The sequence below is a fragment of the Oreochromis niloticus genome, linkage group LG12, assembly GCF_001858045.2.
Source record: "Oreochromis niloticus isolate F11D_XX linkage group LG12, O_niloticus_UMD_NMBU, whole genome shotgun sequence".
NCBI classification, from domain to species: domain Eukaryota; kingdom Metazoa; phylum Chordata; class Actinopteri; order Cichliformes; family Cichlidae; genus Oreochromis; species Oreochromis niloticus.
Genome location: NC_031977.2, coordinates 22985624 through 23107519, shown reverse-complemented (window position 1 = coordinate 23107519; position 121896 = coordinate 22985624). Strand labels below are relative to the sequence as shown.

The 121896-nt window shown below is 38.1% G+C and overlaps 1 protein-coding gene across 1 annotated transcript; it reads right to left on the bottom strand.

Annotated features, from left to right (window-relative positions):
* Positions 1-1918: 1918 nt before the first annotated feature.
* On the bottom strand, positions 1919-120819 carry ipo11 (importin 11). Its single transcript, XM_003446075.5, has 30 exons — positions 120675-120819; positions 113876-114025; positions 108358-108458; positions 104493-104565; positions 103070-103273; positions 100314-100446; positions 99989-100047; positions 88483-88531; positions 83969-84039; positions 83595-83787; positions 82578-82730; positions 80873-80916; positions 78783-78873; positions 76511-76558; positions 73957-74062; positions 63392-63518; positions 57510-57543; positions 57273-57313; positions 57053-57169; positions 54924-55037; positions 50778-50893; positions 49664-49740; positions 34428-34507; positions 34200-34280; positions 33452-33547; positions 32946-33059; positions 32378-32499; positions 27907-28002; positions 26416-26500; positions 1919-3898 (listed from the first exon to the last, which is right to left on the bottom strand). Exons 2-30 carry the CDS (start codon positions 114011-114013, stop codon positions 3734-3736), a joined length of 2928 nt encoding a protein of 975 aa, XP_003446123.1. The 5' UTR covers positions 114014-114025; positions 120675-120819; the 3' UTR covers positions 1919-3733.
* Positions 120820-121896: the final 1077 nt, after the last annotated feature.

Sequence of the window (121896 nt, the reverse complement as noted above, 5' to 3'; positions counted from 1 at the left end):
ACATATTTTTGCCTTTATTTTTAAATACATTTGCAAAAATTTCAACCAAACAACCAAACTTTGTTCACTTTGTTATTATGGGGTACTGCATGTAGAATTTTGAGGTGTAAAATGAATTTAATTTTGAAATAAGGCTGTAACATGACAAAATGTGGAAAAGGTGAAGTGCTGGGAATATTTTCCAGATGCACTGTGATCGTTCTCGAGGTTGTGCTTTGCATACTTCAGTTTGGCTTGAACATGTCAATGTGTGCAGGATTCTACTGATAGTCTTCTTAGACATTACAATTCCCAACTAGGCTAAGTCATTCACTAGTGTCTCAGAAGTTGTTTTGGGGTCTTTAGACACACTTCACACCTCTTTTCATTACAATCTTTCAGAATCTTTCACTTCCTACCTCTGCCAGGCTCATTGTTATGGCTGAATAATATTGAATTTCTTGATTATACTTGTCACTCCAGTTCTTTGTATATCCATCTCCTGTTTTGTGAGCATCAGCAAAGTTTTTCTGAAGTTGTTCTTTTGTTTTTGATGCTTTTTCAAATGACAGCTCAAACACTTGCTGATGTTTTTATACTGTGTTAAATTGGAAGATAACCCTCAGTTTTTGGTTGATTTTACAAGTTTTAAGCATTTCAAAGTTAAAGTGTAGCATTCCACGGCACTGGTTTGTGCTATAGGTCAATAAAAAAAGCAAGTTTTTCAGGGGGCTAATAATATTGACCCTTGTAATTTGTATGTTTTGTTTTCCGTTGCTGCAATAATTCTGATAATGTGCGCAAACAGAAATAGTACGTTCAAAATAGTATGTTGAAAAGTAAAAAAAAAAAAAGTGTCATCAAGTGCTTTAAAACCATCGTTGAGGTCACCACTTTTAAAAGCTCGTGGGAAATTAGCTAATTTTAACAGTTACCTGAGATTTTCAACCTGGCGTTTGTTTTTTTAAGTATTACAGTTTTGTAATTAGACTCCATTTCCATGTACCACTCAACAAATCTCGCATAGATCCATACAGTGTGCACACTAATCAAAAAGCATATCATGGATGACTTTCTAATAACTGTGAAACCATTTTGTACAAAAATTAATTCAATTTATTCCCCAAAATGAATTGTAATAATCTCGGTCATCACTTGAACTCTCTCATAAAACTATCATAAAGTCATATTTATTCTGTGGACTGGCATCACCCCAACCGGTCGGGGCCGCCCCTCCCTGAGCCTGTTTCTGCCAGAGGTTTCTTCCTGTTAAAAGGGAGTTTTTCCTTCCCACTGTCGCCAAAGTGCGTGGTCAGAGGGGGTCATAATTGGTGGGTTTTTCTTTGTATGTATTATTGTAGGGTCTACCTTACAATATAAAGCGCCTTGAGGCGACTGTCGTTGTGATTTGGCGTTATATTAATAAAAGTGAATTGAATTGAATCTTTTCTATTGCTCAAACCAAAGAGCCACAAGCATGGCTGTAGGATCTAGTTCTATTTCCCACTAATTGCCAGTTCATTTCCTTGTACTTTCTCAGTAGTTATTGCCCCATTTTTCTAACTGACAGCTTCCTTTAAAAAAAAAAAGAAGAAAAAAAAAGAGCATCTACCAAACTGACTTGAGTTTGCACATCAGGCATGCTGTACTCTCAAGAGAGGATGCATCTAAACCTTATGCTTACCATCATATTTCAGTGTCCTGAGACTCTCCCACTTGTGCTCCTTTCCACTGCAATCAGTGGCTCAGTCCTTGATGTTCCAGCATTAAGGACAACTTCAAGTCCATCATATTATCTGCAGGACAATTATGTCTGATCTGCTAGAAAAATTCATTCAATAGAATCAGACTGCAAAGAAAACCGCACATCAAGAACTCAATAGGGACTACTGTTTTCAGTTACACAAAATAAGCAATGGGAATACAAAGACAACTATTCTGGCTGATTACTGCATTTTATTGAAGGCTTTGGAATATAAGTATTTTTCCCCATGAAAACATAACCAAGAGTTATAGCTCCAGAACTTCCTCTACTATGTCGTTTTCAAAACAAACTTAATAATTTCCATCAAGAGTTAACAAGTGAAGAAATCTTGTACTGTTGAACTAGTTAAGTAGTCAACATAATAGTAAAAAGGTCTTGTGTTTCACGGGTAGGTAAGGCTGAAAGCATAAGGCTGTAATTCTGACTGCTACTCAACTCTTATCACAGTGTCAAAGGAGCTAATGTCAGGGCCATCGCTTTCCCAAGAAGGTTAACACGCACCATGATGAAAAAAGAAAACAAAAAATTGTTAAACCATAAAAAAACTTATGTAAATGAGTCTAAAATTGCAACATAGTTTTAGACAATGTTTCCTACTGTGTGTGTAAAAATGCAACTATTAAATACTTAAGTGCCAATATTCAGTAATTTATTACTTTTCTTTATCAAATAGGTTCGTTCCTATTTATTAAGCATTTTAAGATAGAACACAAAAACAAATGACTCCTCTCAAATCAAATATGTCAAACTATCACGCCAATTACAGGCCAATTCAGAAACAAAAATAAAAAGACTGCAGGACAGCTAACTTCTTTTCCACCTGTGATGCATTGTGATTCTTTTCAATGGCTCTGAATGCCACTTGATAACAGCCGGACAGGCCAGAATTAAATTCTTCCAAATTAAAGTGATGACGAAACCTAACAGCATGTCACATTTGGAATAAGTCAAAATGAAGATGTGGCAACAAATCAAGATAAGGCTCTCAATGCCCCTAATGCAACTTCAGCCTAGTATGCACTACTCTGAGGTCTTCTGCCATTGTGTTTAAGTATACTGATGTGAAAAGAATGAAAAAGCTGTGACAGTTTTGGTTATTAAAGTGCTCCAACACACCATTAATTAGCAGCGGTATGTATATATAAACATGGTTCAGCACTTTTGCAAATCAACCATTTAAAAAGCCCCCATTCTGCAATCAAAAACCAAAAAACAAAACTCTAAACCACCATACAAAGAAAACCAAAAAAAACACTCTAGTTCTCTCAGTAGTTACTTCAATTTGACCTCAGGTTATGACAAAATTGTTATTAAAAAAAATAGCTGTAGAGAAATTAACATGACGTAAAAACAAACTACAAATAATGTCAGGCAGAATATCATCCATACTTTACATACATACAAAATTACATTTCATTTTTTTCTCTTTTAAGAATAGATTCTGTAAACACTGCTTCAGGTCCTTCAGGTTTGGTTTATCCCCTTTTCTGCTACAATCTGTAGGTTTTTCCATAGAAAATAGTCCGAGGCTCCTGTTCTGGCACTGCAGATGATTCTTCCCCCACCCCCAACCTTCGCAACATTAATACAACTTTTTCAATTTTCTACCTATTTCACAGCAAAACCAAAAAAAGTGAGGAAAAATATAAGTATTGAGTGGAAGCTCTAGTGCGTTGATGTTGTCATGTGGGTGTTTTAAAAACGTGAAGATACTCTGACCCACATAAACCCAGTCTTTATAAAAAAGGGAAGGACAAGAAATAAGATAATAGAGAAGGGGGGGCATGGGGTGTTAGCTGAGGACAGTTGACAAGGCTAGGTTTTGAATATAGATAAGGCATAGCATGGGCAGAGGTTGGGGAGGTTTGAATTAGGAGTCCACATGTCAGGCAGACTGTTAGCCTTTCCAGTACATTTTCAAAAATGGGATCAGAGGGTAGCATTAGGCAAGGGCGTTTCTGTAAGGTAGTGAAGGACTTTAGATGTGATTTAGAGGCCTTGGAGGAACTCCTGGAGCTGCCTGACGAGCTCCGTGTCCACAGTTTCCATCAGGGCTCCAAAGCCCTGGTCCCCCATCAGGGCCTGCTGCGCCTTCAGCTTTTCATAGACAAACTGCTGGAGAGAAACGCTGTGCACCGGATCCTCCAGGGCCAACTGCAGGAGGACAAAGAAAATGGAGAGTGGAAAAATTAGTGATCCCACCTGAGAAAGGGTCTGTTAGGCAGCACTTTGGGAGAAAACAAAAACACCAGCAAATCAGCTGCTCATGGTTGTAATGTAGGTCTAACAGTTCCCATACATTAATTTCAGAGGCTGTTCAAGATACAGTAAGTAAATATCCAATTTTGAACTGAAACTAAATAAACCGATGCAGGGAGGATTAATGTTCTGGTACAAACTCAGATCTGGATTTTTGATTTTTTCCTCTCAGACTCGATTTCATTTTCATGATCTAATAACTTTTGGAAGAGATGCCGCCCTACACCAGGCCATTATTTTTGGTTACTGTCTCGGTATACAAGCTTTTACTCCGGTTTTCAGAATTTTTAATGGTTTATATGATTACTTAGCACTCTGAAGGACAACTACATATTTCCTTTTTACGACGCAGGATTATTGGTATTGCACACTATAAATAGTGGAGAGATACCAAGCAATATATACAAAGTATGTGACAGGAACAAAACAGGATGAAACACAAAAATTCATGACCACAGAGAGGTACTCCACCTAGAGAATAAGGAAAGCGTATCTTAATTAGAAAAGAGAGTGTAATCTTGATTCACTTAAAGAAAGAATATCAACATAATCCATAAAATGAGCTGCCTGACAAAAAAGGCAAATCCACTAATTACTCTTAATTTCATTAATGCCTGCTATGTGTGGCAATGTGAGTAAGTAGGTGTGTAAAGGACTTTCACTGAAAATGCACTGTGGATTGTTTTAAAATGATTTTTTTACAAAAAAGGAGGAAAATACAACAGAAACCTTTTACGTGTGGCGACTCTGGCATATACAACTAACAGAAAATGTACACAAGAAAAAAATAATTCAGTATTCACAGTCACTGTCATTCATCTTATACCGAAGAAAGCGCTGGAAAAATAATAATTGACGACAGTGTAACAAAAAAACAAAAAACAAAAAACAAGCACAGAAGGCTTGAATGGTGGACTACAGCTAACACATTTCTGTAAACCTGCACACTGTCATTTATTTTCTGTGAAGTGAAGCAGAGGCAAACACAACAGATGGCAAAAGCCTGAAAGCCGGGACTCGGCCTGCAAATAAATTAGAGAGGTATACAAGTTCTGTTAACACCACTGCACAAACAAAACTTCCACGCATGCAGTCAAGTTTTGAAGATTTCTTTTTGTGTGCGTCTTATAAAATGTATAAAGACAATTTTACTCACCCTTTTATGTTTTTAATCAGTATGGGTACCTTACTATATCACCGTTTGTAACATTTCCACGTATTCTGGCTCTCTTTTTTGCTATGATTTCCCCACAGATTAATTAATTATCATTGTTGCTTCAAAGCAGGTGAGTATCTTGAATTTCAAAAAACTCTCCTTGTGATCTCCTTTATCACCTAGCACAAACTTGACATTTTGGCGAGCGTGTTCACTCTTAATCACATCAGCCCACAACTGAGAAACAACTCTGGGTCCTTAGAGAAGCACAATATTGCAGTGGCAAATCTTAGTCTCTAGCCAATCACTGGAAACAATACTTGTCATACTAATTTGTTCTTTGTCATTACAATGCTATCAAACTAGTAAAGAGAGGATGTTGTAGAGTGGCTTAATGGAAAAGCTTTCATCTAAGCTGCATAATTACCTTCTCTCTGTATACCACAACATCTTTAAGGTCTTTTTTGTGTGTATAGCTGTGTGTGTCTGAAGCCACATATCATGGCACTTGAATACATTTTTAATCACTATGGTCCTCTTAAGCATCTACTATGATCAAACTAGGGAAAACATTATTAATGCAATTCTTCATATGTCTCAGTAAATATCAGATTAGTTTGGGTTAAACAGGAATAGAAGCAATTAAGTCTGCATGTAGAGATTACAATATTTCAGCAGCAATGCAGCCCCTTATCAGGACTGCACACTTCATATATACTAAATGAGTTTTTAGAAAAATGCCAGAAAAACAATTCAAGTCTTTGCATATGATAGGGTGTGGATTAAAGTTTGCTGAAGTAGTGTAAATTATTAATTAATATTATAATTATTATTAAATTATTATTATTAATAAAGATTAAAGAGAAATTGATAAGTGAATAGAATTAAGAAAATAAACAGAATGTACACTCGCCAAGCTACTTCATTAGTTAACCCTGTTCAACTGCTCATGAACCCAAGTATATAATCACCCAATCACATGGCAGCAACATTATGGATTTATGTAGATATGGTCTTGATTGTATGGTTGAAGTTCAAACCAAGCATCAGAATGTGTAAGAAAGTTAACTTAAGTTACTTTGTATGGTTGTTGGTGCCAAACGAGCTGGTCTGAGTATTTTGGAAATTGCTGATCTACTAGATTTATAATAACCAGTCGTTATAACCAAGGTGTGCAGAAGAACAACTCTGAACCTACAACACATTGACCCTTGAAGCAGACTGGCTACAGCAACAGGAGACTACACAAGGTGACACTCCTATTCCTGTCAGAGAAGAACAGGAAACTGAGGATAAAATTTGCACAGGCTCACGAAAATTGGAGAACAGACGATGCCTCTGATGAATGGAAAAAGAGAGATACCGAGAAACCCCTTTCCCACTTCCAGCACAAAGAGAAAGTAACATAAGTTATATGAGCAGAAAAATACTCATTTTCTGTTGTAACAGAAATTTGGTGTAAACAACATGAACTCATGGGTCCTTCCTGCCTGGTATCAGCAGTTCAGGTTGTTGCTGGTGGTGGAATAGTGAGGTGGGGGGTGGGGTATTTTGCTGGAACACTTTGGACCCCTTTCAACCAAGTGAACAGTGTTAAAATGCCACAACAAACCTCTATTATGGTGCGATCATCATCTCTTTATGACCACAGTGCTTCCATCTTCTGATGGTTGCTTCAAGCAGGATAACACATCCTCTGACAAAACTCCTCTTAAGCTGGTTTCACAATGAGTTCATCACAATCACCATGTCTCCCATTTACATTTGGGCTTTGGTGAAACAGTAAATCAAATTGTGGATGCGCAGGAATAGCACCTTCTTGAATATGTCCCCACAAACGAAACAAAGCCGTTCTTAAGGAAAATGGGGGCCAACCTGGTGATAGTGAGGTGTACCTAATAAAGTAAATGTTTCTGTACCCCAAAAAACAAAGTTCTGAGATAGAGCAATGGACTGTATTTAGGACATGCTTTGTTGAGACTGTGCACATAGCAACACTGATCAAAAGCAGTTTACAATGTTGCCACTATCAATATAAACAGTATGCATGATCCACTGTCAACACAGGGGGGGGGAAACAAGGGCAGAGATGAGAAAACAAAAGAAGAAGATAAAAAAATAACGGTGGCATGAGGCACTAAAACGTGTAGATGTGACTGGTATAAAGGAATGAAATGTGATAAGGGAACAAGGAGACAAATGTGACAAAAGAGGGAAAGAATCGTCATGCATGGGAATTAAGTACCAGGAACTGGCTAAGTAATGTGGTTCAGAGAACCCCATAAAGGCAGTGAGTGATAAAAACAAGATGATGTGGGATGCAAGAGTGGGCAATCACAGCTCTACCTCATTGTTCAGGACAGAGAAAAGAGATGAGTGGGAAACATGAGAGAGTTGAAGAGAGACAGCTGAAATGACAGGGGCTGTAAAAGCCCTCATCTCTAAAGTAATCCCAAGACTACTGTTGTCCTTTTCCAAAGCAAACAGTTCTCAGATATTTCTATAAAAACATCAGTGTTATTTAAAATTGGCCTAAAAGGGACTTTAAACACACTTAATTCACACAACATCATGTATACCAGTAACCAAGATCATTAAAGCTCTCTGAATGGCAGGCTCACACAAAGACAAATGGTATTAGTACAGAGATTGCCAATACTGGTTTCGGGACTGGGAGTAACAAGGACATATTGCACAGAGATGATAATCTCACAGACTTCACAATAGTAAGCCTTTTGTTTTTTATTTTTTTTAAATCTTCAACTTTCTGATCTCTCAGACCTGTTCTCCTATTTCCACTCCTCTTACAGTTTACTACAACAGACTACTCTATTCAGTCGAAAAACACATTTGTACTGTAGCAGAGGATATGAAAGGAAACTAAGTCAGGCAGACAAATGCTAACTGGAGTTAATGATGCAATAACCTGTACTTTTCCAGCTTTTATCTCACATCCCGTGGTGCCTCATGTCTAACTGCAAACACACAAATACTCCGCAAGAGCGCGAGTGTGTGAGCACATACACTGACTTCTGTGTGATGTAATGAACTGTGGGCCTGCATGATGTATTGAAGTGTAAACTGTATTGTGTAAGGCGATGCTGACAGCACCGGGCTTAGTGGATTACACTGCGGGCAAATGTTAATTTCATCAGCTAATTTATGACACATCATCTGCAGCCTCGCCAGCTCGTCGCCTTTAGAATCTCTAACTAGACATGTAAGCTGCTCTCAAGTGGTCAAATTTGACTCAAAGCATCATGCTGTTTAAGAGAAGCTATTGTCAACTCAGGTTTTAATGGCATCGCGCTTATACAACACCAGAATTTTTGAGTGAAATGATTTTTGATGTCAGTGAATATAAAAATATTATTGGACATGTGTACCAGTTATTAAAAACATGTGTAGTATAAGGCTTATGGTAGATATTGAGTCTCTTAAACATATACCATCATATACATTATAAAAAGTAAACTTATATTCTCTTATTTTTTCTGCATGTAAATTTTCTGTCATGCATTATCAGTGTTTTGGTTATAATGTATTATGCATAACACTTAAAAGCAAAGATAATGCATTATTTATTTGGTTCAAAGTGAGTTATCCATTACACTACTCCCTTTGGACACGTTTTAGACTTTTGCACTACTCAGAGATGAGCTGTCACACGCTTAGATTGATAAATCTACCTTTAAAACTAACATTTTCACACACATCAGCACAAAGCAGTTTCCTAATGACATATAGAGATCTTTGCACTTCATGATTTGTAGATACTTTGCCATTTCTATACAGCCTTCTGTGTTAATCAAAGTTAGGTGATTTTTACGCAATCTTGCATAAAAAGCAAAAAACAAAACAAAGAAACAAAACAAAACACGCATGACTTTCAATATAGAGATCATTTAACTCATGCACTGCAAGTGACAAATATTTGATTACAATTTGCATTTTGAGTGCTGAATTTAGGAGCAGTAATAGGTTAGACAAATGTAAAGTGATTACATTTATGTGCTTCCCCAAACATTGAGGATTAAATGCATTTTTCATAAGCAACATTATTTCTCTATTCATTATTTCATTATTTTTCTCTTGGCAGGTAGTCCAAATCTGGTGTATAAACCTTAGCATGGCAATTTCAGCCATTCTGTTAATAAACAGAAGGGAAGACAAAAACAATCCCATCAGGATACAAATACTGCATAATGAAGGTGATTTTGTAAACTGGAAGCATATCTCATTTATGTCATTTGTTCAGTTGCTTGATGGGAGTGAACTATGTGAAATATGATTGGTTCAGGTCATTTGAGGCAAGGTTTCAATTTTGGAGTTTGTACTGTGAAGAAGATGAAACAGCAAAGTAATTGGGGGCTCCGGATAAGTGGGAGAAAAGATAAAGGCAAGAAAATGACAATAACCAAAAAAGTAAACATGGTTTGCCAACATAATAAGTATAGTAAAACCAACTAGGAGGAAAATTGACCGAAAGGATGAACTGAAAGAAAGAAAAAAAAAAAACATACATCTGTATTAATATTAGGTAACTTTGTGCACAAGCCAAAAACAAACAAAAGAAAAACCCCAACAAAACCCCCCACAACATAAAAAGCAGGAAGGAAATATGAAACCAGTGAAATTTGAGGGGAAAAGAAAAGGAATAATGATGAGAGAAAAGGACAGAGGGAGAGTGACATGCTTCCTGCTGCAGCTCACTGATAAAGAAGCAATGGTCGCCATGCCACAGACACAGAAGAAGATAAATGAGAGGCAGGATGAATAGAAGAGACAAATGAGATGTGAAGGAAGTGGAAAAGGTTTAGTAGATGTCTAGTGAGAAGATATAGAGGAAAAAAAAGCAGAGGAGACAGAATGGAGAAGCAGGCGAGATACGCTCTGAAGGAAAAAACTGTAATTATGACGATAATGATAATAATAATGATCCTAAGTGCCCACGGCAGTCCACTTTTACCTCATACAAAATACCCAATAAAAAAGCCTACACTTGGTCCATCTGTTCTGACATTACTTAGAGAGGTTGCCAAACACCTTTTTGCTTGCATCTTTTTTCTGAGACCAGTGTTGTCACATGAACAACTGTTTCAAGGCGGCACAGTTTCACAAATCCATGCCAATAACATGTAATTTAGCCTCTACTCAATATTTGCTTGCAAGTTATTCATACACCTTTGTTTGGGAAATAAGCTAATCTGTGCCAACAGGCTGGAGAGGAATATAGCCTCAGCACACCTGAGAGAGTTTGGAACATGAAATTATTTGATCATGTCACCCCACTTCTAGGTGTAAAGTGGCTTACCTAAACGGAACAGAGGACTACTTAATGTTATTGTATGCAGCTGTTCTTTAGTCGGAACAGAGTGGTTTTTACTGGGAAAAGGGCATACAGTACTTTGAACAGTTATGTACTATAAAACCTAAGTGCAACATTCAAGAGTTCCATATCTGACACATTGGACCACCCTAACTTTTGGTGACACAGATTCAATAAGATGCTTCTCCACAGAGAAGCATATGATGGCATCATATGCTTGTTGCAGATTTGTTGTTTGTACACTGATGATGAGAATCTCCCATTCCACCACATGCCAAAGATGCTCTGCTGGATTGAGATCTGGCAACTTTGTTGTCCGTTTGAACATACTGAACTCATTGTGTTCAAGAAGCCAGTTTGAGAAGATGGCTACACTATGGCCCATAAAGGAATTTATGAGATACTCAACTGGCCCAAAAGTGTGCCAACAAAATATTCCTCACACCATTAAACTACCACCACCAGCCTGAACCATTAACACCAGTAAGGACAGATCCATGCTTTTACAAGTACGCCGTTCACGCAAAATTCTGACACTACCATCAAAATGTTGCAGTAGACATCAAATGATTTAGTACTTTCCTGCTCATATACAGTACTGCATGTCACAAGACATACGTTTTTAACTCACTTTCACACGTAACTTTTCTTATAATCATTAGTTTGGCTCTCTTCAGTAGCACGTCTTTATCCTGTCTTCGTTCCCTCACCTGAACTGGTCGCAGCAGATGGCCTCCCCTTCCTGAGCCTGGTTCTGCTGCATTTTTGTTGTTATTAAAAGAGAGTTTACATTCCCACTGTTGCCAAAAAGTGCTTGCTCAAAGGGTGTCATATGATTATTGGGGTTTTCTCGGTTTTCTTTGTATTATTGCAACATCTTTATCTTACAATTTAAATCGCCTTGATGCAACTGGTGTTTTAAATTTGGCAATATATAAATTAAATTGAATTAAATTGAAAAGTCACGCATGTCACATGCAAAATACTTTTGTATGCATGTCTCGTTTTTTCCGTTCATCAGTGTCTCTGGATGAACAGACCTAGCACTGGGCTTGTCTGTGCCAAACAATATGTGTTGTAGTAGGCATACGGTGCAAACAATGCCAACCACTAATAGTAAATTATTCACAACATGGCAGATTAAAAGTTTTAAGCCATACATTTTAATGTCTATCTATATACAAAAAAGTCCCCAATTTATCACAGGCATATTTTTTTATGTGCTGCAGCAGATCTTTTTCATGCTATAGTTACTTAAAACCAGAGGATGAGCTCAGGGAAAACACCATCAATCTGAATAGACAGTTAAAAAAAAAAAAAAAAAAAAAAAAAATCATGATGTGTCAAAAAACCTTCACTGCTGATAAAAAAAGAAAAAATGCTGCCATGAATGATGGTCCTTCAATACAATAATCATAGGCATTGGGGTTTGAGTAAATCCCACTTAGAAAGTATGATGCTTATAAGCACGGAAAGACAAAATCATGTAAAAGTTAATTGTTGAATTTGCTCTTTCATGGGATTTTTTTGTTTTTTACAGTAAAAGTGCAGGATAATGGGGCCTTGCCCTAATGCGAGGCGCCACATCAGATTGAACTTAAGACTGATTATGAACATCAAAGAATAAGGATAGCAAAGAATTGCTCCTATGCCAGTAATTATGGAAGCATATATAAGAGTGTGGCTAATGGATATTATGCAAGAGAGGGAGTCTATATGTGTGCATGTTTTGTTGGCAGAGCTATGCTGGCTTGGTGGGAATGGGCCTGCTGAATATCCGAGTCTGACACTAATCCTATTACCTCTACTCCAACTGCTGCAGATATCAGCTATTGACTGGTGTCCCCACATACACTGTCCTGATTAAAGGACACCTACATACTTATACACGCAAGCATATATCTTAAGCTATTGGGCGGGGACAAATAAACATACACAGAACATGTAATCATGGACATGTTAATTCCACATTTTAAATGTAAAAGATGTAGTACAAAAATCTTCTTTCCACAGACATTCCAATTCGATGTGAATTTTTAAAGCATAATTTCATCTTGACGATGACTAACAAACTCATATCTGTCGTTATTCACATTCAGCTCAAGAGCAATTCAATTCCAACATTTTAAAGCCCACCACAGGCTTTTTATGCTCTTAAAGCATAAACATACAGTGGCTGGAGGGGAGCCTCTTAGCATCGGAGGAGCCAGTCCTTGTGTTTGCAGTAGCACGTTTACTCTTCCTGTGACAAACTCCAGTACAATCTTTCTGTGTCATAAGTGTGTTTTAATGCATATAAAACACAAACATGTGCAGGTAATGTCCACTAGTCCTAAAAGCCCTAAATAAATCCAGGACAGGAACACAGTAGATGATACTGAATAAAAAAGGTTTTAAAAAAGGTTAAAATAACTAATTAAAAATAAAGAAATAGCTTTGCATAATTTTTGAGAATGTTGTGTATCCAAGTATGTGAACAAAACATTCATAAATAGGGTGTCCAGATCTAATGATCAGCTTAGCTCTTATTTACATCAGTAAGAAATTTAAGTGTGAGAAAAAAAAAGATATTGCTTGATGATATAAAGTCAAGTCAGTCAGTATAATAATGGCTATAGCAATGATAGACATCCTGATCTGACCAACCTTGCAGCTGAGCAGACTGTCCCTTTCATTGCACCAATGACATTTTGTCTCGACCTGTATTAAACAGCACTGAGTGGACTTGCACCACTGGTCTCCCACAACTCCGTTTAGAAGTGAACAGTACCTCACTTTTAGTCAGTTGGGTGTTTTTGTGTTGCCTGCAGACTCTCTCTCCCACCACTTACAATGACAAAGATGAATTTTTTGTAATTTTGCGTCTGTGTACCGCCACAGAAGATTTTAAATCAAATAATCAAGAAGTGATTGAAGTACAAATTGTCAGCTTTAATTTAAGGGGGTTAACTGTTTAAGATTTAGACCAACTTTTTTAAAAATTACATAGTGGTGGTGGTCAGACAAATGTAACTGCTCAAAAACCCACCAACAGTTAACTATGAAAACTCCAAACAATACAAATAAATTCCATTCTATCACATCCAACAAATCTTCAGACTAGTAAATAGGAGAAATTTCCTGACCAGTTGCTTTTTTACGTCTCACTCAAAAATACAGATGACTTTATGCTAATAAGGCATTTTCAGTCATGCATTGCCCAAAAAAACCCTTTGAGACTGCATTGCTTGCTACTACTTTAGCATACAGTATTGCTAAGCTAATGGAAACCTCAGACAAAGAATCTGCATTACTTACAAAAAAAAAAAAAAAAAAAAAATGCTATAATGCTCTCCAAAGGTCACAAACTATAGACTACTACAGACAGCAGCCTTTACGGAAAAGCATCAGAGCCATGAAGCACTTTACATTTAGTCATCCAGTAAGCATTTGCAATAACGTTTAATACCTAACATCAGAAACCTGACTGAAGACATATGTATCGCTCAAATCTGAGTCTTAGGGGATTTTAACACTGATTGCTTGACTACTGCTTCTGACCATTTTAAAAGGGTTTTCTACAGTCTTATTATATCTTAATCAGGGAGCCTGGCAGACCTAATCTCAAGAACCCCTCAGGATCAACGCATAACTTCTTAATATAAATAATATGAATGTAATTTCAATGAATATAGGTGTTCTAAATGACACAGGCATTCATCACACACAATGCAGTTCATTTCAGGTTTATGTATATAATTCCCTATTTCGAGTCTGAGTAACACCAAAGGACTTTAGGGACTAAGGTAAGAACTTCACAGAATTTTGGAGAAAAAACCCCAAGAATCAGATGAACCCTATGAGCAAGCACTTTGTAATAGTGGGATGGAGAAACTCCCCTTTTAACAGGAAGAAACCTCTGGCACAACCAGGTTCAAGGAGGGACAGCCATCTGCTGTGACCGGTTGGGGGTTAGGGGACAGAGAAAAGATATTAAATGCTGCACTGGGGTCTAACATGACAAGCATAGAGATGAGTCCACTGTCAGAGGCCATAAGGTCATTGGTAATCTTCACTAGTGCTGTTTCAGTGCAAAGCTAAAACCTGACTGGAACTTCTAAAATAGACCGTTCCTCTGCAAATGATCAATTAGCTGTTTCAAAAACTTTTGAAATAGGAGGACGCCTGAAGATTGGTCTATAATGAGCAAAGACAGCTGGATCAAGTAACAGCTATTTAAGCAGTGGTTTAATTACAGCCACCTTAAAAGCCTGTGGTAACTATCCTGCTGATAGAGATACATCGATCATATTTAACATTTTAGCGTTAATTAATGGTAAGACTTCTTTGAACAGTCTTGTACCGATGTGATACTTACAGACACGTTGATGATTTAAAGGAAGAAATTATTGCTAAGACTGACAGGAAAGAAAGCATCTAAATAAACAGCAGCAGTTATTAAAGTTGCTGTACATGTCTCCAGGAAGGCTGTGAAGGTTGTGGCAATCCACAACAGCAGCTGTAATGGCAGAGAACCCATTTCTATAACAAGTTAACTCGTTTTCATCTACTTTTTCTAATTACTAAGTAAAAATAGACAAAAGTATTTAGGATTACATTTTGTAGGCTGTATTAGTTTTACAAATCACTATTTCATTACATGTGTTAAAATATGTATTTAGCATTCACTAATAAACAAAGACTACAACAAACTATACAATACCCAACACATCTACATAATTTAATCTAAGAGATTATTATGGACAATAAAACCCGAGGTTTGGGTAACGGATGGCATTAGTTACACTTTTAAAAAGAAGTATAAAAACTGAGCTCTCACTGTAAGCAGCTAATTGCCTACATTTTAAAACGGACAACACATTTAGCGACGACAAAATAAAGAATTTATTCTTTTTCTTTGTAAACTTCAGAAGCCCTCTCCAAGTATGTATTAGTTCATACATGAACAGAAAAGCATACTACAAAATGGAACTGGAAGCAGGATTGCGTACCCACGTAGTTTCACAAACTGCATTTGACCTTTGTGAACTTTATACTATACATTATAGAGTGAGGGTATGGTGTTGGAAAATAACCATAATTTGACCACTCACCTCACCACTGCCGAACACCCACTGCCTGACAGCAGCAGCTGACCACAGCAAGACATGATGCCCTGCCACATTGCAAAAGCTAGCCAAGAACGTGCTGGAGGAACAAAACAAAGAGCCCAAGGCATTATAACTCTGCCTCCCAAGAGATCCCAAGCAAGGCGAGTATCCACAGCACAGCAAGCACTGGAATGCCACCAATCCATGAAGACTCCCGCCCCTAAAACAAGTCCCTAAGACTTCACTGCCAAAGTTCTTGTGCCAGCCACCAGACAACACAGCTAGAAATTCTGTATCCAAGCCTTAAAATGCAAAGCTGTTTTGGTGGCATGCTTGGAACCCACAGAGTTTTAATATTATGATGGCTGTGTGTACATTCAAACATCACACAGGCAATCTAGTTAAGACATTAAGACAGAAATGAAACTTTCCTATCGTTTGCAGGAGAACCCCCCCCCCCCCCGAAAACAGCTGAAGCGGTCTCTCTGTTTAGGAATATGGTGATATGATGAATAGGGCATCAACTCCTGAGGCCTTGGATGTTGTTTATCATTATGCCCTTAGGCTTACTAATAGTCATGTTTATAGTGCATCATTAAATCTTATAAGAAAGACATGACAGGCATATCTCATTGCTTATCTGTAAGCCTCTCAGTGGGAAACTGTGACTTTACATCACTAATACACTAAACTTGTGCTCAAAGCTATATGTCAATGAGCTCAGTTTAAAAAAAAAAGAGAAAGAAGTGCTTTGGAAACCCCTTGGTCCATTCATTACTAATAGCTATGTCTCCAGTACCAGGACGTATACGTTGCAATGACAAAGTAAAAAAAACTACTACAATAAAGAATATAAAAGAAACCAAACAACATCAGACAGAACAGAGTTGAGAGATGAGTAGGATAATCACTGTAAAGAAAAAATAAAAACAGAAAGATAAAAACACCACATACACAAATGTACACATCTCTCTCTACTTTTCTAAGTTTTCATTAGGGCATGGCCTCTTGACTTCGAGAGCAGATTATTCCTTGATTGCAGTAATTTCCTCACCTAGTGAGGCAGCATGAATGGCAATATCGTAATTAGTACTGTACTAAAGGGCCTAATGTAAGACTTCCTCAGCAATCTGTCATACAGGTGCATACTAGAAAATGTGTAGGAGTTTATAAAGGCATATATATAGATGAGACTCAACATTTAAATCATTATTGTGTAACTTCCCCTTGGATTGCAGCATAGCTCTAAACCATTTGGACACATGGGGGTAAAAATATTTCTAGCAGGATCAGAAAAACATTTCTTTTTAGGTGCTCTAAGCTAAAGGCTATGAATTAGAGGAATCTTTGAACCAGGGCTTTGAGTGACAAGCTTGGTCAAACAGTGATATGCGACATCCTGTCTGAAATCTGGTGTGCCATCTGGTAGGCACTAAAAGACCAACTTCTGCATTTGTAAGATGGCACTAAGAGTGGAAACATGCAGTCAGCAACTTTTTCTGTTTAAAACTTTGTAAAATGTCATTAATTGAGGAAGCGTACAGAAAAACAAAGCACCCAGACCAAAGTTCAGTATTTACAAAGAACCTTTTCTCTTAAGTGGTTGTAGGCTTTTCACATGCATGCCAGATTCAGGAAAACAACAAATATTTGTATTATTGTTATTAACACTGCCAAGGAGGTATTTGATGTTTTTTCTCAATCGTGTTGCCTTAAAAACAGTTTTCTTTATCAGTGCATTTTGCTTCATGTTCTGTATTACCCTGCACACAAATTTAAGTGTAATATCGCATATGTCCTCTGTTATTATCAAATTAATATTTGGTTGCAATATTGGTAATTTGATGGTACGTCCAACTTAATACCTAGTATGTACTTTTACATACACACTAGCTATTAATGGTCCAGTGGGTGGCATTACATCAATTTTCTTCTCATGACAATACAACAGAGATAGTTTAATTATTATTGATCTTTTTCATTATTATTATGCTATTCATTTTCCATTTTCCTTTCCATATGACAGAGATATTTAAATTGCAAATTAACAATTTAACTTAATTAAACATTACTTGAGTTCAAGCAGAAATTCCCTATGATTATGTTTTGGCAGAGATGCCAGGTCTATAGCAGGCCTGGTAATGTATAAAGAACATGTAGTTGATTCCCCATAGTTAAAAAATAAAACATTATCTGAGTTGTATGTGTGTCTCAAGGGCTTTCCCAAATACTGCCAAATCTCATGTCCTAAAACAGACTGAGAAAGATCATTTGACAAATGTGAGTGCTTTTATTCATGAGAATTTAAAGGCGAAATGCTTACAAAATGATACGACTTAGGATGTTGCTTTGACCTGTAAAATACAATGCAGCAGACTTTGAAAGGACACTGTGTACATTATATTTTGCTCAATGATTGCTACAGTGAAGAGTTATTTTAAAAATCCACTTCTCTCAAGAAAAAAAAAACCTTAATTGTTAGTAACATAATTTTTGGACTGTGGAGTTTAAACATGACTTTTTTAAGCGCACTTGAGTTCAATTCAAAGTAAAAAAAACCCCACTAGTGTTTATAATAAAGCCTTTATTATGACAAAATCTTCAAAATTGAGCTAATTGTTTAAGATGCCTGCAAACTATCTAAGGAGAACGTGCTACACTGTACCAGACACTTCATACTTAGACCGTGCCCTTTTAACAGCATCTGTTGTTCCATTACCCATCTTAAAATTGTAGCTTATGACAGAAAGTATTACATTATAATACATAATAATAATAGTCTATTCCACAATTCCAGCTTCACACATGTCACCATGATTTTGTTAGCAGCATGAGCAGTACATTTCATACTATAATTCCATATCGCACTTTATTCAGTGTTCACTCCATAGCTTAACAATCTTTAAGTAATTTGTAAAACACTCAAAAAAGCGACTCTATTCACAGATCATACTGTTTATACAGTATACCAGATCCTTAAGTGCTGTGCTTTAGCTAACAGAGGGCAAAACGTAGTATCTGTCACTATATACTGAGGGCTTTTACATTTAATTAATGTCATTGTGTTAAAATTGCAAAATTTGCTAAAATAAACAAGATGACACTTGAAAGATAGTCATCAGTGAAAAAGCATTCATGGAACCAAACGGCTAAATTATTATTATTTTTAAATAGATAATTCATATATTGGTTCCCTTTCTTAAAAGCTTTTTAAAAGGATTAAAAGGAGGACTTTTTAATACTTCTAAGAAAATCTACAGTCAAAGTCTAGTACCCGTTCACATCACCAAATAGTGTGTTTCCTCACTTCAGATGCTCTGTTAGACCTTTAGTGCAGCCGCCTTCAGTTGCTGGTTGTTTGTGGGGTTTTTTGCATTCATTTTAGTCTTCAGGAACTGAAAGGCATGCTCTATTGGGTTGAGATCAGATGGCTGACTTAACCACTGACAAACATCGAACTTATTTGCCTTTTAAACTTGTTTTGGGTCATTATGTGCACTGTGAAGTGCCGTTCTATCAGTTTTGCTATATTTGGTCAGTCTGAGCAGCAAATATAGACCTGTACACTTCATAATTCACCCTACTTGTATCAGTCATATTATCAATAAACATTAGTGACCGGCTTCCACTGGCAGCATAGTGCATATAAAAAAGTATCAATTTCTACAGAAAGCTACAAGTGAGAGAGGCAAAGAAGGCAGCATGGCAAATTAGGAAAATATAAGATGTAGAGCAGTAAAATCACCAATTAAAATAATAAAAATAACAATTACAATTGTATATAAAAATAAAATAAAAATAAATAAACAGCCAGAGTTCTTCACATAGCATAGAATTTGCGTTAATTGCAAGAGACAATATTTCTCTTGCAAAAAATTTACTTTAACTTACCAATATAACTTACTCTAGTCAACTATCCAAACAGAACACAATGACAGCATTCCGAGTACTGCCTTACAGACACAATGCAATATTCTGCATTTCTTGATAAGCCTATTAGCTTTTCTATATCTTTTGCCAAATAAAAAAAAAACTGCAATCATGCCAACTCCGACTACTCTCATGGACAATAAAGCTGGGAACCGACAGAGATGAAAACTAATTTTGATAACTCTGTATGCCTTAGGCAGTACAAAGGAAAATCTGTATATCTTGTGCTACAAAATAACAGAGAGGTCTGTTATTCAACAAAACCAAATTATGCTGACACCGAAGGTCTGCTTGAGAACAGGAGCAATAATAAAGCAAGAATGACAAGTCTTCATTACTAATGCTTTGTGTGACTCAGAGTGAATTGATAACACGCTGAAACTCATTTCCTATAAATATATACCTCTGGAAGACCTTTGGAGCCAAGTTGATTGTTCTTTAAAATGAAATAATGAAAAACCGTTGAATGACAAGATCAATTTAAAGATTCATTGGTAGCTCATCAAAGCTTTAAATAATACTATTGGTTCACTCTGAGAAATGAAAACTTGTAATGTGAATTTTAAATGCACCAACTTTCTTAATTTAGTGTCTTAAAAACTCAAGCATATTTAATTGAATTTTTATTTAAGGAGCCAAATTAGTTACTTTGCTAATCTACACAAAATAAGAACACGTTCAATATTAATAAGTATTCTCTTGAAAAAATGTTTTATATTCATTTTGAGCAATACCAGCCACAGTGCAACAATGTGATAGGAATATAAACCTGTATGCCAACTTGCTGTCCCACATCTGAGTATGACAAACTGGCACTGGCTAAATCTGAGGGTGTTTTTTGTAAAGCAAAATCCTTTGTTTTGGTACAACGATGCAATGAATGCTTCTTAGCTAAATACAATATATACAATTATATTTCTATTTCTGAATGTAATTGCATTTGTGTAACAACATTCAGGTAGAGCTGCAGTCAACTTCTGCTGGCCCGAGATTAACTGTAGCATTGTCACTTTTCACATTCATAGAACAACTGTTCCAACTTTGAAAATAATTATTATAGCACTATCATATTTACCAAACCCTTCCAATACCAACTCCAGAAAAACGGAGTACTGAAGATCAACTCATTAGCCTAATAGCCTGGAACAAAAATCTCATCAGTTACACATCTTGAGCAAATGCTATAAATGACTAAACCAAACATTCTGTTCAAATAAATCGAAATTACATTAAACAAAACATTTGCTGTACTCCTCAGTAAAGCACACCAAATGAGACTTTGAAAATGAGGATATGTAGCTGGTGTGCACCTGGGACGCTACAACGCAGCTGTCATATAATTACCCATAAGAAGTAATATGTGTAATGATATATGGAGTCCAATTCCAAGAGCTGATGTCCAACATCAAATCAAATGTGTTTATAATTGCTGAGACAATTTTTTACACATTAAAGTTTGGTCTGTTACAAATGAAGGGGGTGGGAAAAAAGTGAACATGCTTTAAAAAAAAAAAATTAACTTGGCCAACTTTTCTTTTACTAATATTATGCATGTAGTATCCCAGATTCTCTAACTCTGTGCTTTCCCTAATACAAGTTCTATTTAATTGTACTGTAACTGGGTCACAATTTGTGGGCAAATCATATAGTCTGAAAAAACAAAAGAAACAAAAACAAAGAAAAAGAAAAATATAAAGTAAATATATATAAGTAGTATAATATAAAGTAGCACACAGGGCACTTCCTTATGTCCCTTGTCCATTTCTCGAGGTCAGAGTTATTTTGGCAGTAGGAGAGGAAGCTACACAAATTAATGTTGCGGCTCATTAGTGTACACATTCCTTCCTTAGCAATTACTATTGATTTGCCCTTGAGAAAGGTACCTGCCTACAACACACACTATTACAAATAGTACAAGGGTTGCTTATTTAAGCAGTCCATAAAGATTGAAATTAAACCTTGTGGTATTTTGCTATGTAAATAGGTATTGAATTTTCTTTTTCCAGTTCTATGGTCCAAACACTACAATGGAGGCAAATGGAATTTTATTTGCATTGCTCAAAGTATTCAATCAAGTGTGACCTTCCTGGATCACTATTCAGTGACTAGGTTTGGAAAACAGCCAGCTCACTATATACCTATTTATTTCTGAAGATTTGTTTGCAACAGGGCAGATGTATTTTTTACTTTTATGTTGTAGTTCAATCAGTAATTGGCATTTACTCACATAAATGCAGCACAATAACCTTTATGTGTGCTGTGCACATACATTAGCGTAGTGTAGTTTAAAAAAAAAAGACGAGCAAGAGTGATTGGTCTCAAGTGTGTGTGTGCCCCCATAACACAACAAACAGAACCCATGTCATTAGTACCCATTGGACAAAGTCTTTGATGTTGCCTAGCCTTCTTGTTGTTTGATGGTACTGGCCTTGTAGATGAAGCACAGGAATCAAATAATGCATTATGAACAGAAGCCAAAACACAGCAGCAGTTAGCTTAGTCTGGTTGTCTAGAATACTCAGATTTCATGGGCGAACATGCAAGTCCAAGGTTGCATCAGTAAGAGTTGATCTCAATGAAATTTAACTTTGTTGTGTTTTGCAACTGATCCCAGTTTCCAAAGTGACGGGTCCACTGGGTGAGTTATTAGGCCGATAGGGCTGGAAACAACTATGGATTTTTTTCCTGGCCCATTGGGATTTGTTAACATATAGAAAAATGGCCAGTACACCGCTGATAAATGCAAGATAATGCAAGATATTTAGGGTTGGTAAACATATTGGCAGCCTGACAAAATAAGAGAGTTTAAAATAATTTTTAATGTTTCTCTGGGTTTTTAATGTGAAACCTTTTCATTTTTATATGCATTAAAAAGTCATAAATTAGTAAATGAGTTATATTTTTGATGTAAATAACACAACGGGTTTAGTTAGTTTTGTTCACTTTGTCAGTACAGGTAATAAATTGGGTCTTCCTGAACTAACTGGCAAGCAATACATTAAGAATTGGTAGAATCAGTAGGAGATGAAGAGATGGCAGGAGCAAGATTTGTTGTTATGGTCTTGTGCATATGAAAGAAAGAAGAAGGAAGTCAGAATACAAGTGTGTAAACGTGAGGAAGACAGGTGGAAAGGTGAACAAGCAAGGAGTAGAGATAGTGAAGGCTGATGAGTTTAAATACCTGGAGTCAACCATCCAAAGCAATGAACAGCGTATAAGAGGGATGAAGAAGAGCGTGTGGAGTGGGTGGAAACAAGTGTCAGGGGTGATTTGTGACAGAAAGACAGCAACAAGAGTGAAAGAGAAGGTTTGCAAGGCAGCGGTGAGATCTGCTGTGATATATGGTTGGAGACAGTGGCAGTAACAAAAAAACCCAGGAGGCTGAGCTAGAGGTGGAGATGCTAAGATTTTTGTTCAGAGTGACCAGAATGGACAAGATTAGAAATGTGTATAATCAGAGGGACAGCTCAGGAGCAGTTTGGAGACAAGGTTAGAGAGCCAAGGCTGAGATGTTTTGGACATGTGTAGAAAAGAGATATATTGGACAAAGGATGTTCAATAAAGAGCTGCCAGGCAGGAGGAAAACAAGGAAACTTTAGAGGAGGACATGCAAAGGGTTGGTGTGACAAGAGGATGCAAGGAATAGAATAAGATGGCGGCAGATGATCCACTATGGCAATCCCTAAAGGGATCAGCTTACAACAACTGAATCAATGATTACAGTAATTTTTCTATTCTCACTTTATTCACCCATTGATCAGGACTGTGAATCCGTGCTTGGAAACAGCTAAATGGAATTTGACAAGACGAAACAAAACACCAAACCAATACCTGCAGGCAGATGTTAACTGGCTAACTATACTATAATGTATAAAGACAGATAAATAGCAAAAACAAGGGAGAAGAAACACCATTTAGCAAAAAATAACAGTTACAGAGATGAGATGAGATAACTATAATGTTCTTTAATTTTTCACTCAATTTTTATATTTAATCTTTAGCATTTCCACTCTAGTATATTCATTAAATTATTCCTTTTAAGAGACACTGCTGACATTTCCCTTACTGCAACGTTCACTTTCTATAATGGGCTGACAGAGGCTGGTGTGAAATCAAGGGTCCCCTGCACTGACAGCAATCAGTCCAATCGAGACGCTTCATGATTGTGATTTGCTTCAATGAAGAATGAGGAACCCCTATAAATAACAAAAATTACAATATGACTGGTGCTGCCATTTACTTCTGTACTATCCAGTTTGAATTCTAATCTCACACTCCATGGGAGATGGATTTAGGTGTGAGAGTCCAAGTCAGAAGTCCAATTTTTATTCCCTCTCTGCCCCTGTGAGGTGGCTACTTTAAAGAAGTACAAAGCTGGACTACATTGCTCAAATTCTTTTTCAGGCACTTCGAAAATTAAGAAAGTGAACAGAGTTCTATTCATCCACATAAAAAGGTAATGACTCAAACATCAGCTCAAACGTCCAAGGAAAGGAAAAAAGAAAACAGAAAGAAACTAAAGTAATTATTTTGTTTAAAGAAAATACATGTGTATATCTGCTTGAAGAATTACTTAACCTCTTTTCCTGATAAACAGGACTTTGCAGAAATCCTAAACCAACTCTCATCTCTTTATGTTGTTTCCAAAGAGAGACTTTGACTTCTTTTTCACTCATTTTCAATCCAGTTCTTGTTCCTTCCCATTTTTATAGAAATATTTTTTTCTTTATTTGTTAGGGTGATCACTCAGATGATCACAATAACCCCTACTGAAAACTGTTGTTGAATCATTCAAGCACAAAAAGGCACCTAACAATTGCATGAACCAGTGTTGTGTCTAAACAATTTTAGATTGTATCACTAACCTCAAAAACCACATTTGTTCCCATTTCTTTAGATGAATCTATAAAAATGCTAAACATATGAATTTGACAGTCATAAAATATTATTTTTTCACCAACAGAGTAATTCTCAAAGAACTGTTGGCTGAAAACTTCTATTTTGACAAATGTAGCAAAAAAGGAGAGTTCAGGCTGTGTTGAATAAATGTGTTCATACCAAATATCGACTTTTAAGCGTGTTAGAAGTGCAACAATAGAAGTCTGCTTTTCCCTTATGAACTCCATTTTCATGTCCTGTGTAGTTCCACATGTTTAAACACCTGCAGAACTTTTCATTTTTCTTAACAGAATAGAGAAATAAGGAATGGCTCAAGACTTTTTCACTATACTACAAGAAACACTAGAAAACGTGTCAGTGGTTTAACAAAACAGAACTCCTTCTGCATTATATATTTTCCTGTAATCCAGTCCAGTATATGGTGTTGGAAAGCAAATTTATCTGCAAAGGTTTTCTATGCAAAATGTTCTTCCTCATTTTTTTAAAATGTACTTTATTAGAAAAACATTTTTTTCCAAAAGGGAAAATTCTAAACTAAGGGCTAAATTTAGGAAAACATGACTATCCACACGCCTGCACAGGGTGGCAGGAGGAGAGATTCCACCTCTGTATCGGACTTCAGTTCCAATAAAACATGTATGGAGGTGTGTTCAGATCTATTTGGGCCTGCTTCACCTCCTCCACTACCTCAAGCTTCTTCATCCCTAGAGACGTGACATTTCATGTCTTAAGTGCCAGTATCCAAGGCTTCTGCCCGTACCTTCACGGCACTGTTTACGCGGCACTGACCCAACCAGACCCCTATACTACCCCAGTGATGCAGATGGCAGACATATGAAGCAGCTTCTGATGAAAGCTGGAAAAAAAATTCACTGAGAAGTGGACCTTAAACATAATCAAGCCACATGGAGATAACTATTTTAAATTTCAGCACAGAATTACATTTTTTCACATTAGCTGATCACTGATTTTCAACTGATGAGAAAGAAAATGAGAGGGGAAAAACTATAAATAAATAAATAATACATGTGTATCTCACAAGATCATTGAGACCAGCAGAAAAATACAGACATTAAGCACATTTCTTTTCATACAGATGCAGACACAGCTGCTAAAAAGTGTCACTAGTCTCCTTTCTCATCAACTTATGCCTCACATAGAAATCTCCATCATGTGGGCACTCCCATTGCTTGCACACATGTATTCATGCACGTCTCCGAGCACACAGACTCACAAACATTAAAAGGCAGAGAGAGGTGCGACTTTAAGTCTTCTCTCCTCTCTTCCCTGGAGCAAAAAGTCAGGGTCTGGGCTGAGGTGATAAGTGCACTGGGATGCTGCCAAGCAAATAGCACGCACACATATGCAGAGAAAAGTAAAACAAGAACATAAATATAGCTGTATTTACTCATTCAAACACAAATAAAATCCCATTTGTACAAAAAAATGTAATTTTGCCTAAGCGCACATTTAGAGAAGACCACTGACACCAACAATATAGTTAAACAATAGTGTGAATGAGTGAAGCAATTTGTGAACTTTCACAGTGTAACAAAGTGGTACAGGAAGCATCCTCAGAGAACACATGCTCATACATACATGCACCACTTAATTGGCGTACATCTCCCACCTAGGGGCCACATGTGGGTACTCACTGACATTCATGCTTATCTAAAGACTTGCAGGAGGCTTTGAGCTTGCTCTGAACTGGTGTCTGACAACATAGTACATAAAGTGACCGTTTTCCTTTTCGCTGCCTGGAATAAACCTTTTTGCTCCTCTCTGCATCTACTGTGTGAGTTCCAGAGAGGAGTAAATTATCACAAGATTCATGGGACACAGAAAGACACTCTGATAAACAGAAAATTAAACTCAAAACAATAAGAAATAAATTCATTATTAAAGCTTTTTGTCTATTATCCAGTAATGAAAATGAAACAAGAGAAAAACTGATTTAAAGATTTCAAAATTAGATCTGTACTGTGTATGAATTATGCATTTCACTCACCAGTTTCTTCCTCTTGTCCTGCTCAGTTGGTGGCTCCTCATCATCACTCAGCTTGGGCTCTTCAAAATGGCTCATCAGCATGCAGCTGCAAACACAATAATATTCAACTCAATATTAATAACCGCAAATAAACCTACACAGTAGGAGACAATTTCAGAACAGGCAGCATGCATACACAGGCACTCCAAATGCTGAACCCTCTGGCACCCCTTTTTTCCTGAATGCTATTCATATTGGTTCATCTGCATGCAGAGAGAATTACAAGTGAAACCTTTGTGCACAGTATAAAGTCTGTGTATGGTCTTTTATTTCCTTTGTCCTTACTTAAGCCTTATTGTGAGTAGAGATAAGGTAGGGGGGTCCTGAATGTCACAATTTGTGATTCTGGTGAGTAGCTACTGATAACTTGTGATCAGAAATTTTAACTCTATTCCACCTAAACTAATGACATTCAAAGTCGCAAAAATTAATTAACTTAAAATTCTGAGTAGACAAAAATGCAGAGTAGTAAATGGTAACTCTTCTGGGCACATCATCAAAGAAGCTACAGTCGACATCTTGTACTGTTAACACTCAAAACCAGCAGCATGCCAAATTGACTTGGCAAATGGCATGTTATTTTACTGAATTTCATTCATGGCCGTAAGGACTTCTCATTTCACACTATGCAAAAACAATTCTAAACAACTTACGAAAACACAAGTCTATTCGTTTGAAACTTTACGTAATTCCAAAATAAAAGGGGGAAGATTATATTGCTCACTGTTTTCTTTCTCAGTTGACTGCATTTATAAACAGCAAACAACGCTCAGAGGAATATGTGCATCTACAAATATATTATTGCTCATGTCACACCCAACAGGGACCCAAATCAATTCAACATATCACTGGCAAACAAACACATACAGTAGACTTTGCTCCCAGCTTTTCAGTTCATTTCACACCATTACATCTTAGTATGGTGCTGAGCATCTTTCACAGCAGTGAATAGGTGTCTATGTTTGGTGAACATCTGCTAAGAAACTGCTGAGAAAGAGAACAAAAATATTGAAATATGTAGAGAAGGTTCAAAGTGTAAGGCGCGCTGCACTCAGTAACTTTTCCCATAGTGAGAAAGTGATGTTAACTCAGACACGGGCATTACAGTGAAGTTTTATCAAGGTGCAAATACAACCAAGTCAATGACTCATTTGCTTTGCTTGTTTTCCCTGTAGTGAGCCGCTGCCCCCATGAAATTAATTTTTATCTCAAAATATTTCTTCTGAGGTTTGCATTTGATAAATTCCAACTTCAGCATCGCATCTGCATTTGTAGTGCTTCAAGCACTTTTGCACGTCTTCATTCATTATGCATGAGTTTTGTCAAAATTACAAACTCCATTCATTTGTGAAAAAAATGATGGGAAGGTTTGGACTGTATAATTTCCAAGTTTATAAGCACAGGTTTTTTTCTGCTCTTGAATTTCCAAGGGAAAAAAATATGAATACTTACTCTTTGAAAGTGCCCGTTTCAGGATCTTCTGTCATTACATCATGTAATGCCTCAACACAAATGTTGACGATGCCACAGAACTTGTCCTGAATCACGCTGATAACACAGAGAACAGAGCTTCATTACTCATACTGATCTCACCATCACTTTTGATGTCATCAGTACATTTTTACTGGAAAAAAAATGGGACAGTGTTGATTTTACTTTATTAGTTCATGTAAATGTTGAGTTCCTCTCTCCCTGTCACACACACAAAACCTTATCATGTTGTTCACACAGCAATTTCATATGGGCAAAATTCATAGTAATTCTATCTTAAAATGACAACTAGTCCAGTTGCTACTTCTAGATTGGACTATATTAATTTCTTACACATAAACACCCACACACACACACACACCCCCACACACACACCCACACACACGCTCTTCAAGTACAAGAAGTCTTACTTTTTTTTTTTGTTCCGTCTTCCTCTATCCTGTATGTCTTATCTGATTATTGGTTCACTGTTATCACTTATATCCCTATGTCTGTAGTTCTACATTAAAGAAAGATAAACTGTATCATAACAGCCATTTGAAGAGTGTCTAGTTGAACTACTCCCTGTTCCTAAAACTAGCAATAAAACACCAGAGTTTAAAACCCCTCTACATATAAAGCCTTTAGAGACCAATCACACAAGTACTACATTACTCCAACAGAACGTTTCCATCTCATGAGTTCACACTTGCTTGTAGTTCCCTAGTTTCCAAAAGAACAATTCACTATCACGTACCCAAGACCTTGTAAGATTAGGCTTAAACTCTCAGTCACTATTTCATTTAACATGGTTTGCTGAAACAGCCTCTTCTTCTTCACTTCACTTTAAATGCACTCATAAGCCATTATTGCTTTAACTCGTTAACTGTGTCTTGTCTTTCAGTTTGTAGTTTTTTCACTCTGTTGTCATTTGTCACCTGCCATTCTGCAGGTATATCTGGCTGCAGAGCTGTATTTTCCCAATCCTCACTTACCAGCCCGGCCAACCTGTCAACAGCTTGTCGTATTGTTTCTTCTATTTCTATACTTTTTACTTTAAAATAACCACAGTTGGTTGTAACAAATAAGATTCCCCCCTGAGCCTGGTTCTCTTGGAGCTTTACTTCTGTTAAAAGGGAATGATTACTCCCGACTTTCAGAAAACGTTTACTTGAAGAGTATCGTCTTGTTTATATCTGTAATACTGTTAGGTCTTGACCCTTCTATCTAAAGTGCCCTGAGATGAGTGACTGGCAATTTGGGTTATATAAGTAAAACTGACATCAACAACCTTTAAAAATTATATAGTTTATGAAACCCACCACACAAGCTCGGAGACATGCAACAGTCACTGGTGAACTACTTGAGTGAGTCTCAGTGGTTAGTGGTAGTGGATAGAATATATTTGTTTTTTTTCTCCCCTACATCAACAAGAATGAGAAAACAGGGAAGGAAGCGTTAGTGTGAGTGTGTATGGGCACTGATACATCAACTGTTCCTTCTTCTGTCAGTTCATATTCTTGCCCAGGTAGACCCCAGGCAATGCTACATAAAGTTCACTAAGCATTAGGACTAGCCATAACCTGGAAAATCAGAATGAAAGATGGTTCTGGAAAAAACACAGAAGAAGCAAGTATACACAGATGTGTCCCTTATTTTGTAAGTGTGGCAATTTTACACATACACATGGTACTAAATCAGACTAAATATTCATATCAATGCTAAATAATCTGAAATGTGCTCAATTACCTAGTCACCATAATATTAATTAGGAAATAAAGATTACTGGCCTGATGGTTTAAGCAACTTTCGCACACACACACACAAAATCATGTCTAGCAGTGGCTCTACAGTTGATCCTTGTGTTTAGTAAAATATACCTACCAATATCCTGGGAGCGTAAAATAAAATCACTAAACACATGTGCCCCTGGTTATGAATAACAGTCTTAAATTGGTGGCCATAGCAACAACTGGAAATATGCTTTGCCTTTAAGATCATTTTAACATGTCTGTCAATTCTAATTCTATCAACCAAAAGCAACTCCCAAGTGAAAAACTAATAGCTGATTAGTGGTGCTGCTCAGTGCCTGTCATTTAAATCACCCTTAAGTGAAAAACTTCACAGTGATTGCATGATGGCTTGCATGCCAAAACAAACTATTTACAAACTAGTTCTTAGAGATCTTTGAGAAGTAGTCACTACTCTGCCACAGTAAATCCCATTTACTTTTCTTTCCCCTAGTGGTTTCTTTTTTGTAAATCACAACATATTACATATATCACATATAGTCACCAGCCACTTTATTAGGTATCCTTTGCTAGTGCTGGGTTCGACACCTTTTGCCTGCTCAGAACTGCTTAAATTCTTAATTCTTGGCATAGTTTTACGAAGTTTTTCGGCCATAGAGACATGACAGCATCAGCGAGTCGCTTCAGACTTGTTGGCTGTCTATCCATGATACAAATCTCCTGTTTCACCACTTCCCATTGAGATCTCATGACAGTGAACTTAGTCATATTAAATAAGTTCTGATCTTTGAGTTTCCTAAGAAAACATCCCCCAAACCATAATATTACCGGTAGCATCTTCAACTGTTGACCAGACAGAACCAGGTTTTTAAATTCTGACCCTCCCAACTGAATGTCACAGTAGAAATTAAAACTCATCAGACCAGGCAACTTTTCTCCAGTCTCAAAATTTGATGAACTGCAAACTGTACTCTCAGTTTCCGGTTCTAAGCTGATAGGAGCAGTGTCTGTTGTGGTCTTCTGCTGCTCTTGCCTATAACAAGTGGTTATTTCAGTCATTGTTGCCTTCCTATCAACTCAAAGCAGTTTGGCCATTCTCTTCTGACCTCTTGCATCAACAAGGCATTTGTCACTTGATATTTTCTCTTACTCTCTGCAAAACCCAGACATGGTTATGTGGGAAAATCCTAGTAGATCAGCAGTTTCTGAAACACTTGGACTAGCCTATCTGGCATAAAAAGTCACTTAAATCACCCTTTTCCCCCCATTCTGGTGCTTAGTTTGAACTTAAGCAGATAAATTTGAACATGTTTGCATGCCTAAATGCATCAAGTTACTGTCATGTGATAGACTGATTAGAAATTATGGTTTATAAGCGGTTCAACAACATACCTGATGAAGTGACCAGTGATTGTATATTGTGCCAGTTAGGGGAAAAGCTGCAAAGTTGGCTAATTTTTAAAAAATGTAACTTCACCATGAATTACATTTTGGAGCCAAGGAGTAAAGCTACAAAGCCTAAGTACCAAAAACTGTAGTACCCTGAATGGCATGGAGAGAAATTTGCCTCCAAAATGCTGCAAATGCATACGATATGATCCACAAGCGTAAACTAAGATTTGTGAGCTGAATTTAATAAGTTGTGAGTAAATGATTAGTATTTATTCAGTTTTATGATGTACGTATTTGCAAAATAGTTTTACGTGTGGTGATATTGCTTCATATTTGTGTTTGGATTGAACCGCATGCTTGTGAGTCCTCGAAAGTTACATACAAATCATTGAACACATTTGTAAATCTTAGTTTATGCTTGTGGATCTTATCGTACGCATTTGCAACACCTTTGAGGCAAATTTCTCTCAGAAGAACGGCCTATTGAGGGCTGCTCCAAAAGCAAGTAAATCTCTACAGGCTTTCATATGAAAATGCTCAACTTTACATCTGGGGAAAAAAAAATATGGTGACAGCTTGATAGAAAAAAACAAACAAACAAAAAATAAAAAAAAAAGCCTGCCTGCATATATAAACATGTATCATTACCATTATCCTTCTGTCAGTACGGCACAGAAAATGTTCAAGTTCAATGTAAGAGGGCTGGTACTCTGTGTCTGTCAGCACGTGTCCACGTGTTTATCTCTTCATTATCATAGTGAGAGGTGTTGCCCAGAAAGTGTTTACTGTCGGGACAATAATCCACCAAAAGAAGACGGGAGACATAAACAAATATGTTTCATGCTTTGGCTAAAGGATGATGAATTACAGATTTAAGTAACATCGCTTACTATAGCTTGTGACATTAAGTCTTAAAAAGAGAGATGGTAAGTCGTTTTATTTCTGACAATATATTCTCGCCCCCATATGCAAGTCTGAAAACCCAGCTGTCTGCATTGGCCTGTATAAGGTGTGTATATCAGTATCCGCATTTGTGCTGCTCGGCTGACATATAATTGGCACCCAGAGTGTAAAGCAGGTGCCCGTTAAGCTGTTGTGCTGTTCTGCATTTTATGGCTGTAAAGAGAAATATATACAGGATAATTTCACCACCTATATCCGTAATGATGAACAAGAGTCTACTAAATAATTTTCCAAGAACATCATTACTTTCCCCCTGTTGTGCCCTAAAGTCAGCTATGCGGTTCAATCCACTTTTCATGAGCTTAAAGCAAAATCAACACAGAAAAGAATTCAAAAATGATTCTCACCTGTTGTCTGATGGCAGGAGGGAAAGCAGAGCCAGCGACGACAGCTTCCTCCTCTCAGGCTGAGTGATGTTGTCCATTCGGTCAACCCACATCTCTATAACATTGCCCAACAACTGGTCCATCTGATGAGCGGAGAGAAGGAGGAAGATAAATAAGGAGGACAAAAAAAAGGGGTTAGTGAGTAAAAAAAAAAGAGCAGCAGCAATTTGTATAGAGATCATCTCAACCTTCCCTATATTTTTGGTTAAACTTCCTGACTTGTCCGCTGTGGTAAAAAACGAGCATGGTATGATGAGAGACAATTTAGAGAGGAACATCTTTGCATTTATTTAGATTAAGGCTGCAATCTCAGAACTAGGCACAATTAATTTCTTTGCTCAGAGTTTCACAGAGGAGGACAACATTTTAGGGCTTGAAAATGTTACCATTTGCAATTCCTTGGCTCATTACTTTCAGCCTCGTTCACACTGATTCCCTTCTAACAGGCACTTTGCATTTATGTCTCCCACAGACATTCATCGAGTCTGTGCTGAGGAGACAGAAATGAAGGGCAGACATCAAACCTCACCTCCTGGTTACACTCAGAAGCCATTTGACTTAGCAAAGACGAGAAAAAACTGGAGTTCTGGAGCAGGACACGACCCATGATGCCTAGGTAGGTGGACATCACCACGGGATATCTCTGTAGATCATAGACACGCAATCATGCATCCAGATGATGAAGCATAACCATGCATAAATGGTTTTACATAAAACACGAGTCATTAAGCTTGATAAGAGGGAAAAGATGGACCCACTGACACAGCAGAATCCTGTGAATGTGTAACCTTTAACTGAGCTGACTTATCAATAATTGCCACTATACAGTCTTTGAAGAATTCATTTCAAGTGACAGTAAAGGACAAATTAGAAGAAGGGCTGGGACTATTAACACTTGAGAAAGAACTTACTAAAACCCTAAAAGACAAATTTAAGGTTAAATATGTGATGAATAATGAAAAACATATTTTTACAGGTTCCTCCTTTTATACAGTTCCAGTGTAGATTCGAGCAAGATGCAAAGGTAAAACTCACCTCACCATCCACAATACCTCTGAAGACAGCTGGCAGCAGGGGCTGAAACATGTGGGCTCCCAGCATGGGGCTAACCTTTAAAGCTATCTCTACCACCTGCAGGGACACAGGGCGAGGAAGGATGAAGGGCGACCCTCAGAGGGTGGAGTAAGCAAAAGGAGCAGAGAGAAACTGACAGGAAAATCTCAGGAGGAAGCCAGAAAAGGAGCACAAAGGGTCAGGCACATAAAAATGTAAAGGGTCTTCTGTCGTTATGAGAAAATCCTTCTTTTTATAGATGGTACAGTATGCGAAAGATGCAGCGTTTTTACATCTTGTTTTACTTTCCCCAGAAAACTAAATGCTGCTTCTTGTATTCATAATCAAAGACCGTGATGCTGCAGATAAGAGGGTCTAGAGTGAGCCGTTTGATATTCCTTATGTGCCATTTCTCAAATCCTTTATTAGTAATAAAAAAGTCATAGCTCCTCTTGCATTATAATGGGGTGTCAGTTAATAAGCAGCAGTGCTTGCGCAATTTGTGTGTGTAAATGATTATGTGTCTCCTTTTACTGGATATAATGGTGCTTTCAGCGCACCTGCTCTTCAGTGGCCACACAGGCAAAACAACCTCTCACAGTGGCTGAACTTAAAAGGAATGAAAAATAAATCCAGACAATAAAAGAGAATGAGACACAATCAGCTGTGATTTTGGAAAAAAAACATCTACGTGACTTGACTTTTAGTGAGAGGGGAGGAATGGGAGTACCTTGAGCACTTGCACCTGCCCTTCATTTGTGATGTCTTTCAGCAGGTCGCAAAACGATCGACACAAGGATTCGGCGTAGTTCTGGGGAGGGAATAATCGGGGTAGATGGTTCAGTTCTATAAAAACTTATGCAGATTATCATGCCAACATATATTATGACAGTATATCGTGCCAATATAAGAGTTATATGAAGTCCAAGTGTGTGAGTGCTCTTTTGTTGTGTCTCACCTGCAGAAACTCTGTGGCAGACAAATATATGTAGCCATTAACAATGTGGAAGCAGGTACGCAGGTTCTCAGAGCTCAGCTCTAAAACAGAAATGTAAATGTTGCACTTTACAAATTGGACAACAGGTAATTGTTGGAGCATTGCAGAACAAACAGAGGGATCAAAAACACTGTGAGGATATGGCTTTTGTTTCTAAATAATCTGAGGTGTTAAGACTGCTGAGTGAGACTCTTAATTCAGTTCAGTTTTATTTATATAGCACCAAATGACAACAACAGATGCCTCACGGTGTTACTGGTAAAGACCCTACAACAGTATAATAATTGTTGTGGTTTTCTCTATATTGTGGGGTCTTTATCTTACAATATAAAGCAATATAAAGCACTCTGAGGTGACCATTTTTGTGATTTGGTGCTATATAAATCAAATTAACAGAATTTTTGTGTGTCTGTATGTTTAAGTGACTATGTTCCTCTGTAAAGTAACATCTGGCAATAGCAAAGAAGCAAAGCATTCAGCCATCTCAGGAATAAAAAAAAAAAAAAATCATAATTATAAAAATTAAATTAAAAAACAACTGTATAATAATACAATTGATGTCATTTATTATTTTAGACTAATTTAAATTTATATAAATAAATGTAGTGTAGCCCATGCCCCCACTTTAGACTCAAATCTGCTTGCTGCAAGTATCACTGGAACAACAAGTGGGATTAATGCAGTCAGCCTTCAGCGAGCTACCCAATTTAAACAAAGTGTATTAACAGTTCATTTTATTTTAACTTCTGTAGCTTTATTGTAGATTTTTGCTGATTAAAACAAAATGTAGCTGCTTCCATTCAACATTAAGTTCGCTTTCCTTAATGTTGAAGCTTGCTGAACAGGTGGTTTGACTAAGGACTCCCGCTAGCTTTTTCCCAGTAAAGTTTGTAATGGTGGTTACAGTAGCAGGCACTGCTGTTTTAAATGCTACAGTCCAAAGGTGAGGTAGAGAGTAGTGGGTAACAGGCTGAAGGGGACTGCAGAAACTTTAACTGTCAGGTTAAGTATTATTTCCCATATGACGTCGCCTGTGTAAACCAAACAAAATATTTACATGTTTTACTTGCAATAGAAAAAAGAACGACCGCATTCAATATTGATCGATCGTGGCTCAAGAGTTGGGAGTTCGCCCTGTAATCGGAAGGTTGCAGGTTCGAGCCCCGGCTTGGACAGTCTCGGTCGTTGTGTCCTTGGGCAAGACACTTCACCCGTTGCCTACTGGTGGTGGTCAGAGGGCCCGGTGGCGCCAGTGTCCGGCAGCCTCGCCTCTGTCAGTGCGCCCCAGGGTGGCTGTGGCTACAGCGTAGCTTGCCATCACCAGTGTGTGAATGTGTGTGTGAATGGGTGAATGACTGGACATGTAAAGCGCTTTGGGGTCCTTAGGGACTAGAAAAGCGCTATATAAATACAGGCCACTTACCATTTACAAACACACTTTGTTTCACTTCACCATTTTGGAAATGGCTCGGCATCTTTGCTATTCACCCTCTTTTTAGACAGACTCTGGTTCCATGTTATTCACACACATGCCCCCTCATTAAATTTCTCTTGCAGGTCTGTTTTAGTCCCAAACCCTTAGAGTAAATGAAGGATTGAAGCAAAAAATCTGCCTCTTTGTGATAAAGTTATTTGAGTTACTTGATGAATCGTCTAAGGCCTAGTTTACAAGATGAGACAATAAACTCCTTAGTTATCAATAACTTTTCTTTTCTGTTAAATTAAGTGCATTTAGTTTAATTTAAGACCGATGAAAACAATTTCAAGCATTTCAAGTTATATCAGCGAAGGTAAAGACAAACTGTTTAAACAAAAGTCTTGAACAAAAATAAAGACAATTAATTTATACTAGCAACTTGAAATCAGAATAATAAACCACCAGTGCTATCCCCTCTGCCTCCTAGTAGTCACACCAATGTATCAATTTCAAAATCCTACATCACCTTGTTTTCAACTTCTCGCATTCACAAATTCAGGTTTCCATGCTGCTCACCCAGCAATTGACGACAATACGGTTAAAAACTGTTTTCCTGTGCAGTATTTCCTAGTACACAAACTTAAATATAATGTTGCTTAGGAGGCTGCGATTCTTTGTCCTTTTAAACAAAATCCTACCTTTCTTTTGATTACATCAAAACACCTCAACCTGATGTGTTTACTTTTCAAAGTTTGTCTGCAAGAAGACTATAGTAGAATCCGTGATAAACAATGATAGACGGCCCACTATGAGCGTGCCTGTTTGTAAAGGTGATATTTATGCTAATGCATGCAACATGTTTTCTCCAGCCAACTGTCAGACATAATAAAGTAATGAAGATAATGTATTCTCCCATCTGTTATCTTCTCAGGTGCATTATGTATTTCAGGAGCAATTTCGTCATCACATCAGCCAAACATAGTATAAGGCTATATTACGCTAAACACATGTAATGAGAATTGATAATGAGTAGACAATTATTGAATATAACACAAAGGAGACACAGGTTAGTGCAAATTATAAATAAGGAAGAAGCAAACAGAGGAATGTCTAAAAACTCAAAATTACTATTTTAATATGTCATTCTGTGTAGAATTGAAGAGAGCATTAAGAGGAAAGAAATGCATCAGTTTGGTCAGCTCAAGTCAGTAAAAAAAAAAGAAAAGAAAAAGAAAAGTCAAGGCAACAGATTTCTTAATGGTGAATGAACAAGGGGACGTCAGTTCATTGAACATTGCAAGCATGGCAGGTCCGCAGACAATGGATAAATGGGTGTGCAAGTCCAAGCTTACTTAGAGACTGCATTTAATCAGCATTTGCATTCCATTTACATATTTTGACACGAAACAGTTTTTAAGCATATCCTTTATATATATTTTAGTAAATGTGCAGTAACTCTATAGTTACCTCTAACCCAGTAAAAACCAGAGATATTGTGTTGCTGGTATTCCAGATACTTTTCCAAAAGACTACAAATGCTGGAAGCTTTCCTCTCCTTCAAATTCCATTATACAGTTATTTAGTAAAGGACACAAAAGAGTTCATTTGATGGAAGCCATTATTTTCATAGCCTAAAAGCGAGCAAAATCAATATTTCAAAAATAAATGTATTCAAATAGATTTAACTTGGACAGAAATTCTTTTGTTGTGTCTAACTCATTTTATTCCTATCAAGGTAACCTGAAAGGAAAGGAAAACACGTGGGTGGCTAATCCATCACTGTGCTGTCAGTGACACCAGTGATTTTATTAAACATTATTGAATCAAATTCAAAAGAAAGCAATACCTCCTGCTTTCACAATACCTGCTCTAGCTGCAAATTATAATTTGTGCCAACAAGACAATTACTGCATACATGTTTCTGTACACAAACAAATATAGGGTAAATAGAATAGCCTGAGCACATGCCAAACTAAACATAGCTCTTTAGCAAGTTTCTTTTGTTGTGACTGCAAAAATAGAACTACTAAGTAAGCAACTTTGTTCAAACAATTGATGCAATTCATAAAACAAGACACAAAATGAAAGTTGGCTATAGTATGTACTTAAATATCTCATTCATGTTTCTCTAAAATATGCCTCAATTCACACTGTGTAACTGAAAACAGTTACAAGTTGCCAAAAATAGGCTGATTTAAACTACTGGTGGGCTCTGGCTGGTGGCAGAGCTCTCACAGCAAACCTCCAGTGAGAACCGATCAGCATCTAATATAACTGCTTTGAGCTGAGATTCTACCAGCAGGTCTCTAAAGGCCAAGACTGGAACAAACATGGAAAGGGGCTTTTATGAGTGAGCTTAGCATGAATACCCCAGGCGCAGTTTAAAAGCTATTTCAGTTCATATGACAGGGAAACTAGTGGGGTGTACTAAAAATGTGGCAACAAGGTTAATCTGGTTTGATATGTAACCTTGAAATGAAGGGCTCTGAGAGGAAAAACAAATTTTCAGAAGAGTGGTGAATGTTACATTAATCATTTGTCTGTTATTCTACAATCCACCAAATAGAGCAACTTTGAGGGGAAAACCAGGTTGTTTCACCATAAATCTTCCCCAAGAGGGTAAAAAAAACAGAGTTGTGCACTGTAGACATTGATTGACAAGAAATAACTATTATTTGATATTCTGTTTGATCACAGTCGGGGCTAGGCTTTTTATATTACTTTAGCTGGTTATTACTTGTATTTCATTCCTCTTCTTAAATGTGTACTTTCTGATAAGATGGTACCTTAAGTGTATACAATAGATCAGTTATGCTTACCTAAAATCTTAATTGAGTGAGCTACATGATACTGGAAGGACCAAAATACCCACACAGACAATTCAAATTTGAAATGCACACAACACAGAGCAGGAAATTTTTCAGGAAACTTAGTAAAAATTATTTCATATATTTCTTACAGGTTTTTAAAAATATTAACTGTTTTACTGAGTAAACTGTCTTTGAAGTGGGACTGTACAAGGTTCTACCAGTAGATATGACCTCCAAGCAGACAAGACTACCAAGCCGTGATCGTGATCAGCAGCACGCATATTTTAGTTGCCAAAAAGATATTTATTTAAATGATAATGATTTAAGCATGGGTCTGTCATCAGAACATTTACAATATGAAAGAAGGACACAGACACCATGACATCACTCATTCATTTCGTGCTTCAAATTTTGTTGCTGCCATTTTTTAAATTTATTTTTTGGAAACAGAATTGATCATATTTAAAAGAAGATGACTGAGTATTCTACCCTAACTAGATTGGTTTTTGAGCTTCATCCACAAACTGTACAAATGAAATGCAGATACAGATATCTGCTAATCAATGCTAATTAGTAACAGACTAATATCAGACATCAAAAAGTACAAACTTCTTGGGAGGTGTGTGCCAACAAGCAAACTTATATTAGTCAGTCCAGAGGTGTAATTAACTATGCATGCCATGGAGGCGCCACCTAGCAGACAATCAAACAGTCATATTCATAACAACGTCCAGCGTACAGCATCTGCATCACTGCAGCCGCAGCACCAATCCATCTGCTGATCTCCCGCTCCCTTCTCCCCTGACTTGTAAACAAGACCCCAAGATACTTAAACTCCTCCACTTGGGGCATGAACTTGTCCCTGACCCAGAGTCGGCACTCCACCCTTTTCCAGCTGAGGACCATGGCCTCAGATTTGGAGGTGCTGATTGTCATTCACACTCAGTTGCGAACCACTCCATTGGAAGCTGGAGGCAGTCACCTGATGAAGCTAACAGAAGCACATCATCTGCAAAAAGCAGAGATGAAATTCTGAGACCACCCAAGTGGAAACCTTCTGCCACTTGGCTACACCTAGAAATTCTGTCCATCAAAATTATGGACAGAATCGGTGACAAAGGGCAGCCCTGGCAGAGTCCAACACCCACCAAAAACAAGTCCACTTTATTGCCGGCTACACGGACCAAGCTCTTACAAAGGCTGTATAAGGACTGAAAGGCCTATAGCAACGGATGCAACGAATGCCTTCACCAAGTCCACAAAAGACATGTACACTGGTTGGGCAAATTCCCATGCCCCCTCGAGGATCCACAAGCGGGTAAAGATGGTCCAGTGTTTCACGACCAGGATGAAAACCAAATTGTTCCTCCTGTATCAGAGGTACTACTAACGGAGGGACTTCTTTCCACCACCCTGGCATAGACTTTCCCAGGCAGGCGGAGGCGTGTGATCCCCCTATACTTGGAGCACACCCTCCGAACCCTTTTTTGAAGATGGGACCCACCATCTCGGTCTGTCAATCTAGAGGTACCGGCCCTGATCTTCACACAACATTGTAGAGGCACAAACCTCATCCAAACCAGGAGATCTGCCTCTAAGGAGTTCTTAAACTGCTTCAGTGACCTCACCCCCAGAGATAGACAAGTCACCCCCCTCTACCCCAGACTCTGCTTCTTCTACAGAAGACATGTCAGTAGGATTAAGGAGATCCTCAAAGTACTCCAACACCTGACAATGTCCTCAGTTGAAGTCAGCAGTGCTCCATCTGCACACTGTACACAGTGCAGGTAGAGCAATGCTTTCCTCTCCTGAGTCGCCTGATGGTTTGCCAGAATCTCTTTGAGGCAGTCCAGGGAAAATAAAATCAACTGATGAAAAACTCTCTCTTCTAAACAGTTTAGTTCTAACATAAACAAAGAGTAGACTGTTTTTTTTTCTATGCCTGTGAAAATACTGTCACCCCCATTATCACACTTCAGTGACACCATATGATTACACTCAAAAATACTTAATCTTACCTGCAAGCACAGTTACACATGCTGCATTGTCTTTAATGCCAAAGGCAAAATAAGAGGTAGTTAAATGCTTGTGACATCTCTCCAGTCCCTGTCCCTCCATAATGGAACCACCACAAACACTCCTGCCATGTCAAGCTGATAAGATGTGTACATATTCTGGTAATGCCCTATGAAGAAGAGTTTTGTGTAGCTATCAACATATAGAGGAAAAAACACGAATTAATATTAAAAGAAAAAATATACAAAGAATGTAATTCTTATTCTGGGCAGCCCAGAGTACCGAGGCCTGGACTTGATAAGACTTTCATCATTCACATCCCTCACGATTGCAAATGAACCCAGGCCACCCCCAGTGTCCATGTATGAATACAAACAGCCTGACAAAACAACACTGCATCTTTCTGGTTATTGGAAGTAAATTCACTTCCATTTCCACACAGCATCCCCAGACAATTTCGGTGTGACACTAATACGGCAGGAACTAAAGGATGGAGGATTTAGTGTGACTCAGCTTCTACATATTGGCTTCTTTTTACATCAACACAACAGCCTGATAAATGCTATTCTCTACCTTTGTTGTTCTCTCCTGGGTTCTATGTTGTGACTGGTCTTACAGTGAGATATGAAAAGTGCAATCCTGAAAGCACAATTATGATGGTCTGGAAATAAACACTCAGGTTCCAAATGAACAACAAAAAAATGTCTGCAACTGATGGTAACCAGTGGTAGCCCTCAGCCTTCTAGTAGGTAGACCTATGGTATCAATTTGAAAATCCTAGGTGACTTCCTTCTGGACTTATCCCGTTCCAAAGATTTTCAGAAAACTTGACCTCTGAGTGATGGTCAAGGTCAGTGAGATCAGAACTAGTCTGAGACTTAGGAGATACACCTATACTATTAATTTCAAACTCCTACGTTACTTCGTTCTCGAGTTATCACATTCACAAACTTGGGTGTCCATATTGAAGGCCACCTGTTCCACAGGATGACGCCACTATCCCATCAGCCTTTTACAGCTAAGGGGTAAAAAATTCTCTTTCAAATGTTTTTGAAAAGGGACAATGCACTTCCTCAGGTTTCCAGCAAAGCGCTCACCAAAAGTGCAGAACACACAGCTGGGAACGAGGACATTTTTTTATTAATTAGTAAGATTTGGATGCAATTGAATTATAGAGAAATTATTTTAATTTTTTCTCCTTCCATGCATAGAAATGCCCATGGACAAAATATTAGAAAAGCCTAAGGAATACAAATTAGTCTAAATCAGAATAGGCTGTTTTGCCAAACACTATAAAAGCAATTAAATTTTAACAAAGATGTGGGAAGGGAGGACACAATCACCCCCTCCACGCACACACCGTCATAATCAAATAGTCACAAAAACAGATGCTAAAGCACTGATTAAGCTTTAGTGAGTACATCCTTCATAGCCCTGGGCATATGCTGCAAAATCCGCTTCAGTTATCAACATTAGCTGGGAAATGAGACTCACATCTGACTGCGATAACAGTCCCTGAAGTACCACTAATGGTTGCTGGGTACTTCTAAAACATGTGGTCATATTCCACAATTCCACTATTGCACAATTTTCAGTTTATAATCTGTGATTAGGGTGAAAATGTTTGCAAAGTAAGGAAAGTGAACAGATAGCAAAAAAGCTGCGCCAAAATTTGCAATGAAGCGAAACAAGGACAGATAATGTTTGTTGGGCTCATTCTAGTCAGCCAGCTACAATAAGTTGGAGATCAGCAAAGCCCTAGGCTCGGGGGTTTAACAGCCTTCAAATGCATAAAACTTCACAGAAAAGTGACAAGTCATGATATCTCTTGAATACAAATCCTAAAAAAAAAAGAAAGAAAGAAATTCCAAGTGTAAAACCTCTGGAACGAATTTTAAAAAGTGTTATTTCAAAGTGTTAATAAATACTAGACCTTGTTAATGCTCTGAAATATTCCAAGGTGAAAGTATGAGATTACAGCAGTCATGAGAAGCTCTCTCCAAGCTCTGTAGCCAGCAAAAAAAAGTCTCAAACATCTCACACTGGTTAATGCATGAGGAACTCCAGGTTAAACATGGAGAGTATATCTGAAGTTATTAGACTGTAAGAAGAGCCCTTGTGGAGTATAATATCAAAATGGGAGAAAAGATGATAAGATGTTACCGCTTCCTCTATCGATGCATCAAATAAGGCCAAATATTTCCAACATATGTGATAGCTATAATCAAAGCCATTACTTACAGTTAGGAAACCTGTAATAAAAAGCTTGTCGTCTAATGGGGTTGTTCAGATTGATCCAGGAAACACATTAACAGGGGCAGTTAACTGTGAGTCTACATTATGAGAAATGTTAGCAATTCCCTCAGAGAGCTTTCATATGCCCTTAGCAGGATTGCCTGATTCATCTGTGCCTGGCCAATATTTTTGCACAACAGCTCTGATGGCACTGGATAATTGTTGGAACAAAAAAAAACCAAACAAAAAACAACACAAACAAACGAAAGACCCCACAGACAATGATATATCTATACAATATGTTGGAAAAAATGATACCAGTGAAATTCACTTTCATCTTTGTTTACTGTGTCCATCTATCGGTTCTTTTCCGCTTATCCGATTCATACTCGTTGGGGGGTGGGGTTGGAAACTACCCGAGCTATTGTACGGAGAGAGGTATGATTCCCCATGGATATGCTGCCAGACTGTCACAAGGCTAACACAGAGAAACAGACAACCATTCACACTCACATTCATACTTAATTTAGAATCAATAATTAACCTAACACTACTAAGTGCACATCTTTGGACTGTAGGAAGAAGTGGGGGTACACAGAGAGAACCCATGCAGCGATGGAGATAATGAAACTCCACACAGAAAGGCCCCAGCCAGATGGTGGATTCAAACCCAGGACCTTGCTGTGGACAAAAGTGCAAACCAACATACTTAGGAAAAATTTATTATAGTCGAAATATGAGTTTAGGGAGTCATTCTGTAACAATAACTGTATATTGGTGTACAAAAAGAACAACTACACTAATGGTTAGTGCCTAACAGCCAAGAAAGGAACTTTTAAGCCATTACCAGCTAGGTTTTAACAACACACCTGAGACTTTAATATAACATTTCTTTTTCATTTTAAGGCTAAATTAACTTTCTTTCATCAAAATTTTCAGAATGATAGAAGCAAATGTGGGGAACTGGTTGGTGCCATTACCCCTTTTTATGCTTACTGCTGGCCATCACCCTCTACAAACACAAAATGCCCACAACGGTGAGCTAACACTTATCAAGTGCAAACAGATCTCTCATCTGTCAGCGGCTCTGACTTGACTGTGTGCAGCAGTATGTTATTACTTCAGCAAGGTCATGAAGCAGTTCTGTTTCAATTTATCAACCAGGAGGCAGGCTAATATACTGACACTACTAGTTTGATTACCAGTCACTCATCTGGCAATGTTTTAAACATATCCTGGTAGTAGCATCCTAAAGCTGAGTATTTGCAGATTTTTTGCTTTATATAACTGAACATTCATCATCTTAGAATTCAATGCAACCATCTATTTTCTTTACTGCTTATCCAATTTAGGTTTGCAAGGGAGCTGGAGCCTATCCAGGCTGTCACAGAGAGGGGCACAGGGTACACCCAGTCTATCACAGGGCTAACACAGAGAGACAGAAACATTCATGCTCACATTAAGACCTACGGCCAGTTTAGAATCACTAAATACATGCATGTTTTGGACTGTGGGATCAAATCGGAGCACCCAGAGACAACCTACACAGGAACGATTCAGAGTCCACACAGAAAGACCTTAGATGGCAGAGACCTTTCTGTGAACCCAGGATCTTTGCAGCTGTTAGGAAACGGCAAAAAGTAAACACTGCAAAGCCTCATTGTAGAATTTTGGATGACCATTTGGACCAAAATAAAGGTATTTGAAGACACAGGCTAAAATAACAAAAAGCTTATGAAAATTAGTATATATGGCTGCAAGAGCTACACACGACTTCCATTTATCTCTTGTTATGAGAAGATAAGCAATCACTGGTTTTAAAAGATCTCTACATTTTGTGATTTTCTCTGTTTTATATTTCTCCGTTTTTAAATTAATACAACACTAATGCGTTTGTTTCTGACCAAAACTATGAACCTTTCGACCAAAACTTTGAACTGCTGAGTTTCTCAACACTGAAGGGACAAAGTAAAGTACATTAAAATGGCTACTTATCTCTATTTCTTGCACACATTAGTCAGTGTAACGCCAGTAAGAGAGAAGAGAGAAACTTCTATGCTTGTGCTCCATCATCACAAGTCAGAGCACCACACACAGCTGAAATGTGTCCTAGTTCAGAGTGTGGTGGCAGTGATACAGAGCGTAGTGCTAGTCTAACAATTTAGCCAAAGCAAGGCTCTTGACATTCTAATTAGGGAATTTTCTCCTCCAGTTCAGCAATGATGGAGCAGGGCTCTTTATCAGGCAGGCCAGGCCACATACCTGGCAAGCTCCAACATCCTAGCGAGCCAGACTATCTCAATGGTCCACATCCCTCCATTGCTCTCCGTGGGCAAAATAAATGAACCACCAGATGTTCTAGTGAAAACTAGCCAAAGATGATGACTAGCTGAAGACTGATGAAAGAGATAGATTACAAAACACAGGCAACTTTAGTTCTTGTATAAAATTTGTCATTGGTATATGGAAATAAATGCATGTTTTAAAGGAAAAATGTTTCTCTATTTAACTTCTTGTTCTTCCCAGCGTTAAATCACAGCTTTTCGAAGTGTTTCCTGATTTGTTCAAACCTGTGATCATCACCTCTGAGCTATCATCTTTGAACATAGCAGCTTTGAAATTTCTATCTAATACTTGCACTCACAAGCACATTGAATGCAATTAATGAGCTTTAAACATGCAAACATAACCTTGGGAGAAACTGATTTTCACAAGAACATAAGACAGAGACAGGAAAAGGGAACAAGCTGTAGAGAAAGTACTTAGGGCTGACAAGTGGCAGTAATTTAAAGTCTTATCATCTGGGTTATTCGACTCATTAACGTAGCAGCAAGCATAGCCTAAAATAGCTGCACACATGCACAAATGCTACAATAGTGAAAACATCTACTGACGGCAAAGTACTATCTTAAAACCAGCGCACTTGTTAAGAGTTTTTGAAAATTTGATAACAGCTAAGATAACAGGGGCCTGACTAACTGAGGCCCACTGATCATTCTTGACTTTAAAGACAGCAACAGAGAGAAGACAATTTCAGATTGCTCAATCGTGACATGACTGAAAGACTAAAAACTGGATCCTTTATCTCATAGCAGAAGCAAGAAGAAATAAGTTGTCAATGAGATGTGGCTGAAAGCTTAATAAGTGCTATTAAACAGCCCTTGTGTTAAGAATTATCAGTCCTAATTAGAGCTGGGCGATAGAACGATAACGATATGTATTGCGAAATAACTTTTTCTCGATAGAAAAATTTAACTATTGCGATAGGCCTCATCTCTCTTGTCCTCTTAAAAAAAAAAAAAGAACAGCCAATCCAAATTAAGTAGCGCAGAGCCGAACCAATCACAGCCGCAGCGTCACGTCACGTGACTTGTTACGTACAGCACAAGCGCCAAGGCGCACATGTGTATTTGTTTTTGCAGCCGGGCTGCCCAGGTAATGAAGGAAATGAGTTTGCCAACTAGAGAAAAATCAACCGAGAGCGTGAGCGAAGGTTACCGAAGAAAAAACAGATGATGGTTCCAATGCCGGAGAGCTTGTCGAACGGAAGGGCCACAGAAGTTCCGTAATGTGAAGGTATTTCGGCTATTTCAAGTCTGACAAAAAACAGAGTAGCGCGCACTGTAAATTGTGCCGAAAGCGAGGCTGGAAATACAATAAAGCGGTGCATGCTCAATCTTTGACTGAAAGCGCTAATTCGTCATTCGGCTTTTGTCAGGCTAAAGTCACTGTTAAAACTGTTTGAAAAGCTAAGCTATACAACAAGGAGAGATTGAGAATTTCCTTTTAGTTCTCAGTTTATTTGATATTGACAAAAGTTAGTCAATTTTGTCTGTTCTTCTGTAAAACAAACTAAGATTTATTTTTAGAATTAATATTTTGTTTCTAAGTGGAATTGACAATTTAGTGGTCTGTTTTGTTTGTTCTATTTTGAAACTTAAACGCTTTAGCGGCTGCCTTTTGTGTAGTTTGCAATATTTGCCTTTATTTATCTGAAACTGAAGTCTCATGTTCCTTAAGTACATCTACCCTGTTGAACTTATTATGGGAAATAAATATTTTAATTAAAACAAGCTGCTAATTATTTCACATTTTACTTGTGAGCAACGGCACATTTAAATCTTACAAATATAGTTATTTGGCTTATATCGTGATATATATCGTTATCGCCTGAAATGAAAAAAACATATCGTGATATGAAAAAATCTTATATCGCCCAGCTCTAGTCCTAATATGACATAACAGTAAAACTATTGCACTAAGCTAATATGTGCAACATCAATACCTAATCTAAATCTATTTTAGATACAGAAGCACAGTTTAACATGAAAAGATGATATGTCTGTATGAATAATTAGAAACTCGCCAACACTTTTTGATATTAGACATATGTATAGAAAACTCCAAAGATTTAGCCCAGATCTTTTTTATGAATATACAAACATGACTTGTATTTAAAAAACAATAACAACAACAAAAAAGAAAAACAATGCATTTGCCCCTCATTTATTTATTTATTTTAATACTAATGGAATCCAGTTTCCTTGTACCTGCAGAAATGTGAAAGCTTTTTTCCTTTTCCTTGCATTAATGTGTCTGGCATGGCCAGAGTAAAGTGGCACTCATCGTCACTGAACCAAATATTGACAGAAAGGCGAGCAAGGTCTCCGAAGTAAACACAGAAAATGGTAATAATTATAAGCATATTTGGGTCACAAAATGAGTCACATTATATTGACCAAGATGGATGTTGGCAAAGCAGGATCTATTCTTAAGGGAGAGATATTGTTTCTCTATTGCAGCCTCTGATGAGAAAGAATTATTATTTGTTTTCAGCGTTTTAACACATGAGGCTGCTGTTGGATCACTGGGAGGATGGATACATGATGTAATATGGCATTTCTGCTTGCAAAATCACTTTAATAACCAATTTGTTATCTAAATAGACTATTAATTTCCTAATTTGAAACTAATCACTGCAGCCCACATTTGAGCCCTTATGAGTTAAACTGCATATTAGGGAGATAAATGGTGCTGAATGGATGTGTGAAAGTAAACCTTTCATCTAATGTGAAATACCATCACAGCCTTTTCTCATATACCTTTATGACCGAGTTCATTTTTCTCCTGGAATTTGTGTTTCCACTTTCATCTGTCAATCTCCATTTCTACAGAACCTTATCTGTCCATGTGTATCGGTCTCTCATTTCCCACCATTAAACCTTCAATTTTTTGCTGTTCTTTAATCTGACACCCTCTTATCAATATTACAGTCTGTCTTCTCTCCTTCGATACACTCATTAAGCCCACTTAAACCAGTAATATGGCAGCTGATCAGCACGCACTGATTATATGACAGATCTTCGTCAATCAAGTGGAGGCAATCAGGGCTGACGTCTTTCAATCACACAGTCAAGACTTCTACGAGTGCATAAATGTTATTTGCATTATTAGTTCATCTTCTGTGCTGAAAAATGTTCAGCAAAATGTTCCTGAATGATTGGACTCATTGTGATCACCTCCTTCCCACAAACTTTAATCTGAATTTAAAACAGTTTTTCTATCACTAGGATTTGGTATGCTTTTTCACTTCTCTTTTTTGGTTTCTTGGCAACAGTATTTGTTTTTGTCACCTTCCTGCCACCTCTCTGTAATTTTCTGTGATTGGTCTAAAATTTAACATAACTAGCAGTGATGCCTTGCAAAAAAAGCATCCCTTTTCCTGCTGTTTTCATCTCCTTGGTTTCCTGTTTCTGTTCAGCACTAGATAAGGCCTTCTCTTATCTTTCATCCATCCATGTCCACGCTCCTCCAATGCACAAACTTTCTTTTATGTGACTTTCTCTTTATGAATTTTTCAGCAATCACTTTTTAAATAATTCCTTTTCATTCTCCACCTCCATGCCAAGTTTTATCAAGCTTTCCCCTTTCTTCATCCTCTTTAATTCCCTCATCCTCTAATACATCAATCCATAACTGTCAACCCAAGTCCTTTGCTCTTGTCTCATGATTCCCAGCCACACTGTAAGTGATCAAATGCTCCACCAAGCCAATCAAGCTACACTAGTGGTCATATCACTCGTTATGTGCAGAAGCACTAAATCAATACTATTCCTCATCACACGCAAGGCCACACACATACACCACTACAGAGTAGAACATGTGAGGTGCATCCCAGTGCTGTGGGCCCGTGATAAATCACCCAGCCACTTCTATTCAGTCTGCCACCCCTCGCAGCTGCCTACAGACCAAGAGTAGTGACTCTGATGCCTTGAGGCAACTGCAAAGCCACAACTCTGATCTTTACAAGCTACAATAGCCTGAGGTAATGAAACTATGAAAATTAAGTCCACGGTCATGGATTGCATCAACCTTCCCCTTCTCTGTGATTCTCAACTATTTGATCTGACAACGCTGGCTTGTTTTTGGGGGGATTGTGCAGCAATTTTGCATCACGGTTATGACCATTTCTGGAGTGAAATGTTTTTTGTCTCTCTCTTCATAACAACACATATACAAATAAATATAACCATTATACAGGAAACCCGCTCTAAAATGCATTATAGTCGCATTATTCTTCATATTATTGTGACAGCTTCCTTTCTAAACAACGATGTGATCTGCATATAAAATGCCATAAAGTTATTTTGGGGAGTGTGTGTGTGGTCATAAACCAGGCCAGGCAAACCGGCAAACAAAGAAACATCATGTGAGCTCACCTAGCAAAGCTGACATGTTCTGGAAAATTCTGAGCAGCTCTGGAGTGATGGCTGGGCTGTTCTCCAAAGTCACCAACCTGCATGATGACATGATGATGAGAGGCAGACAAGGGCAAAGTAAAAAGCAAGATGAGAGAGAAAGAGCAAAAAACAAGAAGTAACAAAAGAGATGTTCATTAGATTAGAGATGGCAAAAGAAAATTGGATGAGAAACAGCAACATGACAAATATTACAGGAAGAGAAAGAAGGTCACGGGGATTTAAAACGGAGGAAAAACAAGGAATTATGAAGGTTGTGTACAAAGAAAAAGGAAAATATCATAAAAGCAACATCGAATGGCTAAATTTTGGCTATAAATGAAGTCCACTAAGCAAATTGAAATGGAAGTTGTAGTCTATATAAAAAGAACTAATATTAGGTATCTAGCAGGAAAATGTTTGAATACACAGTTCATTTACATTTTTAGGTTACTAAATGTGTTATTGACACATCATCAGGATATTATAAGCACAACACAACCTTAGAAGCAAACAAAAAAAAAGAAAAGAAAGAAAGAAACCCGATTTCAGCTGTAAACCAAGCAAACAAATATTTAGGGCACCACTGTTTATCAAGTAGACTAAAAGATAGGAAAATAGATATTAAGACTGAGGGTTTCTACTGCAAGACAGACATGGCATGCTGAATGCTGAACAATGAAGCTCTCCAGCGCGGCAGACAGAAAAAGAGAGATTAAGTAGGACGTTAAAAAGCAAATGGATGATAAAAGAGCAATATAGGGTAACCCTGACAAATTCTCCTCTGCTGAACTGAACCCTTTGGAGGTAATGCATTTTCAAAAGTGAACATAGTGTACTGTAGCAGGCACCTTCATTAAAATGGTACATTCCCAAACATTAAGATAAAGTTAAGATTGTGGTTGAGCTGCATGAATTAACAACACCTGCATTTAACTCAGGAATGGATGCCTTTGAAAAAGAAAATTGAGAGTCAGTAAATGAGGCTGATGTTTAACATGAGAAAAGGATTCCGGTGAAATAGAGAGTATGCGAGCACATGTGAGAATAGTGTGTATAAGTCATAAATGTTAGTGTACTGCAAATGCCTCTATACCAAAGCTCCAGCCCATCCTCCAGCAAATACACATGTGGCGGCTGCGAAACATCAGTGCTCAACTGGATGACAGGAAGGAGAAAAGGGTATAGGTTCTTGCTTTCTGCCCCGAGGCCCTGTGAGAACACAAAGATACAGGACGTCAATGCAAAAAGAAAGCCTGACAAAGAATGCACTTTAAACACTCCACCTTATGTGCTTCAGTTTAATGGGTTTTCCTTGCAGATAACTTTAGCAGAATGGTGTGGAATAGAGACACATTGGCTTATCCAAAACCTGACACACCCTTCCCCAGCAACTGTTCAACTACTGGTAAAAAGACCAGACCTCAGTGAATCAAGTTAACAGGGAGGAAGCTCTTTGTAAGCACAGAATGTTTCTTTGGCTGCAAAATACTTGCCTTAGGGTGCAAGAGTTGTTTATGGATTTATTTTTTTAAATCCTCACTTTATGTCCCTTTAAAACACTATAGACCTATTAAGTTCGATTTCTGGAAAAAAAGCATGGGTACAAGTCCTGGAACTAAGTCAGAGGTCCTTTCTTGGTCGTTTAGATTTTAATGACGTTTAAGATGACACAAGAGTACGAGTAAGAAATGACGGAACTGCCCCTTGGGAAATTTTTTTCTTGGCAAAGTCTACTTCACAAGTCCTTTGTTACTAATGCACCGGACATCAGTATGTGGCCATACTGTCAGACAGAAAAGGGGAATGAGCAACCGAGTAGTGTGTCATTTTGACCTCAATAGTATCACGCTGCTTTCAACTAATAGGGGACATAAAACAGTGCTACTGGAAGCAAAGATGAAGACTTTAAAACCAAACCCATATTTCAAGGTATATTACCACAGCTATAACGCTGGATTTGACTGTAAGAAAGGACACAGCTCAACACACATGCAGCTCTAAATGATTGTTAGAGGTTTGTGTTTCTGGAGTAAAATCTGGTCATCTAGTAAAGATTCTGCATCTCTTTTTCCAGATATGTTTGGGTCAAATGCAACAGCACCATATCTAGAGTATGACCAACCATTTGATTATAATTTTTTACCTTTAATGTTTCAACCAGGCTATAGACTATATCAATTTGGCTACACATAGTATAATTGAAACAGCTAAACTGAATGCTTCACTCAACATATCATAGAGAAAGAGAGTTTGCGTTTTTCAAATTATTAAAAAAAAAAAAAAAAAAAAATGCTGATTCCCAATACACTTTCCTGGCCAAAAAAGTCACACATGTCAATATTTAGTTGAACCATCTTAAGCTGGCATTGTTTCAATAAGCAAACCCCTGCTGTCTTTATCTTTCAAACTTGGGCGGTCTACCAGAGGCCTGGGAGCTTTAGGGTCCTGCGCATTATCTTTGCCTTTCCTAAGCTGTGTTCTTCTGGACGGATCTCAGATGTGGTTCCTGGGATCTGCTGGAGCTATTTGCCCAGTTTGGGGATCACTTCCCTGAGTGCTCCGATTATCGCAGGACCACTATTACATTCTCCTTCCACATCTTCTCTAGCTCCTCTCTCAGCCCTTGGTAAATCACAAGGTTCTCATGTTCTTTCTTCCCGATGTTGGTTAGCACTTGAGAGTGATACATCTATCACTACAGCCTTCTCCCTCTGCTGTCAATTGAAATATTTAATCGCAATTAATCGCATGATTCCCCAGAGTTAGCTCGAGACTAATCATAAATTAATCACAGATTTCTTTATTTTTTCTAAATGCACTTTAACAATATTTTTTCACGTTTCAACATCAGCATGGAGGTGGGCAAACAGACTTGCTTTAGTCACATGTATGTTTATGTAATACTGCTCAGAATATTCTCCAGAAAAACCTCAAGGGTACTGCGTGCTCAAAAAATATGCCAAAAGTAGACTTAAGCATATATTTCCTCACAATATAACTGCCTGCAAGACATAGCCAGCCATGTAGCTATGGCTGTTGAAAGTTTGTCCTTTGTTTTAGATTGTTCAGACGCCTCAGTTGAAAACTGTCCAGCATTGTCTGCGTTAACATGTCATTATCACATTAGCGTTGACAGCCCTTATCTCTCTGTGTGCGCGTGTGTATACATGGAAGTCTATATGTGAATACACTGTTTGAGTGACTTCAAACAATAACACGGTTATTGAACTGACAAGAAAAAAGTCATCCAAATTCAGTTCAAAGTTTGTTTCATAAAAGGCAAAAGACAACCTTCCTTTAAGCAAAACTGTCAGCACAGTTACTGACAAAGGCAAAGACAAGTACATAAACACACACACAGCAAAAAAATAAATACATACATAAATCAGAATACACACAAACACACATCAAGTCAAGCACTCAAAGTTACCAATTATAGTGCCAACAAACATGTTTGTTCTAAATTATGGATTATGCCCTCTGAAGCATTTTTCACCCTTGATACCTCACTTTCTTCACACATATCCACAAACTCCTCTTGATGAAAACTTAACCGCTATCTGACACCATGGCCTTTTAAAGCACTCTATCACTTTAAGCTTTACACATCCACTCTGTGTATTTACAGAGAACACAAGATCATTTGGAAGAGGATAAGTGAAAGATGCTGTTGATGATGCTGAGTGCTTGGACACAGTCCCACTTTGGGGGTGTCAGCTCCTTTTATGCAGTTAAAAAGCAGCTCCCCATAAAAAATGATCAAATACTAAGACCTTGACTTAGCATGAGGTTGTGGTAAAGTTAGGATTTTCGCAAGCTTAAAGTAACTGTTAAGACTAGGCAAGTACTGGTTATGGTTAGAATGCATCTTAAAAGTCCTCAGAAGTGCTGAAACATGACTGTGCGTGTAGCAGGGGAATTAATCTGTGTGAAGGAAGACAGGATCCAAAGTAGCATTTCAGAACTGTCAGCACTGTTTTACTGATAGCATGACATTAATTTGGTCTAAATATGCCATCTCTTACATTTATGTGGGTGTAAAACGAAGACAGCATTTCTCAATCCCCAGATGGTGCAACCCTTCTCTCTCCATCAAACAAACAACAAAAAAAACCCCAAGTCTCCTACAGGCAAAACTGAAGTTTAAAAGCAAGTAAGCCAATACGCCGGCTATTATGCTGTTGGATCACTGACGGGCATGAGTTGGTTGTGCCAGTTCCAGCTGGACATAAGCCAAACAATCCATACACACTTCTTTGCAGGCACAGGACTGGGTACATTAGGACTAGATCCAGGTACAAAAGGGTTAATAACACAACTCTACTGTACCTTACATTTTAACTTTTAAACATTAACATTCTTCCACATGTATTACACACAAAAAAAAAACAAATTAGCATGTGGCAACACAGTTGGATAATCTGAGGCCCTTCAGCTGCAGATTTTCATTTCGTTTGCCAGATGTGTACTCGTGTTACTCTCCCAGAGGAAACGTGTTTGTATCACCAGGCATTTCATTTCCCACCGTGAGCTAATGCAGCCACACAGGGGTCCAAATCTTATTCAAGTCTGAGATAAGCACCTTCAATCCATAACATCATTCTTCTTGGGACAAATGTTATTCTCACTATTTAAGTTTATGGGGTTTCTCATTATTGATATCTCCAAATTAAGTTGTACATATTTGCAATCTGCAGCATAATTCTCACAACCCACAACTCCTATTTGATGATATCTTTAATTCTAATCATAATCAAAATCAGGTGGATATCTTCTGACTTTGACTCTGCTTAGTTGAAATGTAATTAATTATTTGAAAAAGGCACCAGCTGTGACCCCGGGTTCCTTTGGGAAATTAAAAAACAGACCACTGAATATTAATATTGAGATTTTTGCCAAGAGTGTTTTGAAAGGATCTTGAGAATGTGTACCTATAACACGCATTACAGCTCTGGGGATTGTGAAATTCACAACTAAACTGAAATTTGGTCAATCCTGATGTTTTGGGGTTTTTTTGTTTTTGTTTTTAAGAAAACTGTGGATCACACTTATAAACTTAATCACTGTAAAGTTGATACGGCGGATCAACTTGTTGTTGAACATTTTGACGCCTCATACTAATCAGTCAATTCACTCAATTTATTTGAATTGAATAGTGTGTGAATAGTCTATTTGCAAAAACTGCACCAACTAATGCAAAAAATACATAATCAAATTGCAAATTTCAGATGCACCATACCTGTACCAGTTGGATAAGTGTAGTTAGTATGGCACACCGAAGCATGTTGTGTTCTTCAGATTGCTTCCAGAGCAGAGGCAGGTATTGAACTAGACAGCCTACATAGGGCCGTATCTGAAAAAGAATCACATTAGATGGCAAATAAGAAGCACAGAAAATGCTCTGCAACTTAAGTTGCAGGTTTCACAACCGTTGTAACTCATGTTCAATTCACATCAGGCTCCTGTGGATTTGCAGAAATTACAAGTCTCATTCGGGAGCAGAAAATGGGACAATGGTGAATTCTGATTCGCTGCTGTCTCAACAAAGTGTTATGCATATTTACTGCATGCCCAAACAAACTTGGAGACTACTCAGGCATATTTTCTCTCAAAATGTTCTTAATATTGTATATAAACTTGGCATAAGAAAAACAAACAGCCATCCAATAAGAAAGTTTTTTTTTGGGGGGGGGGGGGGGGGGGGGGGGGGGTGTTTAAGTGAGAAATTGAGATCCCTTTCCTTTTATCCTCCCTGGCCTCCCTAGAGGCCCAAATCAGTCACTTCAAAACACATTTCAGAGGAAAGGCTGAGTAAATAAAATACTAGACAGGTAGGTGAAAATTCATAATATTTTTTTTCTTTTAAGTCTGTTTGTCAGCAATGTGAAAATTAAATGTGTCAACTTCATAATCTGCAAAAGCTCTTATGGAAGCTAATTTTGTTGACAGTGTCTGTAGCTCCACAGCAGCTAAGGCATTACATTTTACCAAACTATAGAGGATATGACACATGCACAGTTCATGCAAAAAACTTGACACATTTTTATGTGTCTCCATATTCCATTATTATCCTCCTTCACAAAACACTGTTACCAAAATGGTATCATATCCATTTCCGTTCTTAGTTTACATCAAATCTTTTGTTTAAATAGTGTAAATATCTGGGTAGTTAGACACTAAGTGGATGCCATCACTCTCATTCCTGTGTGAAATTACAAAATGTGACGGCACACTGTGCAATTTAGGTGCAGTTACTTTGCAACCAGCCAACTCCAGGACATTTGAGTATGGCACTGAATTAACAACTACAGAAAGTATTCTGCTTTTTCTTGTACTGACTTGTGCTAGCCCTTTCTATTCCCTATAGTGGCTATGTGGCCGAGCTGCAGACCCCACACTGGGATTTTTTGCTCGATTACACCTTTATGAGGAGCCACCTAGGAGCAGAGAGAACAGTAAAAGAAAGAAAGAAAGAAAGAAATGCTGTGGAGCCTTGAGGAGAAAGATAAAAAGTGAGAAAAACAGACCCACAAAACCACCCTAGGATGACATTTGTGAGACTGACAGCATAAAAAGTAGCTAAATCTCATATCTGTCATCATGTTCATTTCAACTCAAGCCATATTCGTGGTTTCATTGCCTAGTTCCTCAACTGCTGCCACTCTTTGTGGGTTAGAATATTAATGGGACTTCCAGTGACACTAGAAGTTTAGCCAGAACCAGTGACTGGGGGAAGACTTAACCAGATTGACAGTTTGGTAGGCTAAAAGCCATTTTTGTGACAGATTTAAGTCAAGGAATTATTTAAGGGATGGCACTTAAAATGGATCTGAATAGAACGTAGGGGGGTCAAAAGGAAAGTCATTTTTTTCAGGGCTGGCAGTTAAATGGATTAGAACAACTTAATGGATGTTCAAAAAATCTAATCCATATGGTTACAAAAGCACTGCAGTGGCAGAGGGGAGACTGTATCTTCATTGTAAATGAGAGCAGACATCAGAAGAAGCGCTGCTTGAGGCTTTGTGATTTACAAAGAATCAAGATTTGGGCTTTATCTTTTAAGACAGATGGCCGTTTTACCTTGGTGGTGTGGGTATAACACAAGGTGACTGGTGATTTGTATCTGTGATTTGATGTTTTTAACAGCTTCACATGTCCCCTGCAGAGTCCAAGTCAATAAGTACAATTTGTGGAGTTACACTTCAAAGAGCACTGCCAGAATACATCTTTTCAGATGTCTAACACAAGGGCTCCTTCAAAGACACTTTGGAGTTTGCCTCAACTTTTCATACCATAAATGTCATTGTGCAGTAATATAAATATGCATATTACTTAAGTAAAACTTCTATCTGATATCAAACATCTTACCTGGATGCCTACTCTCTCGATGACGCAGGAGATGACATGGAGCACCTGCATTTTAGTGTCGCACTCTGTTACCTGCTGCAGCAACTGGAAGAGCAGCCCAAAGATGGACTCAAGATACTAAACAGGGAGACAGAATTTAAATGTCAGACATAAATACTGATGTCTAAAAAACTTTTTTGGGGTGTGTTCTAAAACTTGAATTTCGGAAACTTGTACTCACTGGAAGGAATTGTTCTGTCCGGAACTCAAAGTCATCGACAGGTGATCATGAGTTAAAGAAGAAGTCAAACTTTAGGTTAGACAGACGTTAAAGCAATTCACCAAGACACACTCAACCATTGTACATTTGCTTTTGCAAGGACGCAGTCAGTTTACAATAACACTCAAAAGAATGATATATTCATGTGCTGCTGAAGTTAACTACCCTTATTTTCAAATAGGCCTATCAAAAGGATATTGAGTTTAAGAGTTGTAGCCGTCTCAATTCGCACCTATAAGAGGGAAAAAAAAAACAAACAAACCATGGATCAGAAGGTATTAAGCATTACATTGTCCGTCTAAACCGATACAAACAAATTCACATCGGCAGAGAAAAAATAGCAACCATAAACCTTAAGTAAAACAACTTTTCAGAAATAAACAAAGCTAGTTTGCAAGGCACCAAGTTAGCCTAATAAAGGCCATCAAATGCTCGAAGTGGCTGCTCAGCTTTCTGTATCACAGCAGCATAATCTGGCAATGAGAGTATGTTGGCAGAAGGTTAAAGGTTAGAGACAACTTAGGGGCAAAAAAACCTTAAATGCCAGTCTACTAACATATCTCAAGCTTTAAATTCACATGCCTGTTTTGGTATATTCCGGTAAGATAACCCAGAACAGTCATAAGTCGTCATCCATCTAATGATCTGTTACAACTCTCAGGTTATTGCCTGTAAACTGACAAATGTGACCTTGAGCGCAATTTGGGTGAAGAACCCTTAGGTGATCAGTGTGTGCAAATGGGCTTAAACTCTGTCACTGTAGGAGGAACAGAAAATCTTGTGAACTATGGATAGACTGTGGACACATGAGCATGGCATAAACTTATTGGTCCTTTGGCCAGATTTGCTAACCCGGATCTAAGAAATTCTTTTATGACAACAAATCAATGTGTGTGATTTTGACTGTTTTGTATCGTTTTTAGTCTGCAAACATTTTTGCAAGGTCTGTATAGCAAATTTCCCCGAAAAGGTGCTTAAGTTGCATTTTCCCTTCAACGATAATACAAATGGGGTTTCAAATTTGGATCACAGATCATTTCATATTCATAAACTGACTGGAAAACTTAATTGGGCTCTCTGTCTTTCTGTTTGTGTTGTACAACACACATAAAAAAATGTCTTTATGAAATATGAAGCACCCCATGGCTCTAATCGTGACCCTCAGATTTTCTCTCAATACTTCTTATCTTGACATATATACTATAGACAGTTTCACAAGCATTACCATCATCATTTATGCACATAACACAATCATTTTCAAACAACACAAGTGCAGAGTTAAATAGGCTTCTTTGATTTATAGAGTTATTCTGTTAGGGTAAAGCCAGAAAACTGCAGAAATCAAAATTTTAATAAACAAGATTTGTGTTCTCCATTCTTGTGACACACGCACACACACAGGTATATTCTATGCTTCCACCACATCAGTCATGTCATAACTTATCCTCCTTATTTTCATGCATATTTTTACATGTATAAAATACTGCCAAATCCAATTAAGTGTATTATTGTTCTGTTTTTTAAAAAGGACAATAGTAGAAAGAAAAGGCGTTTGCATTTTATTTTTCAATTCAGAAATCACAAATGTCAATATTTCTGACCGAATATCTTTAAAATCCTGAGCCATTTTTACTGAAGTTGTTGGTCTCTGTTTACGCTGCCTCATCATATCATGCCAAGTCAAGGTTTTGGAATTACTGGCACCAAACCAGTGGTATGATCACACTCACACTGGCACATTTTCCTCAATTATTAATTGACTTACTCAAATAAGCAGCATAACAACTTCCCCAGCTTGTGGTGTTTATACTTTTCTAACACTATGAACAGCTCATGTTTCTGAAGCACAAAAAATAAACTGATTCTCATATTAGTTTTGATTTTTTTTAAAAATGACATGACTGCAATAACTGTAAGTAAGCATAATCTAAGGTCTGCATCTCTTTGGTAATTAACTTACAACTCACACATTGATACATTAAGCAGCAGCTTAGTCAATAAAATATAAGCTGTATGATATTTGTCCACTAAACAGTTATGATACATTTGACCATTTTAAATGAATACAATTATTTGTATAACAATAATAATATGGGCTAACAATATTATAAATCCATAGACAAGAATTTTAAGCATCTGTTCTATGCTGAAAATACAGGTGACGAACAAAACAAATGGAAAAAGTACATTAACAAAAGATAAATCTGAAATTCAGACAGTCTGGTTTAGACACGAAGAAAAAAAAAACAACATAGCCCTTCTGTCTGCATGTTCATAAAATACTGAATATGGTTTTAATAATTCCGCATACATTAACAAGCAACAAAAGGAGTATGTTGATGAAGTGGGCCCTGCAAGTGCCATCAGCACTGGCCTTGTTGGCAATTGGAATACTTATGAGTGAAACTACATTCTAATTCAACAAAGCACAGAGAAAAAACATGGGTTAAAAGATGGAGATAAAATACTCAGATGGGTCTTATACAACCGCATACGTATTGTCCGACACTGATTCAGTCACATGAAACATTCACTTTAAAATGTTACTGATGTTCAAAATATCTGAGAGGTTAAGAAGCCAAAAAGGAAAAAAAAATAAATTAAAATCATCAGATTTATGCCAACTATAAAAGTAACTGAATGTCTAACCAGGGAAAACTTATATTTAACCAACTCAGTGAATCTGACTAAGATAAAAGTAACGTGAAAAAGCAATACCAAATCCAAAACAATTATCTGGAGTAAAATGATAATGAGCATCATCTAAGAAACCTGCATGCATATTAAGTAACACAAATGCATATCCTCTTCTGGAAAATATTTCAGCTAGTGCTCACTGATAAATTGTAAGTGTTAACTTTAAAAAAATGTAATATGAATAGTGCTGGCAGATAAGCAACAACCATTTCCACAATTTGTAGTTACTGATGAGTTAAGTTGTTTTATAATACATGAGGAAAAAAACAAATTAATGATTATTGTTCACATAAATACATGTATGTGTGTGTATATGTAAAAGCTTAAGGAGTTAAAAGCTTAAACTCACCACAAGACTATTTTTAACCTTTACTAAGATTCTGTGAGTAAACAAACAAGAATGCTGCTGCTGCAAGAGCAAAAACTAGAACACCTTGAAGGAAATGAGAAGATAAAAAAAAAAAAAAAAAAAAAAAAAAAGAACTGTCACAATCCAAGTAACACGCATCTGTGATCTGTGATTTAGCTCATGAATGCCACTGATGGATGCTAATAAAGTGTGTGCATGGATGGCTGTCTCACATATAAAGCTCCCAGAGTGTGCAACACAACCACAGAAGTCTGCGTATACTGTAAAAATTTACATTTCTCAGAAGGAAAGCAATTACAGATATATTTGCTAACCATGTTAACTAACCATGTTAAACCAGTTGTAAATACATTAACATAACTGTTGGATTATACATGCAATTTACAGTGCAAACAGCAAACCAAATACATACTAGACTCCAATTAGACACAGACCACTTCCTGTAGAAGAAAACACCCTTATTAATGATACTCTCTTTTTTTAGCCAATAAGCAATTAACTTGAAATTATTAGCATCTCGAAGCTATTTAAGAGAGCATGCTTGTGATAATCAAAATGTTAATCTGATCAAGACACCAAGGGCCACTGCTTTATCACCTTTTCTAACAGTAAATGGCACCATAAATTACAAAAAAGCTCATCATATTGTATTCAGTACAATGACTGAGGCCAATAACTCATCGGGAAAGTGTTACAGGTCACAGATCATGTTGTTTTTACCATAGACTTCTGCACAATTAGACTTCTTTATGCAACCAAATGAGCTTCCTTTTTCCATAACAATGAAGAGTTTGCTGCATTGCAGCATGAGCTCCTACATCTATCTTTTAAATACAATGCGACTATGACAAGGCACTTCAGTCTATTTTTTGGACACAAGATGTCACAATTAATTAAGTGAATAACTTTCCATGTTAATAAGGACCACAGTGCAGCAGCAAGGATATTAACAACTTAGATTGTTTATAAATCTAGAGGTTTGATTAACAATTCATTCAGGTAAAGACTTTCTAATTGGCCCAGACAGATACTGATTAGGAACCACACCATGATTAGTGAGCTGGTCAGTTATGTAAATGCAAGTTCGTATGAGGAAATGCCGCCGAAACTGTAACAGCACTGAAATTAATCTCTACTTTATATCACAAACAATTTACAAAGTCCATTTACCTACACAGGGTGTAAATAAGAGTAAAATAGATAATACTTGCATGTAACTAAATTTGCACATTAAGTGCGCATTTTTTAATGCAATAAAAACCATCTGTGCACAACATCTGGATCAAAGCAGCCAAACGTATATAAGGTAACACCACACGAATTATGATCAAAGTTCAGGCTGGACCTTTAAAAAGCAAAAATCATTAGTGATTTCAATTAGGCTAAATTTGATATAGTGGCGCTACACATTTAGACTACCTAAGAGGCAGAACAAGACAAGTCTGTTTGAACTAGGAAATCCTGCCTTCAAGAAAACATTATCGAGTTATTTTTCCCCCCCCTCCTGTTTTGCCAAGAATATCAGTATAGCAAATTTCCTTGATCTATCATGATATAATTTTGAGGCTCACTTCACTACAACTTGAATTTTGTTTTGGTAGAACAAAGACAAATCTGGAGCCAGCAGATTGTGCGAGTGTGAGCGGTGGGGAGTTGAAACTGTTACAACTGTTTTGATATTTGTTCTCCCCAAGACATCTGAGGGATTACAGCAGTGCTCATCACTTGGCATATCACTGTGAATGTCTAAGAAAACCACAAGCAAGCTCCCGGTTATACTCCTGACCAGATGCGCCTTTATTAGTCAAGAAGATTGCAGGCTTTTTGCATGGCATAGACTTCTGCTTGGTTATCTGGGTCATAGCTATAGACCCAACTCTCCCCACCATTGAATATTTGACATGGAAGTTGGGACTTTTGATGTAAAAACGAACTTGCAGAATTTGATATATCCTACACCCACCTCGTAAAGCAAATTGTTAAGTACACACGTTTTTATTCTAAATTCTAACCTATAAAAATGACTGACAACTCCTGTTGCATGTACAGGAACGGACAGAAACACTCAGTTCCACAAAAAGTGAGCCCGTTTGAATGATATGTTCCAGATTTGTTCAGTGTCTGCTATTAGAATTGTATTTGAACCCTAAACAAACTTCTCTAAGAGCATTAATTAGTGTTTCACAACTTAATAGAAGGTTGTTGAAATTCAAATGCGCAGTACATTTTCCAGTCTACATACGGGCACAAATAAATCTCTGTTAATAGTGAGTAACTATCCTAACTAGCCACCTACTGGCAAAGAAAAGTCAGCCCTCTGCAATGAATTTTACCCAATATACATGAAATGTATTTTGTATTCAACATCATACCCCCACAACATGACAGATGATAACTGAGTGTCAGTTAGTGGACACAGAAAATGATATTTAACTGCTACCTCTTGAGTGAACTGATCCCTGATCACATTTCTGGCTGTCTGGAGATTAAGTATTAAAATCGTAACTTTAATTAAAATGTTATCATATTAGTAGATATAAATTATATTAAAAGAAAACAATCAAGTGCATGAGGCAGAAAGCATATCGAATGATTAATCTAATTTTAACTTAAGGTGAAACTCATTCCAAATTGGGGTTATGGATTTGTCAGGGCCACAGCTAAATAAAAATGTTAGTGGATAGTAAAGGAAACATAAGAAAAAATTCAAAAAATAAAATCAATAGTAAACAGTAAGTTGAGAAAAAGATGGAAAAATCTTGTCACAAACTGTGATTACATTTGGCTTTTTTATGTAGAAAGATGGCAGCACGGTGGCTGTGGTTTCACACTATTAAGCAGAAAACTGTGTTTGTGTAGCCGACTGTGCACTTTCACTAACAGCTCATTTCAGTCATTATGAACTGAACAGGATTGGGGGGGGGGGGTTGTAAGAGAACCTGACACTTTCATCACCAAGCAGTTTTGAGGGGGAAAAACGACAAACACAAAACTGTATATGTAGCTGCCTTACCACCAAGTCGGGATCCTGCATGAGACTTAAGATGACCTCATAGAGTAAAGGTCGAAGGTCAGATTTGAACTTGACAGAAATCCACTGCCCTATTAGCCAGATGACTCGTCGACGAATCAACTTGTACCTGAAGGACAGAAGAAGACAAAGTAACTTTTAGCTGAAAACCTGACCAGATGACTACTCTGTGCTCTTCAATTATATCGTAATATGGAGAAATTAACCAGCTGGCGCTATAATCTTAGAACCATAATATGAATACACAGCAGTAGTTAGCAGACCATTAAAAACTGCTGGGCCTATTCAAATAATGAAATCTGCACTGTCATTGTTTAAGGCTTATTCAGAATTGCTTTTTGTTTTGTTTTTTTATCGTTGCCTCCTGTATGCTGGAGGCTATGGCACAATTTGTGCTCTCAGGTAAATATCACTGTCACTTTATTACACCCTACAGATAAGTCCAAACTTGGACTGTAAAGAACGTATTTGTTCAGACAGATTCTACTGTATGTGCATTTGTTTAGATGAATACATATGAGCAAGAGACTGAAAGCCTGAGGGACAATGAATCTTGTGACTAATGACCAAGTAAGAGAATTGGCCTAGTTAGAAAACTAGAATACTTTAAAAAAAAAAAAAAAAAAAAAAGTACTTGTGTGGAGTGGTTATGTGACAAAAGCAAGCTGCATGTCTAAATTGCAAGACACTATACATTTGGAAGTTATTTTTCAGACAATTATGTTTGGCAAGCTCCTTTTGTATGTCTAAGGACCACCTTGACAGTAATGATAGGGACTGAAGGACAAGGGAAGAGACAGATGAGGATAGGGAGTGACACTCTTGTTGGCTTCCTGTCAAACATCCACAGGGAGGCAGAGATCATAGCCTGGGCCACCAGCCAGAAGATGCTAAACAACAGTATGACTCAGGAGGTGGAGATGGAAAAACAACCTTGCATGTGTGCATTAGAGTCGTGCTGATGGAGGATGATGTCAGGGATCGATGATGGTCAAAAGGTTAATAGTGAAAGCTCACCAGTCAAGGCTATTTTTTTCCAGTTTACCCACTGATGCAATAAATCGATAATATTATCATTGTTCGGAGATTCATAATAATTTTAAAAAAGCCAAGCTACAGTGTCCCACTTCCACATATAACCAATACCTGCAACACAGAGGGGGACAATATAGTAAAACCATAACTGCAAGTTATATTATATACATAACAGGGTACATATTATATTGAGTGGATACACATGGATACCAAAGTGGTATGATGCTCTGGCACCCAGCAGCGATGCCATCACTCACTGGAGATACCGTCAGCTTTAGTGTGTATGCACAAAACAAGCTACAAGTCTTGATCTTAAAAAATGTATAGCAAGGTAAATTCCATCACAAATAACATTAAATTAAAGGCCTGCTGCAAAGGATCACATTTAGAAACTAAAGTGGTTAAAGTGCTCAACAGAACTGGAGCATCAAAGAAGAATGAACAATCCATCAATGACGTTTAAAGTAAAACAAAGTTAACCAGACAAACTGGATTTCCACAGGTTTTTTCGAGGCAATAACACATGATGGTTCCATAATGAGAAAGCAGGTATGCCAATGCCACTGGCAGTAAACAGGCAACCGGGAACATTCAACCAGCTCTCAATAAATCAAAATGCAAGCATCTCTGATCCAAAGAGAGAGTGACACTGTATGTAAATTATCCCATGATCATCTGTTATCATACTATCACTCACACAAGTTAAAATCTGTGGCTAAACTCTGAGAATATAGTACCTTTATCCTTTAGACTTGCACTGCTTTTCATTAATCTAACAAGATTTCAGCTTCATGTTTGAACCCTACTTACTTTCCACAAAAACCTTAATAACGGTCCCTTCGAATCTTGGCCCCAATAATATTTCCATATTGCTTTCAACTCTGGAATAAGTCTAAGGGCAAGCATTTAATTAACGAATAAGCACACATATGAGGCATCAACAGGCACATCCAAGAATCAACAGGCAATGGCATCGGCTTTAATTAAAGAGTCTGCCTGCATCCAAAACGAGGAACCAGCCAGAAAAATTGGCAATGTGGAAGGAGATGCATGATGCTCAGATCACAGACGTCAGGAAAGTTTAGAGACCACAGCAGCATTGCCAAACAAAAATGAGACGGCATCATGAGCCAAGATTGGTAAAGACAATTTTTAAAAATCTGCGAATGCTAATATGTATGCATTTTTTAATCTTTAATTCTGTGGCACAGGAATTTCGGCAGAGTTCAGGGCTGAATTTGAAGAGTTATGATTAACAGACAGAGAAGGAAAGTCCATGTAAGGAACATTTCCTGATTTGGTGATGGTTTATCAATGTTTGATTTTTGGCAAGGATCTGTGCCGCACAAAGAAATAAGCAACATTTATGTATATAAAGCAGTATTTTTTATAGATTGTGTTGTAGAAAACCAGTTGCAAAATGTGTTTGAGTATCCAACAAATAAATCTTTAACCTTCTCAGCATTATTTCTGACTTTGTACTGGCGTGACTAACAGACTACACATTTCCAGGGCTATGTTGCATCCATGCAAAAAAATACTGAATATCTGCTTCAGCAAGGGAGATTACAGGTGGTACAGTCTATTATTAGTGCAGTAGCAAAGTGGAAGAAAAGATTAGAGAAGCAGATGGACAGACAGGTTGACAGAGGTATTTGTCAAAGGTCAGACATGACTCATCCATGCTAAAGCCGTTTCCTCCTCCACAACTTCACACAGCTGTCAGGAACCCTGTTCATCATTTCTGGCAAGCCCATGGGAAATCCGTGGACAGAAATGAGCCCAAAGGAATTTTACATTATCGCCGAGAAAGAAATCTTGCACAGTTGAGGCTACATAAATGTAATTTATTTCATACATTGCTGTGTGTATGTAAAACTTTATTTTCCCAATACTTAAAATTCCTAAGCAATGTAGTGTGGCACAAGAAATTCCCTTTACCATTCCTGCAAAAAGCAATTCAGCCTGGGTCAAAGGTTTGAGTGAATAGTTCTACAGCACTGCCGTAAAGATTTAAGCACCATTTTTAGATTTTAGGACTCAAATTTCATTCACTTAGTCAACACCAAATGGAAGAGCTTGTAAGTCACAATCAGAGCTGATGCAAAAGAAACTGAAGAAAATGCAATGATATGACAAGTAGTATAAAAACAATAGCTGCAGCCAGAGCTACCCCTCACCTTCAAGTAAATGCACCTTTAGTATAAATGTGAAAATCCTACATTACCTCATTTCAGCTACTGTATTCACAAGATTTTCACAAAACTTGACCTCTGGTCACCTAAATGTCAAGGTCACGATATTCGAATGTGTCTAAGGTTTTTAGTAGATGCACCTTTCTCGAGTGATCCTGTTTACAGTATTTACAGAACACTTAATTCTCAACTTGATATCAACTAGTCCTAAGATTTTTAGATGTACACCGCCTCATTCTGGAATTAGGTATTCACAAAGTTGGGTGTCTAAGCTGCCTGTGATAGCACAAGACTTCATGGTTGAAGGATAAAAGTGGAACCCCAATACAGTCCCAATCAAAAGTTCAAGACAACTTGAAAAATGGCACAAAAAAACAAAATAAATAAAAATCACATTTTGCATGGTTGAATCTTAACAACTTTCCAAGCAGAGCTTCAACATGTAACAAGGAGAAATGGAAGTGAGTGAATGCTTTAAAAAACAAAACAAACAAACAAAACCAAAAAAAAAACAAAACACAGAAATCAAACTTCCAGGAATTGGAGTCGGATGGTCCAGTGTCTTGACAAACAGCCAACTGGATCCTCCGGCTCAGTGCTGGTTAAATTTATTGGGTCTTCCACTTGACTTTTTTGTTCCATAACCCTCAGGATCATTTAAGAAATTCTAAATGACTGCCTTACTACATCCCACCTCAGCAGCAATGGCGCGCTGTGAGAGACCCTGCTTATGCAGTTCAACAACCCAACCACGTTCAAAAAGGAAACGGTTTTTTTGCCTTTGCCATCAGAATGTCATGACAGTGTGACTACCTGACAGAAATTAACAATGAATCCACATTTTTGCACAGATTTGACCTTTTAAAGGCATGTGGTCATAAACTTTTGAATAGCCTGTTTCAGTTTAAGCCTGGTTTTCAATAAACTGCATGCTCAAACAAATGTTTTGTCTCCCTCCCATTTCTTCTTGTCACATGTTGAAGCTCTACTTGGAACCTTGTTAAGATCCAACCATGCAAAATGTGATTTTTTTTGTCATTTTTCAAGTGGTCTTAAACTTTTGATCTGGACTTCATAATAAGCCCAGTTTTGTGCGTGCTTGTTTTCCCCAAGACTTGACCCCATGTAAACGAGTTTGTATCACAACTTGCTTGTGATACAAACCTAACAAAAATCAACCCAATGTGTCTAAAACTAGCAATAAGAGAACACCAAGACTTAAAAGGTAACCACTTTGAAAATTCTCTTGGCTAACCAACAGATGCTTTTTACTCCAGACAGACACATCAAGCAACAAAAGGGAATGTCAAAGTGTTTCACAGCCTTCTATGCTGGCAAAGCCTGGAAGCAAAATAATTGAACACAAACCATATCTGTTTAGGTTACAACAAAAAGTTTTTTTAGGTTAAACTGGGATGTCCAAGTAAATATCACACAGAAAAAGTTCTCAGCTATGTCCAAATACACGTCATGTGTTAGTTCTGAATATGTATGAGCTGCAAGATGCCTCACTATCTCCTCTGTTCTTGTCAGGCACGCTGTCCCGTCACAGGTAAGACAGCTGTTTTGGCTTAGGCAGGAAAGGGAGGAAAATAGTGACAGCAAGTCAAAAATTAAAGTACTGTTTCTCATGAGGGCTCAAGTGTGACTGTACACAATGTGCATCTGTGTAGTCATTATGCCAAATACTGACAAACAACTCACTGGCTGCCTGAGGCTCAGCCATAGGTGTAAGCCACACACAGCAGCTTTGCTGACAGATTTGGTGTGAATACATGCACTCTTACTACTTCACACCAAGTGATACAAGCAGACTTATCCAGGGCCTAAACTTATCATGAAACCTGCAAACTGCAAGAGGTGCAAGTGCACTATTAAAGCCTTGTAAGAAAATATACATTAAAAAAAAAAAAATGCTAGCAAATAAACATCTACATAGCTTCTACTGGATAGAAGCATTAGATGGAGGGTGATTTGTCTTTGATACAGCCATCACAATTCACAATCACATATCATTTGAATGCAAATTATATTCAAGTTGTTTTTAAGTTTTGTAAGTAAACAACATGAACTGTAGATTTTTTAAGTTTGCATTCTTAGGCAACACTTTGCTAAACGGTTAGGGACCCACAGCCCTGAGCCCTGAAATGCTGATTTGTTTTAAAATGGAATGAAAAAAAAAAAAAAAGGTTTGGCAGATTTCTTATCTAAAGAATATATTCAACCCTAAAGAAACAACTCAAGATGATAAGTGGCACAGAAACTGTATCCAAGCAGGAAACAGAAAATCCTGTGAGTGAGAGGAGTTCGCCAAAGACATTGATTCAGCTATTGCAATGATATTGTTATTTGCAAAGAAACTGGTTTTTCTTGCATTAATAACAATTATACATGTCACTTGAGCATATTACTGTGGATCTCTGGAATTCTATTATGTGTGAAAATCTGGAGATCGCAATATGCACGCCATATTAAACACTCCAACAGTGAATACCCAAAGGGCCAAGGAAGGCAGACAGTGCAGCATCTGGGAATGTTCTGGTAACAGTGACAAATGTGCATCGAGCAAGTGTGTCAGCCAGAAAACCTGCTTTGAATGTGACGTCTGCAAATACCAAACAGGTATTGTCCCTCTGCTTCTTTCTTCCTACTGACACTGCCAAGTTAGAGAGCTATTTTAGGTATTCTAATGCTGTGCTTTATTTGGTGCTAGTAGTGACTGGTGTGTGTATACTGCCCTAATCTCTTTACATACTCAAATTATCACAAGATGTAAGCCTACCATTAAAATAAAGTTTTTAGATGTTTTAGATGTTTAGGTTAGGTCAAGCAAGCTGATTAAAATTGAGCAAGTACATGTTATGGCTGGTTAAAGTTTCCCCCAAGCATTCATAAGATGACCTGCGACACAGATTGGTGGAACCAAACCCTCTATTTGCTAACGAGTCCCTGTCCCCATCTAATTACTTTACACCAAATAAAGTGTATGAAGCTACTAAAATGAAAACGTGAGTTCTAAGTGGCATGAAAAACACAGTAGAAATATGATAGTGGTGGAAAAACTTTGCTCAACTGGCTAGGTGTTGCTATTCAGGGAAGAAAAATGGTAAAAATGGTATACTACACAATAGTGTAAACCTGCATTGAAACCAGAACAGAAGATCATCTAAGAACCTTTGATTTTAATTGCTTGTTTTTGTATACTCAGTCACTAGGGGGAAAAACCCCTTAGTTTAGCAAATAAAGTGATTATTATCATTTCCATAAGCACAAACACATACTTAGTATCAAATATCAGGTATTAAATATAGTAATAATCATATCAAAATTATAGCAATACAGTTCTTTAACAGAAAGGACTAGAACATTTTAGAGGTGTGATACTTTCAAAAATGTAGCAAATCACAGAAAGTTGAACAAAGCAGAGATAAGTCAGGTGGCACAGGCCACTACAAGTAATTACAAGTCTACAATAGAACACTTCATGATCTGGACCCCACAATTCAGCAGTATCAAATCCACCTACACACCTTTGGGGTGAACTTCAAAGCAGCATCAGTAAAAAAAGAACTTCCACTTATAAACCTTGGGGAGCTGTGCAAAGCACTAATGTCTGCTTGGTTAGCTTTGATACCAAGAGCACGACGGCTCTGTGGTTCAGTAAGTGCCACGAGGGTGACAACTCTTTCAAATGTGGGCCTTTACTGTATGGAACAGCGACTTTCAACTTTATGGCCACGGAGTGCATATCGTATAGATATACTATATAAAATGAGTAGTTCAGATCCACTGTATATCAAAAAACCTGCAGATCACACATATTTGGAAGTTTAAAGTGTTTGGATTGCAGTCATAATAAAGTGTTCTGAATATACAGCTTTAACATCAGGTGGCTTTAGATCAACTAGGTAGGAGCGTGTGCATATGTGTGTGGGAGGGGGGTTAGCGGGCTGTGATAAGGCAGGTTACAAACAGCAAGTTAATTGCAGTAACATTACACAAGTGTATTCTTATTTCTAGTACACCCCACTGAGAGCTGAGAATAAAATACTACATTGCAACTTGAAAAACAAGATAATATACTGACAGTGTAAAGACAAGCATCACAAAGATGAAGTCCATTAACAGATGTAGGCAGTCATGCATGAGCACTTGAAAACAGAAACCTCTGACTGCTACAGAGAAAAACTCCACACACCACGGGAGATCATCAAGCATGTCCCTTTTTAAACCATCCATGATGAATACACATTCCCACTTCAGAAGCCCCATCAAAGTACTGTGGGAACCATGTGACAGAAACACAGCTTCATTTGCACACCACAACAGCGAAATCAATGAGAGTTGAAAAGTTTATCTGCTGTCCTCGATGTAACTAACCTTGGCTTTGCTGAATCCGAGTACAGCTCAAGGATGTGTTTTATATGACTTGCTTTGTTTTTGTGGACCATGAGTCGGAATATTGAATGACTGATTGATAAGGCCAGTATCTTTTTATGATCACATTTTTACTGAGAAGATAAAAGACAATAATGAATTTATATTGTAAGCAATGAACAGGCTGTTCCACTGTGTGCCACTCTTTCACCATCATCATGCAACATTGAAAGCATTTTATTTTAAAAACAAATACACAGACAAATTTTGTAAAATTTATGACACATATTGAGTGTCATGCTTCTTTGGGTAGTCATACCGCAGTGTCTACTGCTTTGATTGTGCATTCACACTGTAGTGCAAAAAGAACTATGAGACTCATGGCTTCACCATTTCCCAGCAACTGAGGAGCACCGCATATGACATGTTTCCAGAGTTTTAGCCGAAAGGGAATTTCTTACTGGCTTCTAATTACTGTTCTACTTTGCAGTTTTAATTTCAATTTGTCATTTGCATCAATTTTAATGCCTCTACACTAGCAACAGCCGTATCTTCAGGCACTGAGTTTTCAGATTTAAGTTGTGCCTCTCCATCTCCCCTATCTCTCTCTCTCTCTCTCTTCATTAATTTTATCCACACCCTTTATTGGGAAGGATATGGATAAAATTCTTAAAATTTGGAAGAAACATTCAAGTGGACTAAAAGACAGCCACTGTGACGTTGCAAAAAATGTTTTGGGCCACACTCAAGAATTTATATGCCAATTGTGATAAAATATGACACAGAGTCTATCAGGTAAAACTCATGACATGCCCAAAAGGTCAGAGGTCTACTGTTCTTTGACAGAATCCTGTGCATAATTATTTTCTAATCATCAATAAATAACATGCAAGGATTTTGATCATATTTCACATTTGGTCAGATGATGAACTGGTAATCTTTGTTAAGCTGCAACTTGTGTGTTTTCTGGTTGGTGCAGTAATTCAAATAGTCTTCAACTAACACCATTAATAAAAGATGTGTATTTGTATGAGTGCACAAAAAATTGAGAAAGATTCAGAGCTGGCATTTGACTGCATAATGGTGTTTTGGGTAGGGCTGCTCGATTATGGCAAAAATGATAATCACGATTATTTTCACTGAAATTGAGATCTCGATTATTTGACGATATTTATTTAACAATAACAATGTATTGAATAATGGCTTTAAAGATTGTCAAAAAATAATATAAAATAGTGTGCAAATACTGATTACAGTGGAAATGTTTGCAATATAAAAAATAAATGAAAAATGTAAACATCTATGTTTAGTGAACTTCAAAATACTGCACAATATTTGATCCACGTCTGACTCCGCGAACCCATAATGTTTCCACACCACTGAAGTCGTTTCACCTCTCTTTTCAACCAACGGCATTCTTTCTTCAGCAGCCATTATCCTCTCCTCTACAAATAACTTCTGCTTAGCTTTCCGAGCTTTCCGAGCTTCCCTCGGGTCCTTTTAATTGTTGTGACGCGTGTTCGAAACGCAGAGAGGTGCGCTCGATTTGCCACACGGAGCAGCGCGAGAGTAAAGCACGAGGGAGGTGCTAATAATCGGCTCAGTCATTTTTAATGATCGTTGAAAGCCCAGATCGTAATCTAGATTAAAATTCGATTAATTGAGCAGCCCTAGTTTTGGGTTTGTTTGTTTTTTAACTCCTCTTCAGTGTTTCCCAGGAGTCTCAAAATGTAAAATCCTCCCTTAGAGTAAAACTGCATTCTGTATTGTTTCTTTAAAGACTGGATTAAGCTTTAAAAAGAGATTAAACCGCAGGTAAAAGTGGAGGGGTTATCTGCACTTGCATAGCTTGGAGGAAGAATCAGTGTGACATCAGATACCATGCACTGTGACGTCAGCACCAACCCTCAGTGACCAACCTTCTGAGTGCTACAAGGTTTTTGCTTTGATTGTGTTTTGTGTGTCTGTGTGTGTGTGTGTGTGTGTGTGTGTGTGTGTGTGTGTGGGGCACATCCATTGTTCTTCATTTCCACACCATCTCACCTCTGGTCAGTGTCTCCCTTTTCTAACACCTTTTAAATCCATCCATGTAGCAACTCATTGTAACTTTAGCTGACTGCCTATAGAGTCCATACAGAGTTCTTTAACAGTTTAAAAAAAGATTTTCTATTGAGTGCTGCTGATGTTCGCATTTGTCTGCTGCTTGTAAAGTGATGTGAAAACTAGCAGTATTTTTTTTTTAACATAACCATGACAGAAAACATTCCAAGTATTTGTTACTTATGAGCTTTTTTGTATGCATTCAATGTGCTACAGGCTGTGAGGCTGTGAGAAAGCTGGAGAGAGGTTAATAGTCAATTAACTTGAGTACACTGGAAGGAGTGTTAAATATGCAAAATAACAGACATTGAAACTGAGCTTGCATACAGTAAAACAGCTATTACAAAAGAACTGCTAAGCTGCTTCACTATTACCATTTCAACCCTGAATGAGACCGATGTGGTCAAATGAGACATTCAAAAAAGGTAAGTATCCCCCCTCCAAGCCCCACAAAAAAAATAAATAAATAATAATAATAATAATAATAATAATAACAACAACAACAACAACAACAACAACAACAACAACATTCCTTTTAATAATACAGTAACCATGTCATACAAAAAAAAGTCCTTATAGAAGGCTAATAAATTACTTAGATGTGATATATCACCTCTGTGAAGCCATAGGTGATTTAGGGCAAAAAATAATTTTATTGTTTAATGTTATCTAACCAGTAATAATTAGAGTGAAATTCCAAAAACTCATTTCACGGTCAAGTGGTTTACCTCTTCTAATTTAGTTAGATTTTTTTTCATTAGTGCATGCTTTAATATTAAAATACATTTTAAAAAAAGAAACAATTAAAAATAGAATATTTAGAGAAGACAAAAGGAATACCTGTGATGGCTGACTTGCAGCTCTCCAAGGAGCTGATTCTTGAACCACTGGTCAAAGTCCACATTGTCAAACAGTTCATAAGCTGCTAATCCCACTGCATTGTATACTGCAGAGAAAAAAGTCAAAGTTACATTAGTTACAATATTCACAATACGACTGACACGTTTCCCCTACAAGAACCTTTTCATTTTACAGTGTGACAGTATTATGCCATCTCAGCTTTTGAAATGGACTGACTGCCCAGTTCAGGAGCGGTGACTGGCCGGTTAGCCTCATGCATGCCTGAGGCCAAGTCCATTGGTTAGATGCTTGTGCAACACATGCACAGCAGCACAGATGAACAACTCTTAAAGCTCTTTGACGCGAGTGAAAACACAAAATTTGACGAATTAAACTGCAGGGGACCATCACAAAAATGTAACATCATCCAACTTAACATGGACATTTTAAAGAAGGGAATAAAAGCAAAATGGCTAAAGCTACACAGAGCTCAGAGCCAGTCAGACTCTGCCAACCTTGACCAAGCTTGAGATGTTATTAGGAAACTTGAAAACTGGTAAGATAAAACAAGTCAGGTAAATGTGGGTATAGAGTAATTTGGGGTTACTGGAATGTAGTTGTGGTTTCCAACAAATTAATGCTTGTTGTGAAGCTTTCATTCTGCTAACAGTAGGCTGAATATGCTTCAAATATGCAGGCAAATAGTAACATACCAAACAACAAAACAAAAAGAAGTACATGTTATAGAAACATAGACATCATAATAATGATACTATAGGTTATGCTTCAGGCACAAATGGGTGTAATGGTGACTAAAATGAAGAGGAGTGCGATAAAAGAATAAAATAAAAGATGAGATTAGAAAAAGAGTGACAGAATGAGAACAATATAATATAAAAAGGGATAAAAGAACACACACAATACAAGAGACAGTGGCTGTTACTATTTATAATTTATCTTCAGAAGTAATGAATTTTGAAATGGCAAAAAGCAGAGAACAGGACTGATAAAAAAAAAAAAAAAAACAAAGAGAGAAGGATCCGATTTACCAAGAAAGAAACAGACTTTTTCCATTATTTTAATTCTCTTGTATTATGTAAGGCTGAATATGGGCAACTTTTGAAACAAAGAGCAAAACCATAAACCAGCAAAAACAAGGGAAATATAATCATCTAGGTGTCTGTGAGCAGATTTAGAGGAGTTTAACACTTTAGATACATATTCTGTAATTTATTTTGATGAAAACTGGGACTAATGATATGATGTACAGATGGATAGTGGAGTGGTGCAAAAATAGCAATCTTTATCACAAAAACATTTGGGTTATATATACTACTGACAAGGGAGGGAAGTCTCAGAAGGCAGCTAAGAGCTCTTTGAAATTGGTTTTTACTATTGTTTATTTGTTTTTGTTTTTTTTCATTAGCATGTCGTCACATTTTTGCTGTTGGTAAATTGTTGTTGCCCAAACAATTTGGCATTGTAATGGCCTGGTCTCCATTAGCGCTAGACTGTCCTTCTAAACACTATTTTTGTATTTAAAATTTTGGGTGTTTCAAAACAGGCCCATTTCTAACCTAAATAACTCTGAAAATGAAATGCTGGTGCCCTTACATGATTGAAAGTCCTTTTAATCCTGCATGGGCAGCAGAATTTTATTTTCAGTGCAGGATTGTCACAGGAGCAGGGTCACAATTGTGAACAATTTAGGAGCCAAAGAGGCCCTATATAATGTGAAGCCTGTTTGAGTATTTATTACTCCTGTAACGTAGAATAATTACGATTCATATGTGCAATACTCTCAGTCTCATATTTGTCATCACTTGCAAAGCCAGCTAACCAGACATGTAATTTCTTCAGAGACATGCAATTTCATCCGAGCAAGGCAACCTCGGTGCATAACTACAGTTCAACAAGTTGAAATAAGAAGCTGCTAGGTTTTTGGATTTCTTGTTTTGTTTTAGGGGTTTTTTTGGGGTTTTTTTGTTGGGGAAGAATACCCCAACAAGAAAAAAAAAAGGGGGGGGGGGATATTTCTTTGGTGAGAGTCCTCTAAATCAGACACTCTGAATCCAATTTATTTCTCTTTTACTAAAACGTGGTAGACCATAAGAAAAGGGGAACTTGAGGAAAAAAAAAAAAACACAGGATAAAAAGATATGAACATGAGCAATTTGATGAATGCAATAACTAATAAGAATAAATTGGATTATAAAAATGTAATCATGTGATGATTGAAAATCTGTAACTTTGCTGCTAAATGCTTATTACACATTTTGTAGCTACTTTATTTCAAAAGTGTATCAGTGTCTAAATTCAATCAGTATATAAATCCTTCAAATTATTCCTTTGCCTTTCTCTCACACTATTTAGATTGCTAGGGGATTATGGTCGGAGAATTTCAGAACAAAAAACAAAAAACATTTGGCAACAGTAACATTTGTGTGTTAGAAAAGTCAAACTCTGATACTCCCAGCATGACAGGGCAATAATTACAAAGGAATAAAGTATAAGTATAAGGAATAAAGAATAAGTATGTGAGCTTTTGACTGACCTGCATCCTTCATTAGCAACTGAACAGAGTCTTCCACATTGGTTGGGCCTGAAAAGACACAAATACACACTGGATTTAATTTCAGTAACAAGGCAGAATCAATAAAATAAGCATTACAGCAACATATCTATTGTCCCAGTATTGCTCTTTGACAGTGGAATGTATGTAAGGTATGCAACCGACAACTGGAAATTAAACAGACACGGTTCCAAATAGATCGGTCTTGCTTAAGCCATTTTGATGGCCTGTTCTCTCTCTCTAGTTGTATACTCAGGTTTCAAAATCAATAGACGTCTTCTTTCAACCATAGAATTACCCAAACTGGTGTTTTCCTTGCTCCAGCAAAACCAATTTCCACTCTGACACTTAAAAGGAAAAGTAGCTCGAGAGACAGGGCAGAAGTGGACCTTGTAATCCACCCAAGCGAGCAATAGCACGACCAATTCAGCAACAGAACAAGAGCTACACACCAGTACCCCCATGAGATGAGGAGCAGTGTGCCAAATTTGCATGTGTACATGACCGAGAGTTTAGAAAGGTGGATGTAATGACAACCAATAGCAGACTTCATACTGACTGTTAATCTTAAATATTGATTGTTAAAGGGCTAAAAAAAAAAAAAAAAAAAAAAAAAAATCACAGCTTTAACTAAATCTGTGATTCATCAACAGTTGTGAATAGACTTGTTTGTACTATGCAAACAGCCTCAGACCATGTGTATGGGCAAATAATAACACAAACAACAACATTAATAATTTTATTTATATACTTATTTAGCTTTCCAGACTGATGTCACCTAAAATTTAGTCAAAAGTTAGAATATTAATATTTATTATAATAATAAATATCATAAAGACAAAAATATCTTCTTCCCGTCAGCCATCGGGCTACTCAACACCCACAATAAACTCCAAGCTGTCACTAAACACTGCCGATACTTGGGTGGGGATACAAGAAACCATGTCAAGTAATATATATATATATATGTTCATATGAAAGGGCATGGAGAAAGCTCTACAACAGACTTTTTATTTTTTTCAATGCAATGCCCAATGACGTCACAATGATACCAGTTGCGCTGTCTGAGTGCTTTTCTTTGTCTTCATCTTATCCTTATGTTAAGTGTATGAAAATAATTAAAAACACTTAATGATGTCATTTATCACTTGTTACTCCAGTTTCAGTCACAGCAGTGAGTTTCTTATCTTGGGCTGATACGTGAGCCGTACCTTCACCTGCTTCCTTCATATTCTTTTGGTCTACCTGGTAGCCCCCCCTCCCACACAAACTTTGATGTCAAACCTTTTTTTTGCCTTCAATATAAGCCACAGTGCATGTCTCAGGGGATACAGAACTCATCTCCTCTGTTACTGGAGCCCGAGCCTTGCTTTTTTCTTTCCCATTTTTACCATTGTCATTTCAGAGGAAACACTGTGGAAAGTTGAACCTTCTCTGGCACTATTTTTTATCTTTTTTTTGTCAGAAATTCTCCTGCACAGAACGCCCCAAAGTTAATGTTTCTTTATTTAGAAAAATGGAGGTGTTGCAGATTGTGAGCCAATCGCTAATATAAGCAGTGCAGTAAGAACAAACTCCAGAATATTCCATGAATCTGATGGTAGTTTTGTGGGTTTACTTTTTCTTCCACACTGTAAGAAAATTTATATGCAAATATTAGTGACTCATGGCCAATTTCACTACTTTCAGCTGCATGAGTAAGGGTATATACTGCAGCTGAACAGAGGTATTCAACACAATCTTTACACAAGTATAGCTTCTTATGAAAACGTCTTCTTAAATGCATTAAGAAAATCACTTATTTTATAAAAAACTGAAATTAAGATTACTTGGCACAAAATTTATTGTTTAAAAAATGATTTTTTTCTTAAAGTTTGTGTTTTGTTTATGTGATACTTGCACTTTTTTCCCCTAAAAAGGACCTCCTGGGATATGAATTATCACATATTAGTGGGAGAAGTTGTTTGTTTCATTTTTGCCTTTTCTATTGTTTGTTTTTTGAGGTTAATAACCAAAAAAACAAAAACCCACTGTTCACCACAATCAGGCTACAAAATGATTTGCACAAACAGCCTCTAAAATGATGATAAACTGAATCTATTTATGCATTTCAAAGATGTATGAGTGTATTATTTTTAGCTAAATGTGCCCAATTGACTGGCTCCTGCCTATACGGTTTTCATTGCCAAGGTGTTAAAAATTCACTGGAATGAAAGTAGACTATGTGATTTGTAGGTATAATGCTTAAACTGACCCTGGAGATTCTGAACCATATCCAGCAGCACTGGTGTCAGGGTCTGGCTGTAGTTGTGGAAGATATCCAGGAACAGTACTTCTGTGCAGGGCTAAATACAGAAATAAGTTAGAACAAATAAAAATAGAGACAGGTAACTGACAGAATATTAACACATGCAGCATCACAGTTAGCATAAGTCATTACAGTTACTTTTTATAGGATCACAATTCTTCAGCCTTAACAGCACCTTGGGTTCTGCTGGGCATTTAGAGGTGGGATAAGGTGAGGAGCGCAGCTATTGCATTAATATTTGATAAGGACAAAAACAAAGGTCATACAAAAACGTGTGACAAACATAAATAAACAACACATTGTGTTCCCAGTTCAATAGAAATACAATCAATATAACACTGTTAGGGGATTTTTGTCTGTGTCTATGCTCAATAAAGAAACGGCCTAGACGACTTCATTAGTTTACTGGGTTAAAAAAAAAAAAAAAGCATATTAAAAAGGTGTAAGAAAGAGGTCATGGTCTGTGCCATTTGTGAAAACATGCCATTTGCCACAATATCAGTGAGAACTGATCTACTAGTAGTATAACCGGTCCTCTCACACAGTACTTCAATCAGCTTTATGAGAATAGGACAAACAAAACAGATTTTAACTGATACAGAAACGATCCGTCCTGAGGTTCGCAATGTGCTAAAAAAGTTGTTCAAATAAGTTTTGAGAAAAGAACAAGTCTGCCACCAAGCCTAGTGGTTGGTTTAGCCTATATTTACACGTACAATTTTTAAAAGTAAGTGTTCTACTCAAAAAGCAGCAAACTCTTTTGTTCAATAAAAAAACAAAAATGTCACGTGGGCTCCTAAAAAATTTTCTTTGAAATTACATATGAATCCATTGTAAATCAGGATACACTGCAGTTGCAGCATACATTTGTGGATCCTGAGACTATGAGCGTATCTGTGGCGATTTTAAGACTAACTTCTCTCAAAAGCAGAAAAGCTTCATAATTAATTGCCATGCACATGTTACTAGATTCCAAAATATATAAATAAAATCATCCTCTAAGGCATGCAGTTTTATAGCACTGCATTTTAAACAAAAAAAAAAAACTATCAGAAAGAAACACAGATGCATTAAAAGGTATGAAAACTCACAAAATTGTTTTCTAGAAGAATTCAAAACTATGAAGTAATTAGATGTTTAATAAGTTCTTAGACCATAATGCCACTTTTCTTCTGCTGCGGCATGCCTTAAATGAATAAAAACTCGTACAAGGCTTGGAGTTCACTGAAAGAATGTGTTACTGTACTTCAAAGAAACAGCAGGGCAGACGTTTGTCATCTGAATTGATGAAAGTAAGTGGAATGGGGCACAACACAGGAGGGGGATAGAGAAGATATAGGACCATGGATAAAAGATTATGTCATGCATCAGCAACAGCTGAAGATAAGCCTCTAAAACTAACTAGACTCATGACAACCTTTAAAACTCCAGGCACCACTAAATGTTTTATGATGCTGCAATGTATACAGTCTTCCACCACAGAACTGCACAGCATTTCTGAAAATACAGCATACACAGAAATGTGTAACAATACCGCTGCAATTAACTGAAATGAAACTGGCTGTTATGATCATTTAAATCTACATTTTTATGATTGTAAAGACAGACATCAGAATTGATTTCTGTCTGTTCTCGACATTCAGTTTTACCCCAAAACACAGGGGATCGATTTATTTTGCTTTATTTATTCCTCTAATGCTTTTTTTTTTGTATAATGAGGCAAATATTTAATTTCCTTCTTCTTCTGAGCATAAGACTGAACAGACTGTTCTTCCAAACCAACTCAGTGTGCTATATATGTAACAGTTCAAAGTACTGGTACTCATATAGTTACACTTTCCTATTCTAACTGAGCACTCAAAGCAAAGCAAAACATTCACCTATCCCTAAACACTCATGAATGTGCTGGTAGAGGGGACTGAATCACTGATCTTCTGATTAGTGGATGACCTGGTCTACCCTCCTGAGCCACAGCTACCCTATTAATTTACCATATCTCTGCACATATATATAGATACACATAAAAACATACTTACCCGCAGACTGTATTTCCAAGAGTCACCACCTGTCTCTTCCACAGCTGAAACAGTTACAAAAAATAATTATCTATTAGAAAATGTTGATCAGGAGGTGATGGCTGAGACTGCACAACAGAAACATCATATATATCATGACAAAGCGCTGAAATTAGGGATGGGTATCGAAAACCGGTTCTTGTTGAGAACCGGTTCCCACTGTTTCAATTCCTTGGAATCGTTTGCCATTTTTGCAAACGATTCCCTTATCGATTCCAGTCGCCCCGAATGACGTCACCACGTTGCGGAGCGTCGGAGCGTACCTGGCAGGAAACACGGCGCCTAAGCGGCTCAAACGCTTAAAAGTTTGTTTATACTTTACGAGAACGGATTGTCATCCGTTCAGGGCAACTTGCAATACTTGCAAAGTAGATATTTCATTAAGGGAGGAAACACTACGAATATGCAAAAGCATTTGCTCACAAAACACGCGATGAACTTAAATGAATGTCTTTAATTCCGCTCCGGACTCGTGAATCTCAACCCAGCAGCAGCAGCGGTAACGTTTGCACGTCCTTTCCCGTTAATGCGGCAGGTAAATAATCAACTAACAGTGCATATTATGTTAGCGCGATCTGCCTTATTACAAAACCTGCCATTACTGTGCATTTAGGTGACTGTGATGAGAGAGACAGACAGAGTCTGGCTGGCGCTCGCTGGCAGTTGTCGCTGCAGTCTACCGGTAGCGTCTCTTTTCAGGCCCGAATGTCACCGAGCAGTGACTAGTTTGTGGTCAAAACCTTGCAGCCATTTGCCACAGCAGATGGTAAGTGAATGTGTTTAATTGTAGGCAGGGACATTACTGGATATTCTTGTGTAATTGCTACAGAATAATTTATGTTATACTTTGTTATTGCTACAGAAGAATATTTATTTTATTATTTTACGTTTACAATTTTCCCCGGGGACCCTGTGACACCCCATTGAAGAGCCGTAGGCTGTGGATCTCTTAAGATCTCACTGTTGGGTTTGTAAGGCCATGTTACTCCTAAATTTCTATCTTGTTGAAAGAGAAGATATAAAACAGTTCTAAGCTAATCGACCTTAGTGTTCTCCTTTTTAAAAACAAGAATCGATAAGAGAATCGATAAAGAATCGAATCGTTAAACAGAATCGAAAATGGAATCGGAATCGTTAAAATCTTATCAATACCCATCCCTACCTGAAATTGCAAATGTGTTTTCTCACACACACACTCCAATATGTGGCTCTGACTGACTATAAAATTGGATTCAAATGTCAACAGACTGAACTCCCACACTGGGCCCTTGTGGTTTTAGCTTTATGAAGTGTTATGTCTGAGTGGTCAGTGTCATTACATAAAGCCTGTGAGGACACTATAATGTTTTGAAAATATATCAAGATCTCAGATGCTGCCTATAACTACAAACGCGCACCAAGAGCTATACCCTGTAAATTATGTCAATTGACAGTTTTAAGGAGAATCAAAAATAAGTATTATAAATCACAAAGTACTGCTTTAGACAAATCTGCAAACTGTCCAATTTATGGATTAAGGGTATTAATATAATATGGTGATATAATGGTAGCAATCATTTACCTAATGCTGTAGATTCTCCCTAATACATCAAAATTCAAAATACACAAAAAAGACAAAATCCATACAAGTTCAAATCTGGCAGCATATTTGTAGATGTGATATTACCAAAGCTCTCAGGGTCCTCTTCCCACATTGCTAGCTCTTCCTCTGTGAGAAGGAAGTAGTGTGAGACAAGGCGACGTCCAATCTCTGTCAATGTAGGGTGGGTGAAGAATGCCGTCTTGATTTTGTGAGCTTCCAGGCTCTCTGGTTTACTGTCTGAAGGATGGAGAGATACAATAATAAATAAATAAGGAGTCATAAGTCATCACAAACACAGACACTTCAAAATATTGTTACTTAATACAGTCCAAACATTATATCAGTACTGCCACTACAGACATTTAGTATGCAAGACTCCTAAATACAAACGAGGACTGCAAGGCAAGATCTCTTAATTTTAGGGAAGGAGCAGCTGAAGTAATCCTCAAGTGTGACTCATTTTTTGCTGTCTGCTTGTTAACTTCAAAATCGTAATACATTTTAATAATGTTTCTGGTTAAAAAAAAAAAACATTCTGCTCTGTTGCTCATTTTTTATTTTGTATTAATTTGTGCATGATTTAAGGTTACAGTAAAAGAAGAAAATTAAACAGCCTTTTAACTTCCTCATTTATCTTCTCTGTTATAGGAAAGTAAAACTGAAGCCATGACCAACTCTGACGCAACAACACAGTCAGATATTCGAATGAAACCCAGAACCTTGGATTGTTAGAATGGGAAAGTTCTTGAGTAAGGAACCCCAGAGATTATGCTAGCTGACAGAAGAAAGACCAACTGCTGTGCCATTTGCTAATGAAGCACTAGAAAGCTCAGACAGCTTGGGAAAAGAAAAAAGAAAATACATGGAGCTGCGATAAAGTACAGTGACACCGATGGCGTTATAGCCCTGTGCTATTCAAACTCACTGTCAGTGACGCATATTCAAGGGCTTGTGGCATTTCTGCTGATTTTTAAATCACAAACCTAAAATGAAATGTTTATTACCTACCTAGAGCATCATTTTAATTTTTAGTGTTATCACGTATATTTTTCAGTTTTCTCCAACCCTTCAGACTCCTCCTTCCTCACACTCACAACTTACCATCAATGTTCTTGGCGGGTTTGTAGGCATCATTCTTTACAATCATCTTGATGAGGTTCATGCACTGAACAATAAAACGCTCAAAGGTCACTCCCTCTCCTGCAGGCGTGAACACGTAGGTAACAGCAAACTCCAGGGAACGCTGGATTAGCGGTATAAATGCGCATGGATGGTATTCCAGGAAATCTAACAACTACGTGAGAGGAAGGGGTAGACAGAACACAAGGACAGATACATAAAAACAGTGGTAAATTAAAATATTTTACAGAAGAAGCTATAACAGGCCACCCTCAGAGGCAGAATGCACAACCCTATTCATGAACAAGTAATGCAGTCATTTATATCATCATAAATTAACAGACGGGTCAACTCACAACTTTAGTGTACAAAATGATGGTCTTTTCCAGCTTTTCTCTGCATGTGCTGTCTGAACCAACCTGGCGACCTGAAGCATAAAACAATCACATAGCTTTGTTACTTAAAGCAGTATTACACTAAACATATGCATGCAACATTCTTGGAACTCATTTCATTTAGATCCAAGATACCGGACTAAAAGGTAGGAAGCAGGAGCTGCATCTGCAACTCTTATTAAACTCTTATTGAAAAAAGAAAAGGAAAAAAAAAGAAACAAAGCAATAATAACAATTTTAAGAGCTTTATAATCCTGGATATTCAATGCACACATGACAAAAAGGAGGAGGAAAAAACTGAAAACCTAATCACTCTGAATTAGTCATTAGCTCTATTTATTTTGGAAGAATTTATTTAGGACGTCTTTGAGATCAGTGATGAGGTTAAAGGGGTATCAAGGTACACCGCAGAAGAAATCTCTTTCCCCATTTCCCTAGTATTTTCCACTTCAAGGCCAACCTCTTCACTGATTAAGAGATTATTACTTGCATCTGAAATAAAAATGTTTAAGATCTCAGAGCTTAGGCAGAAAAGCCTTAAAGATAAAGACTGCCTGCTAGATGACAGTGATAGCAACCTAACATTAACAGACACATCATCTCTAAAGATCCTGTGTTAGCAGTATAGTGGCATTATTTTTTATAGAGGAGTTACTCTATTTTGAAGGCAAAAAAATCAAAATTTTTAAGCAAGATCTTCAGTTTGAGGTTTTAGAAATACTCAATATAAAGGTCAGAAGAAGTCTCAAAGCCTAACAAGAAAAGCAAATAAGTAAGTGTCCGAACTCTTTATAATTTCTAATGGCCATCAATTGGTGCACTTGATTTTAGTAAACATTTACCTAATGCATATTAAAGTAACAACCACTTCTTTTAAGTCATCTTCAATGATGCTTGATATTCACTTTGTAAATTAATGTTTTAGATTAAAACAAAATAAAGCAGATATGATTTATGGCTTGGCTACCTTGTGACTGAAAGTTCCTACTGTATGTGTATGGTCTCCTCAGGTTCTCAGATTCACATTTTTGCTTCTTAAGAAATTAGAATGATTTTATATTAAAATCCAGGTCTGAATATCTTCAAACGTATCTTTTAATTCCAGTGACATCTATGCATCAAATACAATTTCATCAGCATAAAAATGGTATTCTCGTATGCGCAGAATAAACAGCAGTATGTCCAATACCTAGGGACACATTCATCAGTCAACTTGGAATATGAGTTAAAATCACTACGAGTTGTAATACACCAAAAAGAGGTGATTTTAACCGATAGTAGAAAACATAACTGACATTTTACTTATCAACAGATAGGGGAAAACCCTTTCAAGGATCTCAGACTGATGGACAAAAATTTAAAAAAAAAAAAAAAAAAAAAAAAAAATTGCTCTTATTGTCCCAAGTGAGCTAACAATGCCATTTACATCAATCGTTGCAGTACAAGGAAGACAGGAAAGAAAAGAAAGGGGGGGAAGAAAGTTGACTCTCCAGCTGAGACTTCCTTTTCTTTAAAGTCAGATGCCCACTACACCTTGCTGACCCTCTGATAATCCCATGAGTCCTTTACAAGCGCTGATGCATATAATAAAGCACAGTAATATAAAAGCTAGAAAATAAAAGACTCGCTCCCTCTGATGTAAATTTTGGCTCCATAAAACCACTCATGATTCTAGAGGCAATAAAGATGTCCTCTATAGTTTACATTCTTGCCAAACTCATTGATGAAATCAGCTCTGCCAACAACAGTCTCACACATTCCTCCAACCACTTGTGAGCATGCAAGGTCATTGTTTCCTTCAGCTTCATACACACTTAAACGTTCATCAGCATGTACTAATTTGAAATGACAAAAGCTTCACTAAAAAAGCAAAATAGGTTAATTTTGCTTTGTTTACTTTTTTGGCCACATATTCTTGACCCATACAAATTTTCAGAGCCCACTGCATTCTAACTGAATTCGTGCTCATGCCATTGTTTCTCTGATGATATGCAACAGTTGGTAATGTTAGATGCGCAAAGTCACCCACGTACTAAGGAACCAATATCTGAGCGATCAAAAATATCTTTAACTAAGCAAAGAAACATATTCGAAGAATTAAACCTTTATTCATTGTTCTTAAAAGATAAGCAGCTCAGAAAAAAAAAAAATATATGTATATTACAAGAATATAGTGACTAACAAAAATAGACAGGTGATCCGTCTTGGAGTACAAACCTCAAAGATAAAGAGTCTGACATCAGAATGGACCACAAACACTGTCCCCAAGAAACCAGTGTATATAGCTGACCTTATCAGACTGTGCAGAGCTGATATTTCTCACCACAAGCACTGAGCTGTCTTTCCGTTTCCCCTATCTGTCAGGCCAAAATACCAACAGGACCACGATCCTGTCTCCACTGCCATCAGCAGGGTGAATATTAGAACTGATAGTACTGGCTGATACTGCTAATGATATTTTTTCAACATCTGCTGCTACGGCAGATGGTGGAGTTGTGCCTGAGATTTATCTCAAACTGATTGGATGCTATGACAAACTTTTATAGAAAAGAAAAAGAGACCATAAATACCGAGATGAGAAGAAAAGTGAGCTTACGCAGCAGCCAATGAACTAAGTAGTTCCCAGTGGATAGAAATCCAGCACAAGGGCATGAGAAACCTGTTTAACTGATGGAACTGCACTGCTCAAAAAAACTTAAGGGAACACTTGATCATCACAAGAAAATCAATGGCCCCATACACAGGACTTTATGGAGGCTGGTTCTGATGGAGGTTATGACTTCAATTAGGTAAAACAGGTGGCCAACGTCCATGGTGCTGGGCTGTGAGTACAGGTCCCACTAAGGATGTTGGGACTTCATGAGTGTTGCATGTCCTTTTTCTGACAGTTTGGTCAGGAATCTGCACATTAGAAGCCATTTTGTCACCTTTTGATGAAGAGTTGGGTTGATACTGTTCTACAACCCTGTCCTACTTTCCTGAAACTGCTGGGAAACAAAGCGTGCTTTCTTCCAACACCATGTACTGGCTCCATGTACATTCTGGAGGAGCTAGACTACTTGTGCAACCTGAATGGGCTGCACCTGAATGGGCTTATGCTATCAGTAGTGCAAGGACTAGGACTTGCTCAAAGAAAAACTAGAGAAAAAAGTCAAGACAGATAAGATCAATGGTCACCTCCAAAATCATTCCCATTTTGGATATTGTCTTGGATGTTGCCCTTTCTGTGCCTCTGGTACTTTCAAACAGCTAAAATGGATTCAAAATTGTTTGTGCTTCCTAACTGTGCATGAAGTTTAACTGACTTTGTGGTATGTAATGATAATGTGTTCCCCTATTTTTAAGCAGTGTACACTGTAGGGACGAAGATCATTTGCTGTAGTTCTAGTTAACAAGAAAGTCCCTGCTTTTTAAATGTAAACACTCCGGACCCTTCCCATTTTACAATTTATTTACACAATAGCTAAAGAATAAGTTAACTCTAGTATTAAGGAGGAAATATTAGTATTCATGGTTTATTGTCCACAGAGCCAGAAACTTTTTATTACCAAACAGAAAATAATGGAAAAATGCACATTTCTGCCAAAGAAGCAACAGGCTTTTTGTCTGCTGATCACAGACTAATCGCGAACAATCGTGTAGTCACACCTCACAGGCCCATCGTGATCCAGATGAAAGAAAACCAAAAAGAGGTCTTTGGAGATTAGTAGCTAGAATAATGTGGCCCAAAATTGCAAATACCTTCCACCAAAAGGAGACCCCACTCAAAGGTTGTGATTAGGTAAAACACAGGATAGATTCCACTCACCCTCAGGTTGTTTTGAGCAGCACTTTTGAAACTCATTAAATACACTATTAAATAGCAATGTTGGCTTGTTGAGTTTAAAGTTTGTGATTCCAAGTGAAAGAAATACAGTTTTAAATTCAACTGCTGCTCAGAACCAGAATATAAAACTCTAGGTCAGGAAAAAAACCACACAGTAAAGAACTATCATCACACCTAAAACAACATAATATCAAGGAAAAGAGGCAAAGAATAGGATAGGAGTGGCTGATAGGTGGGATTATGTCATACTTTTTTTTATACTTTGATCTTATGTTCACATGCACACGCACATGATTTTCAAAGTCGATTCATGATGTATTTTACTTTTTTCCTCAAGACATAAAATATTCATAGATTAGGACGTCTTTAATCCAAACTATTTTTTTAATTTAAAAAAAAACAAAACCTTGTAATTAGACATGTTCCAATACTTCAGAATATAAATTAATGAAAAACAAGGCCCGTTAGGATGACTCTCTCTGAACTTTTCATTTTCAATTCGACCACCTAACTTCAGAAATCAGAAATTATCGGAGACTTTTCAGGAAATGCCTTCTGCATGCACTACATGAAGCACCACTAACACGTTTACTGGAGTGTGAAGCCTACAATCATATACTTAAGGAAAAAGAAAGCAACATATACTCACAGCATTCCAAGAACTGTTTTAGCCTTTCAAACACTGCATTCAGGAAGCCCTAAAAAGGAAGAGAGGGTGAAATAAAGTTTAATCTCTGACATTTTTGCATTTGAATCACTGATGATTGCTTCATTAGTATTGCCCAAGAGGAGATATACTGACAAGGGAATAACTTTTGGTATTTATGTAGGTGGGGAAGCTTGCAGCTTTACTCAGGAGTATATATATGTATATATATAAAAATAAAAGTGCCAGCTACTCTGTATGAAAGAGAATCAATTTTCTGTAGCCTGGAATAGTCATGGCTTAGCATGGGAAATTAGATGATAGATGGAGACACAACTGTTTAGTTCTCCAATAATGTGCAGCCATGAGGTCAACAGCAGTGGCATTAATCACGCATTCAGCCAACACAGTCTAGTCAACAACTAAAGGTCCTAAAAAGAGTGAGTGAAGAAACGGGGGGGTCACAAGTGGAGCACAGAAGACAGTGTGGAAAATTACAGAGAACACGGTTCACAGCAAGCGTTCGCTATGCTCATGGTAGGATTTAGACAGAGGGGTATAGGCAAGGTGCATGGGGGGGATATCAAAATGGAGCATGTAGGAAATTACAAACTGCGAAAAGGGGATGCAAAATAATTTCAATCAAATCAGTCATGTCAAAAAATATTCTAGAACTAAAGAGGAAGGGAAATGAGGCTAATAGTAATGCCAGGGAAGAATGCACAAGGATGAGGAGAAAAGCAAACAAATGTCAGCAAAATGAACAGATGGAAAATGGATACACAGTGATAGTCATCAAATGGGTATGTCAGCAGTACTGTGAGAAGTAGGAGATGAAAAAGGCAGATGAGTGTCAAATAGGCTAGTTCGCTTTGAGAAAAGATCTAAGGGAAAAGCAGTGAGTGGCAATTTAAGTAGTGAATGTTTTAGCTCTGTGATCAAGTATATGGGCACAGACCAGTTTTACAATGGCACAAGTGAATGTGCCTTTTTTGATGCATAACTTTCTGGAATGGAGTGACACCCAGATGCTGGAAAGCTCCTGGATGTTATTCATCCAGCTTTAGTGTTTTTTGTCTATGTCGAACAAGCTCTATTGAAATTCTATTGCGTCCTCACTCTTTTAGTGATTGTTTGACAATCAAGCTAGGAAGATTATCAACTGCAAAATGAGTTTTAAAATTCATCACTGTGGCAGCCTGTGTGCAGAGTGACAATGTTCTTTATTCTTAGAGACAGTATTTTCCAACTCACTGCAGTTCTGCAATAATGCAGCCACTGTGGTGAGAAGAAAACAAACTTAATCTTTTCAGAATGCTCATGCCATGTGTAAAGAGATTCATTGTAAAACAGCTTTTTAACGGGACCGCAAGTACGAACTCCATAAACGATGCCATAGGGCTGTGACACACTAAGCAGAGTTCAGGGGAAGTGCCAACTTAGAACAGATGGCTGCACAGCTCATTCTTCTGAAAATGTGGAATCTGAATACACTGGACACTAGAATCAATGGCATATAGTAATGTGCAAAAGTATCAGTCCACCGCTTTGTTCCTTTAAATTTTGCTCAGGAAATGGGAACAGCAAAGTATTAAAACATGTACACAAATGGAAATGTAGTCTATAAGGCAAAAAAGGGAGTTTGCACACTTCTAATGAGCTTGAAGGTCAACATTGGGATGACCACATTTATTCTCCAACACATTTACATTTACAACATTTATGCAAGTTTTCTTACAGTCTTCAAGTAGTTTTAAGGGACAGTTCTCGAGCTTCTTAGAGGACATTTAAAGCTTTCTTTGGATGTTGGCTGCCTTTTGTTCCATTCTATGTCCGTTTTATCACACATTGCTTCAATGATGTTGAGGTCTGGGCTCTGGGGAGGCCAATCTAGGATGAATGGTGTTCCATTGTTCTTATACACCAAACTGGTTTTTATATAGTTCTTTCCTAATCCACTTAAGTGCTCAATCTGCTTCATTCGCCCACTTATACATGCACTTTTTCAATCCTTTTCTACCCAAGCGCTTTCTATCTAACACCCCACTCACACTCCAATGAACAAATCGGGGAGCAACTTGGGGTCAGTATCTCACCCAAGGATACTTATCATACAGACTGGAGCAACCAGGCATTAAACCACTAACCTTACGATTAACACATTACCAGGAGGCAAGGAGATTCTATGCAGGTATACTTTTACTACATTGGCAGTGTGTTTAGGATAATCCCCATGCTGAAGAATGAAGCTATTGCCAACCAACAACATTTTCCAGATAGTATTTGACGGTGGATCCTCCACAAAGCCTGCACTGTGTTTTACTGTACACACTCACTGCTGTACCTCTCTCGGTCTCCCCTGTAGATACTGACAACAATCTGAACTAAAAAATTTCAAGTTCACATTTATCACTCCATAAGACCTGTTGCCACTTACGCAAGAACTCATTTTCAGTACAGTTCTTGTGTAATTTGTCATACCTCAAACCTTTTCTGCCTATTTCCCTTCCTTTTGAATGGCTTCTTGATTATCACCCCTCAACCGAGACCATATTTGTTGAGGCTTCAGTGAAAAGTAGATGGATCAGCTGAAAGGTCAGCTCCATTTCTCAGGTTTCAGTTTTAGGCCTGACACTTCTTTTATCATCCACTTGATCCAGTTTTTTGTTTATTTGGTTTTAGGGCACTGCACACCATGCCATGACATACCATGTTTTCAGCTAATTGTTCTTTGGGAATCACCTTATTGGTGCAAAAATATTCGTTTGTCATCTTTTGGGGGGGGGGGGGGGGGGGGGGGGGGGTTATGCACTGAACTAAATAAATGGGAACAAATTATGTGCTTTCAGTAAAAGATACAATTTAAAATTTGTTCTTCGCTATCCTGTCTGTCATGTGTAGACACAACACTAGTTGATCCCTTGAATTAGTTTTTTTTTTAATGCTTGAATGATTCATGGGTCAGTGTTAAGTGGCTTTAACAAAAATACTTCCTCTGAAAATGTTCAAGGACTGGACTGGACTGAAAATGAACAAAAAAGAAAGTGTCCACAGAAAAACTTTCAGAGACCTTCACAAAGCCTGCAGAACTATTGCTCAATACCGCTTTGTTTTGCTCCTTGGAAGGAAAAACAAATGCACACTATTGTATGAGGAGACTCTCCGTGAATCGCTACCTTATCGTGGTGGAGCGGTTTGTGTGTCCCAGGGATCGCAGGGGCTATGTTGTCTGGGGGCTTTTGCCCCCTGGTAGGGTCTCCCATGGCAAATTGGTCCTGGGTGAGAGACCAGACAAAGAGCGATTCAGAAGACCCTTATGAAGAGAACATCGAGGGAACAGTTTACCCTGCCCGGGATAGGGTTACCGGGGCCCCGCCCTGGAGCCAGGCCCAGGGAGGGTGCCCAAGGGGAGCGTCTGGTGGCTGGGCCTTAGTCCATGGGGCCCGGCCGGGCACAGCCCGAAGAGGAGACATGGGCCCATCCTCCCGCAGGCCCACCACCAGCAGGAGGCGCCATAGGGGTCGGGTGCATTGTGTGCCGGGCGGAGGCCTGGAGCGGAGGCCCTGACGGAGGCCAGGAGCGGAGGCCCTGGCGGACTGATCCCCGGCTGCCAAGACTGGCAATAGGGACATGGAATGTCACCTCTCTGGTGAGGAAGGAGCCTGAGTTAGTGCGTGAGGTTGAGAGGTACCGGCTAGATATAGTCGGGCTCACCTCTACGCATGGCTTGGGCTCTGGAACCAGTCTCCTGGAGAGGGGCTGGACTCTGTCTCAGTCTGGAGTTGCCCCTGGTGAGAGGCGGCGGGCTGGGGTGGGTATTCTAATGTCCCCTCGCCTTGCTGCCGGTATGTTGGGGTTTTTCCCGGTGGATGAGAGGGTTTGTTCCCTGCGCCTCAGGGTCGGGGAACGGGTCCTGACTGTCATCTGCGCTTATACGCCGAGTGGCAGTTCAGAGTACCCAGCCTTCTTAGAGTCCCGGGGGGGTGCTGGAAGGTGCCCCACCTGGAGACTCTGTTGTCCTGCTGGGAGACTTCAATGCTCACGTGGGTAACGACAGCGAGACCTGGAGGGGCGTGATTCGGAGGAACGGCCTCCCTGATCTGAATCCGAGCGGTGTTTTGTTATTGGACTTCTGTGCAAATCACAGTTTGGCCATAACGAACACCTTGTTCGAACATAAGCGTGTCCATAAGTGCACGTGGCACCAGGACGCTCTAGGCAGCAGGTCGATGATCGATTTTGTAATCGTATCACCAGACCTGCAACCATATGTTCTGGACACTCGGGTAAAGAGAGGGGCTGAGCTGTCAACTGATCACCACCTGGTGATGAGTTGGATCAGGTGGCGGGGGAGGACAATGGACAGACCCAGTGCACCTAAACGCGTAGTGAGGGTGTGCTGGGAACGTCTAGCAGAGGCCCCAGTCCGCGAGATCTTTAACGCACACCTCCGGCAGAGCTTCAACAGCATTCCGAGGGAGACTGGGGACATTGAGTCCGAATGGACCATGTTCAGCGTCTCCATCGCCGAAGCTGCTGCATTGAGCTGCGGCCGCAAGGTGGTTGGTGCCTGCCGTGGTGGTAATCCCCGAACCAAATGGTGGACACCAGAGGTGAAGGGAGCCACCAGGCTGAAGAAGGAGTCCTATCGGGCTTGGTTAGCCTGTGGGACTCCGGAGGCAGCCGACAGGTATCGACAGGCAAAGCGGAATGCGGCTCGGGCAGTGGCTGAAGCAAAAACTCGGGTGTGGGAGGAGTTCGGAGAGGCCATGGAAAAAGACTTTCGGACTGCCTCGTAGAGATTCTGGCAAACCGTCAGGCGTCTCAGGAGGGGAAAGCGGTGCTCTACCTGCACTGTGTATAGTGCTGGCGGAGCGCTGCTGACGTCGACTGAGAAAATTGTCAGGCGGTGGAAGGAATACTTCGAGGACCTCCTTAATCCCACTGACACGTCTTCCGAGGAGGAAGCAGAGTCTGGGGATGAGGGGAATGACCCGCCAATTTCCGGGGGCGAGGTCACTGAGGCAGTTAAACAACTCCTTGGTGGCAGAGCCCCTGGTGTTGATGAGGTCCGCCCCGAGTTCCTGAAGGCTTTGGACGTTGTAGGGCTGTCCTGGTTGACACGCCTCTACAATGTTGCGTGGAGATCAGGGGCAGTACCCCTGGACTGGCAGACCGGGATGGTGGTCCCCATCTTTAAGAAGGGAGACCGGAGGGTGTGTTCCAACTACAGGGGGATCACACTCCTCAGCCTCCCTGGGAAAGTCTATGCCAGGGTGCTGGAAAGGAGAGTTCGTCCGCTAGTCGAACCTCGGATACAGGAGGAACAATGCGGTTTTCGTCCTGGTCGCGGAACACTGGACCAGCTCTTTATCCTCTCAAGGATACTTGAGGGTGCATGGGAGTTTGCCCAACCAGTCTACATGTGTTTTGTGGACTTGGAGAAGGCATTCGACCGTGTCCCTCGGGGTGTCCTGTGGGAGGTGTTGCGGGAGTATGGGGTGTCTGGCCCATTGCTACGGGCCATTCAATCCCTATACAACCGCTGCAAGAGTTTGGTTCGCATTGCCGGCAATAAGTCGGACTCATTCCCGGTGGGTGATGGGCTCCGCCAGGGCTGCCCTTTGTCACCGGTTCTGTTGATAATTTTTATTGACAGGATTTCTAGGCGCAGCCAAGTGGCGGAGGGCTTTCACTTCGGTGGCCTCAGAATCTCATCTCTGCTTTTTGCGGATGATGTGGTTCTGTTGGCTTCATCGGGTGAAGGCCTCCAGCTCGCACTGGAACGGTTCGCAGCCGAGTTTGAAGCAGCGGGAATGAGGATCAGCACCTCCAAATCTGAGGCCATGGTTCTCAGCCGGAAAAGGGTGGAGTGCCCACTCCGGGTCGGGGATGAGTTCCTGCCTCAAGTGGAGGAGTTCAAGTATCTCGGGGTCTTGTTCGCGAGTGATGGGAGAAGGGAGCCGGAGATCGACAGACGGATTGGTGCTGCGGCCTCAGTGATGCGGACGCTGCACCGGTCCGTCGTGGTGAAGAGGGAGCTGAGTGTAAAAGCGAAGCTCTCAATTTACTGGTTGATCTACGTCCCTACCCTCACCTATGGCCACGAGCTGTGGGTAGTGACCGAAAGAACGAGATCGCGGATACAAGCGGCAGAAATGAGCTTCCTCCGAAGGGTGGCTGGCCTCTCCCTTAGAGATAGGGTGAGAAGTTCGGCCATCCGGGAGGGGCTCAGAGTAGAGCCGCTGCTCCTCCACATCGAAAGGAGCCAGTTGAGGTGGTTCGGGCATCTGACAAGGATGCCTCCTGGGCGCCTCCTGGGTGAGGTGTTCCGGGCATGTCCCACCGGGAGGAGGCCCCGGGGCAGACCCAGGACACGCTGGAGAGATTATATCTCTTGGCTGGCCTGGGAACGTCTTGGTGTTCCCCCGGATAAGCTGGAGGAGGTGGCTGGGGAGAGGGAGGTCTGGGCTTCTCTGCTTAGGCTGCTGCCCCCGCAACCCGGCCTCGGATAAAGCGGATAAAGCGGATGAAGATGGATGGATGGATGTATGTATGTATGTATGTATGTATGTATGAGGAGAACAAAAAATTAATCTCTATATTCAATGAGCACTACAGCAAGACCAACTAACCAAGCCTTTTAGGATCATTCTATGTAAAGTCAATCAGTTCCTGACTACTTCAAAAGTGGCTGTTTTTTTTTTTTGTATAACAACTTTTGTATATTTAATGAAACAATGCAGAATTATAACACCAAGCTATGAATGGGTTGAATTTTTGTTGTATTTCGTTTTTCTTATTTTCTGAGTATTTTTGAGCCCTCATAACTTCATAAGTAGAAAACATAGTTAAAACTGAGTGACACAGCTTTTTTTTGGTTCATAGCTATTGTTTGGTAATAACAATGTCTGAGCAAAACAGCACAAAGTTAATGTCTAGAATGTAGACTCACAGGAATTAGTTTATCTGTTACTGATCACTTAAAAGAGGAAAAAAAAATATTCAAGGGTTACAGTTTTATTAATACGTGAGGCTCAATCAACCTAAGTTATAGCATATGAAAGGTATCCTTTATACCCATAATATCAGGCTCATCTTATAGCATGATACTTATTATTTTGTTATAGAACATTTGACACACATCAGCTATCAAAATCAATGAAGCAACTCAAGCAACCCAGTAACCTACAGACACTTTACTTTAGTTCCTGACAGAAACATGACCTTGAAAGGGAACTGGAAATTAGATCATGCAATATGAATTAAAAGGGTTTTCTTCATCATCACACCCATCATCAAAGGAAGAGCAAAATGAGAGGTGACAACTCATCAAATTCTTCAAGAACTAATCAATATATAAAAGAGCATGACACATCCATAAACAATCACAACTCTCTGACAAACTTAAATAAAAAACATGGAGCTAGGGCTGTTCGATATAACGATATATATCGGATGACGATAGAAAAACGTCTATCGTTTCATTTTACGCTATCGTTTGTTTCGTGGTGTCGCAAAATAAACTGTTTACGGCAATATTTTTTCATCATTTTGATGGTCACTGTAGTGGCTATATTAATTTCTTAAAGTTCTCTCTTTCTCTTATATTTAATATAACCACACTACGGACGGACAAGCGCTTGTTTTTTATGCGTTTTCGTTAGCAACAACGACGGTAAAACCACGGCGTGTCCGCTTGTTTATTTTCCACATAAACCTTTCACAATAAAGCTCAAGATCCTGTTGAGGCTTTTCAAAATAAAACGAGTCACGTGAAAGATGCAGAGTATTAACGGATGAGAAGCAAAAAAGAGCCGCCAGGTGCTAAAAAAATAAACCTTAGACTCAAACGTTAGAACAGACTTTTCTCCGCAGCACGCTGTGTAATAAATACTCACAAAGAAAACGGCGGCCGTTACAACTTACGTCTAAAAATGTATAGTTCCATGCATCAGTTAAAACACTCGACTCCAGGTACACGACGCCCAGCTGGAAACACTTCACGCAAGTCGAGATGCCCGAGATTCACAGAATTTACAGGAAATGTTACATTTTTGTAATTTATATCGTTATATCGACGATAGATGTCTTAATATCGGGATATGAGATTTTGGTCATATCGCACAGCCCTACATGGAGCAGTCGCTAAAACATTCAAAACAATTTAAATGAGATTCCTGTTACTAGATAAAAATTAAAAAATACTGGCAAATGCCAGTGCTACCCCTCAGCCTTCTAATAGACACACCTATGACATCAATTGAAACTCCTCAGTGCACTTATTCTTGAATTATCACACTCACAAACTTGCGTGTCCATGCCGCTCGCCGGCATGGTAGTGACAATTCCCCATCAGTCTTTTCGGCTGAGGGGTAAAAAGCTTAACATATGGCAAAAGAGTGAATAACTAACAAGTTTTCTATTTAGAAAAGAGGTTACTTTCTTAATTTCTATATTGATTTAAGAGACATTACCCACTCTGAATCAGCTAATTTTTTCCCCAACATTAACTTTCAGTTATGTCCAATAAAAAGAAAGGAATAAAATGTTGGAAAAAGGAAATGTATTCCTTTGTCTCCAAACAATCAAGGGCCTGACTCAGATTCACTGCAATCACTCTCAGACAGCTTTTCAAATAATTGCCATTGCAGATAATAATAATTGTCATTGTCAACACATTGCAATCAGTGTGAGACAGTCTGCTCCAATAAGCACAACTTGGCTATGACGCATCTCTGTGCAACAGGGAAGTCGACTCAAATGGTTGCCAACTGGTTGTATTCCGGTTATATTCCTATATAAAAGCAAGACTGCTGAGTGCCCATATCATTCTGTAGATAACTCTCCATCCAACGCAGCTACATCACTATCAGAGGTGGGAATTCTCTTTCAGATCTACAAGACTCTGGCTGGACTCTAAATGTAAGTAATTAATGTGGTAGTTAATGTGAATTTCTGCGTATGTAGACGGCAACAGGTTTGCAACAGATTAGCAAATTTTACTCATCACGAGCAGACTGCGTGTAATTGCAAATTTGACCCCATTCAATCGCAATCTTATAACAGACTGATAGGAGACTGACTACATCTTCTTGCCATTTTATTGCTATATTGATGCACCAAAGTCTCTTTCAAGACTGCACGTCACTGCAAGTAGTTGCAGACCTGGTCCCCATCTTTTCAGCAATCATTTGAAAGGCAAAAAGATCATTGCGCACAATGGCAATCCTTTTCGTCATGTCAGTTTCAAAACACTGTTTTTCCTAGTGTAAATACAGCATTAAACAGTTTAAGATAGTTACTCTGTGCTTAGTCATATTGGCATTATGTTGCTTACTTGTTTCTATGAGCACCTTCAATTTCACAATCCACAAGTGAGAGAAAGCCTAATTATTTATTTAAAAGATTAAACAACTTCTTACAGTGCACACTTGGAGCCTAATATTAATATGTTTATATAACTTGATTTTAACATAGTGACTTATATGAAATTTCCCCTTGTGGGACTAATAAAGGTATATAAATCAATCAATCAATCAATCAATCAATCAATATTAAGACATGGTTGCCTAAGTAGATTCAAGGTAGGCATATTCCTGTGTTTATTCAGCACCAGGAGAATGACAACAACTATTAAAGTAGTAATTACTAAGAAAAGCAACAATGTAAATTAAATATGAAATATTTACTTTAAAACACTACAATGAGCTGGAATAACCAGTGAAAGCTTGAGGCAAACATCCGTTTAATGAAAATATTGTGACCATCTTATAACCTTCAGCCTGGAGGCTAAGTTGTCGTCTCATTAGTGGAGAAACAGGGCACAGTAAACATTTTTTTTTTCTGTCATAAAAATGTCCTTGCTATCTACAAGCATAAAAAAGCAGGAAAAAACAAATAAAGCAATAAAAATCAGAAATGACAGAAACATAACAGCAGAAGCACAAAGATGGAAAAGCACAACAACAACTGAGCACACTTTTAATGTTAATGACTCGTTGACCTTTCGTGACGACTTCCATTGTATCAAAGACAAAAGGACAAACTGAATTCCCCTTTGGCAACTAACATTTATTTTTAATTTTCAGTTGTTCTGGCTTTAATAGATTGACAGAACCTATATGTATGTATATCATAAATTAGTTATAGCCAGCAATTCTGGATAGCTTCAAGCATATCTTTAATGTCAAAGTTGTTACTGATTGCCTTTACTTTCACAGAGTGCAACAACATATGACCCGCACCTCCAATCTAATCTCCTTAATTGGAAACCCTGACTCCAAATAGCTTTTGGTGAAGTCATTAACACAGAGGTTCACTAACATTTTCCAGCCTGTACCATAGATGATTACTCAGTGCTTTCAAAAAAGACCAGAGAACAAAACTACAACAGTTTGGGACCTGTCAATTTACTCACACTGTGTATGAATATGTAACAAATGTACATTTTACTACGAGTTAAAATTCACAGACAATAAACAAAAACAGAGAAGTTTTGAAATTGCAGCAGACTACGTGTTGTTTTGTTGTTTTTTTAATGAAAAATCTCACGAGGTCACATCTGTCCGAGGCTATACTGTTATTTATTTCAGCCTACAGGTTATACCAGTGCTGGCATCCACTAGGTGACCCTGATACAGCATACATCCAGGAAAATAAGAAATACTGCTGATCACAGTTTTACATAGAATTCATTTATGTTCTTTTCACTTGCCTACATATACAGTATAGCAATTTCAGGTAAAAAAAAATTTCAGACACTCAAGAGCACTTACCTTCACTAAGCCTAAAGGTTTATATCTATTTTTTCACAGATAATTTAGTCCTAAGTGCATTCAATTTGCTATACTGAAAAGGTTATCTGATAAAAAAAAATAATTATCACCAGTATGGTTAGCAGCATTGTAGGACTGCACAATGTGCTCAAGATACAATTCGTTTAGGCACAGAACAGCTAAATGCACCAAAATGTTTTCCGTTTTATTTTGGTACTTAAAATACATTAAAATTCCAAGCATGAATTCTCTTGGCTAAAATCAAATTCAAAAAGCATTAATCCTTTAAAAAATAACCAGTAACAAGGTTTATCAATTATTCTTGTTCAGCATTCATTATTATTCTTTCACCAAACAGGAGTACTCAGAATATGAAACTGGAGTTCAAAGAATTGGGACAGTTTGTGCAAATGATTCCATTAACTCTGAACTATGAGGAAACCAAAGCCCTATCCAGGCACATGCTAAAGATTTTTTTTAAACCAGATTTAAACTAAATTGAATTAACAGTTTCATGCAGTCGAACTTTCTTCACACTAGGAGTGAGAGAAGAGCTCCTGACTCTTTGAACCGAGACAAGGCTCAAGGCACTTTCAATCATCGTGGCCATCCATATTTTGCACGCTGTGATTGGAGTCGTTTTTGACCCAAAACACCAACAGAAAAATATCAGCTTTTCCAAAATATGAGAGGTTCTAAAGCAGCCACAGCTGAAATAACTTGAGACTCACCATTACTTCCATATTCTGTTGCGGCTCTTGAAATCCATGGACTGTCAGTTTGCGAAGCACTAAAAGGAGCATAAAAACATCACTATGCAGGATTTTCACTAATTAAAAATTAACTATATTCAACATCTCCTCATAATTTGTGTTTCACAAAGTAGCTGCATATATTAATAGTTCCATGTTTGCATGTCCAATTACCTATGTTTTTAATCAAATGGTGGGATCATAACGATTATATTACCATGTTGTGCTAATAGGTGACTGCATATCTTTGCATGATAATGCAGGTTTGTGGCATTCGTGCATGTGTCTGGGCAAGTGTTGCTACCTTTAAGAGACAGCAGTGTCCTCTCCAGCGAGCTGAGTGCCGCAGCCTCATCTCTGGCGTAGATCTGCTGGAGGAAGCAGTCTGTGTGATGGCTCCACAGGGAGCATGCAAAGCTGTAGATGCCCGATGCCAGCTGTCAACATACACATTAACATTTTGGTCAGGCACACCTGGGTTAATCTGGGTCTCGAAAGCATTTGAGGTCATTTCACTCAACATAAATGCGTAAGAAATTCTGGGCTAATATGAGTGTAGCTTTGTACAAAAGCCTACTTTTGTTTTTATTTGCCTGTTTTTTATTGTTTATTGGTTTATTAACATTAAAAATATCCCTTCAGCACACCATCTTTGATCACTTTGCCAGTAAATTAATGTGACCACAGGTAAACATCGGCCACTGACATCAGTAAATGTCATTTTATTTGTTGATATGGTGACAAGGTCGGTGTTGACGAGCGGCCATTAAATCGGCGCGTCCCTACATGTAACATCAGAAACTCAATTGCTGGTGATACACTCAAACAAACAGGAAGGAAAGATTGACCTGTGAATAACAGGTCTAATTTAGCTCCAAATGAACTTCCAATTATAGTCTCAGCCATAGTATTATTTGGGCTCAAACAAATTACACTTGTCCCCCCCATAAGAGCAACCTCCTGTAGATGCAAAACAAGATCATCAAAGGCAGATAAAAGCACTCAGTTCTATCAGCCAAGTGGGAGAATGTCTGCTTAAAACAACCAATAAATCAGCAAAAGGAACAAAGTGCTGAATTTTTTAAACGGGGGGGGGGGGGGGGACTCTAAACATTAAATCTCATTAACTATTCAAATAGTGAATTGACAATAACATTGCAGTGGGGTAACAGTCATTTAATAAGTGTTTGCTATTTGATTAAGTTAAACAAGACACCCACATTAAAATTAGTCTGTGGAAAATTGTGAACACCATATATCAAACAAGGAAAGCAAGCAACTTCTAGCCAGAGGAACTGTGCGCTCTTGGTAACACTCAAGAGTCAAGTGGGAAAAATCTGAGAATCAGTGGTTAAGTTGATGTTCGGCTGTTCAAAGAGAAATCCCTACTTTGACAGCACAGCATAGGCTTTGATATATTCTTTAGAGAAACCGCAAGATTGGCAAGTTTCTTCTTTGGAGAGATTTTTCTACAGCTTGTCGTTTTCCATTCCTCAGATCCCAGACTAATCCAACCCATGGAGCCTAAAAGTGATGAGCCAAGTTCGGAAAACAACCTCATATTGTTCTCATGACTTCCTCAGTCTTGGTGTTTCAGTAGACTGATAAGCTATTGTTTATATGGGTTTTTACATTCATTACATTCTGTGAATGCACAACAGGTAAATCGCATCAAAGCGTCAACACACAGTTTTCCAAATCTTACAGACATTCAAAAAAAATAAGAACCTACTCCAGTCCACAGGTGCACTGTAGTCTACCTTCTAATCCCCCTTTTTATTCCTCACTGTGCTACATCTGTGCAAAAAAAATAAACAAAAAACAGTACATCCTTGCCGTTTGCATTTTCTACCCCATCAATCAAAAAGAACATAAAAAAAATTAAAAACTATCAAGGTGCCTTTAAGTATAGGTCTGTAAGGTCCTAAGGTGAACCTAATTTCTGAATTAGTCCTCTCCCTAATGGCCCTCTAACACTACAATGATACTTTTAATCTTTCACGCTGCCAAACTAAACAGGAGCCCAATGACATAAGCAGCGTTACCAGTCTTAGAATTACTATCCAATTACTATCCGAGAATATAATTACAGCATAAGCAAAATGTTTGTATGAATAAGTACACACATGATTATGAGAAGAAGAGAGGAGGAGGAGAGGAGAGGAGAGGAGAGAAGAGAAGAGGAGGAAGAGAGGAGATTCAGTGTCAAAGTCATCAGTGTATCATTAAATGAGTTCACTGTTTAATGGGGCTCAGGCTGCCTTTGTTTCTTGTGTTGCCTAAGGGCAGAAATTTTGGCATACAGGATGCCTCTGCCTGGCATCCAACTATTTGGTCTCAGCCACTGCTCTCATGTCCCTTTCACCCTCTGTTGGTCTCCATCTTCCCTCTGCTTGATCATCTCATTCCTCTAAAATCCTTCTCTCCTCAAATGGCCTCTTTTTTTTTTTTACTCAAATTTAAATCAAGCATGAAAGAAAAATGTTGTATAATGTACGCTGTATTCACCAGAAATACCAGAAACACCAGAAATACTTACTGAAAAGTTCATTTGTCTCAACGCAAAATCAACACAGACACAGAAGCGCTGATAACCATTTCTAAACAAGTCAACCATGCTTGAGTCATGTGTGACAAGGGAATATTTTTACTATAAATCTTGTGTTTAACATGCTTCTAACAGAAGCTAAACAGCATCTCCTAGAGACAAAACCTAAAACTGAAAAAAAAACAAAAAAACGCAAGTCTCAGGATAATCTTAGTATTCATCTATTCATTTTCAAATTCTTCTGAAGGAGGAAAAAAAATAGCAACAAAGAAAAAAAGTTATATTGCACAGAGCAGGAGGCTGCAACCTCCAAAGTATAAAAATCCAGAAAGTTTCACTGTTTACTTGATTACCTAACATAACCTTTTATTCAGGTATATACAGCTGATGTATAAAGAGCAAAACACAGCTAAAGAAACACTTTAAATGGATAAGAATAAGAAGCAATGGAAAACAAAATGTTGTAATACAATTTTGTATCAACACAGAAGCCGGTAATATTGTGGACTTACATCCTGAAAAAGCCGTCTGTCCTGCGCCAGTCGTTTGGATGCTAGAGTTTTGGTGACATGATAGAAGGTTAACAGCGCTCTGTGCTGCTGCAGGCCATCCTGACCCTTCACAGACTCGAGCAGAATGGGGATGAGCTCTGGCCATTGCCTGGGGCAGTCCAGACGGGCCACCTTGGCTATCAGTACTGCGATCTGGGTTGCTATCTGTTGGGAAAAAAAAAAAATACATGCAGGAAAGAAAGTTGACCAGGGACAAAGCATAAACACAGCAGAAGGTGGAGCAAACTTGATGGGAATTTTATTACGTGGTTCTCTTTAAAAACTAAGTAGCTTGAACAAATATGACACAGAATATCAAACTTTTACAAACAACACAGTGCACATAGTACATGCATCTGGTGACAGATAGGGAATCAGTTGCATGGATTAAGTTGATTTGTAAGATAGAGTGCTTTTGCCTGAGCTATAGCTGCAATGTGCATCACATAATCTGGTAACAGCTTCACTTCTCATATTTTTTTATTGGGTTTCCACTGAGCCCAACAGCTGAGCAAATATCACTCAAGTCTACTCATTACTCCAACACAAACTGCCGGTAAGACACTTAATACTTCGAGATTAATAACAAGCTCAAAATGAAAAAGACACTTTATACCTCAAGACTTAATGGACATTTTATGATAAAAATTAAAGCTCCTTATATTATTTGAACACACTCCAAATAGCTGTTGTTTTTTAATGTGAAAACCTTGCGTGAGTTTTTGTTCGTATGGTTGTATAAAAGATTTATCTCAAAACGTCTTGCAGTACACAGTTAACTAAGTATTTAAACTTGCATCCTCACAAATGATTAAGCATCAGTAAGTCAATTTGTACACAAGTTACACTCACTCTCGCATGCACAAGCATAAAGCACCCTCATGAAATTTGGACTCAACAAGAGGCTGTGACTAGAGAGACATATGGTGTCCAAATCGTATTCATTGCTTGCCATATGGACCTGATCAGTCCTGATGTTCGAGAGCTGTCCCACAGGGACATACAACCTGTAGAAACCAAGATGGATGGCCATCATTTAGGGCCAAGTTCCACGTCCCCTCAGACAGATGTATTACGCTGCTTGATTCCTGAATTATTTGTTTGTTGTAACCTTCCCCACACAGCCCCCAAAAAAATGTCTATCAAGAAACTAAAACATCAAATAAAGTCCTAGTATGCACAATTAGCAGCTTTCATCACTTTCAAATCTCATTCTATGGAGTCGCATTTCATTGTGACAGCCTAAAAAAATCTTAATGCTGTCAGTCAGATCCTTTGTAACTTATCTGGTTTTGATAAAAGCACTTTAATCAAAATCAGTGTTTTATTCATCAGTACACAATGATCAAACATCTTTATTTCCCGCTCCTTTTTCCCTACTCACCTGATTGACAGGCTCGTTGAAGTTTGTGATTAGACCAGCACGCAATGACGTCTTCTCCTCTTCTGATAATGCACTGCGAACAAACCAATCAAAAAGCTGTTCAGAGGAAGTAGAGAGGTCGAGAGAGATGAAACAAAGCTGACAAAAAGACAAAGGCAGCACTTAATATAGAAAAAAAGACTCATTTGAAAACATCTATAGATAAATGAGTACAGTATTTCAGTATTACTTTAAAAGAATGTTGCCCCACAGTAATTTTGCTTTTACAGTACTGTGCGAAAACCTTAAACCACCTTTTATTTCTTACTTCCAAGCAGCCAGACGTTCTTGCACATGAACAGTATCTGATGGTCATGTTCTTAAGAAACAGAAACAAAAAAAATCCAGCCAAGTCCTGACCTGACCTGACAGATTTTGATCCGTCATGCAATACCATATGGAAAGCATCAGATTGGCAAAAGCTTCATTTTTCAACATGACAATGATCCCAAACACCCTGCCAATGTAGTAAAAACATTCCTGGATATTAAAAAAAAACAAAAAAAAACCCCTCACAATGGACGTAATAAGTCACTGACTGGCCTGCGCAGAGCCCGGACCTCAACATTATTTAGTGTGCAGTGTGGGATCATCTTGGCATCGAATGAAACCAAAGGCAACCAACATCCAAAGTAGAGTTTCGAATGTCCTTTAGGAAGCCTTGGAAACTATTCCTTAAAACTACTTGAAGATGTTATAAGAAAGCTTGGATAAGAGGTGAGACTGTGATGAAGAAGGTGGTCATCTCAAATACTGACCTTCCATACCGTACTTCCATGTATTTGAACCTTTCAATAAATCACTGCACATGAAGAAATGAGGAGTGGCTCAAGACTTTTGCATACTACTGTACATTAATTGTAGACCAAACATAGATAAACTGTTACTTTTTTGCACAATGTCTTTATTCATGTACCTAATGTTGCAGATTTATTTAATTCATTTTGATCTTAGACACAGTAATCAGACTGTAGTGTGCAGGAATATTCATTCAAATTATCCACAATAAAACAGGACCAAGTGTTAAACCCAGAATTTTCTAGCTGAAGGCGAGAATGCCAACTACTGAGCCACCATGTCGCATTACGAGGAGCGAGTGCCAGCCGCCCTGGCATTGTTGAATGCAGCACATATCCTAAGAGACCCCTATTATCTCAATTTGGATTCTAGACGTGCAAATCACAGACTTTAATATTATGGCAATAATGAATATGACAATATAGCCAACTTGGTAAGGGATTTATTAAAATCAATTAAATGTGTTACATTATTAAGTGAAGATCCTGTGAAATGCATGAATTAATTAGTAAACTTTGAATAAACCTGCTGTCCTCCAAACCAAATTTAGTTTGGAGATCACAAAATAGTCACAATTTGTGTAAATATGCAAGAAAATATGTTGTTTTATGATGAGTTACCCTGTTCTAATTCAGCTGCTGCTGAAGTTAGGCACATTGAGAGCAGATGATTTGAAGAACCGTGAGGAGTGACTCATGCTGTAACCCGTGGCAAAAAGAGAATCGAGATGGGTGGAAGTCAAATTACTTGCAGGGAGATTGCGAATTAGTAATACAAGATTTGCTACACACACATATTTTGGGAATACGGGGGTGAGGCAAGCTTTAAAGAAATACAGGATGAAAGATTAAAAGATATATTAACGTAAGCAAGTATGCTCCTGAGCCCCATTTTGTCCTTGTAAGTCTGCAAGGAGCTAGAAAATCTGATGAATCCACAGAGTGAAAATTTCCTGATAAGGAAACACTAAACTCCAAATTTTATTAGGTTGTTCTGGCTATTATGTGGGTGTTTCCAGCCACATAATATGTTGCAGGGAGATGAATTTTCAAAAATGCATTTGAATAAATGCAGAACAAAAAGCAGATTTTGTGTAAAAACCTATCTAGCAACTGCAGGTTGCTCAAGTGAGTCACTCCCTCAGCAACAGTGGAGAATATGGGCCAGCTTTCTATTGTTTTACAAGTAATTTAAGTGATTTTACAAGCAAATTACTTAACTTCTACTTTAATAACATTTATTCATTCATTTGCCAAACTAGGGCACACTATATTACAACTCCATAAAATTAACTCACCATAACAATTCAGCTAAATCAACCGATTTCCAACTAAAAATGTAAATCACCCTGTTCTGCATAAACGTCCTTTTCATTTGTACAATGTTGGTTCTAGGTGCATCGAGATCAACAGTTTTCCCAAACCTGACAGTATATCAGGGATGGGATAAATGTAACAAATAGATTTATCAGTTTAACATTAGGTTAAGTAAAAATTCTTCAGCTATAAGTTTTTATGTTTTAATTTGAAGTCACTGGAACAAATGTTGATCAGGAACAGGTAACTGTAAACAGGTAAATTACTGTATTATCCATTAATGTCATATTTTTAACTGTACTCATCTCTGTAGTTTTATTATTTGATTATTATTTGATTGTAAATCTGATTTACCCTTTTACATTTGTACCATCTTAATTAAGGCTTTTTTCATAAAGTCCATTAAAAAGGAAGTTGACCTTTTTCATAGGAGAATTTCTGGGCTTGTCATAGCAGCAGCACAGGTGTCACATTAACATTGATGACGACACTATTAGCTCCAAGTGGCACAGTCATGCTAAAATGAGCCAGGACGCAGAGCCGAGTTGGTGCGGCCTGTGATGGTATCTAGTAACACCATTTTGGATGGAAATGGTCATTGGCTTTTTTAACAATGACTTGTTAAAACTATTTATCATCATCTACTACTCTACCCAGTACTGTAACTAAAAGTCCCTTCAGAAAGTGAGACAAAAATCCAAGCCTTGCTGTTCAATAATTGCTTATTTAAAGGACTGACGCAAAAACTTGGCAATTACTAATAACTAAGAAACAATAACTATTGTAAATGTACCTGGACAAAGTATTTCAAAACCTCAAGTTAACTAAATCAGGCAACACACTCAGATTTTTTTATTTATTTTTTTTAGCAATTTTGAAATTAATTCAGTTACAGTCTATTACTGTGAGCTGCTGTAACACAAATGTTATATAATGTTGCCTGCACTTCATACACTGACACCACATGAATTGTGCTGAGTCACACACTATCAAACCCCTGGGTAAATGGCATTGTCCAAAGGTAATCGCATCAATAATCCACGGACCACAGCACTCCAGCAAATAAAATTCAGTTTACAGAACTACTGACAAGAGGGAATCAACTTTGGTAAGAGCAGAAAACTTACCAAACTTACAACAACAACAAAAATGAACTGCAACAATGCAAAGCAGTCAAAGAGTGGCCACAAGTGCTTAGGCAGAACCGATTACCTCCAACCAGCTCCTCTCCTGTGAGTTTAACAGCAAACAAAAGCCAGCTAGTCAGGTACCCGAAGAAAAATTGTAGGTTTTGAATACTAAAATCCGATCTTACACCAGACAAAAGAGACACAAAAGAATAAACCGAGCATAAAATCAAATCACAATGATATGAATAATCGGGACAGAAGGTAAAAAATGGGGGAAAATGGCAGCTGTGAGAAGAAATGCAGATGTAAGCTAAAACTAGTGAAGGAAAGACAATGGGAAAATGGAGGACATGGAGGCTGTGACAAAACAGAAAATTGCAACTGCAAATATGAAACAAAAAGATTTGAAAATAAAGCCTCAAAATCAGGCAAAGAGATTAAGACTGATGAATAGACATGCTACAGGAGTGGAAGAGACAAGAAAGGAAATGATGAGCTGCAGGAGAAAAAAGGTCTAAAATGGAAAGGCAGAATAGAGAGGCTGATAGCAGCAGAGAACATGAGAGACAAGCAAGCACTTACTGAGGTGCAACTCTCCTCCAGTATCTGTCGATGCCATTTTTGAAGTACAGAACCGCAAGCCACCTGACATTCACATCCAGCATGTGGTTATTGAAGATATTCTGTGGAAAAGAAACATATAATCAGCTCAGCTCACAGTGCCTTGTTAGCTCAAATGAGTAGGACTGACACAGTACTCTGATGGCTACAAGCCCTTTAAGATACAGCACCATTAAAATCCAGGTCACACTGACTTTATGTTACAATATGTCTCAAGTGACCAAACTAATGCAGCTTTACTTATCATAAATGCCAAAACCACTGAGATTGAAAATGTAACCACAGAAAATACTGCTGTGTAAAGTCATTCTTCCTTACACGGCAAAGGCAGAGGCTCCATAAAGAGAGAACAGTAACATCAAAGATTGGAAACTTAGTCCTTTCAAGTTTAGGAGATAACATGACTTTTCAACATGATTTTTCAAAAAGCATAACTTTTACTTTTGCTTTAATGCAGACCTAAAATATCCATCTGTTTTATATTTAACTATGCAAGTTAAGAAAGAAAAACCTTATCAGATTCCTCTCTGAAACAGTAATTCAGCTGGTTTGGTTCCCTTGCTCTTTATTTACTGACACCTTCTGTACCATCTCTGAGGTGAGAGATTAAGAGAGACCGCTATCATACTAAATGAGATGAGACAGCGCACACAGCACACCATGGCCTAATTGCCAGGGACCATGGTATCAGGAACATCTCTTGAAAATTTAAATCATCCGTGACTCCAGAGATAACACTGAACTCAAAGCTAAGGATGATCCAAGATGGGATCATCCTTAGCTTTGAGTTCAGTGTTAAGGATGATCCAAGATGGGATTTTTGAGATGGGGTCCAGCAATATGACCCCACCCCTAATTCCAAAAAACATCAAAGCACACAGAGGCTTTTAAAGTGAGTTAAAGAAAAAGTCTGTGGTGATTTTCAGTATTACAAATGTAATAATAAACCACCTTGTGACTGTATGTCCCCACCAATTATGCTACAGTTTGTACCCATGTCTATCCAGACTAAGAAACCCATATAGAAAAAAGTTCATGCTAAAGAAAAAAATGGCTTTTACATTTTTGCAATGTAAGGTCAAAGTTAACATCTTGGCCATTCTACACTTGCAAATATAATGGGCCATTAAAGGAGAGAAACAAACGCCACATTCTGATGTGCATCCTCTCCATAAAAGTTACAGTCTTATTTGGCTGGCTCTGGTAACACTCACTTATCACTTTTAAAATGGCACAAGTCTGAACTGCATCCAGGAAGAGACAGGCTCACAGAACTGTGTTTCACACATCATTAGTTGCTCAGCTCACTCAGTCAAGCTTGTTTGAGAATCCCCTATACAGCAATAATGTTAGGGGGGAATTTAAAAAAACCTCCATGCAAGAGGATCTTTCACTTTATGCCTCGCCATCACTTTGTATGTCCTAACTAACCTCAGGGAAATCTCATAGTTGGTCCCATACATATGAGATATGCAAAAAGCCAGCTTATTATTTTACAAAAACTACCAGAGTCAACTATTACTATTAGCCTTCCTGTTACTAATAGACAATTGTGTATTGTGTATCCTTTTTTTTGTGACTTGTTGTAGCTTTAAACAAGTCTCACACGTTTCCTGCAAGGTTGCAAACCTTTCTTTGTCCATTTCTGTGCAGGATCGTCATCTCTGACACTTTGCTAGTCATCCACTAGTGACTTGGCACTTGTTCTGGGGTCTTTAGACACATCTTTCACTAGTTTTCTTTCTAGAGTCCTTCAAATCTTTTGCTTCCTATCTCTGCCAGGTTTGTTCTATACTGTGTGGTTCTCTGTTTGATTTTTCAATAGTTATACACTATGCACTGTGATAACTTTGTATATCCATCTTCTTATATGTAAGTACCAACAATTCCATTTCTCAAGTTTAATCAGATTTCTTTTGTTTTTAGTATCATATTTTTTCCTCAAGTTTTTATACTGTTTTTTAAGATAACCTTCAGTTTTAACTTGATTTTACAAGCTTCAAGCACTAAAACGCATCAGTTCACAGCAGTGCTTTGTGCTCAATAAAAAGTTTAGTTTTCCAAAGAGCTGATAATATTGCCACTGGTAATTTTTAGTTTTTCTTAAATAATTCTGTTAATGTGTGTAAATACAAATATTTTATGCTTTCTAAAGAAAACTAGTATTTTTAGAAATGCTATATTGAAAATCCCTTGTTTTGTTGAAAAAGCACTTGGGAAAAACCAAAAAACTTCAGAACTGCCTAAATTCTTTGTGGCATAGATTCAACAGCGTGACCCCATTCCTCAGACACAATAGTATCACACAGTTGCACCAGATTTGTTGGCTGTACATCAATGATGTGACTCTCCCATTCCACCACACCCAACAGGTGCTATGTTGGATTAAGATCTCATGACTTTGAAGGCCACTGAAGTACAGTGCTATATCAAAAGAAATCTTTGGACCTTTGTGTCCATTACTCCTGCTGGAAGCAGCCAGCAGAAAATGAGAACAAAAACAGCCTTCACACAAAAAAGTGTGGTCAAAAAGAGATTGAGATGGCGAGCCACATTACTCAGGTAGGCTCGGGTGTTTAAACAATGCTCAATTGGGACTAAGGGGCCCAAAGTATGAGGCAACCTTTAATTGTCAATTTTGGTCATGTCGTGTGAACTGTAGGTTCCTATTCTTAGCTGGCAAGTGTGTCACCTTTGTATTGTGTGTTCAGATACTCTTCTGCATACCTTGATTGTAACAAGTGGAGTTATTGTGGTCTTCTTATTAGCTTGAAGCAGTGAAGCCATCTCCTCTGACCTCTGGCAGCAACAACACATTTTTGTCCAGAGAGTGGCTGTTCAGTGGATATTACAAAGTTTCTGAAATATTAGGACCAGCCTGTCTAGCACCAACAACCATGCCAAGCCAAGCAACTTGAAATCACCTTTTTTTTTCCCCCCCTGTTTTGACATTGAGTTTGAACTTCAGCAGGTCATCTTGGTCATGTCTACATGCCTAATTGCACTGAGTTGCTGCCATATAATTTGCTGATTAGGTATTTACGTTAGTTGCATCAGTTTAAGTGCTGTATCCAACAATGTGACCGGTAAGTCTAAAAGTTATTCTCCTGAGTTAACTGATTACTAACGAGATGGAAGTTCCAGCAACACCTTTAGTATACACAGTGTTGGGGAGTAACGGAATACATGTACCGCCGTTACGTATTTAAAATCCAAAATATGAGTAACTGTATTCCATAACAGTTACCGTTTTAAAAGGTGGTATTCAGAATACAGTTACTTTGTTGAATTAAAGGGATTACACGGCGGCCTTTTCCTGTTTCATATTAGGCTGTCCCCTCTCTATTTTTGGTAATTCCACGCCAGTGGAAACCCAAACAAAACACATATTAAGAGGCTCTAATGCCTGTGTCTCAATCTCGCGGCCCATGTCACCCCTACTTGCGGCCCGCATAATTAAAAGTTATTGTACAAAAAATGATTTAATATGAAGGCAATAGGCAGAGTGTTACAGGCATAGCCCTAAAGAATGTAGCGTTATGGGCAGTGTAGCCCAGTTGTAAGTAAGCTCTTAAGACTCGACTGTATTCTGTGTTCGTGTTTTCCTCCGAAACAATAAGTTCCGTTGGAGCAGCCTTTCAAAGCCCATCTCTGTCTCTCGCTAGCAAAGTTGACCCAAACAACAAAGTAAAGCTAGTTTTTGGCTACGAGCCCGACAGGGAACCCGACGTATTAGCCAGAGGTCCCTTTACTACAGTTCGAGCCGTGGACCTGTTTCATATACGTGCGGAATAGTTTTCTATACAAGATCGCTGCAAAAAGTGCAGCCTTACCTAATGTCCACCCTACTGTTACTCATTTTATATTAAGATTTAAAAATCTAGTTGGTATTGGTATGGCGAGTAACCTTCAGTAATAGTAATAATTCACATAGCAATAGTACATTCATGTAGCTGTAAAAAGCTTGATAATATATTAAGTAATCCAACATATTCAGAATACGTTACTCTCATTGAGTAACGTAACGGAATATGTTACAAAATACATTTTGGAGCATGTATTCTGTAATCTGTAGTGGAATACATTTTAAAAGTAACCTTCCCAACACTGAGTATACAGAAGACCTTTACTGCTTAAGCAGCGCGTTTCCGCTTGTAGCCTTCATCAGTGTCATCATTAATTTAATACTGCAGCACTGATTCAATACCTGCAGCATCATCATCAGGAGGATCCATCCTTATGCTTCTCCAAAGAGAGAGAGCTCAGCATTTATTTTTAGTCACATAGCACAACAGTCATAACTACATTTATTGCCTTTTAAAAAAAAACAAAAAAAAAACACCCCAAAATAGAGACAGGAATAATCAGAAGCTAACAACAAATTACTTTGTGTATCTCACCTCACACAGCTGTCTTTACAAACCTACACATTACTAATTGTTGTTGTGACTTACTAAAGGTTACTAAAGTGTGCATGGATGCATCAGCATAACTAGATAGGGTGTCATCTTGCAAATTATCAAAGTAGCTGTGAAAATGTTTTCTTCTAATACGGTTAAAAGAGGAAGTCTAGCCTAATGCATCTAATATTACGTGATGTACTGTTAGATCTCACCCATAGAACCCATTGTGCAAGAAGCATGGCTCATTCAGTAACTGTTGTAACATCAACAAATATCATCAATGTTTGAATAATAAGATCATGTCACTGTAAAACCCGGAATGTAACATATCCTGTGTCTAAGGACTACGAGAGGAGACCGACAACAAAAGCTATCGTTAGTTTCACTATATTTCACATCGTGGAGAAGTAGTTTCAAAAGGAATTTTCTGAGAGACTTCCAACGTGAAAAGGAAATTGCATGCAGTGTTGTCTCACAAATCTACAGTGTATTATTGGCAAATATAAAGGAAAATAATAAACTTTTCCATGAATGTAATAATCATTCGAGCTTAGCCTTGCAAAACACAACCTGAGCCAATTTCTTTACGAAATGCAGAGAGAGATGAAAGTGAAATCCATCTCATTGTATTGTATTGTATTGTATGGTATGGTTTAGACAGCAAACAAAAATGTCTGAGGATCCACAAGGTCTTTGTGGTGAAAAGACACCAAGTGGTAGGTGCTGGTCAGGGCACTGTTTACCAGCTTTGTCACCACACATTGCTTTTGCATATTGACAGTTGATGTGGTTAAAAAAGAAAAAAAACAAACACGTGTTAGTTACTTTTGTGTGAAGGTGACTGGACAAACTGTTAAAACAGAATACATCTTACTCTTCAGTGTCCTGTTCTAATGCCGAGAGAAATATTTCCATCCATCTGAAAACAAAGAAGCTCTAAAATGATACGTTTCAGCAGATAAATTAAACCCGGTGGCATCTAACTTTCAGCAAAATACTCCATTAAGATCTTTATTTATTAGTTTTAGTGGTTTTGATGTAGACTTTATTTCTCTTCTTTGATATCATCCCCTCACCAGAAGGACCGAGTAGAAGCCTGGCTGGGTCTCCCACTGCCGGAGCTGCTCCTCCGCAGGCTTGAGCACAGCTGTGTCCTGACTGGTAGCTTGGGTTAAGGCCTGCAGCACCACTGAACTGGCACTGTCCATATCCATAGCTGGATATATCTGCAGGAAAACATAAGAGGGGAGGGAGAGAAGGAGAGACAGAAAGAAAGAATTTATTTTTTCTGTCCGTGAAAAGTTCTGGTTGAGCTGGGAGTAAAACCTTTCAAAATAGTTTCAGTGTAGCTAAAGCTGATGCAGTCAAATTACATCTACAAAAAAAAAATGTCAGTACAAGGAATTTCTGCTGCTTTGTCTGTGGCTGCATCTTTTTCCATCTTATTTTTATTATAGATCAAGCAGTGCTGAAATCACTGTCAAACTGACTGAGAAAGAAATAAACCCTTCCGAATAAAGAGAAGCGCACCTAATAGAAACACTGACAGTCATCTCGGCTGTACAAAGAGCTGTTCTGTCCCAGATAGTATTCAAGCACCCCAGCTTCACATGTCCAAAGGTGTTTTTCAGTCTCAAAGGAAGTACCCGAGTCACTTCCACAGACTGAATAATGAACTGTTGCCTAACCAGGCCAACACTGATAACATAAATCCTTCATTATGAGCTCAACATTTCAACGAAGGGATTAACAGATTTTGTTTGCCTTTTTTTTAACACTCTCCTCAGTACAAAACAAAACTAGCCATTTACAATATGAATTAAAAAAAATACATTTATTAGTGTTATTCCAAATACATTGCATTAAAAACGTTTTTAAAAATTCCTTTTAACAAACCAGTCATATTAAATTGGCACAGAATTCATTTTAAGTGCCATCCGTGAAATCATTAGTAGTATGGTGGCTGACTTTTCATGACTAGGTTAGAAAAACAGAATAGGGAACAACAAGACTGCCATCTACAGTCCAAAAATAAATATCCTGCACCACAAAACACTGTGTGCTTCTGAAACTACATGTGCATTAAGAATGCATCAGGAGCATTGCGGCCGGTGCAATTTTCACATTACAAAGTATAATTATTTTAGTGCACAGTCCATGCATTATACATTATCCATTATTAATTTTGATTATAGTAAGACTAGTACCAGTCAATTCTTAAAGAGATTAATGAAGGTCGACTTTGTGAGCAAACAGTCATCTTGATTTAAGATAAAAATTCACCTACAAACTGATAAGCGTTTCCTCACAGATAAACTTCAGCTTGGTGGGCCACCCAGACATGTTAAGAGTTACCAAGTATACTTTAAGTAATTCAAGCTTTTTCCCCCCTTATTTGTCCGAGTAAATGATACTATCTGCGATCAGTGTCCAGGTTGCTATTGTGGCAATGTGGTTTCTGCTTTCTCTGAGAGTGGAAGCAGAACTGCTGCGAACTGGAGGGTCACTCCAACTAGAAACTGCAGAAAGTGACTACTGATTCAAGTGCCGCTACAGTGAGTTTACTGAGCCTGCAGACCAGAATAAGGACTGTCACCAGCTGCAGTCTAAGACGGTGGAATTCGAAGTTCATCTGCAGGATGAAAGGCTCATTCTGCAGAGCCAACTGATTATAATATTCACTTATTTATTTTTCACAAAGCACTTGACAAATAAGGTTTTCTCCTTTTATTTACAGGGAGGGGTACTTCTATAGCATACACTTTCATTTCCAACTCACATTCCACTCTCGTGGCTGTTGACAACGCTTTCCTGACCATCTCCAAGCAAACTGAATCAGAAATGGCAAAAAAGGATTTCACTCCAAAGAATCCAATGATTCAGTCCAATAATTTAAAATCCCTTGTTTTGACATCTGTAACTTATGTCATATTTTTATTTCTATTTTCTTTCCTTAAGTATGGCGTCTTGACAGTCACTCTTCTATAAATACTATTTGCTAATTTTTGTATGTTTGTTACACTTAAATGTTTTAGATCATCAAACAAATTTAAATATTAGACAAAGATAACACAAGTAAACACAAAATGCAGTTTCTAAATGAAGGTGTTTATTATTATGGGGAGGGAAAAAAATCCAAACTTACATGGCCCTGTGTGAAAAACTGATTGGCCCCTAAACCTAATAATGGCTGGGTCACCCTTACCAGCAACAAGTGCAATGAGTCTTTTACAGAGAGGTTTTTTGGCTCATCTTTGCAGAATTGTTGTAATTCATCCCCATTGTAGGGTTTTCAAGCATGATCTGCCTTTTTAAGGTCATGCCACAGCATCTCAATCAGATTCAGGTCAGGATTTTCACTAGGCCACTCCAAAGCCTTTATTTTGTTTTTCTTAAGCCATTCAGAGGTGGACTTGGTGGCTTGTCTTGGATCCTGCTGCAGAACTCAAGGGTGCTTCACGTTGAGGTCACAAACGGATGGCCAGATATTCTACTTCAGGATGTTTTGGTAGACAGCAGAATTCAGCAAGTCTTCCAGGTCCTGAGGCAACAAAACAGCCCCAGACCACTACACTAACAGCACCATATTTTACTTTTGGTGTGATTTTCCTTTTCTGAAAAGCTGTGTTTCTTTTACGCCAGATGTAATGGGACACACACCTTCCAAAAAGTTCAACTTTTGTCTCATCAGTCCACAGAGTATTTTCCCAGACGTCTTTGGAATCATCAAGATGTTTCTGGCAAAACTGAGATGAGTCTTTATGTTCCTTTTGCTCAGCAGTGGATTTTGTCTTAGAATTCTGCCATGCAAGCCATTTTTGCCCAGTCACTTTCTTATTGTTGAATCATGAACTCTGACCTTGACTGAGACATGTGAAGCCTGCGATTCTTTAGTGTTGTTCTGGGTCCTTTGTGAGCTCCTGGATGAGTCGTCGATGCGCTCTTGGAGTAATTTTGGTAGGCTGGTCACTCCTTGGAAGCTTCACCACTGTTCCAAGTTTTGTCCATTTGTGTATAATGGCTCTCACTTTGGTTCAATGGAGTCCCAAAGCCTTACAAATGGCTATGTAACCCTTTCCAGACTCAAAGATTTCAGTGACTTTCTTTCTCAGGCGTTTCTTCAGATCGTGGCATGATGTGTTGCTTTTAGAGCTCTTTTAACCTGTTTCACTTTGTCAGACAGGTTCTATTTCAGTGATTTCTTGATTCAGCAGGTCTGCCAGTAATCATGCCCGAGTGTGTTTAGTAAAACTGAACTCAGCTTTCCAAAAAATGTGGTCAATCAAAGTTAATTCATGATTTAACAAGAGGGGCAATTACTTTTTTTACAGGACGAGGTAGATTTGGATAACTTGCCTCCCTTAATCAGTGAAATCATCTTTTAAAAACTGGAATCAATATTCATTCGGGTTATCTTCGTCTAATATAAAATTTGTTTGATGATCTGAAACATGTAAGTGTGACAAATATGCAAAACACAGGGGAATCAGGAAGGGTAAACACGTTTTCACACCACTGTATGTAGACATAACACTGCTTTATCCCTTTAATTGGGTGCCCTTTTTCGGCATGAATGCTTCATAGGTCATAGTAAGTCGTTCAACAAAAATACACTCCTCTGAAAATGGTCATGACAGACAGACCTGTAGCAATACTGGAGAACTATCACTCAAGACCATGAAGAAAAAAAAAAAACTATAAGAAAGTCCGACTCATTGGAAGCAGAAATGAAGGGTGGTTCAAAAGTTTTAGACAGTACTGTATGTTTACTGCAGAAACTAAAGTTAAATAGTGATTAGTCGGTAAAATTAAAAAAAATAAATGATACATTGTAATTAAGATTCACAAACTGAAATAAACGTGAACATCATACAAAAAAAGAAAAATGTGTTTATGGTTTAATCTTCTCTTGTTTAAAGTTTAAATCCAGTCTAAAAGCTTAAAAAAAACAAAAACAAAAAAACAACCAGGGTGCAGCAACAGAAACTCAGCTGGTACCGAAATGACAATGAGTGTTATGTGGAGCATTCAAGCACTGAAACGCTTGCAAAGCAGGGGGAAAAAAAAATTAGAAACTTGGATAAAATCCAGTTTTCGAAATGTTGTATAGAAGGACGGGTTTGGCAAAGAGCCTAGTCTTGGCTCCAGCAGTAGCAGCTAATAACGTTACACTCAACCCCCTGAGAAAAGCACAGGAGGACAGGCTCTGTCCCCAAACTCCTCCTCCCCATGCAAGACCAATACTGCTGAGGTTAGATCAAAAAGTAAATAAAGATGTTCCGCTCTCTGCAGTGAAACTTAACAACAAAACAATAAAATTATACTGAAATACAAAAAGGTTACATCCGTTGGACTTGGGATTACCAAGGCAGCCCACACATAGTACCTAAGGTATACACCAAGTTTACCTTAGGTACTATCACTTAATGAAAAACCTAAAAACCATGTCGAGCACTGCTGAGCTGACCTGAGTAGGTACTAATGGAAGGGCTTTAAGTGAGCATGTAGTGGCAAATGAAATAAGCCTTTGGATGAACAATGACGGCATTGTGATTTTGCCAGGCAGTTCCTATTAAATACCATCTATTAAAAATGTTTATTTAGGTAATATATGCTTTAATATAATAACTTATTTTCCTATTGTTAGTGATGTTATAGCACAAATTTCTGGTGAGGTGGAATACATTATTAAAGCATTACTGAAAGAAATTCTGATAACACAGAATCTGCATATTGACTCCAATCAGCAGCATTATGAGTTTGAGTCGTGCTCATCTTTTACTGTAATGTAATAAAATATCATCCATTTAGAAAACTCACCTGTGTGAGCTTCCTGGTTTGCTAGGACATTGTCTACTGATATAATCTCACTGTCATAGACAGCTGTTTTATACAAAGAAGGTTTACAGAGCAACATTTTAAACTATTTTGAAGTGATTTAAATATGGTTTCAGTGGCAATTTCCGGAGTGGAAACTGAATCTCAAGATTGTTTCAGGATTATCTAGCTTACTCTTGGTGGGTATTTTAGTTAAAGAAATCATTGAAATGGTGATAGTCAGTAGACCACTGTAATATACCAAACCTCTTTTTCATGACACATGATTTAACTTTTACCAGAAAAAAAAAACACCAAAAACACAAAGCACTTAGACAGTTTTTTGCTTTCCCTACAGTGACATGCAGTATGAGAATGTGCTCTGTTCTGATCACATACTGGGTTTTTTTTTTTTTGTTTTTTTTTACCACTGTAAGATTCACAACCTTAAACTTGTTCATCCACAACATCCACAATCCAAATCTGCATACCAGTATTTCACCACTACAGGAAAACCTTTACCCGAAAGGCAAGGATTTAAACATGGGCTGTTTAATTTCTTGGAATTTGAAAACAGCAGTTTCATCTGTAACCTAAGTTAAATTGTTATGCTGTCAGTTGGGGCTGTTTGATATATAACATGATATAAAAATGACATTAAAATGTCATATCGTGATATAATTGCTATTTACACTCCTTGGTGAGTGTAATGAGACAAAACTGAGGCAAGTCTGACTGCAGGAGCAAGACCAATGTATCAACCTCAAATTACTATTTAGTACCTAGGTAGCTACTTCAATAACCTTCAATAACCTCCAACAAAGCACAAAAGAGGGAAAGAAAGCTGTTCCCACTGAAGATAGAATAAACAAACTTGTTTTGCCACTTGAGACAAAAACAGGCCACTGAGTACAACCAAGCTACAAAGGAAGATATACTAGCACCTAATGATGTGTGACTCAAACAAATTACTCCAATTACCACTGTTGTAGCCCTCACTAGTTTACATGAAGAGGAAAAGATCGACGTAAAATTGCACAGTGGAAAAGCAAGGGGTTTCGCATTCTGTTAAAAAGCTCAACACAGGAGAGATCATCCCACGCAGAAAATATTTTCTAGTTTTATTATCTGACGATGCTCTGCAGTTTCTGAAGCGTTACAAGGTTAAGATACTTTATTTATTGTTAAGCTAAAAGTGTTACTTTTCTTCTTACATTTGACTTATGCTGTGTCACTGGATTTAAAGCTGCTGGCACCTTCTTTCAGTAATCACTCTAATCACTACAACAGCTAATTGGGAAAGGATAGAAAATACTCCTTAATTTACATACACTAAATGCTAGTACCTGAATATCGTGATATAATTTGGGGGTTATATCACCCACGCGTAAATTGCCAACACATGAGGCTAATCCAGCGGTAGGCAGCTAAATATTGTTTTGCACTTGCCGTAGCTTCTGTCGCTAACACTAGCTTGCTGTCAAATGTTGGCTCGGTTGACAAGAAAGCTAGGGTGGTAACTGCAGGGGCTAGCGGTACATTTACTGATTTACCTCTAACTAAAGCTACGGTAACACACGCCTGGACATTTTACACTATATATAGCTAAATGTGTCTACAGGCCTTTAGTCAAAGCATGGATTTGTTATGATTATACAAACGCAGTCGCTAACAAGTCTACGCAGTGGGTTAGTTTGTTTCTGAAGCACAGAAGGAACCAAAACAAGCTCAGTGCCGTGGGGTAATAGTGGGGCAGAAATTTTAAACTAATGCGATTCACATTTGACTTTTACTACTGCTGTAGGATTCGCAAATATAGTCCAACTTGCTGTAGTCTTGCCCCAGTGCGTGTCATGTATAATCAAAATACCACTCACTCACTAAAGAACCGGGTGGGCAGAGTTCATAATCGTGCATATACCCCAAAACACCAAAGCTAACTTTGGGCTGGCTAGCTAGCAAGCTTGAACTTATTCTATCCAAACCAACGTCCGTCAGTAGTATTTGTCCTGGCAACCAATTAAATATTTCTACAAAGATATATGAAACTGGACTCACCTAAAAGAAAAGCAGTAGAAAACAGAATCTGTGCTTGTAACAGTGGCTGCTAAAGCGCTGCCAGTGGTAATGTAATGAGAGCTGGAAACACACGCTTGTAGGAATGGCGCGGGGAGAACAGCAGGCGCGTGTTGATGACGTAGGATCAGCGGCAGGCTGCTTTCATCATGAGTAAAGAGAGCCAATCGCTGTTTAGTATACTGACACCAAAAAATCTGGCTGCTGAATTTTTGTATTTTGTTTGTTTGTTTGTTTTCGTAGGAAGGATTTTAAAGTTAATTCCGTCCTGAACTGGGAACCAGTGAAGTTACTTCAGTACTGGGGTAATATGTTCAAATTTCAATGCACCTGTAAGGACTCTGGCCACTGTATTCTGAACAAGCTGAAGTAATCCTACTGATGATTTGGCAAACAGATCATTACAGTAGTCTAGCCTGCTTGATATGAATGCATAGACCATTTTTCAAAGTCAGTCTCAGAAATATATTTTCTAACTTTTCATACACTTGTTAAGTGGTAGAAAGCTGTTCTGGTGACGTTATTAGTATAATTATCCAAACTGAGATCACGTTCCAAAATAATGCCAAGGTTCCTGACTTGCTCACTGTGTTCAGAGAGAAGAAGATAAACATGGACAAAATTCTGTATCTGACATTTTTGGTGTAATCACAAATTTTTCTGTCTTGTCTCTGTTCAGTTCTGAAAAGTTTCTATACATCCATCAGTTAATATTATCAGTGCAGCTTATTAAACTGTGAACAGTAGTTAGATGATTAAAGAAAATAAAAAGCGCAACTTTGTATCATCTGCATAAGAATAGTAGGACATATTATTATTCTTTTTGATAGTGCCAAGCACATACTAAAGGACATTTTAGTGTCTTGTTTAATATATCTAATCTATTTAGACTTGCATAGAGACCATGCAATATTCAGATATACAGTTTCATGATTACTTAAATTCCTGATTTCCTTTAATTATCTTTTTTTTTCAGTTCAGTACATTAGTTTTAGTACGTTTCCGGGTGGGCTTTCTCATTTCAGTTCAGTTTTTGTTTAGTTGCTTGTTTGTTTGTTTGTTTGTAAGTCCCAAAAAGTTGATTCTGTTCATCTGGACGTAGCGTTTTCAGTGGGAAAAACATTTCGTCACTCATCCAAGTGACGTCAACAGTAGCGGTTTTAGATACGGGCGACACGGGCGGTTGCCCGGGGCGGCATCGTGG

Excerpts from the sequence above, each read along its gene's own strand:
- ipo11 (XM_003446075.5), bottom strand. The coding sequence starts at position 114,013 with ATGGATATGGACAGTGCCAGTTCAGTGGTGCTGCAGGCCTTAACCCAA. Across the intron at positions 63,519-73,956 it reads CTGCAAGTCAGCCATCACAG|GTACAAGTTGATTCGTCGAC; the intron begins GTATTCCTTTTG and ends TCTGTCCTTCAG. Across the intron at positions 28,003-32,377 it reads CTCCTGCCATCAGACAACAG|CGTGATTCAGGACAAGTTCT; the intron begins GTGAGAATCATT and ends CTGTGTTATCAG.